The 123,413-nt window shown below is 47.3% G+C and overlaps 13 protein-coding genes and 2 long non-coding RNA genes across 17 annotated transcripts; 8 read left to right on the top strand and 7 right to left on the bottom strand.

Moving 5' to 3' along the window:
- The first annotated feature begins 2,232 nt into the window (after nucleotides 1-2,232).
- Nucleotides 2,233-5,700, top strand: LOC112902964 (F-box/LRR-repeat protein 3-like). Its single transcript, XM_025972166.1, has 7 exons — nucleotides 2,233-3,032; nucleotides 3,627-3,749; nucleotides 3,868-3,972; nucleotides 4,091-4,490; nucleotides 4,582-4,711; nucleotides 4,803-5,097; nucleotides 5,182-5,700. Exons 1-7 carry the CDS (start codon nucleotides 2,376-2,378, stop codon nucleotides 5,449-5,451), a joined length of 1,980 nt encoding a protein of 659 aa, XP_025827951.1. The 5' UTR covers nucleotides 2,233-2,375; the 3' UTR covers nucleotides 5,452-5,700.
- Nucleotides 5,701-9,389: 3,689 nt separating this feature from the next.
- Nucleotides 9,390-13,303, bottom strand: LOC112903301. Its single transcript, XM_025972541.1, has 7 exons — nucleotides 13,035-13,303; nucleotides 11,861-12,052; nucleotides 11,502-11,774; nucleotides 11,079-11,181; nucleotides 10,603-10,721; nucleotides 10,370-10,498; nucleotides 9,390-10,213 (listed from the first exon to the last, which is right to left on the bottom strand). The coding sequence occupies exons 1-7, from the start codon at nucleotides 13,290-13,292 to the stop codon at nucleotides 9,623-9,625; spliced, it is 1,665 nt and encodes a 554-aa protein (XP_025828326.1). The 5' UTR covers nucleotides 13,293-13,303; the 3' UTR covers nucleotides 9,390-9,622.
- Nucleotides 13,304-15,825: 2,522 nt separating this feature from the next.
- LOC112903302 (probable polygalacturonase) lies at nucleotides 15,826-19,946 on the top strand. The gene is made up of 6 exons (XM_025972542.1): nucleotides 15,826-16,179; nucleotides 16,620-16,934; nucleotides 17,745-17,865; nucleotides 17,965-18,139; nucleotides 18,234-18,304; nucleotides 18,742-19,946. Exons 1-6 carry the CDS (start codon nucleotides 16,165-16,167, stop codon nucleotides 19,404-19,406), a joined length of 1,362 nt encoding a protein of 453 aa, XP_025828327.1. The 5' UTR covers nucleotides 15,826-16,164; the 3' UTR covers nucleotides 19,407-19,946.
- Nucleotides 19,947-21,382: 1,436 nt separating this feature from the next.
- LOC112903428 (agamous-like MADS-box protein AGL65) lies at nucleotides 21,383-24,343 on the bottom strand. The gene is made up of 11 exons (XM_025972696.1): nucleotides 24,159-24,343; nucleotides 23,686-23,745; nucleotides 23,584-23,602; nucleotides 23,423-23,487; nucleotides 23,312-23,327; nucleotides 23,152-23,213; nucleotides 22,818-22,914; nucleotides 22,604-22,654; nucleotides 22,349-22,479; nucleotides 21,841-22,252; nucleotides 21,383-21,479 (listed from the first exon to the last, which is right to left on the bottom strand). Exons 1-11 carry the CDS (start codon nucleotides 24,341-24,343, stop codon nucleotides 21,471-21,473), a joined length of 1,107 nt encoding a protein of 368 aa, XP_025828481.1. The 3' UTR covers nucleotides 21,383-21,470.
- A 2,829-nt stretch (nucleotides 24,344-27,172) lies between these two features.
- LOC112872391 (pollen-specific leucine-rich repeat extensin-like protein 4) lies at nucleotides 27,173-30,583 on the top strand. The gene is made up of 2 exons (XM_025935471.1): nucleotides 27,173-29,242; nucleotides 29,807-30,583. The coding sequence occupies exons 1-2, from the start codon at nucleotides 27,173-27,175 to the stop codon at nucleotides 30,458-30,460; spliced, it is 2,724 nt and encodes a 907-aa protein (XP_025791256.1). The 3' UTR covers nucleotides 30,461-30,583.
- Nucleotides 30,584-31,739: 1,156 nt separating this feature from the next.
- On the top strand, nucleotides 31,740-33,604 carry LOC112901982 (alkylated DNA repair protein ALKBH8 homolog). Of its 2 annotated transcripts, none has more exons than XM_025970863.1 (4): nucleotides 31,740-32,019; nucleotides 32,390-32,418; nucleotides 32,663-32,866; nucleotides 33,005-33,604. In XM_025970863.1, the coding sequence occupies exons 1-4, from the start codon at nucleotides 31,791-31,793 to the stop codon at nucleotides 33,332-33,334; spliced, it is 792 nt and encodes a 263-aa protein (XP_025826648.1). In that variant the 5' UTR covers nucleotides 31,740-31,790; the 3' UTR covers nucleotides 33,335-33,604. The 2 variants fall into 2 exon arrangements, with proteins under 2 accessions (XP_025826648.1, XP_025826649.1); XM_025970864.1 differs by having other exon boundaries at nucleotides 32,663-32,861; nucleotides 33,005-33,169.
- A 136-nt stretch (nucleotides 33,605-33,740) lies between these two features.
- LOC112901983 lies at nucleotides 33,741-35,534 on the bottom strand. Of its 2 annotated transcripts, none has more exons than XR_003230450.1 (3): nucleotides 35,237-35,534; nucleotides 34,185-34,567; nucleotides 33,741-34,104 (listed from the first exon to the last, which is right to left on the bottom strand). It is a non-coding gene; the product is annotated as an uncharacterized LOC112901983 (long non-coding RNA). The 2 variants fall into 2 exon arrangements; XR_003230451.1 differs by having other exon boundaries at nucleotides 34,185-34,540.
- Nucleotides 35,535-36,515: 981 nt separating this feature from the next.
- Nucleotides 36,516-40,552, bottom strand: LOC112903351 (peptide chain release factor APG3, chloroplastic). The gene is made up of 15 exons (XM_025972594.1): nucleotides 40,337-40,552; nucleotides 40,044-40,100; nucleotides 39,624-39,704; nucleotides 39,447-39,504; nucleotides 39,263-39,366; nucleotides 39,057-39,108; nucleotides 38,875-38,924; nucleotides 38,507-38,572; nucleotides 38,274-38,438; nucleotides 38,116-38,188; nucleotides 37,904-38,036; nucleotides 37,585-37,642; nucleotides 37,215-37,262; nucleotides 36,992-37,075; nucleotides 36,516-36,893 (listed from the first exon to the last, which is right to left on the bottom strand). Exons 1-15 carry the CDS (start codon nucleotides 40,475-40,477, stop codon nucleotides 36,822-36,824), a joined length of 1,242 nt encoding a protein of 413 aa, XP_025828379.1. The 5' UTR covers nucleotides 40,478-40,552; the 3' UTR covers nucleotides 36,516-36,821.
- Nucleotides 40,553-41,142: 590 nt separating this feature from the next.
- Nucleotides 41,143-46,554, bottom strand: LOC112903492 (acyl-CoA-binding domain-containing protein 6). Its single transcript, XM_025972761.1, has 16 exons — nucleotides 46,283-46,554; nucleotides 45,698-45,832; nucleotides 45,073-45,151; nucleotides 44,820-44,978; nucleotides 44,631-44,708; nucleotides 44,456-44,560; nucleotides 44,076-44,142; nucleotides 43,902-43,963; nucleotides 43,673-43,812; nucleotides 43,311-43,437; nucleotides 43,126-43,240; nucleotides 42,890-42,978; nucleotides 42,598-42,681; nucleotides 41,692-42,456; nucleotides 41,548-41,607; nucleotides 41,143-41,415 (listed from the first exon to the last, which is right to left on the bottom strand). Exons 2-16 carry the CDS (start codon nucleotides 45,742-45,744, stop codon nucleotides 41,335-41,337), a joined length of 2,058 nt encoding a protein of 685 aa, XP_025828546.1. The 5' UTR covers nucleotides 45,745-45,832; nucleotides 46,283-46,554; the 3' UTR covers nucleotides 41,143-41,334.
- Nucleotides 46,555-63,712: 17,158 nt separating this feature from the next.
- LOC112903168 (glutaredoxin-C10-like) lies at nucleotides 63,713-64,359 on the bottom strand. Its single transcript, XM_025972386.1, has one exon. The coding sequence runs from the start codon at nucleotides 64,255-64,257 to the stop codon at nucleotides 63,928-63,930; it is 330 nt and encodes a 109-aa protein (XP_025828171.1). The 5' UTR covers nucleotides 64,258-64,359; the 3' UTR covers nucleotides 63,713-63,927.
- A 1,813-nt stretch (nucleotides 64,360-66,172) lies between these two features.
- Nucleotides 66,173-69,930, bottom strand: LOC112903480 (lipase-like). The gene is made up of 11 exons (XM_025972749.1): nucleotides 69,907-69,930; nucleotides 69,582-69,798; nucleotides 68,759-68,838; nucleotides 68,477-68,542; nucleotides 68,292-68,339; nucleotides 68,133-68,200; nucleotides 67,860-67,932; nucleotides 67,574-67,735; nucleotides 66,880-67,074; nucleotides 66,685-66,773; nucleotides 66,173-66,599 (listed from the first exon to the last, which is right to left on the bottom strand). The coding sequence occupies exons 1-11, from the start codon at nucleotides 69,913-69,915 to the stop codon at nucleotides 66,410-66,412; spliced, it is 1,197 nt and encodes a 398-aa protein (XP_025828534.1). The 5' UTR covers nucleotides 69,916-69,930; the 3' UTR covers nucleotides 66,173-66,409.
- An 8,149-nt stretch (nucleotides 69,931-78,079) lies between these two features.
- On the top strand, nucleotides 78,080-80,618 carry LOC112902775 (heat shock cognate 70 kDa protein 2-like). The gene is made up of 2 exons (XM_025971945.1): nucleotides 78,080-78,409; nucleotides 79,144-80,618. The coding sequence occupies exons 1-2, from the start codon at nucleotides 78,196-78,198 to the stop codon at nucleotides 80,490-80,492; spliced, it is 1,563 nt and encodes a 520-aa protein (XP_025827730.1). The 5' UTR covers nucleotides 78,080-78,195; the 3' UTR covers nucleotides 80,493-80,618.
- A 525-nt stretch (nucleotides 80,619-81,143) lies between these two features.
- Nucleotides 81,144-82,385, top strand: LOC112903471. Its single transcript, XR_003230815.1, has 3 exons — nucleotides 81,144-81,329; nucleotides 81,698-81,820; nucleotides 82,324-82,385. It is a non-coding gene; the product is annotated as an uncharacterized LOC112903471 (long non-coding RNA).
- A 2,028-nt stretch (nucleotides 82,386-84,413) lies between these two features.
- LOC112903257 lies at nucleotides 84,414-113,996 on the top strand. Its single transcript, XM_025972490.1, has 4 exons — nucleotides 84,414-84,596; nucleotides 112,058-112,098; nucleotides 112,533-112,600; nucleotides 113,224-113,996. Exons 1-4 carry the CDS (start codon nucleotides 84,462-84,464, stop codon nucleotides 113,343-113,345), a joined length of 366 nt encoding a protein of 121 aa, XP_025828275.1. The 5' UTR covers nucleotides 84,414-84,461; the 3' UTR covers nucleotides 113,346-113,996.
- Nucleotides 113,997-114,824: 828 nt separating this feature from the next.
- LOC112903312 lies at nucleotides 114,825-115,436 on the top strand. Its single transcript, XM_025972553.1, has one exon. The coding sequence runs from the start codon at nucleotides 114,857-114,859 to the stop codon at nucleotides 115,262-115,264; it is 408 nt and encodes a 135-aa protein (XP_025828338.1). The 5' UTR covers nucleotides 114,825-114,856; the 3' UTR covers nucleotides 115,265-115,436.
- Nucleotides 115,437-123,413: the final 7,977 nt, after the last annotated feature.

Genomic DNA, 123,413 nt, shown 5'->3' with positions numbered 1-123,413 from the left:
CTCGTTTGACTATAAGAAATTCCATAATTAGCCCTAGGCCCCTAGCCATGCGTGGAGTCTTGCATTTGCATGCAAGCTCGAGCTAATGATCCTGGTATGCATGCTCTGATCCAATCTGTGGGAACCAACATGGATCCAACTTGTGTATAGAATAATGATGCGCCCTAAAGATACTAGTATATATACCAAAGAGAAAAAGGCTATGCTAACTTCCTCCGGAATCCGGTGAGTCAAGAGTCGACGGGCCGGGTCGCGCGAGACTAAAGTTGCAAATAGGTATCTAATAATATTTTTTGAATCAGCTAATTAATTACGATTGCATATCACTCTAATTCATTCCTCCTTCCAAATTATTTACGCAGAATACTATATTAGTTTATTTTTTTTAATTTTTTGAGTCGATTTAATAAACCAGAATATATATAACTTGCATCACTATGCAAGGTCCGTATCTTCTCCTTCACCAATAATAATACACCACTAGTTTGCACTAAGATTCTCTCAATGAACTCAATTTGAATACATAAAAAGTAAAGAAAAACACATGAAGTCTATCTCACCGCTACATTTACATCAGTAGTGCACTGTACCGTTACACGTTATATCAGCAGGTACGCCCGTCCTCGGTTACGTACGGCCAGCCCAGATTCCACCGTGGGCCCCGCGTGCGCAGTGTACGGAAGGTCGCCGGCCGCGGGGTGCCGGGACATGGGCCCACTTGCAGTGAGCTCTGAGAATTGGATGGTGAAAGTCATCCCAAGAGTTGGCTGAAAGGTTCGTAGATGCCGTGATGGGAATAAGGTAGTGTTTGTGCAAAAGGGTAAAAGGGTAAAAATTTTACCATTTGCCAAAAGTGGTAAAAGTTTTGCCATTAGGGGTGTTTGGATCCAAATGGCAAAAGTTTTGGCAAAAGCTCATTTAAACCTCTTTTCTCCTTTTTGCTATAGGGTGTTTGGGTCCAAATGGAAAAAAAAGAGCAAATTTTTTGCTGTTTCCTTTTTGCTATCTGTTTTTACTGTTTCCTTTTTGCCATAGGGTGTTTGGGTCCAAATGGAAAAAAAGAGTAAATTTTTTTGCTATTTGCCCTTTTGCCAAATGATCCAAACAGACCCTAAGGATACTACCTGAAATCTTCACTGCTCCCTACGGAACTTTTTCTACGACGTAAATAAGTAACGGTTTTTGCTTTTGCTCATCGACCCTCAGGATAAGCAAGACCGGACTTGATTCTTTTTATAATTTTGTATTAATTTGTCTCATGACTGCTACAAGAGGGATATAGACAAGGATAAGCAAAGGTCTTACGGATTTGATTTTCTTTGTAATTTTGTTTTGATTTGTCTCATGGCTGCCGAAGAGGAACATAGGCCAGGATAAGTAAGATCTTATGGATTTGATTTTCTTTGTAATTTTGTTTTGATTTGTCTCATAACTGCTGCCTGCTGCAAAGGGACATAGGCGAGGATAAGCAAGGTCTAACAGATTTGATTTCTTTTGTAATTTGTTTTGATTTGTCTCATAGCTTCTGCAGTGCGACATAGGCGAGTGATTGTACCGAAGATTTATCATATAGATGCTTGACTCGCCGTAGACCGAATGGATAAATAGATATGGATAAGAAAGTACCTTACGTTGCATTGTTTGATCGTGCACGGAAAAAAGAGGATGAGATCCAAAACCGTCATAAATTATAATTTGATCAACTAATTAGAGAAATTGAAGAGAAATGACAGTCAGCTAACTTTTTAACATATGATCGGATCCTAACATTTTCACCATTTCAATCCTTATATTTTCTTTTCCCAACTGCACGGTGCCGCCGCCGCCGCCACCACCGGCCCGCAGCACCCCCCACCCCCCTCTCCTCACCACCACCACCACCAACCTCGTTGCCATCGTCATCCCTTTGTCATCCACCTTGATTTTTCTATAAAAAAAAACTCGTCCCGTTGCAATATCACTATCCTCGGGTGACCTGATCGGGAAAACAGACAGATCCGGCCACCCGGGCTGCCTCGTAAACCACTACGCCCGGGCCCACGTGTCAGTCACCCCACTGACACTTCCTCCCTGCTTCTTCAACCGGCCTGCACCACACCATTAAACAACTCGTGCGCGCTTCCGCAGCGAAGGGAGCTTCCTCCTCTCCCTCCCACGGACCGACCCACGCCGCGCCGCCACTGCCGCAACCAACCCTCCTCCTCCTCCTCTTCCCCGCCGCCGCCGACCAGCGCTCGCTCGTCGACGCCCCCAGCTAACAAGCAAGCCTCTCGCTAGTTAGCTAATCGTCACCCCTCGAGCTTCCCGACGCGCGCTCCCGCAACCTGCTCGACCGGCGGGGATCCGATCTCGATCGCCCCGCTCCCCCGGCGGAGATGAGCCACGACGGCCCCGGTAGCTCCGCCGGCGCCGGCGCGGGCGTGGACGCGCTGTCGCTGGACCTGCTCGCGCACGCGCTGGCGGGCGTGCGCGACCCGCGGGACCGCAAGTCGTGCCGCCTCGCCAGCCGCGCCTTTGCGCGCGCCGAGGCCGCCTCGCGCCGCGCCGCGCGCCCGCTCCGCCGCGAGGCGCTGCCCCGGGTCCTGCGCGCCTTCCCGGCCCTCGCCGCGCTCGACCTCTCCGCCTGCGCGGGGCTCGACGACGCCTCCCTCGCCGCCGCGCTGCTGCCCGCGCCCGGCGGCGCCGAGCTGGGCGTGCGGCGGGTGCGGCTGGCGCGCGCGAGCGGGGTCGGGTGGCGCGGCCTGGAGGCGCTGGTGGGGGCGTGCCCGAGGCTGGAGGCCGTCGACCTGTCCCACTGCGTCGCCGCCGGGGACAGGGAGATGGCCGCCCTCGCCGCGGCGGCGGGGCTCAGGGAGCTGGTCATGGACAAGTGCCTTGGCGTCACCGACGTCGGGCTCGCCAAGGTCGCCGTCGGGTGCCCCGGGCTGCGGAGGCTCAGCGTCAAGTGGTGCCGCGAGATCTCCGACATTGGCATCGAGCTGCTCGCCAAGAAGTGCCCCGACCTCCGCAGCATTGACATCTCCTACCTCAAGGTACCACTGAAACTTGTGTTAGTCTCAAGGCATGAAAATTTTGAGATTGCTGTGAAGCCTCTGACGGATTCGATTGAAATTGCTTGTGACTTAAACCTCTCGAGAATTCAAAGTGCACATTCATGTGCTAACTGACTTCGTTGAGCGGGACTATGATAGTTCCTTTGCCAATGTTTGACTCTGTTTTGCGTGTGTGAATCTAGTGAGATGGAAAGATTCAGCATTTACTTACAGGTACAATGTTTGATTAAAAATTTGGTGCTTGTTCAAATGGAAAATGATGTCCCAAAAGAATGGTAGCTTGAGTCAATGTGATTAAAATTTCTGTAATCTGAAACGCTCAGCATCTTGATGTTACTTGTTCAATGTTTACTATGCAGTTTGGCTTCAGATGTTAGAGGGTTAAAATTGAATAGAATTTATTGAATTTACTTAGATTCTGTCCATAAATTTGTTCTGCAGTGTAAGGTTTACTTGTCAATATGAATACATGACATCCAAGAATGGGGCTCGGCTGCTCGATTGTTATGGTTGTCTCTTACTGTGAAAATCCAAGAATGCTCAAATTTGCTCTCCTTTTTGGCGTTTTCGCAGGTGAGCAATGAATCCCTTAGATCGCTCTCCACTCTTAAGAAGTTAGAGGACATAGCAATGGTTGGCTGCTTGTTTATAGACGATGATGGCCTACAAATGCTAAGCGCAGGCAACTCGCTGCAGGTAATCACCTTGCAGGGATGCAGATCCTGTATGATTCACTTTGTGTACTATGATGCTATTTTCTTTTCTTTTTTTATATATTTTGTGCTTATTGCATTTTCAACCTCATCTGTTCCAGAGTATTGATGTATCAAGGTGTCACCACGTGACTTCTCAGGGCTTAGCTTTACTCATAGACAGTCAAAGGTTTATCCAAAAAATAAATGCTGGACACAGTTTGCATGTGAGTATAGTTCTTTGCTCTTTGCTTTATGAGAATAAACGATGCAAATGCACGATATCACTTCAGCGGTCAAATTCACATTTCCAGTGGTTGTTCACCCTCTGCTTTACACTTGCAGGAGATAGAGACTTGCTTCCTATCCAAGTTATCAACAATAGGCGAGACTTTGACTGTTTTAAGACTCGACGGCCTTGAAATCTTTGCCTCAAATCTTCAGGCCATCGCTGACAGCTGCAAGAACCTGGCTGAAATTGGGCTCAGCAAATGCAATGGTGTTACAGATGATGGTATCGCTTCACTTGTTGTCAATTGCAGCTACCTAAGGACTATCGACGTCACATGTTGCCATCTTCTTACAAATGATGCCCTTGCTGCAATCGCCGAGAACTGTAGAATGGTTGAATGCCTCCGGTTGGAGTCCTGCCCTTTTATAAATGAGAAGGGACTAGAGCGAATCGGAACCCTCTGCTCCAATCTTAAGGAGATTGACCTTACTGATTGCCGCATTAATGATGAGGGTAATTGAAATATAGCTGTGTATTCAATTGTTTTTCTCTAATAGTTCCTTATTACATTCGAGCTACATCATTTAAAGTCCCACATTTTCAGCTCTGCAGCACTTAACAAGCTGCTCAGAACTGCAAATCTTGAAGCTTGGCCTCTGCTCGAGCATTTCTGATAAAGGCCTTGTTTACATCGGTTCAAACTGTGCAAAGCTTGTGGAACTTGATCTATACCGGTAATTGATGCTTTTATATGGTTTAGTAATTACTTACCAGTTAATCATTGATCACTGAAAACAAAAATGCACTTGTTTCTCTTCCTCACAGTTGCAGCGCTATTACTGATGAAGGGCTGGCAGCTTTAGTGCGTGGCTGCAAGAAGATCAGGATGCTAAACCTACGCTACTGCACCCAAATCACCGATGCTGGTTTGAAGCACCTAAGCACTCTGGAAGAGCTCACAAACCTCGAGATGAGGTGCCTGGTGCGCATCACAGGCATCGGGATCACATCCATAGCCGTTGGTTGTCCTAGCCTGATAGAACTGGACCTGAAGCGCTGTTACTCCGTGGATGATGCTGGCCTCTGGGCTCTTTCAAGATACTCCCAAAATCTCAGACAAGTAAAGAACTCGACAACTTTGGCTTCTCTTTTGCAGTTTGTGAAGCACCAGGGACCTTACATTTTATTTCTTGTTTGTTTGCAGCTTACCATATCCTACTGCCAAGTCACTGGCCTGGGACTGTGCCATCTGCTGGGCACCCTGAGGTGCCTCCAGGACGTGAAGATGGTCCACCTCTCCTGGGTCTCCATCGAGGGGTTCGAGATAGCGCTGCGAGCCTCCTGTGGGAGGCTCAAGAAGCTGAAGCTGCTGGGCGGGCTGAGGTCTGTGCTCTCTCCAGAGCTCCTCCAGATGCTGCAGGCCTGTGGATGCCGTGTCAGGTGGCTCGACAAGCCCCTCGTCTACAAGGGATGAGCTTTGAACCCAGTTGGCAAATCGATCGATCAGTCATCCTTCTGGCTACAGACTAGAGAAAGAGGATGATCAGAAACTGGAAGTGCTGATGGCTGTAACACTTGTCGTGCAATGTTATGTGTAAACTTTCAGAGTTTCGATGGTATGCTGACTGTCCATGCTGAAAAATCTCTGTACTGGAATTTTGGGGCCAAACTTTGCGAGAGCATCTGCTGCTGAATTCAAAGTTTACCCCTTTTGGGGCCAGTTTCCTTCCAAAGGAAAAGATGAAAGTGTGATCTTTCCAATGGCCTCTGAACTCTGAAGAGCTTGAGATGTCGCTGTTTACCTGGGCACTGGACCATCGATTGCTGCGCATCGTCCAGCCAGCGTCTGTAGTTGGCTCCCGTCATCCGGTGGCAGGGCTGAGCCTGTCGGCGCCGAGGGTGAAGGGGAAGGGGTCACCCCCATCGCAACTCGCTAAGGCAACACCCTGCTTAAGTCTTGGCACCCATCTTCTCAGAAATGAAAGTTCACGATTTCAGATCATGGCAAGGCAAATTTCAGAAACAGTCTAGTGATTCGAAATTATAAGAAACAAATTTCTGATGGCATAACAAAATGGGGGTTTCTTCTACTTAGAACTGAACCATTTAAGTGCTTACAAAACAGAATAGCTTGCAAAAACGACATGAGACAATCCCCAAACCTTGTTCAGTTCGTGCACTCTTTCATCCTTCCTATTTGGTGTAGCCATGACTGCAACTTTTTTTGCTTCCAATGTAGTCAATTTTTTTTTCCTTAGGCATGGAAGGCAAAAAAAGAAAAGGGAAAGCAGCAAATCAAGCAAGGAAGCAATTAGTAATGCTCATTTGTAACATACAGTTACCTAACGATCCACTCGAGCATCAACAGCTGCTGCTGTCGACGGTGCGGGCCATGGGCTGCGAAGTCCACGAGCGAGGGCATCATGCCGGTGCGCACTGCAAGGGCGTGGACGGTGGACCCCGTGGAGGGCATGGGCGTGGGCAAGCAGACGCCGCCGCCGCCGCCGATCCTCTCGGCGAGCTGCCCCGGGGCCCGCTTCGCCCGCCGTGCGCGCCCCGGGGCGTCAGCCACGCGGCGTTCTACGGCGAGCTGGACCGCGCCGCGGCGCCGGCGTGCCACCTAGTGGCCGGGGACTACGGGCACCCGAACATGATGCATGGACGACGACACGCCGGGCGCCAGGGGGATCGAATATGTTTTGATACGCCATGGGGATGCTGACGCGTGCGATCTGCAGGAGCGGCGGGGCCAGGGCATCCATGCGGCGGTTCGTGGGCGGCGCCACCGTCGTCGGCCGTCGCCTTCCTGAATAATCGCGACCAAGGCGCGAGGGGATACGGAGGAACTCGATGGAGGAGAGTGAGAAGTACGGTGGCGGGACTACCGCAGCCCACCGGCGGCAGCGCGATCGATCCTGTCGGCAGCAACGTCGCCGGCGAGGCGGCGAGCAGGCCCGGTGCAAAGCTTTTACAGATAGACTCCTTTGGATCGCGATCCAATTATTTGTAAATAGCCCCCGTAACTTTACAAATAGACCCCTTATTTGGATCGTGATTAATAGTCGCCACCCGAATATATACATTTAGCTCCCAAAAATTTACAAAATACCCCCTATATAGGATTGCGATTAATAATCGCGATCCAAATATTTTCAAATAGACCCCTGAATTTTACAAAGTGCCCCCTGATATCTGCATAAATACCCCTGCTTGGTTCGTGTAAACACTTCCGCCCGCCCGCCTGCCGCCCGCCGCCGTCGCCGTGCTCCCCGCCCTCCACCACCGTCGGACGGGCAATGCCCGCTCAAGTCTCCGCAACCATCCGTTCCCACAGCTGCACACCGTTCGCCGCGTCCGCTGGGGTTGGGCATGGCAGCTTGGCGGTCTCCTCCCGGACCGCGATGGCGCAGGCGATGGCACCGGAGGCCATGCATTTCGTTCGGATGCTGCAATGGATTTCGTCGCCGGCGTGTGGGGTCGGCGCCCGGTTCGCCCGTTGCCGGCGGCTCATCCCGTGCAGAGCATGGTGCCGCAGTGCTGAATCTTCTGCTATGCATCTAGCAGGTCATTTGCTAGCTTTCAGAGGATTCAGGTGCTCGTTTGATTGTCAAGAGGCATAATTTCAAAAAGTTTCAAACATCATTTGCAAAAATTTTCAGAGGATTCATAAGCATGATGATATCTGATGCAAAACGGGCATCATTTGCAGTTTCGAACATCAGGAATCCTTTTTTACTGAATTATTTCAAAAAGTTGCCCAAGCATTCAGACGAAATCCTGCAACTCTCGGCAGCAAAGCCAATATATCCTGCAGTACAGCTACCCAGCCAAACATAACACCGGTATTCCTGCAATAATTGTCGGCAGCAAAGTCAAGCCCTCATCTACAATCAAGTGGACAAGCATCCTTCAGGCTTCAAATCAGAGGAAGAAGATGGTCAGCCATGTCGACCAGCTTTCTTTCCTAGACCTAGAGAAGATCATGTAGCTCGAAGCCTGGAACTAGAAGTGCTGAACGGCCTGTTATGTGCAGGTCAGGTACTGAAACAATTGAATTTTTTTCTTCTTCAATTGGAGCAGGATGCGTGGCATAGGATCCTGACCTATTTAATATTTATGGCGGTGGTGGTCAGCTAGGAACAAAGATAATGGTGGTGAAGGAATGACTACTGAAGCTGAAATAATGAAATATGCAGTTCGATCAGTTGCCTTTTATTTGAAGGGAGTTTGAGAAGCTTCAGAATCCCCAAGAACCTAAAAATGCTCAAAATGAGATCTCCACCAAAACATTAATACAGGTTCTAAAGACGGAGTACTGAACGTGCTTTACAACTGGGCATGAATCACATTGTCGTGGAGGTTGATGTTATGTAGCAATCCTTGACGATGCACTCAGATCATCAAGCTGGGACAGAAGTCCTTATGGCACCTTGTGCAGGCAAAACATGACTTGTTGCTATGAGTTTAATAACTATGTAGTCTTTCTTTGCAGTAGAACCTGTAATCAGGTTGCAGACTGTTTAGTTGCATATGGAGGGGTTCTGATTCTTGTAATTTTATGGATTATGCACCAGACTTTGTAACTCATTTGGTCTCTGGGGATATGCCCAGAGCTAATGCTCAATGGAAGCCTTTTTTTCTTACAAACAATGGAAGCCTTTGTTTCCATGATAAAAAGAAAAAAGAAAAAAAAACTAACACTTGTCCTGCAATGCAATGTGCAAAAATTCAGACTTTCGACATCATGACGACTGTCCATGTTGAAACTTGTCTCTGTAACTAACATCCTTCAGCTTCAGAATAGAGAAGTGCTGATGCCTGTTATGAACTTTCAGTCACTCGACGTTACGATGACTCTCCGTGCTGAATAATCACTGTACTGGCATTTGCGGACCAACTTTTGTAAGAGCATCTGCAGCTGAATTTTGTAAGAGCATTTACAGCCGAATGCAAAGTTTCCTTCCAAAGATCAGAGGTGAAAGTGTCTTTCAGTAGCTTCTGAAGATCATCTGCGCCATTGTTTTCATTTTCATTTCCTAGCTAGCTTTGGAATAGTAGGCAGATCCTGGTTTCAGTTCTGTTCCACTTCCGTCTCCTAGCCGGCCGATCTGCGGCGCACGCGTGCTTTGAGCCCAGAACGGCCGGGGACGGCGGGAGCACACGGGGGCTTGGAGCCTTGGCCACGGCGGCGGCGAGCACGATCCAGGCGGCGTAGGCGGCGAGGGGATTCGGAGGAACATAACGGATGGAAGCGGCGGGACTACCGGAGGCCGGCGGCTGCGGCGCAATCGACCCCGCCGGCTGCCACATCACCAGCACAGGGTATTCGCACTGAGCCCCCTAATATTAGCAAATAGCCCTCCAGAACTTTATAACCGTGATTAATAGCCGTGATCCGATCGTGGTTAGTAATCGCGATCCGATTATTTTCATATAACCCCTGGTACTTTACAATTTACCGCTCAAGTCCTCGCACCCATCTTCTCCCGCTGCTGTGCGACGCTCCCCGCGTCCGCGGCAGCGGGCATGGCTGCTTGGCCTTTGGTCTCCTACCACTACACTATGCCACTAATCTGGGTTCAACTCTGAAACCATTAAATCATAAACTGTGTCTCGTGACCTACACTAACAATGCTGCCTACATCTTACCAATCTTCTTCCTTGGTTGTTGGGTTCAGTTCACCCAACTGGCCTTCACTGTCATCCCCATCGTCCTCTGCAAGCTTGTCGATCAGCATCTCCATTGTCTCGATGTACCTCGGCATGTAATGGTCTCTGATCATGGATCTAGCCAACCGGATCTTGCCATACATGCTACGAGGCGTCTGATAGATGGCAACCACCCCATCCTGGTCGCGCTGCTTGCCGGTGCCGGGCTCGTTTGGTGATGGCAACACAACCATGTGCATGATCCTTCCAGGAGGGTACAACTGGTGAGGCTGAGAGGGGACTGGCGATGATCGCAGCGATTTCAGAAGCTGCTCGAGGTTAGTTTCCTCAAAATCTGACCTCGGGCGATCAGGTTCTTCACGAGAGTATGAGGCTGGTTCTCCTGCAGTTGTTGGCTTGTCAGTGTTTTGGTCAGTTCCTGCATAGGTGTACATCAGTGCCGGAATGCCCATGCCCTGAGTGCCGGACTCCAGAGTTTGCCTATTTGCAGCAACAGATGACCAGCAGGACAGCGCCCAGTGCTTCTGCACAGCGGAACGTGCATCTGAGGAAAGGTTCAACTCCTCCTGGGATGGCATGAGGAATCAACTCAGTGCATTATGAATTAAAACGAAGACTGTCATATGGCAACTAGCTGTGTCAGTGTGATACAATTATTTGTTCAAAAAAAAAACAGTGTTTACGACAGGAATGTCAGATAAAAGCATATTGACATCAATAACCTTGGACCCTGGATTGGGTAAGAAGGGAATGTGGGATCGCATGAAATTCAAGGAGCTATTTACAAATCCCAAGATTCTTGTTTGCTGGAATTGTTCTTGAAGGTCTGGAGCCCATGACGATGCCATAACCTGCAGAAAAATTTACGATAATTACAAACATCATGAGGTTACTAAGCAGAAAAATGTGTTCCACAGTTTAAGGCAATACTTGAAACTCAGTAGCCATAAGATACCTCTGTGCGAAGGATGGAGGCTGAAGCTTTACCAAAAGATGGCACCAGGTCATTTCTGTTTACAACAGTGGTAATGAAGTTGTTGCCCGACTCAGCCAAATCCCAGGTCATGCAAGCAGCTGTACAGAAGCTCTTCAAACTGTCAGTATATTATACATCTGACAGTAGGTATTCATATGCCACATCTTGCAACCGGATACCAGAAAAATGGGAATATGACAGCTTAGTCATGGAAATTTATTGTTTCTCCTACCAAATAAAAGAAATTCACTACTGGGTTCTTATAGTTCTGTTTCAGACTACTACTTTTTTTGCCTTTCAAAATTAGGAAATTATATCATCTGAAGGGTTGACAACAATCCACTCCGCTGCAGTGGGAAGTTTACCATTCTCCGTAAACCAACATACTGTGATTTTTTTTTCTGATTTTTGGTGTGCTCAATAGTCAAATTTTAGTTTCTACTTGAATACATTACCTGGTCCAAAGGCAATACATGAGGATGATGATAACTTATTGTCCTCTCGTAGCATGTATGTTAAGATTGCCGCAATACCAGCTCCCATGGAATGCCCAATGATCTAATATGAAATTAAAATAGTACAGTTCTGTTAGCCAGAAAAAACATTTGGCACAACGAACTAGTGAAGCGTTACTATAACTTCATATATGTGTTACTTTTCTGATAAATTATTCTGGTGTTGATTGCTGACAAATTATCATTCATACTAGGTTCATCTAGTAGGGGATTATTCTTTAACCAAAGTAGGTCAAGAATTTCTGCTAGCTACTATTACCATGATAACATGTGCATGTATTTTGCAATGTACTTATTTGCTTCCTCACATTATAAAAAATGGGATGTACCGTTGAACAGGGTCAGAAAATATTGACAAGTTACCTTAATTCTGTAGTCTGGGAATTGCTCCACTGCTTTGCTGAGGCACGGGATGGCCTGATCTGCGATCCAACGAGCCGCTGCAACCATTCCGCAATGCGCATGTCCAGCCACCAAATTGGATCTACGTCCATCTTGTAACACTGAATGATGGAATGGAACCTCTGCAGCAGTTGCTGCTGTCAGCCGATCCTTAGTGCTGGTCGCACCCCGAATGAAAAGGAGGAAGCATTTGGTACTTTCATCGCGGACAACCGTGAATGCAGGCTTCATAAGCTGAATAGAATCACAACGTTCTATTTATGGGATTTCCATTTGTAATCTATGCTACAAAAACATAAATTGACTCGGGTAACGAAAACCTTTGACTTTGACTTCCTTATGAGAATATCACTCTGGCCATAACCAGCAAACTCCAGAAACACTTCATATGGCTTCTTTGAGAAGAACATGCAGAGCCTGAGGTATCTAAGAAGTCCAATAAGCTCCTGCCTTACTCCAGGGCCTTTCAGAGGCACGCAATTGCTGCCGGTGTACTCGTGCTGCCGATTGCCCTGAAAATAAGCATTGATGAGAGAGTGTTTTTCAGTTTGATGCACTAAAGCAAATGGCTCAAAGAATGAGTTTTCACTAACAAACCAACTGGATTAGCGTAGATTCTTTACATCTCACCCAATATATAATAAACTGCTTATTTTCCTTTCCCTAATACTGTCTGACGGGCAATCAGCAAACAAAGTTGAATATTTTCTAAAAAGAAAAAATAAACCGGATGACTTTTATTATATCTGAAAAGTTCATAGAAAGGCACCATAATGTGGAATAGGAGAGATTGAGGTGAGAAGCAAAGCTAGAGAATATGCTTTGTCAGAAATCCTAACTACCCTGAATTCTTCAGAGCTGTCAATGCAATACGTTAACTGACAGATATTCAGTTCGACATCCTCCAAATCAACTGAAAACAGAAGCTAGACGTTCTTGCAGCAGCTTTTTTTTTTCATTCTTGCAGGAGTTCCGAGCTGCCATACACCCTTAACAAGTTTTACAGTTGTACATTAATCAGCTCGCATTAATCCATCTTGCATCGATCAACCTCAGATATAAGGTGCCCTCAACAATGTACCTTTAACCTTTTCAGAAAGCCAGTTTATTGTTTGAATGTAAAAGAAAATAATAAGAATTATTCCTGAAGGAGAATGACATGTCAAGGCTGGCTACTATTGAATCCCAACAAAATTCTCACAAATTGATCAAACTTAATAGCCTCAGCGCCAAATCCAGAAAATGGAGAGACATTGCAGCAGGGTAAGCAAAGATAAAAACTTGCGTACTACTAAACTGCATCCTAAATCCAGAAACTACGCAAAAGAAAAAAAATATCACTCTTTTAATTCAGTTGCTCCTTTTGTATGGAAAACAATTAAGCACGTTTCACACCCAAGATCATATTTTTTCCTTGTGCAATGTTCATGATCAGTAAGCAGAGCCAGGAGCTCTGCAATCCGAGCAAAGACAGCAGCACGGCTCGGTGATCACCTGGACGCGCATGAGGTGGCTGATCCCGAAGGCGATGTCCCCGAGCGGCCACTTGCCGAGCGTCTCCGCGTACGTGAAGCCCGCCGTCCTCGCCGTCACCGCCGCGGCCTCCCTCCAGGTCGCCGGCGCCCGCTCCGGCCACCTCTCCTCCGCCTTCTTGCCCTCGTCCTCTTCGCCCGGCCTCCGCTGCCGCCTCGAGAGCGCGACGTAGGCCAGCGCCGCCGTCCCCGCCGCCGACGCCACCCGCTTGGCCCCCATTCCGCGATCGACGGCGGTGCGCGCTGGGAGGCGGTGGTGGAAGCGTGGGCGCCCAAATTTGGGTGGAGAGGTCGAAGGACAGAACTACCCCTCGCTGCACATTTGAATGCGAGCTCCTGCTAAATATATATATTGTTTTTATCAGGAGATTGCATGTGTGTTTGGTAGGCTGTGCCTTTAGTATTTTCGCATGCGGGTTTGGGCAGAAGGGTATTTTGGGAAACCCCAGGGGAGGGCCGAGGGCGGGGCATCAGCATCACCGCAGGATGATGCTCGGCGGCGAACCGGAAGGGAAGATCCTTTCTGCTGCACGCATATCAGTGGATGTATTATTGCTGGGCCGCCATGCGTGCCCGGCTCGGCGGCCCATGATTCTCCCAGCTTCTTACTTGCTCGAGCCCAATTCATTGCCTGTTTATGTTTGGTTGCATCGTCACTCGTCTTCGTTGGTCGCCTACTGCTACGTGATGACCCTGCAAGGCCGTTCTCTGCCGGGTACCTGCCCTAATCAAGGAACATTCTTTGCCACAATTATGGCTCACCTACTGTGTGCTCCATTGCTTGCTCATCTCCCACCGTATCATCTGTGCTAGCTGCAGTTGTCATGGACGCCTAGCTGGAGGTGTGCAGTGTGCGCACATAGATCAACTCCTAGCCTCTCCTGGCCCCACTCCCCAAGCCAATAAATGCAGGATTATTCCCATTTTTTCTTACCAAAGCTCAGCACAAGTTTGTGCAGACGCCCAACATGCATGGCATTAGTTTTATAACATGTTGCAAGCAGGTTGAATGTTGAGATGGAGGAGAGAGAAGAGAAGAGAGGAGAAGCGCGCTATAAGATTAAGATTACAGCCGGCTTCGACATAGGAACTAGAGTTTAACTTTATGATTTATGAGAGAGATAAGTGGACTATGTATTAATGGTGAAGAGCTTACTGTAGGTCGATAGGTTGAGAGGCAGGCTGCAAAGATTCTCGTAGCCAGCAGCTGGCTGTATTATTATTAAGGATCTGCAATAAATTTAATCCCACCACATTCTAATCCAAGTTAATGTTTCCAGCTACTGCCGGCATTTTGGTTAGTTTTAAGAGCATGCATGATGATTGTGTCGCTCTGGATGCTCATCAAAACTAAACAAAGGTTTAACGGTCGTCATGGTTTCTCTGGCCTCCTTAATTCTTTTTTTGGGCACTCTTCGGGAAAAAAGATTCATTTTTTAGGGCATATAAAGTGAAACTAAAGCAAGTACTACTAGAAGCTTGAGACTGTATGGATGCATTGTAGTACATTCTCAACATGATGTTAAACAAAAAGAAATGTTTTTCTTTAAACGAAACAAAAAGAAATGTTGGCTAAATACTTAAGTGGCACTCCAAACTCCAAAGCATCCAAGGAAGGAAGAGAATTGGGGGATCCCATCTTCAGATGCAGCACATGAGCCCACAGAAAGACCCCAGCCCCACCTGTCATCATGATTGCCCCAGCTGCCTTGTGGGTCCCTTCCAGGCGTACAGCCCCGCAATGGTACCTTCATTAGTTCTCCATCCTAGGCTATTACTGTTGGTAAAAATTTACACGTCAGCAAATTTGCTAACATGGCAGAGTTATTATAAAAAGAGAGGAGGAAATTTTATAGAATGTGAGAGGAGTTTCATCACCATAAAATCCAATTGGTACAGTTATTAATTTCAGTCTTGGTAACTGTGCAATGAAATTTTGCACTGAAACTGTCCTAATAACATTGTTGCTAAAGTAGTGGCCAAGTTTTTTTTGTCTGAGGAAAAGTAGCGGCCAAGTTTAAGCTTATTTAATATGGAATGACAAATAATAAAGTATTCATAAACGGAAAATTTATTTACATACCCCATGGAAGCACACTATAAATTTATGTAGAGATGCCTTTTTAATTTTTACCGTGTTTAGACATCTATGGAATACATAACAATTCTCTAAAGTGGGGGGGGGGGGGAGTTGATTCTTTAATTCAATTGCTATTTTCATTCCGTCAAAATAGGAGCAATCACATTGCAAAAAAAAAAAGAAATGGTAACATTTCGCAAATATAGCGCAGTCAAAGGTGCAAATAACACACCTCACGAAATTGCTACCCCAACATAAAAGCCCCATGCTTCATCTCATTTATTTGATTTTGTCTTTCTCTCAAGCCCAAGACCAGCCCATCTCGCATATCCTAGGCAGGTGCCAACTCACCACACAACAAAAAAAACAACTACTCCACCAAAAAACAAAAGCATTTATCCCTTTCCTTCCCTAAATCCATTTTGAATTCTTCTTTCCTTTGAATACCTATCCTCCTGGGCAATCAATCAATCAAACCCATCCTTGAAAAATTCCAGCTCATTTTCTTCCATGAAAAAAATAAACTAAATGCAAAATGCCAACTCATTGCACTACACCTTTTCCCCACTCTTCACCTCCTTCCAATTTTGATGTCCATTTTAAAATGTTTCTCCTTTTATAATCACACACAATGGGAGAATAAGAGAAGGTACAGAGACTTGACCCAAATCAGAGTATTGTTACTGCTAGTACTCCCTACTAGTAGTAGCAGTACAGCTCCAGGCCTGTAAACACATCCCCTCCCTCCTCTGCCGCTGCAGGCGCTGGCTGCAGCATCTCCTCCCCTCGCTGCTGCAGCGGCGGCAGCCGGCGGCCGGCTGCTGCAGCTGTTCCTCACCTCCCGCGTTTTACGCCAATATCCCAACAAATTCTGAGAAAAAAGCTGTTTTTTTCCGACTTCTGTTTGCCTGCCACCGGTGGCGTTCTCCGGCGGCGCTTCGGATCGCCGCTGCTTCGCCTCCCTCTCCCTCTTCCTCTCCCGCGGCGGCGAAGAGGGGAGGGAGACGGACTCATGAAGGGCCTAGTAGTAAGTACGTTGTCCTCTGATTGGATTGAATCGCTTGCTCGATGTTTTCCTCGGATTTTCTTCTTCTTCTTCTTCTGCCATTAAAGGCGGCGCTTTTCTTGCTCGCTCCTGAATGGGCGGCTCTTGGATTCTCGTTTGCTGCTTTATGTGCGTGGGACGCATGGGTTCGTGATTTCGCTGTGGCTGTCGAGTGGCCGGCATCCCGTGTGATCCGTGCCCGATTTCGGGATCTTGGTCAGGGAATGGCGGGCCCTTTTCTCGCTCCCCTGATCGCGCCCGCGGAGATCTTGTGAGGACGAAGATGCGATTTCTCGCCGTGGTTTCGGTTCAGCCAAGTTTCGGAGATTTTTGATTCGAAAGATTTTAGCTTTCTGTTTCGTGTTTAATGAGTGTGGATTGCTAATTCGTGTCGTGGCCATTGGCAATGGCGTCCTCTGCAGATTGTCCTGGCATTGGTGCTGGCCGCCGCGCTCGGCTCGGCCCGCGGCGAACGCGAACTGCGGCGGCTGCGGGACCAGACGCCGCCGGGGTCGCGACCGCACAGCGTCACCATCACCGAGTTCGGCGCCGTCGGGGACGGCAAGACCCTCAACACGGTGCCCTTCCAGAACGCCGTCTTCTATGTCCGCTCCTTCGCCGACAAGGGCGGCGCGCAGCTGTACGTGCCCAAGGGCCGCTGGCTCACCGGCAGCTTCAACCTCACCAGCCACCTCACCCTCTACCTGGAGAAAGGCGCAGTCATCATCGGCTCAAAGGTAATGGCAATGGGGCATTGGCTTGCTTGCAATCCCGTTCCTTGTCACGTGTTGTTATGGCAGTAGTAGTTACAGATATTCTTCTTGCATTGGCATTAGGAGTGCCAAGGTGTGCGCGCAATTGCTTTTGGTTCTGGTTATATGAATGTGAGGATGCCTATCCTTTTCAAGCTGCATTGGCTGAATTGTTAGTGGTTGGAATTGGTATTGCTGATCTGATCATCTCAGTTTGTTTGGATATGGTTGTTGGATGTACCCGGTGAAGTAGCGATTTTGACATGTGTAAGCTGAAGTCACATGCCATGGTTTTGGACGCCATCTTTTTGCGCTTATGCTCTTCGTTTTTGCTTAGGTTGGCTATGAGAAATCCTTTGCAGATATCGTGATAAGTAGGATTCAAGTTTCGTTCAGGTTGAGGCCTGTAGTTGGTTCTGTCTGTTTGCTTTTGCTCTAGGAAGGCAGTGTTTGGAAGGTGAAACATAGCTGTTGCTGTGAGGGAAGAAGCCAAGAAGAGACAATTGCCTTTTGCATAGTTTTGAAGTCAAGCTTACCTCATTAATCGTGTGGCAAAGGCAGCATGCTGCATATGTGCTACCATGCAGATTGGGATTACTTTTGTGTCATTATTCATAATTTCCTTGCATATCGCCTTTATTTATCATGCATAATTCTGTATTAGTGAGGTATGGCATTTCCCACTATTTTGGCATGCAAAAAGGAACACCATGTTCTTCACATCACATATAAAGATTTCTGCATTGGATAATCATTTTAAGTTACTGACATATAAGTACCTTTTTTCCATTAAAGGAATCATCACAATGGCCGATTGTGGAACCTTTGCCATCTTATGGCCAAGGGCTAGACCTTCCTGGTCCTAGACATCGAAGCTTAATAAATGGATATAACTTAACGGATGTTGTCATAACTGGTAACTACTTTTTTCTGTCTTGCATACAGATTGCACAGTTTAATTATGTTCTTTTAGTTAATTTTAATGACCCTTGCATGTCTCATCCACTTATTCCAGGGAACAATGGAGTTATTGATGGCCAGGGATCAGTATGGTGGCAGTGGCTGCGCTCCCATGAGCTGAACCATAGTCGCCCCCATCTCGTGGAGTTTCTGCATTCTGAAGAAATTGTGATCTCAAACTTGACATTCTTAAATTCACCTGCCTGGAGCATACATCCGGTGTACTGCAGGTGCAATGCCATTAACTTAGCGTTCTGTGTAAGGTGTGGTTTGGTGAATGTTAGTTGCATCTGTACTAATGCATGCAGTTTTTGTTTCCTCTAGTAATGTAAAGGTCCACAATGTGACGATTGAGACCTCACTGGATGCTCCACGGACTGATGGCATAGTTCCAGGTATGACAACCCCACCCCCCACCTCTGAGTGTTGATGCTTTTCTTTGTATCCTTTTTTAAAGATAGCATAAATACTTCATGTCACTCTGCTTGTACAATGCCCTAATTTTGAAGAAAACTGGTTTCCCTTTTCCTTTTTGTTCTTTGTACTTGCTAACATACAAGCTTAGATCAGTATGTGCTTAATATGTGGATAAATAACTTAAGAATCTACCTGCCTGAAAACATGAGTAGTCTTAAATCCCTCATACATACGAAGTTCTAACTTTTGGCTGTCCAATTATGGTTTTAAGCATTATAGTATAGTTTTTCTAAGATCCCTCCATATCCTTGACAGAGAATTTTAACAAAGTTTTCATACTGCATCACTCTTATGCACTTGACAGTCATGGCATGCAGTATTTACTTATTTCACCATTTGTTCTTTCTTGTTCCAGATTCATGTTCAAATTTATGCATTGAAGACAGCACTGTTAGTGTTAGTCATGATGCCATCTCACTGAAAAGCGGATGGGACAAGTACGGCATTTCCTTTGGAAGGCCAACTTCAAACATTCATATCAACAGAGTGAATCTGCTATCATCTTCCGGAGCTGCTCTTGCATTTGGCAGCGAGATGTCTGGTGGGATCTCAGATATTCATGTTAACCACCTACGGATCCGTGATTCCTACAAAGGTATTTCTTTCAAGACCTCACCAGGCCGTGGGGGTTACATAAAGCAAGTGGCTATCTCCGATGTTCAAATGAAAGATGTCCATGTTGGCATTGAGTTCACTGGTAACTGTTCAAGCCACCCAGATGACAGTTTTGACCCGTCTCAGCTCCCAGTGATCAATCAAATCACATTGAAGAACTTGGTTGGCACAAATATCTCGGTTGCTGGAGTTTTGGCAGGAATTGATGGCGCCCCGTTTACTGCGATCTGCCTTTCGAATCTCAATTTCTCGATGGCTGCTGATTCTGCTTCCTGGTCATGTTCCAAAGTTGCTGGGTACTCTGAAATGGTCTTCCCAGAACCTTGCACAGAGCTTAGGGATCCATCCTCTAGTTCTTCCATCTGCTTCTCCCTTTCTAGGTACAGTGCCATTGCGATAGCATAATCACATATAGAGTACCCTGTTCATTCTTCCCATTTCTTATTCCAGTCCTTGTACAATCTAGTGACATTGAGCCTCCATCACCATCATTTCGCAATTCTTTACCAATAAATGCATCAGAAAAAAAGAGTCATATCACTCCCCCTGTCATGGCCGCGAGGCTCGGATTATAAGCTGCATGATGATCTTGAGGTGGAAGAATCAAGTGGGGCTGTGGACAGCTAGGTGCTTGCTTGTACAGCTACATTTCTTTATTCAATCTGTAAGAAGGAAATTTTTTTTTGGTAGGTGTTGAGTGCAGAACAGTTGCTTCATACCATTGTCATTTGGTTATAAATTATCAACATCGTGATTAAATTATCTGTGTATATTCCATCTCCCTTTTAGCATCAGTCTGATTGAGAGCGATCGCATGTTATCTTGTAATTTGACAGGCTGGCTGTGAATGTAGAGCCAGGGTGCTTCTTGGTATAAATAATTTGGTGTCAATTCGGTTGTTAGACTGATGTTGATTGCTGCCTTTGTCCTCTCTGGGGGACATTATTAGCTTGGCCCAGTTGGCATGTTTTGCTCCATTGCATTGAGGGCATGTTAGGTTTGCCAATTGTGCAAGCTTCTTCAACTGCCACCTGCTGCTGAACAACTGATAAATATGTTTAAAGAGGGCTGTTGATGATGTTTGAGCTGTTCATCATGGCCTTATTCTTGTACTCTTTGGAAGAATCTCTTGATGTCATAAAGGTTGTTGAAGCTTTATCATTATGTTTCTGTTGGGCTGCAGGAAGTGTTTAACCAACTGAACTTGTAAATTGTCCCTGCCAAAAGGCATCAACAAACATTCTACAAAAGTAGCATTAGATTTAAGATTGAACAACATTTTATTTTGTTCAAAGTTGGCTATGGCCTACTATTGTTATGGCAAATGAACATGGTCACGTATCCAGCAACACGTTATGCATTTAGAACGGGCGCAAGCAAAGTCCAGACGTTTTTGATGTCCTAGACCTAGGATGGATTTTTGCCATTTTTCTCAGTATAAAAAAATGTTACCGTATGATGGTTAAATTGGGAGTACCACACTTTGCTAAATAGAAGAAGTCACAGAAGGATCTAGAAGCTATATTCTACATCCAATTCCAATGCAATCATATGATGACATGTTCCTTTTCCATCCACCTTTGTAGACAGGGGTAGAAGACCATTTTTGTCAGAAAAAGAAAGGGGTGGAAGGCCTTCTTATACAGTTATACCCACATCTATGATAGGTCAATAAAGTTGTAAAATGGATTTGAGAACTATATCTGCAGGTTTCGATCCCTTTTTATTTTACTCCCCTAAATCAGCACTGAGAAGCCAATACTAGAGGACTTCTACTGCACGCTTTATGTCCAAGAAGAAGTAACATACTAACATCAGATTCATGTTGCTGTATGATCTATAAAGATGACCATTTTCTATTCAGGTATGCCAAGAATTAGATGAAATGGAAATAAATACAAAAAAAGTGTAAAATATTTTAACAGGTGCGCCTCTACAGCGGAAAAAACATGAATATGCAATATCTATCAAGAAAATAAAGAAAAAACTAGACCGGCTGGGGAGGAACTGGACAGCTTTAAATTAAGAAGAAATATGCACCCGACTTCACCTTGACGAGAACTTGCACATCCAGCAATAGACCATGATGCTGCAAGAAAATAAACTTCTTGTGTCCTATCCTTTTTTTAGCCCATTTTTTATTCTTTTGGTTTTACACAAAGAATAAATGCCTCGAAACTAAGTGCCCAATTCTTTTATGGCAAGCTATACCGCAGTTTACATAATAGATGAACTCATACTTACAAGAAAGAATTGGCTACAATCAATATATACTTTACATTGACAATTTCCCTATACACCAATATTTCCAGCACAATTCGCACTGTCGATTAATTTAGTGATTTGAGTACGATAGCGCCTTTCAGGGAGCAAAATTGGTTCTGGTGTCGCCATAGGGTCATCAGATCATGACTTGCTGGTGCTGAGAGGGATCTTGCTTGACAGCGGCGTGATCGAATGAGGCAGGTGCTAGAGTTGCTGCTGCAGGAATCTGATGGTCAGAGATTCAGTCATGGTCCTAACACAGGAGGCCAAAATGCATAGATCAAATGCAGAGGAAGAAATCACTTAATTGTTTGATAAGAAATTTTGCTAATCTAACAGTATGTTGTTAATTAGAAAAAGAAAACGAAATTTCTTAACAGTTTGACAGAGGTGAGATGATAAACAAAGATTCAGTCATGGTACTGGACCAGAGGCTAAAACTTTTAGATCAAATGCAGAGGTAAAAGGATCATTTTCAGCTGCATAATTCCATTGCACCATGCTTATAGTAATGGAAATGCAAGTCGTTGTTTTTATGTACGGCCAATTGCGTGAGCTCGGACACGGAACTCACTTGTGCAGATGACGGCTGTTGCTGCTGGTGATGCTGCTGCTGCTGATGGTGGTCGAACATGGCCGCGCCGCATGCTGCTGATGCCCAGTTCTGGAAGCTTGCCTCGTCGCCGGGCCTGGGCATGTCAAAGTGGCCGCCGCCGAAATCGATGCCCGCACTGCCGTCGTGCAGCTCCATGGCATCCGGCCTGAACATCCTTTCGTTGAAGAGGCTTGTGTCGAAGGGCGTGTAGGGGAACTGTGCTCCCAGGTGCAGGGACGTCAGGCACTCGGCCTGGCCGAAGTCCGGCGGCTGCTGGTGCACCGCCGGCTGCCCATGCTCGCTGCCGCCACCGGTGTCCGTCGATTGCTTGCTCATGCTGAAGTAGCCCGGGTAGCTCTGCAGCGACGTGCTCGTCGAGCAACCGATGTCCCTGTGTCGAGAACAGCTTGCTCGTCAGTCAGAACAGTTCAGTTCATGAGAGCATGCCAGGTTCCTGAGCAGTGTGCATGTTTGGGCTTGAGCTCACCTCTGATGAAGCAGGCCGGAGTCGTCTGGTAGCATCATTGTTTGCTGCCCATCAGCACCGCCGTTTTGAAACCACGACGAAGGGCCCGGGTCACCGGTCAGTCCTAGAGGCAACTGCATGTCGGTCTGGAACTGAAAAATGGTAGCAAGCAACATCGTTTTCAGACATCTGAACCTGAAAAGGCTCTGATATGCGCCTGAAAAACCTCCTGTATTCACCAGCCGACATAGTAAGTCTGAAGCTGAATCATGTTACCTGAGCAGCAGCACACTGCAGGCCGATCAGGTGTTGCTTTGCGAAGTTCTCCTGAGAGGTCCAAATCAATGCAAAAGTTAGAATTATTGAGTGACAACATTGACAATACTGAAATTTGTACTTACAGTGGCAGTACCTGACTTAAATTTATACATCAGATATCATACATTGAAAGCAGAATTAAGAAGTTAACTAGAAGGATAGGGATGCCTACCTTATGGATTCGGATGCGATTAAGAGATTCTTTGAGTGATTGCTCCATTCCTCTTATATGATCGATATTCTCAATCTTCTCAGGATCACCCCAATAACTGAAGAACAAATCGCCCTGCTGTTACACTTCTCTCATCTTTTGCCCATTATTTTTATGACAGGCTACAGTAATTTTATCATAAATGTGCTGTATGCACTTTACAGGATCATGTGTCATGAAAGCAAAATCAAGCCAGCACTAAAAGGGAAGATTTCAGCAGATATGCATTCTTATAGCATTTACCGAATAGTGAACAGAATATCTGATGCTTCTTAAGTGAGTTAATGCTATTCACCTGAGACGCTTTTGAACGTCTGCCATTTGACATTGCAATGAACCGAGATGGCTTGATAACTCCTGTCAAATTGTTAAACCCAACACCATTAGAAACAGGAATAAAGAAAAAAGAAATTACGTAACTTGCTCGTCCTAGTTGTCGATTCGTTATGCTCTACCTCGACTGTCTGACCCCTGCAATATATTCAGAAACAGAGTGTGAGTAACAGTCTTTGCAATTTGGTGTCTCTGCTACCATGAGGTTTCTATATTTAAAACGGCAGAATTACCCAGAGCCTAAGAAGTCCTGAATATTTACATCGTGGTCTAGCTTCTTGAAAGTCTTCTTTAGGGCCTTTTCAGAACAGCAAAGCAGATCATTGAGGTCATTCTGAAAAATTGTTACGGTAAGATAACTGCGTCGACAAATCTATTAGTTGAGACCGCTTACTTCTAAGCTCTCCAACTTCCTGTTCAGCGGAAGGAAATGATTGCCAGTTAGTATGTTTTCATCAACTACATATGCTTAGAAGATCAATAGGACACAAGCTACCTTTTAGCCCTTTCCTGAGGGGTAAGCTGCGCATATTTTGCTATGATTTCCTCAATGTTGCTGCAAACAGAAGAATGTATCAAGCAAGACATGCAAGCATGATTGACAATTCAAAATGCCATTTGGTTTTTGGTTTAATAACATTCAACTACCTATATATGCAAGGATTATCTGAACAGAATAAATTCGTAAAACAGAATGGCATTTCAAAAAGAAACCTAATAGCATGGAGAGAGAATTCAGAACAGGAAAGGACACACACACATATATAAATCACTTCTTAGTATCGTTATCTTGGTTTGTTAAAACAATTGACCAACCCAATCCCAATAGTAAATTCAGAACAAAAAGTGATCCATTTACGTTCACAGGAATTTTGCAGGAAGATCGTACGTGCATGCGGTCAATACGATCATGTATGCGAGCCTGAAACCTAGAACAAGACCAGCATCAGCAATGCAGAAACCACGTACCTCTTCTCGCCGATGCAAATGGTCGGCTTCTCTGAGGGCGAGAACATGAGGAGCATGAGAGGGATGTCGCACAGTATGGACAGCTCCTTGGCCTTCTTGAGGATGCCCGACCGCCGTTTCGAGTACGTGATGTGCCTCCCGCTGATGTGCTCCAGCTTCTTGATCTTCAGTTTGACCCTCCCCATCGCCGGAGATCACGGTTCTATTCCCGCGCCTCGTCAGAAGATCGCGCCCAATCCCACCGCCAATCGCAGCGCCGTCGTCCGTCCGTCCTCCACGACGATCGAGTTTTCCGAACGAATCCGCCAGCACCGAGCAACCGAATCGCGCGAGCTCAACGATGGATCCGTGGAACATGTAACCTGCCTAGCTGTTCGATCTTTCCTTCTCCGCGAGGCGAGACCGGACGAGGCCGCGAGCCTGGCCGGGATCTCGAGACGGTGACGGGGAAGGTGAAGTTTAATGGCGAACGAGGACGGGGAGGATGGAGGCGATCGATGGATCGATTGCGAGCGCGGGGAGAGGAGGGGGAGGAGAAGGAGGAGGAGGAGGGATCGAGCCAAGAACCGGCGAAATCGGCAGTTCTTGGGTCGATCGGGCCGGGGCGGGAGAGAAGGGGGCGAGGAGAGAGAAGAGGGGGGAGAGAGAGCGGCTGTGCGTGGAGGGAGAGGAGGGCAGAGAGAGAAACGCGCGGGAGGAGGTTCAGCAAGTTAGCAAACGCGCGCGGGTAACTAAACCAAACCAACCAGATGGGTGGGTTCTTGGCTCTTTTTTTTTCCGTACTTCTAGTGTACGCTTTATTCACCACGTGCTTTTATCTTTTTCTTTCCCTTTTTCACTCTCGTGCTTTTTTTTCTAACCCTATATATATGCCACTTGTATTTTGTTTGAGTGAGATCATTGATAGAGCATTTTGTTGCAAAGGACCTGTGCTCCTTCCCCCTCTCCATAGTTTCCTTCATTTCCAGGAATTTACTTGGACACAGTGTGTTCTTGTCGTCTAATTTTCTACAGTAATGCGCATGCCCATCAATGTCAAAATTTCACATCGATGTTACTGGATTGACCGGGAAATTACCGATCAAAGTAAATCATGTTGCAGCACGTCGATGGAAATTGTGGAGGGCATGAAGGAGTCAAGGGCATAAATTATTTTTTTCATAATTCTCATACTAGTATGGAGCACCATATTAGCACAAGGATGAGTTTAACATAAAAAATAAAAGTTTAGGGACTAGATTGGCCGATCTGAAAGGGGCGGATTTGATCCTTGAATAAAGTTTTGAGGGATCAAAATGTCTATTTTGCAAAAAAGATTCTACCCCTTCGTAGTCCAACTTAGCCCTTAATTATCATTTGCTCAAAGATATATAACATATGAGCCCATCTCTTTTGAGGCCGATCCGTAAAATTTGTAGGTCCCCTTACGTACTGCAAGTTCTATAGTTTGGATGAGTGGTAGGCATTGACTGTTCAAGTTGTGGCTAATTATACAACAAAATAAGTTTGTGGCACTCTCTGGGTTCAGACGACTAATTTTGCAGACAAATTAAACTAACATTACAAAATTGCATGCACATATATATCATACATGCATGAGTAGGATATGAAATGACTTATTCCATTTATCTAGGATAAGCACAAACATGAGTTCAGTGGCCATGCATGCTTCTTGATGTTGTAAATTAATACTAACCTCTATAGGAATTTTAGCTAGGGCTACTGTAACTTTAGGTACTTTCTATACAACATGGTCTTGAAGTTGCCTCTAAGTTTTCAGTGGCATTTATTACGGATGAAAAAGGACATGGCCATTCACAAATCTATTTTAGGCAAAAGAAAAATTCAAGTTGAAATTTTGCATGGGTATACATTACTACTAGATTGATGTCGTGTAGAGTTCCGCTCCGGCTTCAGCATCACCTCTTGTTTGTACTTCCACGAATGCTTGTTCAATCAAATTCAGCAATTTATGAACTTTAACACATCGGAGAAGGTTAGAAGAAATACATCTAGACTACTAATGTGCGTGCATGTTTGGAATTTGGATTGACGGATTTATAGATTGACCTATGTTGATCATAAGCCCATAGATAAACACAACTGATGATATCCAAACATTGAAGCCAAATTAACTCACAAGCACGCAAGCAGAGCAGTGCGAGGATACGATCAACCATACAGCCGGTGCTTCATCTTGAGGAGATTGCCCACTTCATCGTCTGGAACCATTATTGAAACGTAGGAGCTTTTGCGCATGATGACCAAGTTGTAGAAGTTGCATGCATGCTCTCGGTAATGAGGACTTCGTAGAGGTCGAAGGAGACACAAATAATGTGAATGACTATGAGCCTAGCCAAAATGACGCGTAGTGAGATATTTTGAAGGATGGGTAAAACGATATTTGCAAGGGCGGGTAGACTGGCCGCTCTATATTTTCGCTGCTACAAATGGAACATTTGCAGAGACGGATCAAGACCCGCACCTGGAAATGCATTTCCAGATATGGGTTAGGCCATCACCCGCCTTTAAAAATGTATTTCCAATGTGTGTCTTGCCTTCACCTGCTGCCAATGACACTAACCGCTTACCAATACTCATATACTCAAAGTACGTATATTTATTTATTTTTTATTTATGTTATATGTATTATTACTCTTTAATATTATTTTATCTTTATACTTTTATTTTTATACTAATTCTTTAACATCAATATATATTTTGTTCGATGGTAATAATGATGTGTTCTTGCGTGCAACCATTTTCTCGCTGGTAAGAAAAACCAAAAACGCATGCAAGCGAGCAAAGTAGCTGGCGTGCATGGCCCCCCGTCGCCCCCAGAAACACCCGGCCGCTCGCATGTAGCCAATGGCCACGAACGCACGAAACCGCCTCGGCCCCGTAAATGGCGTCTAGCCAGCCACCGGCAGCCACCGCTCGTTCCCCACCGTCCCTGGCCCCCATATAGCACACCACCATGCCCTTGGTCCTCCTCTGTTCCCGTCCCCCGTGTCATGGACCCTCCGCTCCGGCTCCTCCCCGATGGCCGCCTCACGGCGGCGCTGCTCCTCCTGGGCGCCTGCCTGTCGGCGTGCAGCGTGCAGGCGGTCACCAGCGCGGAGGCCTCCTACATCGCCCACCGCCAGCTGGCAGCCATGAAGGAGGCCGGCGGCGAAGAGGCCGGGGACCTCCCGCCGGACTTCGAGTTCGACGACCGCGTCGGCGCCAACTTCCCGAACCCGCGGCTCCGGCGCGCGTACATCGCGCTGCAGGCCTGGCGCCGCGCCTTCTACTCCGACCCCAAGGGCTACACCTCCAACTGGGTCGGCAACGACGTGTGCAAGTACAACGGCGTGGTGTGCGTGGAGGCGCTGGACGACCCCAAGGTCACGGTGGTCGCCGGCATCGACCTCAACGGCGCCGACATCGCCGGGTACCTGCCCCCCGAGCTGGGCCTGCTCACCGACCTCGCCTTCTTCCATATCAACAGCAATCGCTTCTGCGGGATCATCCCCAAGAGCATGTCGCGGCTGTCGCTGCTGCACGAGTTCGACGTCAGCCACAACCGCTTCGTGGGGTCCTTCCCCTTCGTCTGCCTCGAGATGTCGTCCCTCAAGTACCTCGACATCCGATTCAATGACTTCGAGGGCGAGCTGCCGCCGGGGCTCTTCGACAAGGACCTCGACGCCATCTTCGTCAACACCAACCGCTTCGTGGGCCACATCCCGGAGAACCTCGGCAACTCCACGGCGTCCGTCGTCGTCGTCGCCAACAACGGCCTGACTGGGTGCATCCCCAAGAGCATCGGCCGGATGGTGAAGACGCTGGATGAGATCATCTTCCTCAACAACAAGCTCGACGGCTGCCTGCCGCTGGAGATGGGCCTGCTGCAGAACACCACCGTCATCGACGTCAGCGGCAACGCCCTCGTCGGCACGCTGCCGGAGCAGCTGTCCAACATCACCAAGCTGGAGCAGCTCGACTGCTCCCGGAATGTCTTCACAGGCATCGTGCACGAGTCCATCTGCGAGCTCCCGGCGCTCGTCAACTTCAGCTTCGCCTTCAACTTCTTCAACTCGGAGGCCGCCCCGTGCATGCCGTCGGAGAAGGCGCTCGTCAACCTCGACGACAGGGACAATTGCCTCGGTGCCCTGCGGCCGGCGCAGAAGACGACGCTGCAATGCGCCCCCGTGCTCGCGCGCCCCGTCGATTGCAGCAAGCACGTGTGCGCGGGGTACCCAACACCATCGGGGCCGCCGGCGCTGCCGGGGAAGCCGCCGATGGTGAAGGTGCCTCCGACGCTCACGCCAACGCCGCCCGTCAAAGATGAACCCGGGAAATCACCACAACAACCGCCGTCGCCGCCGAAGTCAGAGAGTCCACCCGGTAAATCACCGAACCAACCAAAGGGTCCAGTGCCAAGCCCAACACCTGTACCCGTTAAGTCACCTGCTCCGCCGCCTCCAGACTCTGCCTGGCTGCCGGTGACACCCGAGCGCCCTAAGGCACCACCACCAAAGGAACAACCTGAGTCGCCTCCAGGAAAGTCACCGGCAGCACCTACTGCTCCACCGGTACCAGTGGCATCACAGCCGCCACCCGCCAAGTCTCCTCCTTCACCAGCACCGGTTGCCTCGCCACCCACGCCAGTGAAGTCTCCACCTCCACCAGCTCCAGTGAGCTCTCCACCACCTCCGGTGAAATCATCTCCTCCACCGGCGCCCGTGGCCTCACCACCACCTCCGGTAAAATCACCTCCTCCACCAACTCCGATGGCATCACCACCACCACCCACCAAATCACCACCCCCACCGCCGCCACCCGCCAAGTCTCCTCCTTCACCGGCACCGGTTGCCTCGCCACCCACGCCCGTGAAGTCTCCACCTCCACCAGCTCCAGTGAGCTCTCCACCACCTCCGGTGAAATCACCTCCTCCACCGGCGCCCGTGGCCTCACCACCACCTCCGGTAAAATCATCTCCTCCACCGGCTCCGATGGCATCACCACCACCACCCATCAAATCACCACCCCCACCTGCACCTGTCGCCTCACCTCCGCCGCCTGTGAAATCACCTCCTCCACCGGCTCCAGAGTTCTCACCGCCTAAGAAACCACCTACTCCGATGCCGGTGGCTTCTCCACCTCCATTGAAGTACGAACCACCGCCGGCTCCAGAGAAATCTCCACCACCTCCCGCTCCGGTGAAACCACCACCATCAACTCCGAAGAAGTCACCCCAAGTCTCTCCGCCACCTCCAGAAAAGCTTACTCCTCCACCAACTCCAGTCAAATCCCCTTCAACTCCAGAGAAGCCAAAACCACCACCATCTCCAGTGGAGATACTACCTCCTCCATCAAAGTCTTCACCACCGCAAGAACCAGCTACCTCACCACCTAAACCACCAAAGTCTTCGCCACCACATGCACCGGTGATATTATCACCTCCTCCAGTGGTAAAGTCTTCACCACCACCTGCTCCTGTGAGCTCACCACCTCCTGTCGTGAAGTCTTTACCGCCACCTGAACCGGTTAGCTCACCGCCGCCTCCGGCTAAGGCATCACCTCCACCTGCCCCTATGAGCTCACCACCTCCTGTAGTAAAACCTCCACCTGTACCTATGAGCTCACCACCACCAGTTACGCCTAAGGCATCATCTCCACCTGCTCCTGTGAGTTCACCACCTCCAGTGGTGAAGTCTTCACCACCACCTGCTCCAGTTAGCTCACCACCGCCTCCGGTGAAGTCACCACCTCCACCTGCCCCTGTTAGCTCACCTCCTCCCCCGGTGAAGTCTCCACCACCACCAGCACCGGTCAGCTCACCGCCGCCGCCAGTAAAGTCACCACCACCTCCGGCACCAATGAGCTCACCGCCACCTCCAGTGAAGTCTCCTCCTCCACCAGCACCGGTTATCTCTCCACCACCTCCAGTGAAGTCTCCTCCCCCACCAACACCAGTTAGCTCTCCACCACCTCCCGTGAAGTCTCCTCCTCCACCAGCACCAGTTAGCTCTCCACCACCTCCCGTGAAATCTCCTCCTCCACCACCTCCAGTGAAATCTCCTCCTCCACCAGCACCGGTTATCTCTCCTCCACCACCAGTAAAGCCATCGTCGCCACCTCCAGCTCCAGTAAGCTCACCACCTCCAGTGGTCGCCTCACCCCCGCCAAAGCAAGAAGAAGTAAAATCATCACCACCAGCAGAATCCCTACCTCCACCGTCGTTCAACGACATCATCCTTCCGCCCATCATGGCCAACAAGTACGCATCACCGCCACCCCCTCAATTCCAAGGGTATTAAGCACCATGAAGAGGTCGACAACGAGGAGTGATCGGAACAGTATATAAGCAGACAGCAAGCACATATACACACCTACATGTAACTCTGCTTTTGGCACCAATGTGCAAGCATACATGTATGAACCTGCTCATTTTGTTCCTATGATGCGCAAGTACATGTACACATGTATGTATATGTGCATGCGTACACTAACTACATGAGGCAACAAGGTGTAAGAGACATGGCCGGTCAGCTTGATTCTTGATGCCTTGTACTATCCCTAGTTTTTTATAAAAAAAAGGAAAATGTTTTCCTTTAAAAAAATAGTATGAGAAGGAACAAAGTTACAAGGTTATTTGGATTTGCTTAGTTTGTATGGTTTATATATATATTGGTAAAATGATGTATATGATCCATGTATGATGACTATTTCTCGCAATTTTAAATTGTCCAGCAGTCCTTGTGAATTCAGTTTTTAGAGCATGCGTGCACTTAATTTGGTTTTATTATTTGTGTTGGAAGCGACATCGACGATAGTGTGAGTGATAGAGTCATACTGGATTAGGGGCAAGATAGAGTAAAAGTGAGGGAACGCACCACTTTACATGGTGACTAAAATTGTATATGATCTTCGATATAGAGTTTACCATATATAATCTGTTAAATTTATAACTAAAATTGTAGAGATGATTGCTGACACCGACTATTCAAAATAAATGATAGCAACATATATACGACAAGAATGAAGTAGTGATAGAAAATATTTAATATTGAAAACCCCGCTAATCATATTTGTTAGAGATTCAAGCAATGGAATGACTAATAGGCAATACGAGGTTGCAGCTTAAGAAGCAGTATGGTTGAGGAAATCCCTGCAAATAGTAGTCGCCGGTTTCCATGTTAATCAGCAGCCAGTACACAAGTGATATATTATGTAAATCTAAAATAACTGTTTTTTTTAAAGGTAAAATAACTGTTAGTGTAATGAAGCAATCAAATATTTGAAGTATTAATGTATTATCCACAGATGAATGGCCGGTTAGTACAGCAAGGCACAACGCAACACGCTCAAGATGGCAAGGATCCTGCTACAGCTAGCAGTTAAAGTGCCGTGAGGACCCTTGGCCATGAGGACTGCCAGGAAGCACATTGAAAGATGAGAAGAAGCGTACGACAAACTATATAATACAGGTAATCCTATTTTCTCTAATAATCCAAGCAGGGAAAAGGTTTTCCATCGAAGGCGGAACGTTGGTATTACGTAAATCCTCAGCGGGACACGGCATCCGCATTCGTCGTGCAGTACGGGTACGGCGGGCGGAAGAGTCACCACTCACCAGTGAACAACCGAATGGCCGGCGGCGGCGGCTGCGACGGCGATTCAAACTGCCGGGCCGCGCTCCGGGAGGCCTTCGGCGAGTCGTCGGACAGCGACTCCGACGCTCCGTCCGGGGTCAGCTCTGGGGCGGGCCGCGGGCGGTGGAGGTGGGAGGCGGTGGCGGGGATTAGGGGGCTGTGGCTCTGCGCCGCCTTCCTCTCCGCCGACGAGCAGGCGCGCCTCCTCGCCGCGATCCAGCGGGGTGAGTCCTTGGTCACCGTGACCTCCTTCTTGTGGGTACAAGTAAAAGATTGGATCTTGTGCTATGTGTTTGGGTTTTAGCTTGATTACAGTCAACAAATTTAGAGGGAGATTTTCTGTTAGTGCTCGATCTGTATTCTTGTTGATTATTGAATGTGAGGCTTGCTTTGAGCAACTGGTTAGGAATTGGCTATGATTGAATTGTATGGTATGAACCTTAAAACTGTAATCCTGTGGACCTGTACTTGGCCTCTGACTTGCTTACCTCTTCCCATTGAACATTAGCAAGCTACCAATGAAGATGAAACCCAGATCTAGTTTCTTGTTGCTCGACAACAGACTAACAGATGATCACCCATATGTTTTTGCAGAAGGATGGTTCATTGATGCAAACAACCAAGTAAGGTTTTTTTCCTCGTCAGGATCTGCCAAATGTGCATTAGCGGCAGGATTTCTATAGGCGATTCAAATACCTCAGTAGTGCCATAAAGACTGCTCGATTTGTAACTACAAGGCCTCCTAAAGAAGATCAAACTACAGCTATGCTGTTTTTCAACAAAACAAAAGTGAGGAACTTGCATGCTTATCTGTTGTTTTTTTATATCTAAATCCTTTTTGCTCCTTTCTTTTTCCTTTTATATTAGGCAATGCGATTTGGTGATCTCCCTTCATGGGCTATTGAGCTTTCCACCCTCATTCGTGAAGCTGTTTGTCTTGGTGATGTCAATGTTGGTGTTGGTTCAAAGATGACAAATGAGGATGAAGATGCATGTCCTTTGCCATCAGATTTGTTGTGGAGGGAGCCATTTTTTGATCAAATGATTGCAAACAGATACAACCCAGGTGAGGTGCGAAGCCTTTTATTTTTCTGAGTAATTTTGACTGCCATCGCTCTGTTTCATGTTCCCAAACAAAAGTGGCATAAAAAAAGAGATGCATTCTTTTACCAATCAACTCCAACATTATACTTTTGTTGTTGCATCTAGGGTGTCTGCGCCCATGTTGATCTGATGCGCTTTGATGATGGAATCGCAATAGTCTCTCTTGAGTCAGCTTGCGTGATGCACTTCAGCCAAGCAGAACCAACTGGCACAGTCTTGGACACAGGGCACCTGAAGAAAGGGGACCGTGAGCCTACAAAGATCCCTGTTTACCTCAACCCAGGCTCCCTTGTTGTGATGTCAGGAGATGCAAGATACCTCTGGAAGCATGAGATCAACCGCAAACCAGGTGTACAGCAGTGGGATGGCAGGGAACTTGAGCAGCATAGAAGAACTTCTGTTACACTGAGAAAACTCTTAGCTTCTCCAAGCTGAAGTGGACATGACACTTGAAGACAGTGAACAATAGATTTCTCCCCATTTTTGCAGTTCAAAGCCATTGTTACCGTTACAGAGTCATCACTATTGAACCTAAGTGGCTGACACTATTGTAATTTTAGAAGTTAGAAGTCAGGTGATGTTACAACCCTTTTTTGGGAGATATCATCGAAAATTGTAATGTAATGCCATTTCTGAAAATAATCAGAATGGAAGCAGAGGACTATTGTTGAATGCTTCGAGTTCAGATCAATATTATTGGCAGAATGCAGTAGCATTGTCAAAGCATCATGCAATCACATATTTCTCCTTATTAAAAAGCTATGCATGCTAGTAGTTGGTTTGTTTACAATGGAATTGCAAGCCATCATGGTATGTACATGCACCTCATGACTACATAATATACTTCATACACACATTGTAAGCGTATAGGTTAGGCTTAAATTCCCAACACATTGACTGGTTATGGCTCACAACTTAACCAACCCAGCTGATCCTAAAATAGATGCAATAGCTATCCACCAAGGAATCAAAGATAAGGATCATGCCCCATGAGGCAACCATGCTAGGCACATGAAGTGATGCATATCAGAACAGCAACAATATTTGGCAGGATAATCAAATGCAGGATTGAGTTCTATTCCAACCTTCAATGTTCCTAACTGGAAAATCTGGGTGATAGAGGCAGGCATCAATGGCATGACAACCCAAAATCGTTGTAGCTTGATAGCAATAGCATCATACATTGCACCATGGATGTCAAGAACCTGCGTCGCAGATACAACAGCTTAATGTCATATAGAATGAAAAGTCAGCAAATATTTCCATAGATCAGATGAAAGCATACCTTACAAGACTTCAAAAATTAATCAATCTATTTCCCGTACAAGTTATCCTACAAAATCGGTAGCATTGTCTTTGAAGGACATGATCACCTTCAATCCAGCAGCACTCAAAATTTCTTTGGCATTGGGCAACCGCAACGGTTAGAACAACAGCATGATGGAGCCTCAAGCAAATTCACACAGACACACTCAATTACTAAAACTCAACATTGAGCCAGAACATGTGGCACTGCCTTCACAAAGCTGCTGAAATTTTCCAGTAAAAGAACTGCTGAAATTTGCAGCAGTGGCTTCAACTCATCATTCATGAAGTACAGTGCTCTAAAAAGATTGGAACTCTTTTCTGCCTTGGCTTCACCTTCACAGAAAAAGGTCGCTTGAATGACTACACAAAAGGTTCCAATTCAAGAACATTAAGAAGGGAACAGTATCACTAGAAATTGCCGAAGAGCAGCACACTGCAAGAACATTAAGAAATTGCCGAAGAGTGGCTTGCAAGCACAATGTGAATTTCATCAGCAATCGCCATGAGCGGAGCCAGTACGTGCAGCACAGACAAGCCGCCATGCCCGGCGGCCAGCCTGAGGTCAAGCAAGCACGCGGCTCCTCACTGGGCTTAGGTGCGCTGCCTCCGCCCTCCTGCCCCTTGCTGGCTTGGGTGCGGGAGTCAAATGAGTAGGGGGCTTCGAGGGGTGGGTGGGAAGACGATTCGCGGGGCCCGGCGGGGACTACGGCGGCAGCGGCGGGCGGGCCGGAGGAGGAGCCGACGGGGCGGACGGACGAAGGATCCGGCCGTCTAAAACCGGGGTCCAAATCAGGGGGCTATCTGCAAATACCCGGGTCCATTTTGCAAAACATCGGATCGCGATTAATAATAGTGATCCAAATAAGGTGGTATATGCAAATTCCCGGGGGTACTTTGAAAAATATCGGATCGCGATTAGCAATCGCGATCCGAATTAGGGGTCTATTTGAAAATACATGGGGGCATTTCGAAAAAAAGTAAAAAACGGATCGCGTAATCGCGAACCAAACTGGGGGGCATTTTGCAAACCTTCCGGCGAGCCGGCGAGGTCGCGCCGCCGTGGCCACGTCTGTCGGGCACATGCGCCCGGCCGCCGCCTCCTTCCTCGCAGGCGCCAGCGACGATGAGCAACCATGACCCCCCTGCTCCGCGAGGTGGCGCAGGGCGGTGGCGAAGGCCGGCGTGGGATGGAGCGGCCGCCACCCCATCTCCATCCGTCGCCGTCGCCTTTCCGCGCGGCTCGGCGGCGCTTCTCATCGGCGGCGGCCAATTCCATCGGCAGAACGAATAGGATGGCCATGTCGTAAATACCAGCTTGGCCGTGGTGGACGAGGCTGCTCCGGCGATGACTCCCAGCTCGTCGTCGCCGAGCAGGCACTCGCCCAGGGACCCGCGGCACCCGGCGGCGGCAGCGGGGTCGGCGGGAGGAGCGTGAACGGGAGGTGGCTGCCGCTGTCAGAGAAGGCGGAGGCGGAAGCAGCGGCGAGGAGGGAAAGGTGCCGAAGAGGGAGGCGAGCAGGGACTTGGCAGCAGCCAAGCAGCCATGGCGGCAGCGGAGGTGGGTGGCCGCGGTGTTAGACGAAATGCTGATGGCGAACCGGGGTGCACAGGACAGGCAACAGCAAAACTTGTTTATGAAGTCTTCGACCTTTGCTAAGGTAGAGTAGAGTCTCTTGAACACCTTGATTGTTTATCTCTAACGAGTAACAATGCCCGCGCGGCACGCGTGCTATTTGTTGACATGATAATAATTAAAACTTTAATATATTTTTTTACGTGAGGGGTACGGCGGGTCCGATCCGGGTGGAAAATATTTTTAAAAAATTTCATTTTTTATAGTATAGGTAATCAAGTTCTCATGCTCTCCTTGCTTGTTTATCTCAATTCTCAAATAGTCAAATTTGAGAAAAAAATAATATTTGTTTATCTCAAATTCACAATCTGCCTGACGAGGGCTATTAGGTTATTTCACAAATGAGTTAGTAACAACTAAAAAATACAATATCGTTGCTTATTATCTCAAATAGTCAAATTGAAATATATTTTTTTAAAAAAACAATTGTGTTATCCAAGCCCAAATACTTCTCAAATGAATTTGTCCGTGTTGTAAGTTGAACTGGATTTTCTCTTTGGATCGCGAAAACAACCTTGTGAACTTGTTAACCGGAATGGACTGCATTCTTTGATCAAGACACAAGCAACTGGATAACTGGCCACCTATTAAACCTGGCACATAGGTATAGCTATATGCATAAATAGAATTTGCAATTTTTACATACTTAAACCAAAGGAGGAACTAGAAAATAAGTGATCTAGAAACCACACAAGAATTTCACAGAAACAACATATTTGAAGCATATCGAATTAGGAAAAATGGAGCAGTTGTATTATTGTATAGCATGTCTATTTTCTACTACTCAAAAATCTGCCACCAGCTGGGAAGCTATGGTGCATTGCTATGTTCTGTGACATTGGTCATTAACCATGACCATGAACTACAGACAAATGTGCCTATGTGGAGTTTTGTCCGATTTCTTCATGTACAGCTTAATCTTCATCCATTTGAACACATCGTCAGTTTGATGGCCTGTTTCTGAGGGGCCAATTCTGCATATCATACCTTCGCCACGCCCACAGAAGTGGCCATTTCCTCCAAGAGCTCCTGCTGCTCCATTGTAGCACAGGACTATAGATGTTTTGATCGACAAGTGAAATCGTTAATCATTTGCACTGTAATAGCTGCATGTTTCCAAATTTACAGAGTTTAGTTCTCATGTAATATACCTGAATAGCCGATTCGATGTCTCCTAAAAGGAAGCTAGTCAGTTCAAAATTCATCTTCAGCCGATGGTCTGTCACTCTGTTATCCTGTGAGCAAAAGACCTCAGATCTATTTACTAGAACATATTTAGGAAAAAAGGAAAGAATAGGAATAGCTCCTTCCAGAAAGAACAGAAAGAAGAGAGAACAACATAAACAGTTTCTAGGTGATAATATGTCCTGCTACCTTGTAATTGTATGTCCTTATCTTCTCAGATCTAGCACCAGTACCAACCTTCAATTTAACAGGTATTAGTAAATATTAGTAACATCAAACAGATGGGATATAAAATTTCATAAAGGCCAACTATATTTCTACAAAATACACAAAGGACAAGCTTATGTAGCCTTATCATAGTTGAATGAGTCATATAAGGAAGTCTTTTTTGGTGAATTTCAACTGCATATTATACTGTTCACATAAATGCATACTACATGGCTACTCGGTATTTAGTCTCAGCAATTATCATCCACAAGACAGATTTGTGTTGCTTTCAGTTGGATACTAGAGTTATGATCTCTGAAAGATATGATTCTAAGGTGAATTGACAACATACCTGCAATTTCCTCTGGTTTCTTATTGACTCTTGTTGCTCCCTTAATTTTATCTCGTAACTGTAATGTTTATGGTAGATATATATGAGAAACAGAACAAGATTACACAAGGATGAGCATATATTATATTCATTGAAATATATCATTTGGTGACAACAAATACACACTTTTGAATTAAGAGCATTTCTTCTCCTAGAAAACTAGAATTTACACTGCAATCTTGGGCCTATTGTCAAAGAACATATAAGCGAGATAATAGGGAAATATTCACAAGATTAACTCATAGTTTTGAAAGCTATAAAAACAGCTAGAGGAACTTACAGTTTTGCTCTCAACAATTGAAATGCCCGCTCTCTATTTTGAAGCTGTGATCTCTCTTCTGTACAGAATATCCGTATTCCCGTAGGTTTGTGAATAAGATCAACAGCCGTCTCCACTTTGTTAACATTCTGCCCTGCATGGATTGAGATATTAGAGGATGCTCAGTTTTAAGGGCACAGTACAAAAATCCCAGTCTCTATTAGTGATATTACCTCCAGCTCCACCAGATCTTGCCGTTTTAAGCTCAATATCTTTTGGATCAATAATCACATCGACTTCATCAGCCTACTGGAGCCATTGAAACAACATTAGGCATCTCAGAAAATGAGGAATTCATGTCATTAAAATTCACAAAAATCCAATAGTTCACCTCTGGCATAATAGCTACAGTCGCTGTTGATGTATGAACACGTCCCATAGTCTCTGTCTGGGGAACACGTTGAACACGGTGCACACCTGACTCAAACTTCAATTTACTATAGACTTGTTTGCCCTTAACCTCCATCACATATGTCTTGTATCCACCCATTTCTGCCTGAAAGGTTCAGCTTGTGAGCTGCATGTTCTTATTCAATAATCAGGTTTACAGTTGCAAGTACATACTTCCGAGCAAGAAACCGGCTTAAACTTCCAATTGTTGCGCTCACAGTATTTCTGATACATGCGTACCTATAGAAAGACATGGACATATTTATGTGTGGATTATGTAAGTAAAACTGTGAATATGATGCACTAGTATGTATATCGAAGCATAACTGCTATAACAATTGCAAAATAAACTATGATGAGCTTATATTCCCAAAAAAATCCCAAATCCTTCCTGTACATTCATTATTTATTTATATTATTGTCCACAAAACATCAACTTTTGTTTGACAAGCTCTAATACTATATTTTTGAACAAAATGAAAAAACAGCCGAATCTCATTCGCTAAATTGTACTCAATTTGCACAAATTATCATCTACCTACAAGGTCACCAGCCCAAATTCCAGCTTCATCACCGCCAGCACCTGCTCTTACTGCAGAAATGAAGGAAAGATGGTTCTAAGTTACAAAACATGAAAAGAAAAAAACTAAAACAACAAGATGTTCAAAACTCATGGAATGTTGGATAGCCGGTTCAAATGTACAACTGAGCACTGGAGAGGTACCTTCAAGTAAGATGTTGCGTGAATCTAGAGGATCACTGGGAAGCAGTAGTAACTAACAAGACAAAATAAGAGCAATTAGAGGCACTTCAACATGTTTACTGTATTTTTCCAAGACAAAGCAGAAGCTGGCACTCTAGAATACATGAAGTTAGACATATTATCTAGAATTTATGCAACTATCGAGCAGAGTATAATATGGTATTCACCTTCAATTTTTCCTCAAGCTCTGCAAGCTGGTTAGATAAAGCCTCCAACTCTGAAGCTATCATCTCACCCATATCAGGATCATCTTTGTTCTCTTTTTCCAAAGCTGTCATGTTGTGAAGTAAAAAGAGCTTATAAGAGTGTAGTAATTTATCAGAGGCACCAGAAATACAATGGAATACCAACCTTTTGTCTCTTCAAGTTGCTTCTCACAATCCTTAAACTGCCTGTATGTAGTCACAACCTAAATGTTTTTGGCAAAAAAAAGGATGTAACAATTTATGAAAGCGAGCTGCTCAAAGCCCGCTCTAATTGGCTATACGCCAAAGGCAAATTAAATCCCATTGTGAGTAAGCTGCATACCTGATCCAATTCAGCAACAGACTGCGCAAGTTTTTGGTACTCACTAGGATCTGAGACAATGTCAGGATCTGCTAACCTAACCTGAAGTAGACACTCGTACATCAGATTCAAATGTTTGGTAAATGAATATGAAATGAGATCAAAATTAGATTTTTGTCACATCATTGTGACAGCATTGCAGTTTACATTGCCTACAGTGCGTATTGCTTTTCTCCAATGACAAGATCAGAATTTCAGAACATGTTTAGTGCAGTAGTGAAGCAGAATTCGATTTAGTTCCAAAATTAAAATATCAATACAATCAAAAATGGTTACTTCAGAACCGCAAGAGGACGGATTGGCGACAAAATCCCGGATTAGTTTCTTATTTCAAGAGGCTAGAAAAACAAATGTTAACTCTGAACAGAAGGGGAACCATACCGACATTTCTTTCCAGGCCTTCTCCGCGGAATCCAGCTTCGCTATGAGATAAGGCTCCTGCACGGAGCATGTGAAAGGAATTCTCATAAGGCTATGGTAAAACAACGAATTCAGTTGGAGTGAAAAAGGTTGGATTTTTACCTCCCAAACCACACAATTTTCAGCGTGAACAAAATTCAGGGCAGGAACATACGGCTATATTAGGTTACCAGTCTACAGCACCTCTCTGTTTCCAAGAACTGGCCGGGGAAGGAGCTGAAATGGTAGAGGGGGGAAGAAGGAAGGTTTCTTACCGCCATGCAGACCACGGAGGAGGACGGCCGCCTGCGCCGCCTTCCGTGAAAGAGAGGGAGGCCGGGGACAGCCGGAGCAGCCCGAGCGGCGGGGCCGCAGCGGGGAGGCGCCCTGAAGAAGCTGGCGAGGAAGGCCTCCATGTTTGTTGAGGTGGTGAGGCCGGGGAGGAGCACGAGAGGTGGGGATGCAAAGCCGCAGCTGCGGATAGAAGAGAGCAGAAGCAGCTTCAGAGCGGCTTTGCAGTTGCTCTGTCTCGTCAAGATTCGTGCAAGCATTAGTCCATCGGACGGACAATGGCTGCTAGTATGCACAAACGAAAAGAAATATCCTTTTTTTCAAAAATTGGGTAATTGCTCACTCAAATTTATTTTTCTCTTCTAGAAAATTTTGTAAAGCTAACATTTTTTTAGCTTTCATATTAAGGGAAAGGGAAGTGGACCAGAAACGTAAGACTAAAATCGCACGTCTAAAAACTGCTTGAGACCTGACACATCGTCGAGGCGAGTAAGCCACATGATTTCATAGCAATGGTTCACTCGGTATCTTTTCCACTTAATTTCCGTTATATTTTTCTTTCCTTTTTTATTAAGGAAACGAGGCGGCTTCCAGTCTATCCATTATGAAGTGGCGTCATAATTCTCTTCATGCCATTTCTTTAAAACAAGCTGTCCCTTTTTCTTTTTACTTTTTGAAAAGAAAACAAAAGGGAAAAAAAGGGCAGTTTTGATGCACACAAAGGGTTGGTGCCCCTGAAAAAAAGAGGCAATGGCACCAAAAGAATTCAGCAGATCTTCAATAAATCTTCTGCTGAAGGACAACTCAGAATTTGTGCATAGCATGTTCTTGGATGGATCCAAACTCAATGATACACAATTGTGTCCCAGTGGCGAAATAGTTTTTGCATTGAGTGTTACAAATCAAATGCTCTCCTACAACTCATAATACAGCATTGAATTTACAACAGAATGCTCGGATACTGTACACTTCCGCATGTACTCTACAGATTCTGAGGCTTTCGTGGTGTAGGTGACCTTCCTTCCATCGTTTGCAGCCGTTGCTTCAGATGGAACACTTCAACCTGGCAAAGCAGTGTCAACACACCTAGCAGTTCAGTGTAACATAGACAGAAATGCAACTGCCAAGCAGGTCACAAACTTTGGCAATCCATGAAAACGCCAGTAATGACACTCTTGCATTGATAGGCATTTACCTGGAGCTGGAACGTCCTTGCACGTTCTCCTGCTAGAACTCCACGAGTCGAATGCAGTTCCTGAAAACAGATGAAAACCACAGTCATCAGCATTACAACAGTACATTGAGTCACAGTGAGATGGAGCATAGCTCGTTCTCTTGCCTTCTGGGTCTCATCCATGACGGCCTTCAGGAACGCCACCTCGCGCTCGAGCCGCACATTGTCCGCGTGGACGGTGTTCGAGAGATTGTTTGACTCCTCCTGTGCCAGTTCCATCCCAGTCACCTTCTCCTTCAGCGCCTCGACTTCCCTGTCCCTCTCAGTCAGCCTCTTCTCCAGCTCATCCTTGCTGTCGATGACCAGAGACAGGTTCTTCTCCGCTTCATCCTTGGTTGTCAGCGCAGCTGAAAGCTGTTCTTCCAGCGCCATGTTTCTCCTGATCAGGTTGGTTATCCTTACGTCATGATGGTGGTTGATGTCCGATGAACTTCTGCCCAGCTTCCTTGCTTTAGCTTCAGCATCTGGGGACTGATGCGTGTCGTTCCGTGGTTTTTGGTTTGTGATGGAAGGTAGCTCAGAACAATCATCAGCATCCTTGTATTTGTCATCATCGATTGGTTTCTGCAGTTTCTGCGCCAGGCTGCAGTCCTGTTCTTGACGGAACTGCCTGCGGAGCGATGAGCTCCCAAGATTTGAGTTCTGTAGCAGTGAATCAGGGAGGGATTTCCTCCCAGATGAGTTCTCCGCTGTGGTGGCAATGCTGCTCCTCGCTACTGAGCTACTAGAGTACAGAGGAGCACAGTTGTTAAGGTGATCAGCAAGTTCCCTTGAGCTTGGTGGAGAGTCTTCATACAGTAAGGGTTCGACCTCAGGTGCAGACCGCCAACTGAAACAGTGCTCGTTTTGCAGCACCACTAGTACTTCAACCTTCAGAAACACAAATTAATGTAAATTTACAAATACTCAATGCGCCTCCATTACACAAAAGATATGGAAAGAAAAGGATTAATTCTGAAATAATATCAAGAAAATGAAGCCTGTGTTTTGTATGAATTTCAGTTCTATCACCTTATCAGATGGCTCCTTTTTGTTTCCTCCAAAAGCAACAAGCACAATCTTGTCCCTGTAGTACAGTGGAACCATGCTGAAACCCTGCAAGAGTTTGTCATCGGTTATTCATCAGATAGGTAGGTGATGAACATCTGAACAAGCAGGAATTCCGTGGGGATACTTCACACATGAAACACTGTTATCTCTGCTAATGGGCGCCAGATTGAAGTTATAGCTATTCTGAATTTCACTATCTTAGCATGAATGTCAACACCATAAAAAGAATCAACAACAAATATTTTAAACTTACTTTCTTCGTAGTGATCGAGGAACTAGGAGGCACTACACAAACAGACCATTTGGATTCCAGAACATCAAAGACCCATGTTTCAGGATGACCTAAGGTAACATTTTGCGTTAGATATTGCATGTGGTCATGATTGACAAATTACCAAATCTTCAAAGGAAAGATACATAATACTGGTAGATGACACAGAACCACGAATCTTCCATGATATGTAAATGATGTGAAAGAATGGAACTTACGTTTTTTCTTGCTTCCACCCCCAGTGATATACCATTTAGTCCCACAAAGTGCTCCGCAGCAACCTGCTCGAGGAGATGGATGATGACCATGGGTTTTGACCCTTGACCATACCATCTAATAAGGATATCAATTTTCAGCAAGCTGTTCACAAGCAAAAACTATAAATAAACCTGACAAAGCTTACTGTTTCGAAGTCTAGAGCATGAATATCATTCAGCGTCTTGGACTTCGACTGACCACCAAAAATCAATAGAATTCTATCGTCGTAAAGTGCAGCTACATGATTTGATCTTGGAGAAGGTCCGGCACCTCTAAAGCAATGAACTCAGAATCAATAAAAGAAAAATACATAGTGAAGAGAATGATTCTAATATTGAGGTGCTTCTTGCAGGGAAGTAGGGAAAGGCTAAAAATGTATTACATCTAAGATGTTTGCATTTCAAAGCACAGTGAAAAGTTGAATTGGCTAGCTAAATTAACCTCCAGACTTTCTTTGCTTTGCTTTTGAAATGACGCCATTTGTGGTTCTAGACAAGAATGACTCACTTATAGTTCAGAGGAAGCCATGTTGATGACTTCAGATCAAACATGTGAAGATCATGTAGTTTCTTCCCTTTGGCATCCTCTCCCCCAAAGAGAATTAGAACAGGACCTGCTCTGATCACCGTATGGCCACTTCGAGACACCTGAAATTGAAAATAAGGGTACAGTCTCTGTCATTGTTCATTCACAAGAATATTTTAGGGAGTATTCAAATAGAAGTGTAGATTTTTACCGGGATATCACCCTTGGCTTCCATATGCGACCAGAGCTCAGTTTCTGTATTGAAGGTCCATACTGCAGTAAAACAAATGATGAATTCCTAATTGTCTCTGTTGGAAGTTTGGTAGAGAATCAGATAAATTAAACAAATTGATACGGGTTAGACAATCGAATAGCACACACAAACCTGATATCTTTTCATAAGGTGGGTCACTTTTCCCTCCCACAAGAATGACATTCTTCCCCCATGGAACCTAAACATCAACGAAAGCAGGTTTGATCAATGCCAGGTAAGAAGTTGTAAAGCTAAAAGCAAAGAAAGTCAATCCTTGACTTTCAGACTTATATTGCTTTGTCAAGGATGCTATCATAGTGCAAAAAAGGAGATTAAATTTATCTCCCAAATCTATCTCCCAGAATACAAATTCCAGTAAAATCAGATAAGTGACTTCTAGACCAAGAGTGCATCAATTGCCAATTCTGAATATGTACTTGTAACAGTGATACTGAAACTGATACAAAAAACTTAATGAGAGAACAATGAGATCCAAGAAGGCAAGAACATACCAGGCAATGACCTTTGCACGGAGTTAACTTCAGAGAACGTCCATTTGATGATGGACGAACTTTAGGAGACACAGAATCCCAGGTAAGCTTGTCTAAGCTCAATATCTGAAAGATACATATATAGAAGATGAGATCATGAAGTTATCTCATAACAAGAACAGTGTTGATTCATTACCTTTGTATCATCTAGCAAGCGATGACCAGAATCACCACCGAAGACTACCATTTTACTCCCTACAACGGCTGCTGCATGCTGTTTACACCAAAAGAATGTGATATAAAGACTTCAGAATATTGATGAGGAGGACAAGACTCGAATTTATATTTGTTACCAAAAGATAGGAATTTTAATATGGTTACTTACATCAAAACGAGGAGTCGGTTTGTCGCCCTCTGTTGACAGCACCGCCCAGTTCTCTGAGCTCTCAAAAGCACGCCCATTGAGATCAAAAGTATCAGATGAGCAGCGCCAAGCAAGGTCATCGGCGCGACCACTCACTGAGGTAGTCACTGGATCTTCTCCCTAGACAGATTCCATAAGCTAATAAACTTAAAATCCCATTGACACGATAGAATCAGGGAGGCAAATGCAATACAATTGAACCAGAAAATCTCACATTGGGGTGACTAAAACGCTTGGTGTGCCGAGAAGGGCTCCGAGAGCCATGGAAAGGATCGTGTAGATGACCCTTTAACCTGCAGGACAGTGGAAAGTTGAGAGCAAGCAGAGTGAATGCGCAATGAGAGACTTTTTTTTTTGAAACTCAACTAGTCAAGCTTATGATTGTCACTTGAAACAAATAATGAACCCGAACGGTTCAAGCTCATCACAGTAACCAAATTTCAACCTTGTTGCTACAGAAAAAGACCTTGAAAAAGTCATTTGAACACAAGAAAAGCATTTGTAGGTCTATAGGGAAAGAACGGAAGTACGTTCAAATACCTCCCAGAAATTTAACTAGAAAACACCGATGGAACATTTCCCTTCTTTTGTGAGATGAGAAGCACCAACTTTTTCTCACATAGGAACCCCCAAATCTTCTAAACGGGCAAATAAATACAAGAAAATCAGAAATAATCAAATGAAAACATCTCGCATGATAGATAAATATAAAATCTTTGCCCATGAGTACCAAAAACAAGTAAACAAAACCAATATCTACCAATATGCAGTAGGAAAAATGGATACAAACCAAACCACGAAAAGCAGCAAATTTTATGAGCGAAGAACTGAAATCTCACCTCCCCAGCTTCATGCGGCGCCGAGAGAACCCAAACATCTTCGGCATTGCGACCTCCCTTCTTCAGTCCAGCCCCAAAATTTACCCAAGACCTCGAACGATTTAACCAAACCCTACCGCCGCAATCTCTTGTCACCTGCAAACACGGAGACGCGAAGAAACGGAAAAGAAGTCGGGTTAGTGGAGCGGTTGGGATTGGTCCCAATAAATCATGTCGAAAATAAGGGGAGAAAAGGACAAATTTTTGCTTTTAAAAAAAGGGTCCTGCCTTTGGGACTTGAGCAAGAACAGGAAGACATCAAACAGTTGCAGATACTGAGGGGAAAAAAGGACAGAAATTTTTTTTGGGCCCAGTAATCCACTAGACAGAGCACCAACAAAAAAAAATCAAGAAACGCTAACTCTGTTCCTCGCTTGGAGCAAGAACAAGTCCCATAAATTTCTTTTATGGTATTTAGCTTCTCTTTTTCAAAAAAATGTATTTTTTAAGCTTCTCGAGAGGTTCCATTGGCATTGCCAAGAATCAGACAGGCACATCAAAGTAAGCACAAAAAACACATCAAACAAACTGAGCACGGAGCCCTACCCACTTCTTGGATCGGAGCAGGTAAGAAAGATGAGCAGGGCGAAGAACAGCTCCAACCTCCGGCATAAATTTGCACTAGTGATAAGTGTGGGAGCTCGAGGAGAGTGCGTGGTGGAGGCACTGAAGCTGCGGAGCAGGCGGCGGCAGCAGCGACATTGACTTTTCCCACTCTCGGAGCGAGAGGCTGGCTGTGTGTGTGGAGGGAGGGGTGTAAAGAAGCCTCTGGCGAGAGTGCTGGGCCTGCCTCTGCAGCTTGTGAAAAGTTTTTGCAGGTCGTAAGGTGGTGGTGTTTTGTTTCATTGCGCGATAGTGATACTGTTTAGAGGCAGCGGCTGCAACAGCCAACAGCCATGAAAGGTGATTCACTTTACTGTTAGCATCATGCCATGCGTACATCAAACATAAACAAAAAAGAAGATGGAACCTTTTAGATCTGAAATAATATTTCATGCAGTAAAACAAATCAATGGAACGGTGTAATGTAAGGCTAATCACGGTTTCGTATTCCTCTTTCCAAAAATACCACATTAGCTTAGGGACTAACGAAACACTATACCTCAATGGAAAGTTTCATTCACTATTTTCAAAGCTAATCAGTATAATTAAATACTAGTTGATCTAGTAGCGCACGGGATCCCCGTGAAACAACGACGGTCACAGTGATCGTTTCGCGCCATTTACAACGTCTTGGAAACGAGTTAGCAGAGTGTCCTCTTCCCTCGTTAAATCAGTGCCACATCATCAAAAATACTAATGTATTATGGTAATTAATGCTATAAAACTCGCTATAAAACCCCAATTAGCCTAAGCGCACTCCCAACCCTCCAGCTCAGTGTCCGTAGAGTTAAATATAGTACCAACTAAGAAATTAGCAAAATCAGCGTTGGAGCAGCTCGTCGTTTCTTCGTCCCTGATTTTTCTCAACCTCCCGATCCGCTGCATCGCTGCTATACCCACCGCGCACTAGCTTCTCCTGCGTGAGCTTCTCCATGCATCGATGGAGCCGGTGATGGAGCATGCCTTGACGCCTGCCGACCGCCGCTACCCTACCATGGCCGGCACTAGCCGCGCTGCCGCCCGCGCTCGCATGCCAAGCTGCAGCGCGCCGCCATGCTCGAGCTTCCCGCCGCGAGCCCCGCACCCACTACTCGCCCACAAGCCTCGTCGTTGTGCCGGTCGGTTTGCCGCCAACGGAGCATTTGGCCCGATTGGGAAGAAGGGGCGCCAACAGCTTGAGTACCTGCAGCGCGGCTCTGCTAGGGAGTTGTACAAGTGCTGATTTGGAGAAGATGGAGATGCTGCTTGCATCCCGAGCAGATAGGAGCGCTTGCCCTCCATCGATTGCTTGCCCAGTGAATTGGATTTAGAGAAAATAAGAGTTGTTGCTGCAGAGGTAGATTCAGAGCTTTGATTTGATAGAGATGGAAATCTGATTTTATGGATTTAGCTGCTTGCTTGCTAGAAAAGAGGCAGAGATCCATCGAAGATGGGGAAGAGAGAAGAAACCAGGAAGGGACCGAGAGGATTGTAGTTTCTAGTACTATCATCTCGTTGATACACTAAGGGTGTGTTCGTTTTCTAGGATCTAAAGTTTAGAGGGGTCACATCAAAAAGAATTTTATCATTTAGAAGTATTAAATAAAGTCTAATTATAAAACTAATTGCAGAACCCCAGTGCTAATTCGCGAGACGAATCTAATGAGGTATATTAGTCCATGATTAGCGGATGATTACTGTAGCATCACTGTGGCAAATTATGGATTAATTAGGCTCATTAAATTTGTCTCGCGAATTAGCACACAGCTGTGCAAAAAGTTTTATAAATAGATTTTATTTAATACTTCTAAATAGCAAGATTCTCTTTGATGTGATGGATCTAAAGTTTAGAGGGAAGGAAATAAACAGGTCCTAACTATAGACAACCATGGGTTGGGACTGTGCTAATAGAACACACGAACCAAACAAAACAACGCAAAAAATGATCCATAAAAAGTTCAACACTTCTTTTATGATACTTTAAAAACAATGTGATATTAACTTTTTGAGAAACTAATGTGATACTAATTTCAATGCCCTCGAGGAGGTTATGAAAAAAAATAGTGTCTGAGCAAATCTATGTCCAGACAGAGCCGGCCTCTCTCTGCCGTTCCAAGGCGCAATTATGGTTTCCCTAGAAACACGCGCATGTGGTACCTGACCTGACCTGGCATGGTTTCATTTACCACAGTCGTTCTCGCTGTGGTCATGGGAAAGCCTGCATCGGTCCCGGCTTCGAGCCTGACGCCGTGGGCCCGGCGAGCACAGGAAAGCACTGAAAATCGTATCGTGTCCTTGTTTGCTGTCAGTATAGTTTTTTTTGAACGATCTGTCAGTATAGTCATTTGTGCAATCGTTTTTTTCCGGGTTGCCTTTAGGAAATCAAGAAAATCAGTTTTTTGCATGTAAATTATTTTGCAGAACCACAAATAAATTACTGCCAAAGAACCCAAGGTTCAAGTCATCTTTGTCACAAGAATACATATTAGTTGGGAGTTGTACACCAAAACTGCGTGTTCGTGCTAACACAGTATGATAAGATTACTGATTTAGATGTTACCATGTGTCTAGCTAAAAGTTCTTAAATTTTTAAAATAAAAAATGTAGTATTTTTGTGAGACAACTGTTGTTGGACCTAAAACTTTGTGATCTCGTGGCTTAAATCTGTAGCTTTGCGTTATTTTCTAAATGCATCTCTTGTCTTGTTTAAAAGAGTATATGTAATTTTTGAACCTATGTATTTTTTGCCTGTGATTTCACGTACTAGGTTTCACGTATGGAAGGGTAGATCTTGGAGCGTTGCATGTCACGATGGGGGCAGCGCGAGCAAGTAGCCGACAGCCGCATTAAATCCCGTCGGGCCGTTCACTATGTCAGGGGCTGTACGCCTGTACCATAATCACACCCACGCGCAGGATCTTCTGCGCCAGCCCACTGTGACCAGATCCCTCCCTTGTGCTTGCCTATGAGTAGCTCTACATGCATCATGTTTCCTGAACGGTTTCAACAACCGAGCACCCTTTTGCACATGTCCACAGTTTGGATTATTATTTTCCAATCATAGATAGGATCATAGGAAAAGAACATCCTACAAAATTAGAGCTGAAGAAGGATGAGAGAAAACGTCAAATTACAGTGAGGGATGTATAAACATATTGTGTCATTCGATAGAGGCGGTTTAGTAATAGATGATATTTCTATATACTTTTTATCGCTAGGGGTGATGTGATAAATAATTTTTTTCTCAAATACGCAGAAGAGTTACGCATCTTTATATTAAGCGGAGAGAAACAAAATTACAGAGTTTTACAAATTAATGACGCAGAGCGACGTGATAAATAATGAGTCCAGGTGTGCACCAGACACCATGCCAGGCCAAACCTTCTCGCCATTTTCTAAAAACTATGATAAAAGTTAGAGCATGAACTTAGGTGAAAACTATATCCTGAGTTTCACCAAACGTACTGTACCCAAAAGTTCAAATCAAATCTCTATCAACACTGATCATAGCTATTTAGCAGGTACATTAGTAGAAATGGATTGGCTGTCCACAAAAGATGCTGCCAGAGGACTGGGGAGGACGTGCAAGGACAAACCCCGTTGGTGCTTACTGCAAAGATAATAATAGCACACAACTGACAAAAACAGAACAGGTGACAGTCAGCCATAGTTGGTCAGTCATGTCGTGAAGGACCATGCTTGCACAGTGATCGTCGTCATTGACCAAATACGCATGCTGTTAGTCCTCTTAAATCTGTTGTTATATGCCTATCAAAAGTATCTGTCGTTATTTTTATTTAATTCAGTGTTTAAAACGTAAAGAAAAAATAGAGAAGAGGAGAGAGAATCTCTATATATAGAGAAAACCTGTAGCGTTCTCTAATTTAGAGGACAATTTAGAGAACGGAATCTTGTCTATATATAAGGTACAGAATCGTTTAGAGGGCAACGTTGGAGACAACCTTATATGCGTGTCAAAAATGTATCTGTTGTTACGTGAGGGTAGCATGCATGGTCCAAAACAGGAGCAATGATTAGTTTTTCTATCTGGGATGATTCCATATTCAGACCGTTTAAGAACAAATATTAAATCCTAACATTATAAAATAAAGGAACTTACGTCTATTTTGCAAGAAAAATAAAAGTGAATGGTGCATGTTTCTTTTAAATGCTGAATGGTATGTTGGGACTTCCTTGCCTCCATCCCATATTTGTGTCTTAACAGGAACTTTTTTTAAAAAAGGGATTAAAAAAAATTAAAATTCGAAAAAGGGGAGCCGGATGGGGGAAATTAGGAAAATGGGTGCTTCCCGCCCACTGAACGGGCGGGAAGCGTGGGGCCGGGGACCTCCCGCCCAACCAGCGGGCGGGATGTCCCCCGAGGGCCTCTTCGCAAATAATTTTTTCGCGGAGAGGTCCCTGTGAGGGCATCCCGCCCAACCAAAGGGCAGGATGTTGTGCTTAGGGGCATTCCGCCCTTTGGTTGGGCGGGAGGTCCCCCCATGGGCTATATAAGCCCCAACCTGCCCCGAAAATTTCATTTTATCCAGCAAAAATCAGAAAAAAGAGAAAGAGAGGAGAGGAAGAGAAAAGAGGAAGAGAGAAGAGGAAGCGGCGAAGCCCTGTCCACACGTCGATTTGGAGGTATATTCTCATTCTAGCCGTATAAGTACTTGAAAATGACTATAATTTAGGAAATATTTCTTAGAGTAGTTATGTTTTGAATAGTTTTTAGTATTTTTATTTATTTTTAGTATAATTTATAATCTGAATAGTTTAGAATCTATAAAATATAATCTGAAATTTAGGATCGTCGTTCGTTGTGTATTAATATGTAGTATAACTAGTTTATTAATGATTGACAGATATGTCTTCCGAGAGGGGTATTTTCAGTATATATTACGGAGAAGGAAATATGATTTATGGGCCGAATGGGGTCGATTTAAGTGAATTCAACTGTGCGGTTAGAGGAATTACCAGGCCGCACGAGAGAACATTTGAATCCCTATGCAACTGGTTAATGAGGGGATTAAGGATTAATCAGGAGACACACACTGTGAGTGTTCAATGCGTCATAAATCGTACCACTCACGCTTTGATCTGGGAGCTGATGCCACTTGCAAGCAACGAGGACTGGTTAACTTATCTGCAAAATGCAAGTCATTGGCAGTGGCCACTGGTACTCCTTGTCAGTGTGCACCAAAACCCTTTGATAAACATTGAAGCTGCTCCGGGGGATGAAAATATTGATGAAGAAGTTGAGGAGGCAAACATTGAGGCAGGTGGCACCGAAGCACCTCAATGTGTGGCTGATGAGGGGGAGAACATACCCTTTATTGTTGAACAGCTGCAAGACGAAGAACGTGAATTGGATGAAGCAAAGAATGCCGATTCGTCTGATGATGATGATGATGTGCCTCAAGATTGGGTAAGCAGTGACTTCAGTCATCTTGTCGTAGATGACGGATCTAGCTGGCATTCGGATTGCAGGGAGAATGAAATTATCCAGGGTGCAAGGTACCATTCAATTGAAGAGGTGAAGGAAGCTGTTAAGTGCTGGTCTCTCTCTCTTATGCGAGAGTTTAAGACAGTGGAGTGCAAATCTCGTAAGTACGAAGTGGTATGTGTGAAGGATGGCTGTCCATGGCGGGTGCATGCCTATAAGGGTAAATGGAAAGATTATTGGGAATGCTCCATTGTCACTCAGCACACTTGTCATTTACCTGGGGTGCAGAAGAGCTATCGCAACCTCACGTCGCAATACATCGCAAATGAGATGTACGGGTCGATAGTAGACAACTTGTCATATGAACCAAAGTCTATTATCAGGTACATTCAGGAAAAGTACAAGTATACCATCTCGTACAGCAAGGCGTGGAGTGCAAAACAAAAGGTATTGGAGATGAGGTGTGGTACGTTCGAGGCTGCATATGCATATGATAATGTTCCTCGATTGCTGGCCGTCCTATGTCAGAGAAATCCTGGAAGCTACTATGACCTGAAAACTCTAGAAAGAGGAGAAGGTACGCCCCACACATTGCTGCGGATCTTTTTCAGCTTGGGTCCATGCATTAACGCATTCCATCACTGTCGGCCTCTCCTGTGCATCGACGGGACCTTTCTCACAGGAAAGTATAGATTGCAAATGCTGACAGCTATTGGAGTGGATGGAAACAATCAATTGGTGCCTGTTGCTTTTGCTTTTGTTGAGAGTGAGAACACTGAAAGATATCTAGGCCCCTAAGTGGGTTTTGGTGATATATGACAAAGCACATGTATATTTAATCGTGTCATTAAGCATGTGTGCAGGTGCTAATGGTGATTAAGCAAAGCTTTAGAGAAGCGTGAGCCCTCAAAAAGGATATGAAAAGCGGCGTCCTCAAGAGTTTTAAAGATTAGATTTTATGTTTGAAATTTGAGTATAGGAAACGCCGTACTATCAAGGGGAACTGTGATCCACTAGTGTAGACATGGTAGTTGTGCTCAAGAGAACCCACTGAAATCATAAAGAAACCATCTCAACACTAAAAAGGGACTTAAAAGTGAAATTCTATGTCTAACCCGGAGTGTCCGGGTCCCAGTCCGGAATGTCCGGACAGAATGTCCGGAGTATCCGGACGTATACCCGGAGTATCCGGGTTACTGTTACCCGTCTGCAAAAACCAGTTTGGTCCGGAGTCTCCGGACCCCTGGGTCCGGAGTATCCGGACATATACCCGGAGTTTCCGGGTACCGCTCTCCCAACGGCTAGTTTCTGGGAGAGGGGGTATAAATACCCCCATACCCCCTCTCACTCTCTCTCTCTTGCTCTTTTTCGACCAGACCTGCAGAAAGCCTAAAGAGAGCCCTCTCACTCCCCATTTGCCTCATTCTTGAGTGATTTTCATTGGGGTTTGAAGTGAGATTGTTGCAAGAGCTAAGATTGTGCAAGTAAGCCTTGATTTCATCTCTTGAGCACATCAAACCAAGTCTAGCCCGTGGATTCTAGTTTGTTACTCTTGGAGCTTCAAGCTCCTAGACGGCTAGGCGTCGCTTGTGATTGCGTGATTGGTTTGTGAGCATCACAGCTGGTTTGTAATCTTCTTTCCTCTCCGAGGAATTCATAGTAAGTGACCCTAGGGTTTGAGCGTTGGTCTCACCCTTGGGAGAGGAGCATAGGAGTTCTTGAGCACCGTCTCTTGAATTCTTCCTCAACGGAGACGTAGCTCCTTTGGGAGTGAACTTCGGGAAACAAATTCTGTGTCGATCTCATATTTCTACCTCATACTCTTGATTATTTGCTTGTGAGACTAACCTTTTAGGGTTTGAGGCCGATCTATTTTTGTACAAGTCTCACGAGAAAGAAAACTAGTGAGAAACACTTCAGAGGTACCCCTAGTTCATCTAAATTTACCTGATCTAATTTACAGCATCTACAACAGTGATTAGTAGCACGTTTTTTCATACCCGGATAGTCCGGATACTATATCCGGAAACTCCGGACTCTATATCCGGAGTATCCGGACATATATCCGGAGTATCCGGATACCTGTGTTTCTAACCGTGTTCAAAGTGTTTTAAGTTGCAGATTAGCCTATTCACCCCCCTCTAGGCATCTTGAGGTCCTTTCAATTGGTATCAGAGCAAGGTTCTCCATATTTGAAGCTTAACCGCTTGGAGAGTCAAGATGTCGAGTGACGCTTCATCCAAGGGTCAAGCCGATCCAATGGTTGAAGTTCAGAGGGAGAAGTCATCTGAAAGATCAGAGGATAAGAAAAAGAACAGGCTACAAGAAGAGGAAGAAGATTTGGAAACAACCGACGATGAGATGTCATTTCAAGAATGGAAGGCTTGGAGGAAGAAGAAGAAATTGCAAAGAAAGAAAGAGAAATCAAGCTCCAAGATTATGATAGAGTCAAGTGATGACTCGGACAACGACTATAAGAGAAGATCTTCAAGCTCTTCAAAGATGAAGAAAAGAGCCAACTATCACCAAGTTGGTCATGACTATACATTTCAAATTCCTAGTGATCATAGTGCTTCAATTCACATGGGAAAGCCCCCTTATTTTGATGGAACGGGGTATAATCAATGGAAGACCAAGATGTTTGGTTATTTGAGTGCGATTCATAAGGATCTATGGAAAATTATTGAAGTAGGGTGTGAGATCCCGGAAGATGGAGAAGCCACAACACCCGTTCAAGCATATGTCTTACAAAGAAATTATCAAGCTTTGAACATTCTTCACACTTCCGTGAGTCCGGAAGAGTTTGACAAAATTGAAGATTGCTCCACCGCCAAGGATGCTTGGGACACTCTCCAAGTAAATCATCAAGGATCAAGAAAAGTCCGAGAATCAAGAATCAAGACTTTGGAAGATGAACTATGTCTATTCTCCATGAAGAAAGATGAAACCGTTAAGGAGATGTATAACCGTATGAAAAGGATCACCAATCAAATCAAATCTCTTGGTGGAGACAAATGGGGTGATCGTGAGATAGTGGATAAGCTCTTAACCGTCTACATGGCTAGGGATGTCACATTACCTAGTTTGATAAGAGCGGAAAGAGGTTTCAAGCACTTCACCGCCGAGAACGTTCTTGGAAGAATTGAGGCTCATCATGATCAATTGAAGAGAGTCAAAATAAATCAAGACTTAGCCGACCTACAAGAGCAAGCTGCAAGGAATAATGGGTTGGCTCTTCAAGCTAAGTTGAAAGGCAAAGAAAAGGCATCTCAACCATCAAAGATTGATGACTCTAGTGATAGTGAAGATGATGAGCTTGATGATGAGCAAATGGCCTTTTTCATCAAGAACTTTAGAAGAGTTCTAAGGAAGGGCAACTTTCGAAACTTTGGCAAGAACAAGAATGAATCAAGAAGAAGATCAAGCAAGCCATGCTTCGGTTGCAAGAAAATCGGGCATTTCATTGCGGATTGTCCGGAAGAAAAGAAGAAGAACAAGAATGGCAAGGAGAGTTCATCCAAGAGGGATAAGCCAAGATATAAAAAGCATGTTGGTGAAGCTCATCTTGGTCAAGAATGGGATTCAAATGAAGAAAGCAACTCCGACAATGAAGACATTGCAACCATGGCATTCAAGACTTTATCTTCACATCATCCAAGCTTGTTTGAAGATCTCACCGATGATGAAGGTCAAGACCAAATTATGTGCTTGATGGCAAAGAACTCAAAGGTAATATCTCCAAGCTCATCGGATGATGAAATAGATGATGATGATGAAGTTGCTAATCTTATTAAACAATATGGCAAGAGTGCGGCAACTAGAATAATGAAATTAATAATGAAACTAGATGATCTAGATGAGACTCTTGAATCGCAAGAGGAATTGTTTAGGCTTGAAAGAGAAAAATCCGAGACTCTTGAAAAGAACCTTACCTATGAAAGGAAGGAAAACAAGAGGCTTGGAGAATCTCTAAAAGCTAAGGATAACATGCTTCTTGAGGTAGAAGAGTCATTTACTAGTGAAAAGAGGAAAGTGGATGACTTAACTAAAGAACTTCTTTTAGTTGAAAACACTCGTGCTAGATTAAAGAGAGACAATGATAAACTTCAAGAAAGCTTAACAAGCTTGCAAGCCATGAACACGGCACTTGAAGTTAAAGTTAGCACTCTCCTAGTAAGCTCCTCTAACACTTGTAAGACATCAAAGTCATCTAGTCCTTCAACTAGTAATGGTTGTGCACGATGCTTTAATGTTGATATTCAAACTTGTGTGACTAACCATGCCGAAGTGCAAGCCATGAGGAAAGAGATTAATAGACTTACCCAATTGGTGCAAGAAGAGGAGATATCTCACAAGGGAGTACTCAAGACAAATCCCTCACCGAGGGTAGGTGAGTTTGAGAAGCATACCAAGGGATTTGGTTCAAGATACTTAAGTAAATATGGTTTTGAGAAAGGTAAGGGATTAGGAAAGAATGAAGATGGCACTTCTCAAACCATTCCTTATGTCAAGAATAACAAGAAGGCCGCATTAGGGGCAAGAGGAGGCCTAGTGAACATGACAACTCCCATCCATAGGAGAAGTAGTGAGAAGCAAGGGTTAAGTCAAATCAAGTTTGTGAAGAGAGGCACAACATGTGATGAAGGTGCCAAAATTGTTGCATCCTCCTTGAAGCAAGACAAATTTCAAATACTCAAGACACCAAAAGCATCATCTCAAATGTCATTTTATGCGGATTATGTTTTAACTAGGAACCACCATGGTAAAGTGGTTGCTAGGTTTGTGGGTCACCGCTCATGGAATACTAAAGTGAAAAGCCATGTGTGGGTACCCAAAGTGCTTTTGACTAACACTCAAGAACCCAAGTATTGTTGGGTACCTAAAAGAAAGAATTAATCTTGTTTTGTAGGAATACTTTTCCGGTGGATCAACATGGGTAATTGATAGCGGATGCACCAATCATATGATCGGAGAAGGAAGCATATTCGAGAGTTTGAAAGAGTCAAATGATGATCATTACATTACTTTTGCCGGAAATCAAAAGGGAAAAGTGATTGGTACCGGTAGTATTGATTTAAACTCAAAATTCTCTCTTTCAAAAGTTCTTTTAGTCGAATCTCTTGGGTATAATTTGCTATCCATATCACAACTTTGTGTATCGGGTTTCAATTGTTTATTCACTAACGAAGGTGTGACCGTCATTAGGAGAAGCGATGGCTCCGTTGCCTTCAAAGGTGTACTCAAGGGAAAGCTTTATCTAGTGAATTTTTCACAAGAAAAGGCTCAACTTGATACATGCTTGGTGGCAAAGTCTAGCTTGGGTTGGTTATGGCATCGCCGACTAGCTCATGTTGGGATGAGAAATCTCAACAAGCTCCTAAAGGGGGATCACATTCTAGGACTAACACATGTCTCTTTTGAGAAAGATCGTATTTGTAGTGCTTGTCAAGCCGGAAAGCAAGTTGGTGTTCCTCACCCGTCAAAGAGCATCATCACCACCGTCAAGCCATTTGAACTACTACACATGGATCTTTTTGGTCCGGTGGCTTATATAAGCATTGGTGGTAACAAATATGGACTTGTTATTGTTGATGATTATTCTCGTTTCACTTGGGTATTCTTTTTGCATGACAAAAGTGTAGTGCAAGAGACATTCAAGAAATTTGCAAAAAGAGCTCAAAATGAATTCGAGACCAAGATCAAGAAAGTGAGAAGTGACAATGGCACCGAATTCAAGAACACCAACATTGAAGAATTTTTAGAAGAAGAGGGCATTGGGCATGAGTTCTCCGTTCCATACACTCCACAACAAAATGGAATTGTTGAAAGGAAAAATAGAACTCTCATTGAAGCCGCAAGAACAATGCTTGATGAATACAAGGTCTCGGATCAATTTTGGGCGGAAGCAATCAACACAGCATGTCACGCTATCAACCGTCTTTATCTTCACAAGATCTTGAACAAGACGGCCTACGAACTTCTACTTGGTAAAAAGCCTAATGTGTCATATTTTAGAGTTTTTGGAAGTAAGTGCTTCATTCTCAACAAGAAGCCCAAGAACTCTAAATTTGCATCTAAAGTTGATGAAGGTTTTCTTCTTGGTTATGCCTCAAATGCTCATGGATATCGTGTCTTCAACAAAACCTCCGGTTGTGTTGAAGTTGCGTGTGACGTGACATTTGATGAATCTAATGGCTCTCAAGAAGAGCAAGTTGATGATGTTGTAGGCATGGAAGAATCACCAAACAAGGCGATCAAGAAGCTAGCCACTGGTAAAATAAAGCCACAAGAACAAGAGGATCAAGACGATGATGATGTGTTGATGTTCAAAGGGTCATCTACATCAACTTCCGCAGCGCAACCCGGAAACTCCGGGTACAAATCCGGAGACTCCGGATCACCTGTCCGGAGTATCCGGACACCGGTCCGGAGTATCCGGGTTACAGAAGATCGACCATCATCTCCTCATCAAGATCAACCTCAGGCTGAACAAGAAGTCGAGCCTATACAACATGAAGCTCAAGTTCCTCATCCAAGAATTCATCAAATTATTCAAAAGGATCATCCCGTGGATAATATTCTTGGAAGTATAAACAAAGGGGTAACTACTCGTTCTCGTTTAGCAACCTTTTGTGAACATTACTCGTTTGTTTCTTCTTTGGAACCACTTAAGGTTGAAGAAGCTCTGGATGATCCGGATTGGGTGATGGCCATGCAAGAAGAGTTGAACAACTTCACACGGAATGAAGTCTGGTCCTTGGTAGAAAGACCCAAGCAAAATGTCATTGGGACAAAGTGGGTCTTTCGAAACAAACAAGATGAACATGGCGTGGTAACAAGAAACAAGGCAAGGTTGGTTGCTCAAGGCTTCACTCAAATCGAAGGTTTGGATTTTGGTGAGACTTATGCACCCGTAGCTAGGCTTGAGTCAATTCGAATCTTGCTTGCCTTTGCAACTCACCATGATTTCAAGCTATACCAAATGGATGTGAAGAGTGCTTTTCTTAATGGACCAATCTCCGAATTGGTATATGTTGAGCAACCACCGGGCTTTGAAGATCCCCAGCTGCCTAATCACGTCTACAAGCTCCATAAGGCGCTCTACAGGCTTAAGCAAGCTCCTAGAGCATGGTATGAATGCCTTAAGGATTTTCTCTTAAGAAAAGGCTTTGAGATAGGCAAAGCCGATCCTACTCTTTTCACTCGCAAAGTTGACAAAGAAATTTTTGTGTGCCAAATATATGTCGATGACATTATATTTGGTTCTACTAATCAATCTTGGTGCGAGGATTTTAGTAGGATCATGACAAAGAGATTCGAGATGTCCATGATGGGGGAGTTGACATTCTTTCTTGGCTTTCAAATCAAGCAACTCAAGGAAGGAACCTTTATTTGTCAAACCAAGTATACCAAGGATATGTTGAAAAAGTTTGACATGGAGAATGCCAAGCCTATCAAGACACCCATGCCGACTAATGGACATCTCGATCTAAATGAAGATGGGAAGGCCGTAGATCAAAAGGTATATCGCTCCATGATTGGATCCCTTCTTTATCTTTGTGCATCTAGGCCCGATATCATGCTTAGTGTGTGCATGTGTGCAAGGTTTCAAGCTAATCCTAAGGAATGTCATCTTATGGCTGTTAAAAGAATTCTAAGATATTTAGTTTTCACTCCGTACCTTGGCTTGTGATATCCCAAGGGCTCCACTTTCAATCTACTTGGCTACTCCGATTCGGATTATGCTGGTTGCAAAGTAGATAGGAAGAGTACATCGGGGACTTGTCAATTTCTTGGCCGGTCCCTTGTGTCTTGGAGTTCCAAGAAACAAAATTCCGTTGCCTTATCAACTGCCGAAGCCGAATATGTTGCTGCAGGTGCTTGTTGTGCACAATTACTTTGGATGAAATCCACCTTGAGAGATTTTGGTTGTAAGTTTAGCAAGATTCCACTCTTGTGTGACAATGAGAGTGCAATCAAACTAGCGAACAATCCTGTTAACCACTCAAGAACCAAACATATTGACATAAGGCACCATTTCTTGAGAGACCATGAAGCCAAAGGAGATATCGTTTTAAGTCATGTGAGCACCGATAAACAACTAGCCGATATCTTCACTAAACCACTTGATGAGCAAAGGTTTTGTACCTTGAGGAGTGAGCTAAATATTTTGGATTCTCGTAACTTAGTTTGAGATCTTGCACATGTTTGAGTGCTGTAGAAGAAACTATTTTGAGATACATGTGAGTTGTCATCAATCACCAAAAAGGGGGAGATTGAAAGATATCTAGGCCCCTAAGTGGGTTTTGGTGATATATGACAAAGCACATGTATATTTAATCGTGTCATTAAGCATGTGTGCAGGTGCTAATGGTGATTAAGCAAAGCTTTAGAGAAGCGTGAGCCCTCAAAAAGGATATGAAAAGCGGCGTCCTCAAGAGTTTTAAAGATTAGATTTTATGTTTGAAATTTGAGTATAGGAAACGCCGTACTATCAAGGGGAACTGTGATCCACTAGTATAGACATGGTAGTTGTGCTCAAGAGAACCCACTGAAATCATAAAGAAACCATCTCAACACTAAAAAGGGACTTAAAAGTGAAATTCTATGTCTAACCCGGAGTGTCCGGGTCCCAGTCCGGAATGTCCGGACAGAATGTCCGGAGTATCCGGACGTATACCCGGAGTATCCGGGTTACTGTTACCCGTCTGCAAAAACCAGTTTGGTCCGGAGTCTCCGGACCCCTGGGTCCGGAGTATCCGGACATATACCCGGAGTTTCCGGGTACCGCTCTCCCAACGGCTAGTTTCTGGGAGAGGGGGTATAAATACCCCCATACCCCCTCTCACTCTCTCTCTCTTGCTCTTTTTCGACCAGACCTGCAGAAAGCCTAAAGAGAGCCCTCTCACTCCCCATTTGCCTCATTCTTGAGTGATTTTCATTGGGGTTTGAAGTGAGATTGTTGCAAGAGCTAAGATTGTGCAAGTAAGCCTTGATTTCATCTCTTGAGCACATCAAACCAAGTCTAGCCCGTGGATTCTAGTTTGTTACTCTTGGAGCTTCAAGCTCCTAGACGGCTAGGCGTCGCTTGTGATTGCGTGATTGGTTTGTGAGCATCACAGCTGGTTTGTAATCTTCTTTCCTCTCCGAGGAATTCATAGTAAGTGACCCTAGGGTTTGAGCGTTGGTCTCACCCTTGGGAGAGGAGCATAGGAGTTCTTGAGCACCGTCTCTTGAATTCTTCCTCAACGGAGACGTAGCTCCTTTGGGAGTGAACTTCGGGAAACAAATTCTGTGTCGATCTCATATTTCTACCTCATACTCTTGATTATTTGCTTGTGAGACTAACCTTTTAGGGTTTGAGGCCGATCTATTTTTGTACAAGTCTCACGAGAAAGAAAACTAGTGAGAAACACTTCAGAGGTACCCCTAGTTCATCTAAATTTACCTGATCTAATTTACAGCATCTACAACAGTGATTAGTAGCACGTTTTTTCATACCCGGATAGTCCGGATACTATATCCGGAAACTCCGGACTCTATATCCGGAGTATCCGGACATATATCCGGAGTATCCGGATACCTGTGTTTCTAACCGTGTTCAAAGTGTTTTAAGTTGCAGATTAGCCTATTCACCCCCCCCTCTAGGCATCTTGAGGTCCTTTCAAACACAGATAGTTGGTACTGGTTTCTGGAACGGGTTAAGCTTGCAGTCGTTCGGGATAGGGAAGATGTCTGCCTGATTCATGATCGTCACGCCGGCATACTGAGGGCAATACTAGATTTGCAGCAGGGGTGTGTGGAGACCGGAGAGCCGCCAAAGTGGCGTGATATTCGCAGTAGGTGGTGCATGAGGCATATCGGTGCAAACTTTTTCAGGCAATTCAAGAACAAGCACCTTATGGATATGTTCAAGAGGCTATGCAAGGAAACGAATCAGCAAAAATTTAACAAGCAGTGGCAGAAACTTGATGAACTGACCGGGAAGAAAAGAGCCGAGGACGCATCAAAAAACATAACTGCACAGGCTGAAGCAGAGGCTTTGTGCCCTCTGCCAACAAATACTGCACGTACTCGCAGAAGGTCTGGGTCAGCGGTGAAAAAATTTTCTGAATGGATGGAGAATGAACCCAAGGAGAAGTGAGCGTTACTTTATGATACCGATGGTGCAAGGTACGGTATAATGACCACCAACTTTGCCGAAGTTTACAATTGGGTGCTGCGAGATGTTCGTGGGCTGCCACTGGTTGCAATTGTTGAATTCATTGTCCGCGGGTCTACCGATTACTTTCGGGACCGGTTCACTAAAAATCAGGTATTCATGCGAGATCCAGACAGAAATTTTGGATTCAAGATAACAGAATATATGACTAAAAAGGCAGAAAGCGCCCGGCTACACCATGTACGGCAATGTGGAACACAGGAGCTCAAGTTTGAGGTATCTCCTAAAGACAGGGCGCGACATGGCATGAGACGTCAAACTCCTGTAAAGGAGTGCATTCTCAAGTTTGATGGAACTTGTTGTTGCTCATGCATGAGGCCCAAGTTGCTGCACTTACCTTGTTCTCATGTAATGGCTGCTTGTGCGGATATTGGACATCCGGTCGATATATATGTTTCATATTACTTCAGAAAGGAGACAATTGCTAGCACCTGGCAGTATGAGATCTATGGGTTCCGTTTGGTTGGATCGTTCACTGAGACAGCGAATCCTGTTATATATATTCCAGGCCCAAGATCATCACGGGTTAAGAGAGGGCGCCGTCAGTCACGGCGTATTCGTAATGATATGGATGAGTCAGAGCTCCGTCCTAGGACACAACGCTGCAGTGCATGTAATCAGATTGGACATACGTATAAACGTTGTCCAACCAATGATGCTGGCCCCAGTTCTGCTCAAGCTGGCCCTACAGGTGATGCTACAGATGGAAAACCTCCGGTTGCATCAAGGAGTGGGAGACGTCGCCGATCGAGTGCTAGTACATCATCAAGCATCATTTAGTTGTAATTTTATTTGATCGTTATTTGCTCATATGTAATATTTGCCGCGTTGAGATTGTATCAGACCTGGATGCGTATTTGTAATATTTGCCGCATTGACTGAAGACAGAATATTTGGATTCATATATTTGTAATATTTGTTATCACATTGTTTTATTTTTAATGGCTCAATGTATTGTACTATCGTAATATTTAGATTCTACGTTGCAAAACGTTATCGTTTAACTATTTTCGTACGAGTTTTAGATACCATAATCTTCTTCGAAAAATTGAATTAAAATTTTATATGCATACATAAGAGTATGGCGAATAAATCTTGTATTTGGAAAAAGTTTGAATTCCAAATAGTTTGTGAAATATAAATTCAAAGAAGATATAACAAAAATGGCGCAAGGAGGCCTGCCGCCCACTGGCCGGGCGGGAAGCTTCCCGCCCAGTGGCCGGGCGGGTTGCCTGCTTCAGAGACCTCTTCGCGAATAAGAAATTTTTCTTATTCGCGAAGAGGCCCCTGGAAATTTTTTCAGAACCTCCCGCCCAACCATTGGGCGGGATGCCCCATTCCGCCCATTCAACGGGCGGGAAGCACCCATTTCCCAAATTTTTTCGAACTGGCACCCCTTTTTCGAATTTTAATTTTTTTTAATCCCCTTTTTTTAAAAAAGGTCTCTTAACAGCCTAGTAGCACGGTACATGTGGCCCAAGATGGCCCAGCAGTGGGAGGCTACATGGCCCACGGGTGGACCAGTTTTGGTTTTTCTTTTCTACTTTTCTTTGATTCTGAACTTTCAGATATTATGCATTTGTAATGATCACTTGATTCTGAACTTTTCTTTTCTACTTTTCTTTGATTCTGAACTTTCAGAAATACACTTGTAGTATTTCTGTAAAAGAAAAAAAATGAATATATTGATCAAAGATCGAATAGTAAAATAATATCGACAATCATGTGAGTGAAAAAAGGATGCGATATTTGACTTTGTTCCAAGCACAGGATACAAAAAACCTGGCATTCACGCACTCTTCTGCATCGATCTTTTTCTTCTTCTTTTTTTCAGTTCTTAGTACTTACCATCTTTTTATTCATCTGTACACATCTGACGAAAAAAGCTAAGACATGCTTGCACGCGCGTGCATGCATGAGCGCCGACGGCGTTCTGAGCTCCTACAGCCAGAGCGCGCCGGCGTTCCTGAGCATGGGCACGAGCTCGCCGGCGAGGTGCAGCGCCATGACCCTGTTGGTCCCGCCGACGAGGTCTCCGCCCACGAACACCGCCGGCACGGTGGGCGTGCCGCCGCGCACGGCGCCGGCGCCGAGCCTCCTGGCGAGCTCCCGCTCCATCTCCCGTCCCCGGGGATCCCTGTCCAGCTCGTGCACGGCCGCGTTCACGCCAAGGCTGCCCAGCAGCGACGTCACCACGTCGCACATGCTGCAGTTGCTCGCCGTGAACACCACCACCGCCCGCTCCGACGCCAGCCTCGCCACGCGGTCCATCGATCGATCCAATGGAAGGTTCTAGAGACCGGGTTCTAGACTCAGCACAGCTAGCTAGTGTATGTCTCTCCTTAGAGTTGCAGATGGTCTGAAAAAGGTTGACTGGTGTGGCTTCTTGGTGCTGGCCATTGCTTCATTCCTCTTTATAGGCTGAAAAAGATGTTGGCACGTGCTACCTACTTGCAGTGGATTATTGTAAGATTCTTGACAACCAACTAACAGCATTTGCTAAACATGTTATATTTATTTGTGCAAATCGAACATCTATAGCTAGTATAGATTTGGTTCTTGTGTAACTGAAAATGATTCTTCTGATCGAGTGCAGGTTAAAGATTGGGTAGTTTTGGATAAGAATCCATGTGGGTGTTCATGCATGAGGGCCATTGGAACGTTGGAATCTTTCCTCATGACTCGAGAGTTGACCTCATCCGAAATCTCCAATGCTTAAATCTGAAAAAACAAAAGGACCTTTTAAAATGAGGACAGGACCATACAGATATTTGTGGATTTTCTTCAGGGTAGAAAAACATTATTCAGTGACAGATTATAAGCATACAGATTCCAGTACTGACCAAGTACACATGTTAACTCAGTGAAATTTTGCTCCGCTTTGGTTGATACTTGATAGTCTGAATTCTGAACCTTGTAATCACTGAAAATCTCTGGTGAATGTATGCCATTTCCTATTATCCTCAACGTGAAAGTTCAGATCGTTTAGTCCGAGTGTAAGTAAATACAAAGTCGATAGCAAAAGCAAAGGTGCCGACAACAACACGGCGACGCTTCGTCACATGACAGCATGACAGCAGGATCTGATTCCTTCGGCTAAGAGCAGCCACTCTGTGTTGGAGGGATCAGGCTCCTAGTCGTTAGGTACAGAATAGCATCTTCAGACAGAGAGCCTACGGTCTCATTCAGTCCCTCAAACAGTCACTCTCTCTCTACCTCTCTCTTCTGACCTTATCCGTGCACCGCAATCTACTCCATTTGCATCCTAATGTTGCTTCTAAATAGTTTCACCATTCACTGAGTAAATCATCAGCCAGACACTTGTCTGATAAATCTGCCCAATTTGCTACATCGTGGTCTGTCTGAAGATTTTCACCATTCACTGGCCCCATCATCCTTATCAGAATATCAGATATGCATGCATTTGACGCGGCCTGGAGCTGCGAAATCTTGCATTGCGTATCCGCAAGAGCATGCTGTGTAAATGATGCTATGGAACAGTCACCGATAATATGCCACGATGCATCTTCACATCTTCTCTTCTATGATGCAAACCTCCGGAACAACCAGATGACAATGGAGAATATCTTAATAGACATGTATCCTTATCCTCAAGATCTGCTCTGGCAGTGCTGACCATCTGTGGAACTTTGCATCTTGAGATTCCTTCATGATCTTGATCAGTTCTTGGCTCCTCATGTATGCAAGGGGCTACATTCTTTGATCTGCAAAAGCATATCTTGAAGGAAGGTAAAGGTGAGGTGCAATGCAGAGAGAAAAATCTGGAAATATCTCAAGTAGAATCGCAATAAGTGAAAATGCTGTCACACGTGTTAAGAAGATATCATATTATATATTTTTCAAACAGGGGGTACCATCAAATCCATCACATAAACCTGTAATATATTTTTATATACATCAATCAAATTGCACATATCATATTGTGGAGATTACATTTGCAATTCTCAGTTTTCAGCATTCAGCAATGCCGAGAGAAAAAAAAACAGAAATATCTCAGGTAGAATTACAGTGCGCAAAATATTAAGCCCTGTTATAATTTAAAAGCCTCAATTAAGGTGTGCAGGGGGCTACATTCTTTGATCTGCACAAGTATCCGAAATGACAGTAAAGGTGAGGTGAAATGCTGAGAGAAAATCTGTTGATATCTCGGTAGTATCACAATAAGTAAAAAACCGAACAAGGGGTACCATCAAACATTTTTTTATGTACATCAATTGGAGCGTGCATACAATGTTATGGAGCTTACATGTACAATTCTCACTTGAGCGAAAGGGGGCACATCTAAAAGGTGAACCTCTCCTTATCCTCAGGAGAGCTCTGGGAGTGCCCAGTAGTATTTCATGAGCTGTACACAAAATGAAAATAAATTACTGTACAGGTTTGTATTTTGTGGCATACAAATTCACACAGATTCTAGAGTGTATGTGTCTTGCGGATATCTTGACAAGATGATGGCTCCATCAACTTCACGAACATAGCTGTATACTGAGTTGGCTGCACCCATCACAAATTGACAGGTTCCCCTTGAATCAGCATGCAGTGTGATGCCATAGTACTCAAGATGATCTGCTACACTTATCCCGTAGACCGACCTGTTCAAGCAAAAGCAAACAATAAGCCACACATGGAAGAACATAAATGTCCACAACCATGAGGCCATGACAGGCAGATAGATACCTGCTGCAGGTTGGGTCCTCACCGGAACCATCACAGATTGTCACATTTCTGGTAACCAAATTTCCATTTATGATCACATGAAGCCAAACCTGATGAGAAACAAATGCAGATGAAATGGATGATGTAAGAGTAGTCTGGGAAAATAAACCCTTCAGCATATTCAGATGTATTTTTGTCAATGTCCTTTATGCATACCTCTCTAGCAAAGTGGTGATATGTCCATTCACCTAGGTAATAATAGTACGGTGGTAAATGTGGCACAATATCATTCTGGTGGGTCACGCGGATTGTTCTTGGAACTTGAGCACTAAAGTATGCAGCAAAAGCAGGATTGCCTATCCGAGGCTGTCCAAAAGTCATGAGCTCCACTTCTTGTGATCCAAACTTAACCTGTAAAAGAAAAGAAGATACTAGTACATTGAAGCCAGAACTCTGCATATATTAAAAATACAAGCAAATCATATCATGTAAGAAGCATAGGTTCAATCCTAGGTTCATAGAAATTGTTCCTCTGATCCAAAATATAAGTCCATCTAGGTTTGTCCTAAGTCAAACTTTTTTATCCAACTACAAATGACTAAAATTTTATATAGATTGACAACATACGAAAAGCATTACTAGATTCGCTATAATTTATAAAGAACATTTTCATAAGATACTACTCTTTCCATTTTATGCTAGTCAAAGTGTCTATTGGAGACCGTAATTGTGTCCTAATGGATTTATAATTCCAATCGGAGGAAGTATATTAACATGTGATATGTGAAATAACTTAAATCACAAGAAATTTAGCTGTTTTTAATGGTGTGATTAGATGAAACCGATCTGCATGTATTTCCACAGCAGCTCATGAAGGAACCAAAAATCCAGACGGCTTAGAAGTACTTACAGAAAGATCAAGGGCACAGAATGAAGCTAAGGCCCCTCCCATGGAGTGACCCACAACATTTATGGGTAGTTTTCCATATGTCTTCCATGCCCATTGAATAGATTTCAATATCTCATGTCGCAGAGTTGTATTATAATATGCAGAATAAAACCCATGATGGACCTGCGACAAGAGACAGACAAGCAGCAAGCAACCAAGAGTTATTACTAATTCAATGAGAACTCTAAATCAACAAAAAACTGTTTATCAGAAAAAAATCAACAAGAAACTTGATAACTGGTGTTACCATTGCATCAGGCATGCCTGGATAAGTCACATCGAGCTGCTTCCAGAAGAGATCTTCAATCCAATTTGAGACGCTATGCAGGTAAAATTCCAAGGCAACCAATCAAAGAGACGCGAAAATTGAATGCTTCTAAATAGGCTACAATATTTGATATATGTTTTAAAAGAGAACAATTTTGTGAATTGAAAATTGAAACACATAGTTAAATAGCACAGATCAAAGGATGGTGATTTTGAAGATAATATGCTATGCAAAATGGAACATTTCCTGTACCTGTGTTGTTGAGTGCCTCTAAATGCAACGATTACGGATCGTGGGTCAGGGGAAACTCCAACAAATGCCTAAACAATTTATTAATAAACAATTGAACATAGATTTTCATTGATCACCGAGTACAAGCAGAAGATTCCTGAAACACAAAAGATAACGAACCTGTAAGCAGTTCTCCACATCTACAATGACCTCTATCACCTTAAAACCCTGCATATATAATGCAAAAAAACAGAAAATCAGATGCCAAGGAGCATGTAGAACAACTTGCACAAACAGAAGTAGAATGAACTTTAGTTTTGAACAATAGATAGTTAGATTTTGTTAGTGACTCATACGCGAGTTACCTTCGTGTGACCTTTGCACCTTGGACATGTCCACGTGAAAAGTGATGTTAAGTCAGATGTATAGACCTGAAATGCATTTACATAAGCTGAGTCTATAAAAACAAGCATTTTTATATATGAGAATATGAGATTAATGACTGAATATGCTGCATAGAAGAGGGAGCGGATGGCATGGTGTGGGAAGGAGTCTCAAAGTTTTTCTTAACAAGACAATACGAATGTAGGAAGTTATCAACAGAATTAAGCAGTAGCACATTGCCAGGGAAGAAGTGCAGAACTCACAGCGGATGCATATTCGACAAGAATATGAGCGAGAGTATGGTTGTAATGATAACCACCACCAGAATGGTTCGTCCTAAGCACTGCATTGGCAGAGAAAAGCAGAACCAATCTGTTAACACTTTAGTACTGGCACAACAGCTCTATAAAAAAGTGGAAGAAATCCACATGTGAGAGACCAGATTTCAGCGCTGTGATATGCAAATGCAATGGCGCTTCCAATTTGAGAAGCGTAGAAACGTGACCCGCTACTCCTTAAAAGTCACATAGTTCTCGTCAGACAGCAACACAGGCATCCCCAAGCACGCGGAGAAGAAACTTCTTTCCAAAATTACAGCAGTGCTACATTACTACTGCTTGCAGGCACCAACAAGCAATCAGTGGTACAAATGCAACCAGCACCCGAATCTCAGCATCAAAGGCGCGGAGCACTTGACCCACAGAGCAAACCAAGCATTGCTCTAAACTCTAAAGCTAGCAGCTTTATTATAACCTTTCCCCAATCTGAAGTACCCCCAGTCCCCAGACGATGCTCGCTCACATCTGGAAGGAATTCAGCTCCCCCGAGCTGCCCTTCATCAACCCCCATCTAATCTAATCCGCACGAAACCCCGTCGCGCCCTCGCGCTTCCCTCAAACCGCACAGCCGCCGGAACCAATCGCCCGTATCACCAACAGCTTTCCTCCGAACCGCCCCCGGTCCCAAGCAACCCGTCCACAACCAGCGACGCGACGATCACGCGAGAACCCCGCACGCGGATGCGCCGCGACTGCACGAACCGAAAGGACCGGCGGGTTAAAACTTGGGGGGAATGTTCCGTCTCACCTCCTCGCTCCTCCACCTCGGCCGCCGCGGCGGCGGCGGCGGGGGGTGAAGCGGAGGCCAGGAGCGCCGCGAGAAGCAGAAGCAGCGCCGCCGTCGCGCCCCTCTCCATCAGCCTCGGAACAGCCAGCACCGTCGCCTCCCTCCCTCCCTCCCTCTCGCTTCCCCCGCCAGAGCCCAGAGGAGATACTGGTAGGAAGCAGGAGACGGCCACGGGAAGCTAAAGAATAAAAAAAAGGAAAAAATAAATAAAATTTCGCGAGGGCTGTTCCGTGAAGTTACGCGGCAGTTGACAGTTGACCAGGCCCGCTCGGGGGGTCGGGTTTACTTGCGGCATCTGGCGTCCAGTCAGAGACCGCCACGTGTCCGTAGGAGGAGATTACAGGATTAGCCCAGCGGATTAGCGTTTCGCGGTTCAGCCCTTGACCTTGCTGGATATAACGGCGAAGGACAACCCGATGGGGCGAGGGAGAAGCAGAGGCAGGGCCTGGCACGGGATAGCTGGAGAGGTGGAGGGGCGCACGGCGAAAACAACGTAGGGTCGATCCCTCGCCGTCGCCGGCGCTGCGGCGGGCCCACATGCCATAGGCACGGGCTGGGTGTCCCCGGGCGGCGATGGCGTTGGTCAACGGTGGCTCAGCGGCTGGCTACCTTGTGGGGTTTACTAGAAGCGCACGTTCTGGAGAGACACCAACCAGATCGGGAATTCAGAAGCTTGGGAAGCTGGGATGATCAGAAGAGGCCCGTGCAAGGCAAGCAGCTCGTTGGTTGACCGGCAGGAGCAGGATTCCCGTTTCTGTTTGATTTCGGTAGGGACAAAAGAGAGAAAAGGCATGGGCATTGGACAGCTGATGTCATGCACACCTCACCCTTGCCGTAGGCCCTGTTGTTTCAAAATACCTGGCACTTCCCGTCTCCGGAAGCATGATTTTCTAGCTCGCCCGCACAAGAATATTATATTTTGATCCTTCTATGCTTAAAAGGTGAATTATCTTGGTCCAAGTTGCCAAGTATTTGGAAACGGGGGTTGGTATTGAAAATGTACAATAGTTACTCTGAATCTCTGATGGCCGCCGCAGCGTGGGAAAGCTTTGCTCCTTTCCTTTCTTCTCGACGAGCTGCAAAGCGCAGAAAGGGGCGGCCCAGCCGTACCCGGTCACGGCATTCCCCACCCCAGCCCATCGTAGATACGAGGAGGTTACCGCGCTCGGCCCAGCGAAAGCAACGGCCCACGGATCAAACGAAGCGCCTTTCGCGCCGCGCGGGTCTTCGTCCTCCTCTCGACCTCTCCTCTTCAACACCAGCGCCGCCAAGGTGCCGGCGCCGGGGGCCAGGCCCTCAGCGGGAGCTCCGACGAGGGTGGTGGCGACGACGACAGATCGAAGACGATAGCAGCCACGTTGGCCCAAGATCGAGTACGTGGATCAGCTAACTCGATAGCAAAGTTTCTGACGACCGAGCACCGCCGTTGACTGAAGCGAGTTTCTAATAATGTATAATAAATGAGATCTTGATGACCGCTGATTTGTTGCTCGGTAGCTTTTGGCAGTCACAGAAAAAAAAAAGCATGCAACTTTGTAGAACTACACCGTTAGAACTTGGCAGGACACCCTATCACCACTACTGCAGAAATGATTTTTAGAAATATGTGCTTTTTTTAATTTTGGGGTGCACGTAGAATTTTTGATGATGTGGAGGAGGGAGGAGGAGGAGAGAGAAACAACTGCCTTATACGTAAAATTAAGGACTACCAGACCGCTTACTCATCATTGTACGAATTCTTGTTGTTGTCATGCTACTCACAATATTCTTTCTTTTCATTCTACAACTTAAAACTTAAGGGATATGGTACTACTACGACATAATAAAAATGACAATCTATTGTAGAGGTTGTCTATTCAGTCATCTCAAGATGACTTTTTATTGCATAAGACCGTCTATTAGACTGCTCCAATGTACTTTGCCTAGCCTTACGCTGTAGCAAGCTGGTGTGATCCGCACTTAGAAATCAATTTGTAACAACAGTCTCTAAATATCGGAGCTATTTTCACCCCTGAAAGCTAGCTTGAAGCTTGTTTAATAGATCGAGGCTCAATTAGGGTTTGGTTACCATAGCTAGGTCGTGGTGTGGCTTAACATTTGGACCTCAACTTAGCCAAAACTATTTGCTGAAGTTTGTTTAGTCGAGTAGGAGTCAATATTCTCCTACCATTTTGGCTTAATTTTATGTTTTTAGCCTATAATTGCAAAATCATGAATGGAGAATTTTCTAGACCATGGATGGAGAGAGAAGAATTTTTCTATAGATCTAAATCTAAATGAGGAATTTTTTTATCCAGGCACATGTGTGGCGGTCTAATCTACGAATTGATAGTCATTAGCGTCTCGGTTCATCACTTTTTTGTCGCTTTCTTTATAGGGTGTGTATATCCTAGTAATGCAGAGGCCGGGAATTGTCGGTTCCGGAAATAGTTGGCAGCTAAACCTAATCGAAGTGTGTATCATGCGTCGTGATCGGATGTAGCCTAGCACAATGACTCGAGATTGATACTGATTCAGACAATCGTGCCCTATGTCGGGGGTCAGTCGGTTATATTGCTTGGGCCCAGGTGCTCGTGAGAATTTGGGGAGTTACAAGATTTCAAGAGGGTGGTGAATCTCTAGGATTCAGTTCGGTTAGTTCTATCTCATCAGATCATCTTTTGCCTAGGCAGCTGACCTCCCTTTTATAATCAAGGTGCTCAGCTTTATAGGGGAACTACGGGTAGAAAAAGGTTGGTGGAGAGAGAGTTCCTAGCTCCGCCGGTCGGGATCGTCAGCTCTGTCAGTTAGGTCCGCAAACTCTGTCAGTTGGGTCTGCCAACTCTATCAGTTGGAGTCCTCCGTCGTCCACCGTCCAAATCCTGTGTCGTGGAGTGGTTGTCTCGTCTCGTCCTTGTGCGTCGTACTTTGTCAGTCGGGAGGCGAGCACGTGCCGATAGGTACGGTACGACAGTCACGCTCCATCCCTAACGCCACGCCCTGTCACTCCGTGGTGATAGAAGTGTGTCCGCCATGTCATAATGACGTTGAGCCCCGTCCCTTCACGAGGATGGATAGGTGGAATAGTGTCCCCTACTGTGGTGACAGAGAGGACTGCACTCCCTGTGACGGGAGTGGTTGGCCCTATGCGATAAGTTGACTCTGGACCTCGTCCTTATCCTCTGCATCTACCCCAGGAGCCCGCTGGTGCGTAGGGACTAGCTCTCCGACCGGACGTGCCGGTGGGGGACGTTGCCATGTGCAAGGTGGAGCCTGGTCGGAGTCTTCAATTGGAGCCATGGTAGGAATCTGATCTCCGATCGCCTCCCAGGTCGGGGACATGGGCTAGGCTGGCCCCGACCGACCGGATGGAACTGGGCCGCTCGGACGGAGCTGCCGTCTACGAGGAAGAGTGCTCGTCCAGGCACGGCCTTGCAGCGAGGAATGGGCCCGCTGGGGATCCCGGGTCCCTGGACCCATCAGACCCGATCTCTGATCACCTCCTAGGTCGGGAACATGGGTCATGCTTACCCGTCCGACTTGTCAGTCGGGATAACGAGCCAGGGCGGCCCGGGCGTAGCGGGCACCTACGTGGATGGGCGCTCATTCCAAGCATGACCTCAGGCTGGTCAGCGAGAAGTGGGCCCGCTGGGGACCCTGGATCTCTGGACCCGTCAGGAATGTTCAAAAATTTTGTATCAAATTGACATAAAACCTTGAATTAAATAAATTTTTCCTTATTGGAAAAAACTCAAGTTAATTTATTTGCCTAGACCCTTCGAGGTTGGACACGGAGATTGTTTCCCCAACAAGTAGTATTATATATAATTATGCACACAATGACGAATGAATAACTAGAAAACAACCAGAATATAATGAGGGGAATTTTGGTCGATACACATTAAATGTATATTTCCATTAAAAAAGTATTTAGTTCGGAGGGCTAAACTTTAACCATATCAAAGAGAATCTTATCATCTAAAAGTGTTGAATAAAATCTATTTACAAAACTAGTTGACGCAGAAGGTAAGATACAGTTGAGCGACACGCACGTTGCACGTCCGAGAGAAGAAAGGCAGGGTATTCAGGATAGAGGCGATCCCAATGATGGAACTACACGTACTAGAAACGAACGAAGCCACTACACTGAGTAATACAGAACGCGCGGCAGTCTTTCTCTGTGTTGGCCATCGCCGGAGGACCCATGGATGGCAGGACCAGCGTGATGCAGGCAGGAGCGGCCTTCTTCTTCCTAAGCGCAGCGCCACTAGCGGAAGCCATTGATCAGGCTGCAGGACTAGTTGCAGATGCAGCTGGGGTACCAAGAGAGAAAAAAGAGAGCGGCATCAGCTGATGCTCATTTTGGGACAGCAAGCAGGGAGATGCGCTATTTGTAGGCAACGATCGATTCAGTTGGTCCAACTGTTCAAGTCCAACGTCAGACGATCAGCGTAGGGAGTTCTGCAAGTAGCGTGCACCATATCTGTGGTTAACATGCCCAACAGATGTGCCTAACTTCCTCCGTACTTGATGCATAAAGTGACAAGTGGGGGTGCTAACTACTCCCTCCGTTCTGCAAAGACCGTTCAGTTAGAAAAGTTAAGACTTAGTACTGAAAAAAGATCATACTACCCCTAATTAACTATAACCGTTGTGATTGAAGATCGTGTTGTTTATTTAGGTTTCTAGATCATCAATAAATGCAAATGCATTGGAACCTGAAAAATAACATCTACTTAATCATTTGATTGGCTCCGTACCCTTACTACTACGAAAAAGATTTTTAGGGGTGGATAAAAATATATTTATTGGGGCGGATGCGGTACCAGCCCCTACTTCTCGCAGCTAAAAATACAATTTTTAGGGGCGAGTAACACGCCCGCCCCTAAAATTGATTTCTAGGAGCGGGACACAGCCGCCTCTACAAATCGATTTTCAGAAATTAAAAAAAATTAAAAACAGCAAAAGAAAAAAGAAAAAAATATGGCAGCTAGCCAGCCACCACCACAAGCCCTGTACTGGGTTCGAACCTATACCTCAAACCTTACGTATACCTTACTCTCCACCACACTACATAATCACCTATGACTCTATGGTGTATGCTATTATTTTATATTAACTCTAAAATTGAAATTAATTTGTGGGGACGGGTAACGCCATCACCCGCCCCTACAAGCAATTTGTAGGGGCGGGTGACGCCACCACCCGCCTCTAAAGATGTTTTTCAATTTTATTCCGAAAATTCATTTAAATCTTTACATATAGCAAAACAAATCAAAAAAGTGAAATTTCTATACTATGGTTGTTATGAACTATAGATAAAAAAATATACCAAATATATTTCAGTGCATATAAAGGTTAAGATTATTGAAACCTCAAAGTATGACTTGAGTTGTATGAGATAGTATATAGTTAAAGTCATATGTAGGTTCATAATAATTTTTTGGACCATTAAATGACTTTAAATAAAAAAGTTATTAACTACAAAGTTTTAGATCTCGTCATTGTCTATAATTTTGATATGAAGTTTAATTTCATCTAAAATCATATGAAAAATTATATATTTTTTTACATGGAACCATTTTTGGGGCGGATCATGCCATCACCCACCCCTAAAAATATATTTATAGGGGCGGGTGACGTCACCACCCACCCCTGGAAATGGTGGCATTGCCAGAGGCGGATGGCGGCATCATCCTCCCTAGAAATGCTATTTTTAAGAGAGGATGATGTCATGACCCGCCTCTATAAATGATGCCCATTTGCAGGGGCTGGTGTTGGCGTAACCGTCCCGAAAAATACTTTTCTAGGGGCGGGACGGATGCTACATTACCCCACTCCATTTATAGGAGCGGGTTACCTTTTGATCCACCCCTAAAAAAATAGAGCGTTGCTACAAATCGTTTTTGCAGTAGTGTCTTTTCTATGCAATTATTTCTTGGTATTTGATATTCCTTTAATAAGATAGACTTTACTGCAATATAAAAGAACACTCTTTGCGGGATAAAATTTAAAGGCTAAATGAACAGTCTTTGAGGGACTGAGGGAGTAGTTTTAAATACAAATAATAGTTATGCACTACATCAAAAACTTAAAGAAGACACCTAAATCAGAGACGGGATAAGAAAACACGTCACCAATGTAATATTAGAGGCGGAATATGTTACGGTGCGTCACTAATACGTTAACTCCGGCGAAACACGTTACGTACCAGTGATGGCTGTCGACAAAATCACGTCTACAGTAAATAAATCCTATCACGAGTGACACACCTCGTTATCCCGCGTCACCGATGACAGGGACCCCGGACCTGAAAATTTTTTCCATTATACTTACAGATTAGTCACGCGTTCGTCATAATCATAAAACACATCCATCGCCTGCTTCTTCTCCGGAGTAGAAGAAAGAGAATTTTTGGACGATTTGTTGCGTCACCCGAAGTAGAAGTGTTAACTAGTGGTGCAAAAGGTTTAGAAAATTTCCAAACGGTGAAAAGGCAATGAAGGAAGGTGTATATGAGCAGTCAATGAGATATTCGAAATATTAGATGGTGTTTCGCTTCATACTTGATCTGTAAATGCATTTACACAGGCAGCTCATGGTGTCGTCCGTCCCTACAAAATATATTTTCAGGAGCTATTGAGAGCATGAGCCATCCCTGTAAATGGATTTGTAGGTGCAGTCAATGGCCTCGTCCGTCCCAGGAATAGCTCAAGATCCGTCCCTAAAAATGCACTATTTTTAGGTACCAATATCAGAAATACCGTTTGAACCTACCTTAAAAAACTCTTTTTTAAGTAGTGCTCCAAACACATCATCACCAAATCATGATGTAACCTGAAACAGACCATAGCCATAAAACACATCCTTTGCCTTCCTGCCTGGCTTTTATCCAGAGGGCCGTGACACACCTTCTTCACCCATCTGAATGAGGGCCTCTTAGGTCTTTGCCCCAGAACCTGAAAGACAAACAACTCAACCCCTTGTAGGGGAAGGGGGTTTAGAGACGGAGATTGTTTCCCTAACAAGTAGTATTATGTATAGTTGTGCACACAGTGATGAATGAATAAACTAAAAACAACCAGAACAATAATTAGGGAAATTTTGGTCGATACGGAAATTTATACTTCCATTAAACAGGGGTTCCAAGCATATCCTTGGACACCAGTATCAGATACACAGTATATATGAGGCTTAACTCATGAACACTGACGACGACCACACATTATGCGCACGCTTTCTCTGGCCGGCAGCAGGCAAGAAGGACACTTTATTTCATACAGACATTGTGCTTATGCAGTAGGAATTTGTAACTCATGCCTTGCATGGTGGTGGCGCTGCGCCGGCCGGCGCCGGTGCCCTCGCCGGCGTGGGGGCGCCCGGCGTCAGGGTGTTGAGGGTGCAGATGTTGATGCAGAAGGAAAGGCACAATTGAGCGACACGCACGGTGCACGTCTCACGGAAGAAAGGCAGGCCGTTCAGGATAGAGGCGATGCCAGTGATGGTACTACACGTATTAGAAGCGAAGCCATTGCACCGAGGAATGCAAAACACGCGGCAGTCATCCTGTATGTCAGCCATCGCCAGAGGACCCATGGACAAAAGGACCAGCATGATGCAGGCGGCAACAGGAGCGACCTTCCTAAGCACAGCGCCACTAGCGGGAGCCATTGGCCGATCAGCAGGGACTTGATGCAGCTGGGTATACCAAGAGAGAATGAGAGCTAGCAGAGCAGTGTCGGCTGATGCTCATTTTGGACCAGCAAGCAGGAGATGCGCTGCTATTTGTAGGCAGCGATCGGTTCAATTGGTCCAACTCCAACGTCAGATCAGCACATAGTTTTTCCTTCGTACTTGATGCATAGAACGAATTCCAAGTTGGGGTGCTAGTTTCTAACGAACGCAGTACTGTTGACTGAAGAGAGTCATGCATTGATGAGCGCATGTATATGATGCATTCTTGGCCAATGAAACTCATGGGGTGGCAATGGGAATTTCTGCCGTCCACGCCAATACCAGCTGTTATCTTAAATAATATGCAACCAATATTTTTCATCAGTTAAATACAAATGATAATTCTGCTGACAAAGAATGTTGAAGAATTTCATCACACTTCAGGCATTGCTTCACCTCAAGCATACACCAGAAACAAGCATACAAATCAGTGAAAAGTTTTGCACCTATATGCATGACAAACGGTGACAGTTAAAATTATGATGATACTTTATTTTTGTGATAGCGTGCAGCTGGTGGCCAAAAAGATAGGAAGGAGAAAAGAACTTATATAATTTTATTTTCTGCACAAGAGTTGTTTTTCCTTTTTCTTGAGAAGTGTACAGGAGTTGTTTCCCCCTACAAAGATTAGGAAAGCAAGCACATCGGAGGAAGTAGACCGGCGTCCGGCCAGCATCGAGCGACAGTAACCCCGTCCTCGCAACCTTTTTGAAAGGAACCACTAGCTGATTATAAAAATTCCCGCCCTCTTCTGACGCCGTCCATTGTTTCTTCCTCCTCCACTCCACCCTCTGCTCCGCGGCCGGCCGCAACTCCGTCGTCGTCGTCCTCCTCCGTGCCTGCCTCCGAAGGAGGTAGCAAGATGGCCGGCAACGACCACGCACCTATCATCGGGATCGACCTTGGCACGACCTACTGCTGCGTCGCCTTCTGGCAGAACGACCACGTCGAGATCATCGCCAACGACCAAGGCAACCGGACCACCCCATCCTACGTCGCCTTCACCGACTCCAAGCGCCTCATCGGAGATGCCGCCAAGAACCAGGTCGCCAGGAACCCAACCAATACAGTCTTCGGTAAGTGCCGTCCAAGTCTTCTTTGCCAATGCAAGTCAACTCCGTCCTCCCAGATCTGTCCCTTCCTTGTACTACTCCTGCTACTGTGGATCTGGGGGTGCCTGTAAATGCAGATGGTGGTGATCTAGCTTAATTCGCTCCTCCTTTATGGTCTTTCTGTGCTCTGGGGGTAGTGTTTGTTGCTGTAGTATAGCGTTCTCCAGCACTTTCCCTGTGATTTATTATTGATTTGGCAACTTAGATCTATGGATGGTTACTGGGTGGCTTGCTCTGATTAACTGGCCCTGGCCGCCTGGCTATGCTTTTGCGTGCCTTATATTTTTCATGTCGCAACAGTAGTGCTCTTTTCTTGCTTTGGCTATCCTTAAAAATAGATTAGATCCAATCAAAGTGGAACTGGTGCTGATCCATAAATTGGACCGACCAACATTGTGCTAGGTTCAGTTGTTAATTTAAGAATAATCATTACAAAGATTTTTTTGTCAGAAGTTTCTCTTGTGTCTACATGATGGTGTTTGCTGTGGCTATTTATAGAGTGTAGTTGCCTCCCCTACAATGCATTTGGATGCAGTCAAGTAATCTGTACCGACTGAAATAGTATTAAGTTTTTTTTTGTCACCATCTATTTCAAGTTCAGGATATTAATTTGTATCCGTGACGCTGTCTATTTTTACAAGCATTATTGTACTAGTAAAAATAGTATTGCAATTATTGATACGAAATCCGCTCTGCAGATACCAAGCGGCTCATCGGTAGGCGATTTACAGATGAGTCTGTCCAGAATGACATCAAGCTCTGGCCCTTCAAGGTCATTTCTGGACCTGGAGACAAGCCTATGGTTGCTGTTCAGTACAGGGGTAAGGAGAAGCAGTTTACAGCGGAAGAGATCTCCTCAATGCTTCTCATCAAAATGAAGGAGATTGCTGAAGCCTACCTTGGCACCAGCATCAAGGATGCTGTCGTCACTGTTCCTGCCTGCTCCACCGACTCGCAGAGGCAGGGCACCAGGGATGCTGGAGTGATTGCTGGTCTCAATGTTATCCGTATTGTCTCTGAGCCGACTGCTGCTGCAATGGCTTATGGTCTTGACAAGAAGGCTAGGTTTGATCATGACTATGTTCTTGTCTTCGACCTTGGAGGTGGTACCTTCGATGTCTCTCTTCTCGAAATGTATGACGGTATCTTTGAGGTCATTGCCACAGCTGGTGATACTCATCTTGGAGGTGAGGATTTCGACAACCGGATGGTCAACCACTTCGTTCGGGAGTTCAAGAGAAAAAACAAGAAGAACATCAGTGACAATCCTAGGGCTCTCAGAAGGCTGAGGACAGCCTGCGAGAAGGCCAAGAGGACCCTCTCCTCCACTGCACAGACCACCATTGAGATCGACTGCCTGTATGAGGGCATCGACTTCTACTCAACCATTACCCGTGCCATGTTTGAGGAGCTCAACATGGATCTCTTCAGGAAATGTATGGAGCCTGTGGAGATGTGCCTCAAGGATGCTGAGGTGGACAAGAGCTCGGTTCTTGATGTTGTCCTTGTTGGTGGCTCCTCTAGAATTCCAAGGATTCAGCAGCTTCTCCAGGACTTCTTCGACGGGAAGGAGCTTTGCAAGAGCATCAACCCTGATGAGGCTGTTGCCTACGGTGCTGCTGTCCAGGGTGCCATCTTGAATGCAGACTGGAATTGTGAGATTTCGTGGATTCATCTGGACCTCCTTCTGTTGGATGCTACCCCTCTTTCTCTTGGTTTGGAGACGGATGGGGGTGCCATGAACGTGCTGATTCCAAAGAACAGTATCATCCCCACCAAAGCGACCGTGACCTTATCTACCGATTCCGACAACCAGACATCTATCCTTATCAGAGTGTACGAGGGTGAGGGCACCAGGACCTGCAACAACCACTTGTTGGGCGAGTTTGAGTTCTGCGATATTCCTCCAGCACCCAAGGGTGCTCCACAGATCACTGTTGTCTTGGATATCGACGCCAACGGTATCCTGAAGGTCTCTGCTGAGGACGAAACCACCGGCCAGAAGAAGAAAGTTATCCTCAACAAGAGATTTTATTTTACAAGATAACACTTATGTAATCAATAATTACTGAACGTGTGCCATGATGTGTATACCATGATTCGGCCATGCAGATAGTGTGCCAGAGTTACCATCCATGCGATGTACAAACGTATGTGTGTTCAATCTGTGACATGATATTCCCCTTGGAGTCTTGGATTCTAAAATGAACCCTAAGATAACTAATTTCCGTACAGCAAAAACCTTGAATGAAATGATCACTCTGACTGACAGCATAGAAGGTGCAGTGTCAGAAGCAATATCATGAACATTTGCAGTAGCATGAGCCCATGACGTTATAAATCTCTTTGTTTCTCTCTGGAGATCTTTTAATCTAATTCAATCATTCAGGGGATATATATGCCTCCAGAATATGTCTACAGTTTCGGCATCATCATCTTGGAGACATAGTCACTGGAACGCCCTGCATTCCACGTTCCGGGGACTAGAACGGGGGACATTTTCGTTCCCGGAGCGCAAAAATCCATCCCAAGTGCCGTTTCCCGTTCCCCGTTCCTCGATCCGTCGTTCCGGGAGCTTCGGTGACTACGCCTACAGAAAGGCCAAATCCTACATCCGGTCCGCTAAACCCGAGCCACAATCCGCCCGCCCCGCACGAGCCATAACGGCTCGACTCGGCTCTGAGCCTGAGCGTCAATCGCTAGCACCCTCCCCTGCGTGTCTGCAACCATAGATCTCTACGTGCGGCGGCGGCTCCCAGCGGTAGAAGCCATGGCGTCTCGGCGATGGCGTCAGATCCCGGCGGCAGGCCAGGAGAGACCCCAACCAGGTCCGTGCACGGGAGGCGATATCATTCCGTCTCCACCGATTATGCTGTCAATTCTGGTAAGCCTTATCTATCGCATTCTGTGCATTTCATCCGATATGGTTGCGTAGTAGGAAGCTGAAATCAGATTAGGGATTAGGCCAGTTAATCCCCTCTCCCGATCCAAGCAGTTCGATTTGATCGATTTCATCGTTTTTCTTCTCTGAGGCAACACAAACGCGAACTAGTTTAGGGGTCTGATTGGCACCACGTGCCCTTATTTTTGTTTCCAGTAAATCGTATACTTGAATCTTATGGTGAGCATATTTTTCTTTTGGTAATTCTGCATATCAGTAATATCACTTTTGCATTGTAGATAGTGAAATTTCCTACTATTGAAATTATCTCTATGTAGTTCACTCCTGATTTTCTTTCACTACAAATGCAGGAAAATGTTCCAATGTGTAGGTTACAGGCTCTCCTCCACGGACTTATCGTCCAATAAAAAACATCAAGAAATACATGTTGTTGCAACTTGGGACGGTGATGAACTCCCAAAAATATAGAGCAGGTCAAGCCTAGTTTTTTGTTCCAATTTATTTTTGAGTTACCATGTTCCATTCCCGGATTCGCTGTCAGTCCTTGGTCCACCAGTAAATGTGGCCCATGTAGAACATGTTCCTTCTAGAACTAGTCTACTAGTTTCCTTGTGAGTACGTTTTTTCTTTGTTTAGTATACAAAAACAATGCCTATTCTAGTCACCACATTATTTCTGCAAGTAAGGCATCTATTTCTTTGAACACAGGTTACCGTAAACATGGGATATATTTTAAATCTGATTCACTACTATGTTCAATTGTTTGCTGTCCATTTTTTCGTAAATTTAACATATCTTTGAGCTCCATGGATGACCACCAATATATTCTCATGAACCTGCTTTCCTGTTCATAACCTGAATAGTTAATATTTAGACAGCATTGTTTACTGTTTAGAACTGTGGATCTTTCTCTTTTGTTTTCCCATGCAGGACTCAATCAGTGTTCACAATATAGAATGCATTTTATTTTTAACAGGATATGAGGCTCCCTCGGCGAGTTTAGGGGCGACTAAAAGCATCGATGCCTCGACGGTACACACCACACATTTTCTTGTATTTTCAGTTCATGAAAGTAGGAAAATGTGCCTCAGTATGTCTGAGCCGCTCTAGGCTTTACCATTCACTGAATAGTATATTAGTATCTATAAGACCCCTGCTGGACATGTGGCCTGTGAACAGTGTGATACTGAATATGTGAATGCAGTGTCATAACTTAGTAAATCACTAGTTTCATATATTAGTAAAATAACATAAACTTTGTTTCTAGTAAATCATAGTCAATGCTATACGAGAAAGCATGGTTCTTCATGTAAATCAGACATGAGCATATGAAAAGCATGTTAATTTTAGTGTGTTAATTATTTGGTTTTAATTGAATCTTTTAGATCCTTGGGCTATTCTGGTTTTCACTAATGGAGTAGATGATCAGAGGAGCAGCTAACCCTATTTTTTTAGTGTTTACGAGATAATAGTACTAGTATCCATGTCAACGCTGGATTAGTGTGTTTAGTGGACAAAACAAAGCTTATGAGGTTCTGGTCCTTATATTATTAATAAGCTTTTTTTTCCTCAAATACGCAGGAGAGCTGGATATCAATGTCTTTTAAGAGGAGCATGTAAAATGCAAAGTACACAGTTTTGGATTACCGAGCATTAACAAGCTTGAACTGTCTTTATTGAAAGCCATACATGTTATCCTGCCAATTCAGTTTCAATTTCCTTGCTTTCTGGCATGAGTACACCATGATCTGCCTATTCAAAATCTAAAAAATGCTTCTGTTCTCTACATCAACCAGACTGATTCTCCCGGTGCTGCGGCAAGCAAGGAACCGACGGTGTTTGCCACAATTTCTAGTCCTGTGATGTGCATCTAAAAAAAGTGTATGTGCTAGATAGAATGTGCTAGCAAAGCAATTCAGATTGTATCATTTTTCAATATTTTTTTGGCTCCTAATGCTTGAATTACTTCCGAGGATGGCACGTGTAGTTTTCTGTGTGGGGTTCAGGCATGATATATTGCAACTTGCAAGTACTGAATTTTATAAATATGTTACTGCAATCATATATGAGCCGGTTATAGTAATTCTGACACTATAGTACTAGGTTCCTCGGAAGGTCTCAAGCCAATGGACATATCGTTTTTCATGGCAAATCGATCTCATCATTGTAGTAACTGGTTTTTTCAGTACCTGCTCAACACTAAATTATGGTAACTCCGGACGTAATTATCATCTTGAGTCATTCAGATTATACCACTGAAAGAACCAATCATTACCATCTTTCAATGCTATATATCTAAAGTTGATTTTTTTAATGGTATATATCTAAAGGTCAGCTCTTTTGATGGTATGGATCCAATTTTGCCCAAAAAAAAAGAATTCAAGGGAGATGCGTTATGTTCAATGTACTAGCAACAGAATCACCTAAACAATTGCAAATAGTAAACGTTTACATGTGTAACAAGTGAGCTTTTTAGTTACTTGGGCAGGACAAATTTCCATGTAGAAATAGTCACATAATGAGAATTTGCAAATAATATCAAATGGGTTTAGCCCATCTAACGCACATCAGGCAAAAGCAGGGGCGGAGCTACCTATCGGCCACCAATGACCATCACCAGGTAGGTGACCTCAAGCGCAATTCAGTGCTTCAACTAATCAGTTAACTTCTTTGATTCGCCACTAGAATATAGCTAGCGAGGTTTCTCCTTTTTGTACTCATAAAAAAAGGTTTGCCCTTGCTTGCTTATGGGATTCGGATCACTTGTTTGTCGTCTGATTTGGTGGAGTACGTACTGTACGTATTAGCTAACTGTACTCGATGAACATGCAGATCGTGCTGAGCGGCAGCTAGAAATGGCCGACATCGCACTGGGCAGCTTGGAGAGGATCATCAAAGTTGCACTCAAGATCAAGAAAGCCGTGAGGACGGTCCAGCAGAACGAGGAGGAGTGCCAAGCTCTTGAGAAGGAGGTGGCCATAGTCATCGCCATCCTGTCGTCGCTGCAGGTGATGAGGGCGGTGACCCCGGCGATGACCTTAGCTCTGATGGGTCTGGAGGAGAAAGTGCCAGGAGAAGCACACCTTCGTGCACCGTCTCGTCACGGCGAATGACATGGCTAGGCAGCTGGCTCGGGTGAAGGCCGATATACACGGGAATGTCACCATGTGTACCTTCGCCATCACCGGTCAGCTGGCCATCACTGTGGAGTACCGCACCGTTACTGCTCATCTTCTTCAGCTGCATCAGGTACGGATTGCTTCCCTGCATCAGCTGGCACATTATTGGGTAGGTAGTGAAATGAACCGGATTTCTGAATCGAGGAATCCGACTCCCTGTATCGTCGTGATAGTCCCTGGATCAAGCGCTATCACATACAGAACTCATTTCAGGCATAATATCACAGTCATACTCATAAGAGGTCATTCACGGGTTTAATTATTACATAAATTCAGAGGATCTGTAGTACGGAATTTATTACAAGCCTTCCGGCTAAATCGAACAAGCAGAAAGCGCATAGCGGTAGCTAGGTCTTCGGCCGTCCTCCATCTTCGGGTTCCACCTCCACAGGCGACTTGAGCGTAGCTCGGGCCTCAGTCGTACCATCCGTCGTCGTTGGGGTCAAATTCCGGGTCGGATCCTGCATCGTACCAGGCTATCCCCAAGGAATGGGATAGGTTCACGTCACCATCCGTATGCAAGCTTTATGTGGTCTATACTACGGATATAACAGAGTTCAAGGGTAAAGCTGGGGGTTTCCCTATGCATGCAATATAATATATATATATATATATGAATACACATCTCCTTTCATTCCTGACTCGGGCCCTTCCGGCATCCCGGACTCCCGGTCACACACACCTTCCAAAACCACCAAGTCGATGCGAGGACTCCCTCTCCTCGCATCTCAACTGCCCCCTGGCAGGACAATGTTCTAGAGGGAGGTAGAGATCAAGAGTAACACTAACTAATAAGAGCAACAGAGGAGTAGGGATGTCCATAACCGAGGACGCGGCTATACGTATAGTTTTCACCCTGCAGGGGTTGTACACCTGGTCCCACTCGAATCGACACTAGCCGGAGATCAGCCGACTAGTATACGAAACACCGGTCTACGAAACGGAAATAGGAGCCACGGCACCATCCGGCTTTCCCGGGTCTTGGGCGCATCCTCCCGCGAGAGGTCGCCCCGGGACTGTGAAGCCTCCCATGCGTCTCGGGGAACGTGAGGTCAGCACCTCCTTCCCCTGCACCGATACTCGATCCTCCTACCGGCTTGGTACCGCGCTTGCTAAGTCCGGACCGGACCCACCCTCATAATGGGTAAGTGGTGTGCACGCTTACAAAGTCCCACAAGTCATGGTTACTCTCACCCGGTCCTTATCTGCCGGAGCGGGCATCTTCGTCACACGCGTATCCACCACGGTGGTCCGCAACTGCACCCTTAACGGGTGCCCCAAACACCTCAACACGTAAACAAAACTGTACCCGCCACAGGTACTCCGTAGGGTGTGCCAAGATACACACCCCAAGCCCTCGATCCACGATCGAGTTAGGTCGCCCACTCCCGGCTAAGCCCTAATCACCAACTCCTGATAGGAACCTCTCCACACACGCCAAGACTATCCGTCCATATCCCACACATACACTTTCAAGGATTTACAAGGCATATTATATAATAAACAATTCAAAATAGGTTAATCAAGGAGTATGGATCGTAAAGAGGCCATGCAGGTTTATCTCGATATATATATATATATACACATACAGCAATAGCGTATCTACAAGCAAATGCCTAATAGGAGTTCAATTCGTAGATGGGCGTGAACCTGGCATCTCCTCGAAGTCCTCCTGAGTCTCCGGGTAGTCCTGGTCGTCGGTCAGCTCCTCGCGAACGGGTCCTATTCGTAAATACGAGTAAGAGTAGGGTCCAAAGTGCAAAAGTGCACAAAAGGTTGCAAATAAGATCCAAATCATCACAAAACCTACTCTAACAGGTGGTTCATGATTTTAGAAGAATTATAAAACTGGTTTCATAATTTTCGGAGGTCCGGATAATTTATTATGAATTTTCTAAGGAAAAACCTATTTTCTGAAATTAATAAAAGGGTTTCAGAAAAGAAAAGCCTGAACAGGGACACGTGGCAGTACCAGGGTGTGCCACGTGGCATGCTGACGTCAGCATGACGTCAGCAGAGGGGGGTCCCGGATGATGACGTCAGCAGTGGGCCCTGCTGACGTCAGCGTTGACCGGTCAACGGTCAACGGTCAAGGGTCGGTCAGCGGTCGTCGGGCCCCACGGGTCAGCCTCAGCACGAGGCTGACAGGTGGGTCCCTCGGGTCGGGCTGTAAACAAAAGAAAAGCCTCGGTTCGGTTTCTGGGCCGAAAGGGGTGATGGGCCGGCTTGGTTGGCCCAGAAGGCTCGGCTCGGCTCGTGACTCAGCTCGGCCTGCGGCTCAGCAGGCCGGCTCGGCAGGTGGGCTGGCTGGGCGTGCGGCTGACTCGGCTCGGCTTCCTCCGCGGGCCGGCTTCCTCTCCTCCACGGGCTGGGCCTTCTTTCCCTCCTCCTCTTCTCTTCTGGCTGGGCCGGCGCTTCGCCTCCTCCTCTTCTTCTTCTCTTTCTCCGCGCTGGCTGCTCCCGCCTTTGTCCTCCTCCCCCCCTCTCTGACGGCTTGGCCCCACAGGTCAGCCCCCGCGGGATCCGGTGTGGTGGCCCGGATCCGGTGCGACAGAAGGTGTGCGTGCGTGCATGTGGGTGTGGGTGCCCGAAGGGTGCTCGGGGAAATGCCTCAACGGCTGGGTCGCGACGCGAACGCGACGTCGCGTTCGCGTCGCGGGGGTGGACGCGCACGGCGGAGCCGTGGCGCGGGCGTGGCGAAGCTGGGGCCAAGGCAGTGGGCACGGCTCGGGTGTGCGTGAGGTGCGCGCGCACGCACGCGGGTTCTGGTTTTCCAGAGCCGCGGCGTGGCCGTGCCGTGCGCGGAGCACCGGCGGCCTGGGTCCGCGGCACGACGCGGCGGCGAGGGGCGACGGCGGTAGCGGGGGAATAAGCGGCGCGTCGGGCTCCTGCAAGAAGAAGTGGCACGGCGGCCGGAGGGACAGGGGGCCCTAGGGATGGCTACACAGAGGGATCATCGGCTTGGCCGGCAGCAGTGGGGAAGAGAAGGGGATACGGCGGCGACTGTGCTCACCGGAGGGGCTGAAGGGGGACAAGGCTGGTGCGGCGGCGGGTCGAAGCCGGCGGGTCGGGGCCGTGCAGGGAGATCCGCGGCGTCGATGTCGTCGTACGGTTCGCCGGCTCGGTGAAGCTCCGGTGCGGCGTCGGTGGGGTCGTCCTTGGGCTCCTCCTCGCGCGGCTCTTCTCCTTCTCCTCCTCTCCCTTCACTTCTCCTCGGGTGCGACGGCGGAATGGGGAACGGGGGCTCGGGTGGTTAGGGTTTAGGGCGAAGCGGCCGGCGGGTTCTTAAGGGAGGCGGCCCTAGGGTTTGTGGCACGGGCTCGGGCGCCGAGGGCGGTGATGCCCGGCGTCCGTGCCACGGCCACGCGGCGGCCATCGAGCGGCTGAGGCGAGGGCTAGGGCTCGGCAGCGCGGGCGGCCGAGGCGGGGAAAAGAGGAGCGCGCGGGTGGTTGCGGCGGCCTGTCGCGGAGCGGGGACAGGGGGGGCGCGGCTGCCAGGTGACGCAAGGGGAGCGGGCCGCGGCCGGGGAGGAAAGAGGAAAAGGGAGAGCAGGCGGTTAGAGCTCCTGTCGCGACGCGGGAGCGGGCGGCGACGCGGGGCGGAGCGAGCCGGGGGAAACGCGACGGAGGTAGAAGGGAAAGCTGACGGGTGGGTCCCGCCCGTCAGCTGCCCCGGGCGGTAAGGGAAGGGAGGCCGGGACGGTTCGCGAAGTTGGGCCGGGCCGGCTCGCGCGTGGGAAAGAAAAGAGAAGGCAGATGGGCTCTGGTCGCGAGGGTAATGGGCTGGTGGCCCGGTAGGGTATTTTAAAGAGTAAGTTTTGGATTTGAATTTGATTGCCCTTTTCAAACTCAAATCCCACACAATTAAATCCAACAAATTCGAAATCCAACGCAAATAAGATGTAATATCCATTCAAACCAAGTCCATTCACAAAAGTTTTTGAAATCCACTATTTTTGTTAAACAATTTCTATAAATTCTAACATGGAATGTTACAGACTTCCCCCCTCACAAGAATCTCGTCCCCGAGATTAAAGGTTTACCTGGTCCTCGAAAAGATGCGGGTATTTCTCTTTCAAATCGGACTCCTTCTCCCAAGTGGCTTCCCGTTCGGTGTGATTGCTCCAAAGAACCTTGCAATAAGGAATGGAGGTCCTTCTGGTTTCCTTATCTGCCCGGGCTAGGATCTTCACGGGATACTCTACATACTCAAGCGTTTCTTGCAAGTCCACTGCCTCTGGGGGTATTGTCTCATCCGGAACTCGTAAGCATTTGCGTAACTGGGACACGTGGAAAACCGGATGTACTCCAGCAAGTTCTTCTGGTAGCTTTAGTTTGTACGCCAATCCTCCGATCCTTTGGATGATCGGATATGGTCCAACGAACCTCGGAGCTAGTTTCCCGTTGACGTGAAACCTCTTGGTGCCTCGGAGTGGTGACACCTTCAGGTATACGTGGTCTCCGACCTCGAACGAGAGGTCTCTCCTCCTCTTGTCGGCGTAGCTCTTTTGTCTGCTCTGCGCTATCTTCAGGTTCTCCCTGATCTTGGCGACATTCTCCTCAGCCTCTAATATAGAGTCTGGACCAAAATACGATCTCTCTCCGGTTTCTGACCACATCAGCGGTGTTCTGCATTTTCTGCCATAAAGTGCCTCGAAAGGTGACATTCGCAAACTGGCCTGATGGCTGTTGTTGTACGTGAACTCAGCATAGGACAAACTCTTCTCCCAATCACTCCCGTAGGCTAGCACACATGCTCTAAGCAAGTCCTCGAGTATCTGGTTCACTCTCTCGGTCTGCCCATCGGTTTGGGGATGAAAGGCGGTGCTGTAATCTAGCTGAGTCCCTAGGGATTGGTGCAAACTCTGCCAGAACTTTGCGGTGAACTGAGGGCCTCGATCTGATACTATGCTTCGTGGTGCCCCGTGGAGTTTCAGAATGTTCTCTATGTACAGTTCGGATAGTCGGCTCACAGGGTACGTGGTCTTGACGGGGATGAAATGTGCCACTTTGGTTAGGCGATCAACGATTACCCAAATGGAGTCGTTGCCCTTCAGAGTCCGGGGTAGTCCTGTTATGAAGTCCATGCAAATGTCGTCCCACTTCCATACGGGAATATCAAGTGGTTTTAGCAGACCGGCAGGGCGCTGGTGTTCTGCCTTGATCCTTCTACAAATGTCACACTTAGCCACGAACTCGGCTATGTCCGTTCTCATGTAGTTCCACCAGAAACGGTCCTTCAGGTCTTGGTACATCTTCGTACATCCTGGGTGTATGGCGTACTTGGAGTTATGCGCTTCATCCAGAATCTCGGCACGGATCCCTTGATCCTGGGGTACACATATGCGGTCTTTCAACCATATGGTTCCTTGGTCGTCGACCCGGTAGTCGGTCGCTTTCCCGTCTCGCATTGCTCGCTTGAGTTTCTGAAGTTCCGGGCATCGTCGCTGTGCTTGCCTGATTCGACCTTCCAGATCGTACTTGACTGTCATTGTGTTCAGGTGCCCTTGCTCTACTATTTCCAGCTTCAGTCTCTCGAGTTCATCGCACAGTGCAGGCTGTTCCTCTCGAACCAGCAGATTGTTGCAATAGTGCTTCCGGCTCAAGGCGTCCGCTACGACGTTGGCCTTGCCGGGGTGATACTGAATATTCAGGTCGTAGTCCTTGATCAGCTCTAACCATCTCCTCTGTCTCATATTCAACTCTGCCTGAGTGAAGAAATACTTTAAGCTCTTGTGGTCGGTATAGATATCGCACTTGTTGCCAATGAGGTAGTGCCTCCAAATCTTCAAGGCGTGTACTACAGCTGCGAGTTCAAGGTCGTGGGTAGGGTAGTTTTCTTCGTGTTTCCTCAACTGCCGGGAGGCATATGCCACAACTTTGCCATCTTGCATCAGCACACAACCCAGGCCTTGACGAGAAGCGTCACAATAGACGACGAAGTCCTTTCGGATGTCCGGAAGGGTGAGGACTGGAGTGGTAGTGAGTCGGGACTTGAGCTCTTGGAAGCTAGCTCTTGAGTAGCTCGGTCATAGGTTTGGCAATCTTGGAAAAGTTCTCGATGAATCGCTGGTAGTAACCTGCCAAACCCAGGAAACTTCGGATGTCGGTAACGCTCTTCGGCTGTTGCCACTCGGACACTGCTTTGATCTTCTCGGGATCTACGGCAACCCCTTCGGCAGTCAACACGTGGCCTAGGAAGGCAACCTTCTCTAGCCAAAACTCGCACTTGCTGAACTTAGCATACAGCTGGTTCTGTCTTAACCTCTCGAGTACTACCCTCAGGTGCTCAGCGTGTTCTTCGGCTGTCTCGGAGTAGACCAAGATGTCGTCGATGAAGACTACGACGAACTTGTCCAGTTCTTCCATGAACACCTTGTTCATCATATTCATGAAGTAGGCGGGTGCATTGGTCAATCCGAAAGATACTACGGTGAACTCGTACTGGCCATATCTGGTCACGAACGCCGTCTTCGGGATATCCCTTTCCCGGATCTTCATCTGATGGTATCCGGATCTCAGATCAATCTTACTGAAGAATTTGGCCTTCCGCAACTGGTCAAGCAGATCATCGATTCTGGGCAACGGATACTTGTTCTTGATGGTCACGGCGTTCAACGATCGGTAGTCGATGCATAACCTCATGGTTCCATCCTTCTTCCTTACGAACAACACGGGGGATCCCCATGGCGATGCACTAGGCCTGATGTACTGTTGAAGCGTCCCCCCATCAGGGAAGACTTAAAAGTGTCACTTTATCAGTCCCAGGAGGCTGATAACACTTTTATTACATCAGATGGTACATCACCGTACAACTCTTCGCGGTAATGGGCAGTGAAGCGCCACTATCGCGAGGATTACAACAAAAACCCATACTACTACACTAACTACGAACAGGGGATCATCAGAGTCTTGCGCCATGCGGAGCTCCAACGGTGACCTCACCCACAGGCAAGACTGGGTGCAGGACGGAACCCTACTCGTCGTTCTCGGGGATGTAGTCGGGATCCTCCACTGTAAAGTAAGAACGGGGTGAGTACAAACGTACTCAGCAAGTCCAATCACACCCACGGGGGGGGGGGGGGGTTATAACAGAATTAGATGCACAGGATAATCCAAGGATAAGGTTACGGTTCTTTTGCGGAAACCCAATTATATGCAAGGGTTCGTTTTAAAAGCATTTTTCAAAACAAGTTTTCAAGAACGCACAATGTCGATCCTCACGGATCCAAGTTTCAAGCCGCTACCGGACACCCCGTCCGTCGTAGCACACAGCACCATCGCCGGATACTTTTCAAACAACTCACACCAGTTCAACCCTTCCCAGAGAGAAACGCTAGTTATGTGACCACACCGTAACTTGCCCAGTACCGTGGGCACGGCTATTCGAATAGATTTTAACTCTACAGAGGTGTGCAACTTTACCCACAGGCGGGGTACCACAACACGAACACCTTAGTGCCGGTGCAGATCCCATCGAAGCCCTTACCCACCGTAGCTAGACCTGACCAGCCACCACGGGATCTATCAAGGGGTCATTTGACCTAACACCGAGGTTTAACCGGGGCATAAGTCACACAGAGCTTATCCCGTCTCCTTGATCACCCGTTGCTCCCAGCTCTCCTGATGGCTATCAGGCTAACTAGTGGGGTTAGGCCAAGCCGTTGCCCATACAACGGTCAAGTGGTTCGCACTACGAGAAGCTAGGTGAGATGTCACATCAACTCGGTCCTTAGGGGTGACAAGATGGATATCTCCCATCCACGCTCAACCACACAGGTACGAGCACACCAACGGCAATTCACATAGAAATGCCATCCATCTCATCTAACTCGCTTTTCAAAACCACATTTTATCCCTTCCCCCACACACACATTTTCTTTATAAATCAGGCAGTCAAAGTATGGTTATTTCAAACAAGGGTGGCTATCCTACCGGGTTTCCAGCACGTAAAACAATGCAATTTTATAAAACAGGCCATTGGGTCGTGTTTATAAAAACTAGGACAGAAATATGCATCAAAGGGCGGAATTGAACTTGCCATCGTCAAACCCTTGCGGGAAGTCCTGATCGAAGCACTGTCCTTCGGGTTCGGGGTCGCAGAACTGGCCCTCAGTTGCTTGGTCGCGGTCGGGAACCTCGTCGTTCACTCCGTGTCCTACGACGCAAACAAACAGACACACAATCAAGCGAAAGAACTAAAAGCTTTTACCGATAGGCTTGAATCGGAAATAATTTAGTTACGGTGTTAGGGGCAATATCTCTGGGTGGTTTCTTAATGGCATGGCTAAAACTATACTAGAAAGGGCGTGGTAAAGTTTCGGGTTAATCGGAGGTCGTTTCGCACATAAAATGACGCGCTAAAGGCGGTTTCAGGGCTCAAACGGGGGTTCGAGGGCTTGTTCGTAAATATCCGGAAAGAGTGCGGACCTATTTGTAAATCCTAGAAATATTAGGGGGCAGCGAAAAGTGTGAGGGGCCTATTTGAAAATAAAATTACATAGTGGGGGGAACTTAGTTTGAAAGAAACAACATAACAGGGGCTTTTCTGCAATGCATACAAGGGTGGAGGGCTCTTAACTAAATGGAAAGGAAGGGGGGGGGCTAAGGGCAAAATTGCCCCTTCTTCTTCCTCCCCTCACCCGTGAAACAGAGGAGGGAGGGGGAGCTCGGGCCGGCCCCAAATCCGGCGGCCTAGGGGCCTAATCAGCTCGGGCGCATGGGGGAAAAGGGAGAGGGGAGCGAGGGGATCCCGTTCCTACCCTTTCCTTGGGCGGGGGCGGCGCGTAGCGGCGGGCCGGCGTGGGGCAGGCGGCGGCGGCCGTGCGGCTCGGGTGGCGGCGGCCTGGGCGCGGGAGAGGAGGCAGGCAAGGGCGGCACAGCTTGTGGAGGGGCGGGGGCTGCGGCCGGGCCTATTTATAGGCGGCCGGCGGTAGGGGGAGGGCGGTGGCCGGCGGGCGGCTCCTCGGGCGGCCATTAATGGCGCCCGGGGCTCAGTCGTGCACGTGGGGGGGGGGGGGCCGGGCGGCGGTGTGCGGCACAGAGGGGGGGGGCGCGAGCGGCGAGGCGGCACAGGGGAGGCGCGGGCGGCGAGGCGGCACAGCGGGCGGCGGGCGCGGCGAGGCCGGGGCGCCAGCGGCGGTGGCGTGCGCGAGTGCGCGTGCGCGTGGAGCGCGTGCGCGCGCGGTCCGGCGGCGCGGCCGCGTACGGCGTCGTGCGCGCGCAGGGGCGGGTGGCGCGCGTGCACAGGGGGGGGAGGCGGCGTGCAGGTGGCCGGCGGCAGTGGGGCTCGGTAGCAGGGGAAACAGGAAGGAAGAAAGGAGAAGGGAGGAGGGAAAAAGGAATAGAGGAAAAGGAAAAAGGAAAAAGGAAAAAGAAGAAAAGAATAGGAAAAAAGGAGAGAAAGGAATGGGGAGAAAAGAAAGGGAAAGAAAAGACGCGAGCGCCAGCGGAATTTACGGCGGCGACCGCGCGGCGGAACTCGCGGCGGTGACCGCGGCCGGTCGGCCATGCGCGCGCGGCGCTTGCGCGCGGAACGAGGGAAAAGATGGCGTGACTGCGGTTGGATTCGATTGCCTGTTTCGGGTCTCGGGAAAGTTAGGGTTTCGGGGGTTAAGGGTTTTGGCGAAACGAAGAATTTAGCGTGAAATCTTCGGGCGAAAAAATTTCAGGGTGTTACAAACCTACCCCACTTAAATGAATCTCGTCCTCGAGATTCGGCTGGCTCCTAAATAGATGGGGAAATTCTTTCTTGAGAGCCTCCTCGCGTTCCCATGTCGCCTCTTCTACTCCATGTCTACTCCACTGAACCCTGCATATCCGTACTTCGGAGTTTCTTGTCCTTCTAGTGACAGTGTCCAGGATTTTGACCGGTACTTCCTGGTACCGCAGATCCGGTTGCAGATCTATTGTCTCTGCTGGCACGTGTTCGCCTTCGGGTACTCTCAAACATCTCCTTAGTTGCGAGACGTGAAACACCGGATGTATATCTGACATTTCTTCCGGTAACTCCAGTCGGTATGCCACTGCTCCTACCTTCTTTAGAACCCAGTACGGCCCGATGTATCGAGGGGCTAATTTCCCTTGCACTTGAAACCTTCGCGTCCCTCGAATAGGCGAGACCTTGAGATAAGCAAACTCGCCTGGGTTAAAACCTATTTCTCGCCTTTTCTTGTCCGCGTAGTTCTTTTGCCGCGACTGAGCTGCTTTTAGTTTCTCGCGGATTTCCGCTACTTTTTCTTCTGCCTCTTTTATAAAGTCGGGTCCTTCTAGTGCACGCTCTCCAACTTCCGACCACATCAAGGGAGTTTTGCACTTTCTTCCATAGAGGGCTTCGAACGGCGACATACCCAGGCTGGCTTGGTAACTATTGTTGTACGAGAATTCTGCATAGGGCAGACTCTGTTCCCAATCATTTCCATAGGTCAGGACACATGCTCTCAGCATATCTTCCATGATCTGATTCACCCTCTCGGTTTGACCATCCGTCTGTGGGTGGTATGCGGAGCTAAAATCTAACTTAGTGCCCATGGCTCTATGTAGGCTTTTCCAAAATCTAGATGTAAATTGGGTCCCTCTATCTGAGACGATTCTGCTGGGCACTCCATGTGACTTCACTATGTTTTCCACGTAAAGTTTTGCCAGCTTTTCTCCGCCATAAGTGGTCCTTACGGGTATGAAATGTGCCGATTTAGTGAGTCGATCCACAATTACCCATATGGAGTCGTGTCCTTTCTGTGTTCTGGGTAGTCCCACTACAAAGTCCATGCCTATCTCATCCCACTTCCATACCGGAATAGGCAAGGGTTGCAATAATCCCGCCGGTTTCTGATGCTCGGCCTTGATCCTTTGGCAAGTATCACAATGAGCCACAAATCGTGCAATATCCGCTTTCATCCCATTCCACCAATATTTTTGCTTTATGTCCATATACATTTTGGTGGATCCTGGGTGGATAGAGTAGGTCGAGTTATGGGCTTCGTCCATGATCAATTGCCGGAAATCTCCATTCTGGGGTACACAAATTCTATCCTCATACCACAATGTTCCCTTATCGTCCACTCTGAAGCCCGGTGCTTTGTTTTCTCCAGTTTGCTTGCAAATCTTTACTAACTCCTGATCCGAGCTTTGAGCCTCTCTAATTCTATCCTCTAGGGTTGATTGGACGCTTAACACGTGGCTGGAACCTCGAGGAACAATGTGCACATTTAATCGTGCCATTTCCTCGCGCAGGTCGTTATTCTTAGGTCCATACGTCTTCCGGCTTAGGGCATCGGCCACTACATTCGCTTTTCCGGGGTGATACTGAATTTCCAAATTATAGTCCTTGACCAACTCCAACCATCTTCTCTGCCTTAAATTTAAGTCTGGCTGAGTAAAGATGTACTTTAGGCTCTTGTGGTCAGTGTAAACCTCACACTTATTTCCGATCAGGTAGTGTCTCCAAATTTTAAGGGCATGCACTACGGCTGCTAATTCCAAATCATGGGTCGGATAGTTCAGCTCATGAGTTTTGAGTTGGCGGGAGGCATATGCAACGACTTTCCCGTCTTGCATCAGTACGCACCCTAATCCTTGTCGGGATGCGTCACAATAGATGACAAAGTCCCGATGAATGTCCGGTAGGGTCAGTACTGGGGCGGTTGTCAGTCTTCGCTTCAATTCTTGAAAACTCCTCTCACAGGATTCTGTCCAAGCAAACTTTTTCTCTTTCTTAAGAAGTTCCGTCATGGGTCGGGCTAACTTGGAGAATCCCTCAATAAACCTCCGATAGTATCCGGCTAGCCCGAAAAAACTTCTGATCTCACTAACGTTAGTTGGCTGCTGCCAATTGGATACGGCTTCAACCTTTTCTGGGTCCACTGCTACACCTTCTGCGGTTAAAATGTGACCAAGGAAAGCTACTCTCTCCAACCAGAATTCGCATTTGCTAAACTTGGCATACAACCTATGTGCCTTCAGCTTTTCCAATACTACCCGCAGATGTTGCTCATGTTCCTGAATACTCTTAGAGTAGATAAGTATGTCGTCGATAAAGACTACGACAAACTTATCCAGCTCGTCCATAAACACTTTGTTCATGAGGTTCATAAAATAGGCAGGGGCATTGGTTAGTCCGAAGGACATTACGGTGAACTCAAACTGCCCGTAGCGGGTGACAAAAGCTGTTTTGGGGATGTCACTTTCTCTAATCTTGAGCTGGAAGTACCCTGACCTTAGATCGATCTTGGAAAAGTACTTGGCTCCCTTTAGCTGATCGAACAGGTCATCAATCCTGGGAAGAGGGTACTTGTTCTTAATGGTAACCTCATTCAGTGCCCGGTAATCTACACACATCCTCATACTCCCATCTTTCTTTTTGACAAACAGGACTGGGGCTCCCCAAGGCGACGAGCTTGGTCTGATGAAACCAATCCGTTGCAGTTCTTCTAGTTGCTTCTTTAATTCTGTCAATTCCGAGGCCGCCATCCTATAGGGTCTCTTGGCTATCGGAGAGGTTCCGGGAATAAGGTCTATGACGAATTCTATGTCCCTTTCCGGCGGCATACCGGGAAGCTCTTCAGGAAATACATCTGGGTATTCGTTTACTACCGGGACTCCTTCTAAGGGCTTGGCTTCCATACGAAACACCATTGGGTCAAATTTACTATCCCGGGTATGGCAGATCACTTGTATTCCTTCGGGGTTGGTTAAGTGTACCACTTTGTCAGTGCAGCCTATAAGACCATTGTGTCGGCTTAACCAATCCATCCCAAGGATCACGTCTATTCCCCCAGGCTTAAGTACTACCAAATCTGCTAGAAAGTCTACCCCACTTAAGTTGATCCTTACCCGTGAACATCCTAATTGGCAATTGATGTCACCTCCAGGCGTCCGGGTTACTAGGGGTGTTTTTAGTAGCACTGTAGGTATTTTGTGTTTTTCCACATAGCTCGAGGATATAAACGAGTGCGATGCTCCAGAATCAAATAACACTGTCGCCAGAGCTGAGTTGACTAAGTACTCACCGAGCACTACGCCCTGAGCTTCTTGAGCCTCCTGCGCGTCGATGTGATTGACGCGGGCTCGTCCAAAGGATTGCTGCTTCGGCTGCTGGCTGCCGTCGTTATTGCGGACGGGCACTCGGTTCGCACCAGTCAGGGCTGGTCTGGGTCCATTCACCGTGTTGGAGAAGGCCGATGTTGCCGGCTTATTCTTGGCGTAAGGGCAGTTGGCGATGAAGTGCCCTGTCTCCCGGCAGTTGAAACAAGCCCTAACATTGTTGTTGTCGGGGGTGGCCTGACTTGCATTGCTTTGCGGGGCCCTCGAGGTGTTCTGGCTTCTAGGCGGGGCCTGTGATCCTGTCACCTGGGACTGAGTTCTATACTGCATTGGGGACTGAGTTCCTGGTGCAGTATAGCTGGAATTTCTCGGCTTCTGGAAACGGTCTTGTTGGCGAGCCTTACTTTCCAAGAACTTGCGTTTGTTGTCCTTTCTTTCTTCGGCCTTGGCCCTTTCTGTGAGGATGGCCTTGTTCATTAGGGTGTTGAAGTCCGGATAGATCTGGGGAGTAAGCAAGGTCCGTAGCTCCGGGCTTAACCCCTTCTTGAACATGTCTTGCTTTTTGTCGTCGTCGTTCACTTCTTCCGGCGCGTACCGGGCCAATTCTATGAACCGGTGGGTGTATTCTTCCACCGACATGCTTCCTTGTTGGAGTGCGCGGAATTCATCCGCCTTGCGCTTCATAGTGGCCGAAGGGATGTGGTAGCGGCGGAACTCCCTTACAAATTCTCCCCAGGTGATGGTGGAGGCATCTTCGGCTGCAGCACAATAGTTCTCCCACCAGGATAATGCCATTCCGGTGAGCTGGTGGGCTGCCAGAAGGACTTTATCCCGATCCTGGCATTCGAATGGTTCAAGCTTCCTCTGAATTACTCGCAACCAGTCGTCAGCATCCAACGGGTTGCAGGATCCGGCGAAGGTTGGTGGCTTGGTCCTTAGAAAGGCCGTCAGCTTGTCGTTCATATTCTGCCCTCGCGGCTGCCGGTTAATGAGGGCATTCGCCAGGGTTTCCAGTATGAGAGTTTGGTTATGGATGATCTGCGCCAGGTCTCCGAGGGGTGGGGGTGGCGGTAGTTGTTCTCCTTCTTGACTTCCCCTTCGGTTCTGGCTTACTTCTTGCTCTTCTTGGGGAAGATCTTGTTCAACGGGCTGTGCCCCGACACTAGCGGCTACGGGGTTCCGGCCGCGGGAGGCCCTCGCGATGTTCCGGGGAGTCACCTGTTGATTGGGTAAATTGGGGCTACGGTTATGTGATGTTTAAGTTGTTTAATTCGTATATATAAGGCAGAATCTACCTTCTGCCGGTATTTACATAAATAAGCAGCACACAACACACCAGCACACGGCATCACAAGCATCAACTATTTTATTAAGCAGGGAGGGTACAACTTAGGGGTACGACTAAGCCTCGTGCTATTCGGCCAGGGTCTTGCAAAAGGGTACGTCTTAAACAGAAAAGCTGGGGCATCACTGGGTTGGCGTGATCATTCTACTTGCATGGTGTGTCTCCTTCCGGGGCGGACAAGGTGAGAGGTTCTCGCTCGCCGTCTTCTGGGTTCCCATCGGTCAGGAGTTGCATTGCCGCATCCCCTTCGTCGGTGGCGGCAGAACTTCCAGGATTCTCGGGTGGGGTTCGTGTGCTCCCAAAGAGTGATCCCCACCCTATGACGGGCGTCCCGAGTAGAACGTGGTCTTCCCCTATCGCCGGGACTGGTGTTCCACTTTGGGTCCAATCTTGCATACGCCGGTCTCGGGCCTGTCTAAGGCTTTCTTGGGCGACAGCTTCGCTACTGGCCGCGGCTGCGGCTCTCGCCTCGGCATGGGCGGCTCGGATCTGCTGTATCCTCACCGCGAGCTCTGCTTGCTCGGCTCGGTGAGTCTGCTCCCTCAGAAGATTGGTTTGCTCGTCAAAGAGTTGGTCCAGGGCGGCTAGATAAGTAGCCACTTGGTACAAGGGCCCTTCCTCGTGGCGGCGTCGCTCCAGGTTTCTCATGCGCGCTTCCCAGACTGGGGTTCTGATGGCCGGCGGAAAGAACTTCGCTGGTGTAGGGGCGAGGTGTTCTTCAAAAATCCGGCACAGGTAACGGAGTGCTTTTCTGATGGCCAAGGGGTAGGTGTCTTGGTGTCTAAACCCTGTGGCGGTCGCGCGCCAGGGCTGGATGTCGGGGTAGCGGTTGCTCCTGGCGATGACCAGGATCACCCTGCAGCGGAGGGTACCATGGTGCTCGTACTCTCGGCTGTAGTACCTTGGGCGCTCCGTAACGCCAAGGTCTTCCAGGGTGTTGTTCAAGAGGCTGGGAAATCCAGGTGCAGCTTGGCAATCGCCCTGGGTCCATCCTTCCTCAGCCATCTGAAACAGAAGTATGGTAAACAACATGGTATAGGTGAAAAAGCGAGTAGATGATATTTATTATTACAACAAGGGTGGTACAGTTTTCATGGATACGTGGTCATTAGGGTAGGGTTGTTGCTAGGGGTGCTAATCCTATCATGGAGATTCTTCCTCGGTCCTGATAGAGCGCTTCTTTATTGGAAGGTACCGATCCATCTCGTTTTCGGTCTGAGTACCCTTGTCCCAATGGGTCTCCATGGGTTCTTCTTCTTCTTCTTCGATCCATCCACCTATTCCGTTGCGGGTCTCGTATTCTTGCATCTGGGCCTGGAGGGCGGCTAAGGAATACTCGGCGGTTGCAGCTCTTGTCCGTTGTTCTTCCAGTTCCTGGGTTAACTTTTCAACCCCATGGATTAGCTTCTTCAGTTGTGCCGACTGTTCGCGGCAGAGTGCATCCAAGCCAGTAAGGTAGATGGATAGGTGGGAGACCGCATCTTCTAAATCTTCTTCTTCTCGTCCAAGTTCCCTCATCCGGGCAATCCAAGTGCGTCCACTTCTTTCAGCGGGTGGGAAAAATCCCATAGGAGTCCGCTGAAGGTAGTGCCTGTAGAGCACACGTAATCGGCGCAGGGCTTTACGGGCGGCCTTTCGGTAGGTGTCGGGGAATCGGAAGCCCTTTGTGGAGATGAACCACGGGTCTACTTCGGGGTAGCGGGTGCTTCTCTCCATAAAAATCATCATGTCACACCGGAGGGTGCCCCCGGAGATGTATTCTCGGTAGGTATACTCCGGTGGTTCCATGATTCCAATGCGTTCCAGGCTGAGCAATAGTAGCTTGGGGAGGCCGGGCTCTGCGTGGCAGATTCCGTTGACCCATCCATTGTCAGCCATCTGGAACAGGGTAAAGAAATCAGCGGTGAGTGTTTGTGTAAGCAAAGGGTTATGTCAGGACAAGTTCTAGGGCCTAAAAAGGGGTCTCGCTCCTAGGGTCATGTCCTACGGCCAGCCTACGGCTCTGATACCACCTGAAGCGTCCCCCCATCAGGGAAGACTTAAAAGTGTCACTTTATCAGTCCCAGGAGGCTGATAACACTTTTATTACATCAGATGGTACATCACCGTACAACTCTTCGCGGTAATGGGCAGTGAAGCGCCACTATCGCGAGGATTACAACAAAAACCCATACTACTACACTAACTACGAACAGGGGATCATCAGAGTCTTGCGCCATGCGGAGCTCCAACGGTGACCTCACCCACAGGCAAGACTGGGTGCAGGACGGAACCCTACTCGTCGTTCTCGGGGATGTAGTCGGGATCCTCCACTGTAAAGTAAGAACGGGGTGAGTACAAACGTACTCAGCAAGTCCAATCACACCCACGGGGGGGGGGGGGTTATAACAGAATTAGATGCACAGGATAATCCAAGGATAAGGTTACGGTTCTTTTGCGGAAACCCAATTATATGCAAGGGTTCGTTTTAAAAGCATTTTTCAAAACAAGTTTTCAAGAACGCACAATGTCGATCCTCACGGATCCAAGTTTCAAGCCGCTACCGGACACCCCGTCCGTCGTAGCACACAGCACCATCGCCGGATACTTTTCAAACAACTCACACCAGTTCAACCCTTCCCAGAGAGAAACGCTAGTTATGTGACCACACCGTAACTTGCCCAGTACCGTGGGCACGGCTATTCGAATAGATTTTAACTCTGCAGAGGTGTGCAACTTTACCCACAGGCGGGGTACCACAACACGAACACCTTAGTGCCGGTGCAGATCCCATCGAAGCCCTTACCCACCGTAGCTAGACCTGACCAGCCACCACGGGATCTATCAAGGGGTCATTTGACCTAACACCGAGGTTTAACCGGGGCATAAGTCACACAGAGCTTATCCCGTCTCCTTGATCACCCGTTGCTCCCAGCTCTCCTGATGGCTATCAGGCTAACTAGTGGGGTTAGGCCAAGCCGTTGCCCATACAACGGTCAAGTGGTTCGCACTACGAGAAGCTAGGTGAGATGTCACATCAACTCGGTCCTTAGGGGTGACAAGATGGATATCTCCCATCCACGCTCAACCACACAGGTACGAGCACACCAACGGCAATTCACATAGAAATGCCATCCATCTCATCTAACTCGCTTTTCAAAACCACATTTTATCCCTTCCCACACACACACATTTTCTTTATAAATCAGGCAGTCAAAGTATGGTTATTTCAAACAAGGGTGGCTATCCTACCGGGTTTCCAGCACGTAAAACAATGCAATTTTATAAAACAGGCCATTGGGTCGTGTTTATAAAAACTAGGACAGAAATATGCATCAAAGGGCGGAATTGAACTTGCCATCGTCAAACCCTTGCGGGAAGTCCTGATCGAAGCACTGTCCTTCGGGTTCGGGGTCGCAGAACTGGCCCTCAGTTGCTTGGTCGCGGTCGGGAACCTCGTCGTTCACTCCGTGTCCTACGACGCAAACAAACAGACACACAATCAAGCGAAAGAACTAAAAGCTTTTACCGATAGGCTTGAATCGGAAATAATTTAGTTACGGTGTTAGGGGCAATATCTCTGGGTGGTTTCTTAATGGCATGGCTAAAACTATACTAGAAAGGGCGTGGTAAAGTTTTGGGTTAATCGGAGGTCATTTCGCACATAAAATGACGCGCTAAAGGCGGTTTCAGGGCTCAAACGGGGGTTCGAGGGCTTGTTCGTAAATATCCGGAAAGAGTGCGGACCTATTTGTAAATCCTAGAAATATTAGGGGGCAGCGAAAAGTGTGAGGGGCCTATTTGAAAATAAAATTACATAGTGGGGGGAACTTAGTTTGAAAGAAACAACATAACAGGGGCTTTTCTGCAATGCATACAAGGGTGGAGGGCTCTTAACTAAATGGAAAGGAAGGGGGGGGCTAAGGGCAAAATTGCCCCTTCTTCTTCCTCCCCTCACCCGTGAAACAGAGGAGGGAGGGGGAGCTCGGGCCGGCCCCAAATCCGGCGGCCTAGGGGCCTAATCAGCTCGGGCGCATGGGGGAAAAGGGAGAGGGGAGCGAGGGGATCCCGTTCCTACCCTTTCCTTGGGCGGGGGCGGCGCGTAGCGGCGGGCCGGCGTGGGGCAGGCGGCGGCGGCCGTGCGGCTCGGGTGGCGGCGGCCTGGGCGCGGGAGAGGAGGCAGGCAAGGGCGGCACAGCTTGTGGAGGGGCGGGGGCTGCGGCCGGGCCTATTTATAGGCGGCCGGCGGTAGGGGGAGGGCGGTGGCCGGCGGGCGGCTCCTCGGGCGGCCATTAATGGCGCCCGGGGCTCAGTCGTGCACGTGGGGGGGGGGGGGCGGGCGGCGGTGTGCGGCACAGAGGGGGGGGGGGCGCGAGCGGCGAGGCGGCACAGGGGAGGCGCGGGCGGCGAGGCGGCACAGCGGGCGGCGGGCGCGGCGAGGCCGGGGCGCCAGCGGCGGTGGCGTGCGCGAGTGCGCGTGCGCGTGGAGCGCGTGCGCGCGCGGTCCGGCGGCGCGGCCGCGTACGGCGTCGTGCGCGCGCAGGGGCGGGTGGCGCGCGTGCACAGGGGGGGAGGCGGCGTGCAGGTGGCCGGCGGCAGTGGGGCTCGGTAGCAGGGGAAACAGGAAGGAAGAAAGGAGAAGGGAGGAGGGAAAAAGGAATAGAGGAAAAGGAAAAAGGAAAAAGGAAAAAGAAGAAAAGAATAGGAAAAAAGGAGAGAAAGGAATGGGGAGAAAAGAAAGGGAAAGAAAAGACGCGAGCGCCAGCGGAATTTACGGCGGCGACCGCGCGGCGGAACTCGCGGCGGTGACCGCGGCCGGTCGGCCATGCGCGCGCGGCGCTTGCGCGCGGAACGAGGGAAAAGATGGCGTGACTGCGGTTGGATTCGATTGCCTGTTTCGGGTCTCGGGAAAGTTAGGGTTTCGGGGGTTAAGGGTTTTGGCGAAACGAAGAATTTAGCGTGAAATCTTCGGGCGAAAAAATTTCAGGGTGTTACAACTGTTTATCCAGCAGATCCTTCAACTGATTCTTCAACTCGGTGAGTTCTTCTGCGGACATACGGTAGGGTCGCTTCGCGATCGGTGCCGTCCCTGGCACGAGGTCAATCACGAACTCGACGTCCCTGTCCGGTGGTAGGCCTGGTAGTTCCTCGGGAAACACATCAGGATACTCGCAAATTACTGGTACATCTTCAAGTGTCCTCTTCTCCAAACTGTTCAGATTGTACACCTGGGGTACATCTCGGGACTTCAACGGTTCCACCTCGATCTTCTTCCCGCTAGGGTGTTCCAGGGTCACCAACCTGGGCGAGCAAGATATGACACCCTTGTGTGCAGTCAACCAATCCATTCCCAAAATCACATCTATCCCTTCTGACGGCAGTACTGTCAGCTCAGCTGTGAATGGCAGTCCCTGAATCATGATCTTCACTCCTTTACATGCTAATGTGCACCTATGATCCCCCAGCGGGGAGCTAGTGATGATAGGATGGCTTCTTGGGGTCATCGGAAGGGATTTTTGTGCAACACACTTGGAAGAGATGTAGGAGCAAGTGGCTCCAGAGTCAAACAACACCAAGGCTTTAGAGCCGTTGATAAGATACTCACCTGTCACGACGTCGGGGGCATCCCGGGCTTCCTCCTCTATCAGGTGGGTGAGGCGGCCACGGTCTGCGGAGCGCGGAGCTTGAGCGGGCCTACCGGTGGAGCCAGGCGCGCGAGCTGGAGTCGAGGTCTTCTTCTCGGGGCACTCATAGGACTTGTGGCCCGGTTTGTTGCAGGTGAAGCAAACAAACGGCGTCGAGCCACTGTTGGTCCTCTGCGCCGGCTGCTGGCGGTGGTAGTTGCCTCCTCCCTGGTTCTGTCCTCCGTGGGTCCTGTTGCCGGAGTAGTGGCTGCCTCCCCCACCGAAGTTCCTGCTCGGCTGACTGGAGCCGGATCGGAAACCGCTCCTCGGTGGCAGAGGTGGCGCGTTCCTTGTCTTCTGGAAGGGTCGGTCTCGAACCTGGTGGTCGGTCTGGCGCTTCTTGTTGCGCTGACGGTCCTCCCATCCTAGTCTCTCCCTCTCCACAGCAATGGCACGGTTGACCAAGCTGCGGAGGGATGGGTACTCGCATCCCGTCACGATCTGACGGATGCCGTGGTGTAGTCCTCGAAGAAACCAGAACTGCTTCTTCTCCTCGGTGTTGGTGTCGTCTGCAGCGTACCTCATCATCTTGGTGAAGTGACGCTCGTACTCCTCCACCCTCATCGTACCCTGGGTCATGGTACGAAACTCCTGAGCCTTCTGGATCATCACTTGCCGGGGCACGTGCTGCTCACGGAATGCCCTGGCAAACTCCTCCCACGAGATGTATGCTGGGTCATGGTGGGAGTCGCAGTAACTGTCCCACCACGACTTGGCGGTACCCTCAAGCTGGTGAACTGCGAGCGCGACGCACTCCTCGTCAGTGCAGTTGGTGAGGTCCAACTTGGTCTCGATCACCCTCAGCCAGTCATCGGCTTCCAAGGGGTCCTCGGCGTAGCTGAAAGTCGGGGCCTTCAGGCGGATGAACCTCTCGATCTTGCGCTGGAGGTCCTCTTCAGGCGGGCCATGGCGGTTGGCCCCATGGTTCCTCTGGTCAACTGACTCGACCAGACGCTGAAGAAGCTGCGTCTGCCTGTCCATGATCTCTGCGAGTGTCGGCGGTGGCTGCTGAGCTGGCTCAGCGTCGATCTCCTCATCGACCTCCTCCTCATCAGCTTCGTCTCCACGGCGTGCCTCCCCAAGGGCGCGGGGTGCGGCACCCGCGGTAGGTCCTCTGCCTCTTCCACGCCCTGCTGCCGGGGCACGTGCTGGGGCAGCACGTCCGCGCCCACGGCCAAACGGGCGACCTCGTCCGCGTGCTTCGGCTGCGGCTTCCTCCTGGGCGGCTTGCTCGAAACGAGCCATCAAGCGATCAGATCTCCGGATCGACATTTCCTGTATAGGGTGAAGGGGGAAGTTCTCTCGCGTAAACGCCGGCACTCACCACCCAAAATAAAAGAATACACACATGGGCAAACACGCCAATTATCCGAGAAAAATGCAAGAATAAAGGCAATAATGTTTTAAAATGAGAATAATGATCGAACAAAATAATGCGAGAATGAAGAGTCATAACATCCAGCCATTCAGACATCAACAGGCAGTACAAGGAATCACCGGTGTTATCTCGAGGTCAACACAAAAAACCTTCAAGATAACACCCCCAACTCACACTCTAAGAATACATAGTGAATGATTACAAAAGAGTGGTGACTCCTATCGTGTCTACCTAGACTCGTGACATCATAGGACGCTAGCCGGAAACATGTCATCGGCTCAAAACATGACTCATGAGGAACTCTCGCCGGAATGGACCATCGGCGGCTACTTACCCTACATCTACTCCTACCTAAGACACCAACTCACGCCCTAATAGAAGGTGACGCGTGGCTTCTTGTAGGTCAGCACGCGCTTGTATGCTTCTGGGTAGTCCTCCGGGAAGATGGCGTCGATGGCGGCGACGGCCTCCACCACCTCCTCGGTCTCGATCGCGGGCGGCATCTCCTCGTGGGGGCACAGGTGTAGGTGAAGCTCCGTGGGGATGAGCTTGAAATCCTCCTTCCTCACCAGGGGCTGACTCTCCTCGGGTAGCTGATTCCTCAGCTCGTGGATCTCGTCGACGCGGATGGAGTCGGATATCTCCCACGTCTGCAAGGCGCGTGCGGCCTTGTCGCGGAGGTACACGGCGGTGCGGGTCAGCAAGGCGATGTTCTTCTTGTTCCTCTCCAGCCGGGTCTCCAGTTCCTTCACCCGGTCCTCTACCTTGGCCTCGAAGTAACCGTGCAAGGTCATGAAGTCCTGCTGGTCGTCCACCTGAGTCTGCAGCTGGCGGCACTCGGCCTCACTGTCGGTGGCCCGGTCCTTGAGCTTGCTGATGGTGTCGAGGTAGTCCTTCTCCTTGAGCTTCCACTCGGCCTTCTCCTCCCGGAGCTTCTGGAGCTCGGTCTCGGTCTGGAGTAGCTTGGCTTCGGCGGCCGTCCTCAGCTGGGTCTCTGTCTGACGCATCAATTGCGCCTCCATGTAGTTCCTTTGGTTGCGACGGGCCTCTCTCTGAGCCGTGGTGTAGAGCTGGTTCCACCCCTGAATCTCGTGCTGCAGGACGTGGATGTGCCTCACACTGTCGTAGAAACCCAGGTGTAGCTGATCGCTCTCCGAGGAGAGGTTCACAGCTAGGTGGTCCAGGTCGTAGAGGTAAGAGCCGGTGGTGTGGATCATGGGCTGGTCCCCTCCGGTCTCCTGAACCGGGGCAGAGTACATCTCCAGGTAGACGGCCTCGGGATCCTCATTGGGTAGGACGGACCGAGGTAGCAGGCGGAAAGAGGAGTCGGCGAACTTGGTTTGCTAGAACTGGGCGAGCAGCTCCATCGTCATCTTCCGAGCGGCTGACTGGACAGCGGTCTCGGTGAGTACGCCGAAGCTGTGGATCATCTTGCCCTCAAAGGCGGGCACTGCAGGGTCGGGCAAGACGACGAGCGTGGCCATCTTGGAGTAGTATGGGGGAGCGGTGGTCGACTTCAGGGAAAGCTTGATGTAGGCTAGGTCGATGCCGATGTGCTCCACCACACGCTCGAACCACCTGAAGACGCCTCTCTGGTGGTACTCCTCGTACAGCGCGAGGTCGTGGGTCACGCTCCCCATCGTAGTTGCCATCGCAGTTGCTACCCTGCGTAGGAACGCGAGAATTGAGTCAGCGTAGGTAAGAGAGTAACTCAAGAGTGGAGGAAAACTGAGTCAAGGTGTCGATGGAAAATAGTCCAAGGTGTTATAATAAGTGGATGGAATCGTATAGATTTCCCTAGGTCTACCGACCAAGTCTAAGGCTCGTGCTACGGTCAAGCATGGCTCTGATACCAACTGAAATGAACCGGATTCCTGAATCGAGGAATCCGACTCCCTGTATCATCGTGATAGTCTCTGGATCAAGCGCTATCACATACAGAACTCATTTCAGCCATAATATCATAGTCATACTCATAAGAGGTCATTCACGGGTTTAATTATTACATAAATCCAGAGGATCTGTAGTACGGAATTTATTACAAGCCTTCCGGCTAAATCGAACAAGCAGAAAGCGCATAGCGGTAGCTAGGTCTTCGGCCGTCCTCCATCTTCGGGTTCCACCTCCACAGGCGACTTGAGCGTAGCTCGGGCCTCAGTCGTACCATCCGTCGTCGTTGGGGTCGAATTCCGGGTCGGATCCTGCATCGTATCAGGCTATCCCCAAGGAATGGGATAGGTTCACGTCACCATCCGTATGCAAGCTTTATGTGGTCTATACTACGGATATAACAGAGTTCAAGGGTAAAGCTGGGGGTTTCCCTATGCATGCAATATAATATATATATGAATACACATCTCCTTTCATTCCTGACTCGGGCCCTTCCGGCATCCCGGACTCCCGGTCACACACACCTTCCAAAACCACCAAGTCGATGCGAGGACTCCCTCTCCTCGCATCTCAACTGCCCCCTGGCAGGACAATGTTCTAGAGGGAGGTAGAGATCAAGAGTAACACTAACTAATAAGAGCAACAGAGGAGTAGGGATGTCCATAACCGAGGACGCGGCTATACGTATAGTTTTCACCCTGCAGGGGTTGTACACCTGGTCCCACTCGAATCGACACTAGCCGGAGATCAGCCGACTAGTATACGAAACACCGGTCTACGAAACGGAAATAGGAGCCACGGCACCATCCGGCTTTCCCGGGTCTTGGGCGCATCCTCCCGCGAGAGGTCGCCCCGGGACTGTGAAGCCTCCCATGCGTCTCGGGGAACGTGAGGTCAGCACCTCCTTCCTCTGCACCGATACTCGATCCTCCTACCGGCTTGGTACCGCGCTTGCTAAGTCCGGACCGGGCCCACCCTCATAATGGGTAAGTGGTGTGCACGCTTACAAAGTCCCACAAGTCATGGTTACTCTCACCCGGTCCTTATCTGCCGGAGTGGGCATCTTCGTCACACGCGTATCCACCACGGTGGTCCGCAACTGCACCCTTAACGGGTGCCCCAAACACCTCAACACGTAAACAAAACTGTACCCGCCACAGGTACTCCGTAGGGTGTGCCAAGATACACACCCCAAGCCCTCGATCCACGATCGAGTTAGGTCGCCCACTCCCGGCTAAGCCCTAATCACCAACTCCTGATAGGAACCTCTCCACACACGCCAAGACTATCCGTCCATATCCCACACATACACTTTCAAGGATTTACAAGGCATATTATATAATAAACAATTCAAAATGGGTTAATCAAGGAGTATGGATCGTAAAGAGGCCATGCAGGTTTATCTCGATATATATATATATACACATACAGCAATAGCGTATCTACAAGCAAATGCCTAATAGGAGTTCAATTCGTAGATGGGCGTGAACCTGGCGTCTCCTCGAAGTCCTCCTGAGTCTCCGGGTAGTCCTGGTCGTCGGTCAGCTCCTCGCGAACGGGTCCTATTCGTAAATACGAGTAAGAGTAGGGTCCAAAGTGTAAAAGTGCACAAAAGGTTGCAAATAAGATCCAAATCATCACAAAACCTACTCTAACAGGTGGTTCATGATTTTAGAAGAATTATGAAACTGGTTTCATAATTTTCGGAGGTTCGGATAATTTATTATGAATTTTCTAAGGAAAAACCTATTTTCTGAAATTAATAAAAGGGTTTCAGAAAAGAAAAGCCTGAACAGGGACACGTGGCAGTACCAGGGTGTGCCACGTGGCATGCTGACGTCAGCATGACGTCAGCAGAGGGGGGTCCCGGATGATGACGTCAGCAGTGGGCCCTGCTGACGTCAGCGTTGACCGGTCAACGTTGACCGGTCAACGGTCAACGGTCAAGGGTCGGTCAGCGGTCGTCGGGCCCCACGGGTCAGCCTCAGCACGAGGCTGACAGGTGGGTCCCTCGGGTCGGGCTGTAAACAAAAGAAAAGCCTCGGTTCGGTTTCTGGGCCGAAAGGGGTGATGGGCCGGCTTGGTTGGCCCAGAAGGCTCGGCTCGGCTCGTGACTCAGCTCGGCCTGCGGCTCAGCAGGCCGGCTCGGCAGGTGGGCTGGCTGGGCGTGCGGCTGACTCGGCTCGGCTTCCTCCGCGGGCCGGCTTCCTCTCCTCCACGGGCTGGGCCTTTTTTCCCTCCTCCTCTTCTCTTCTGGCTGGGCCGGCGCTTCGCCTCCTCCTCTTCTTCTTCTCTTTCTCCGCGCTGGCTGCTCCCGCCTTTGTCCTCCTCCCCCCCCTCTCTGACGGCTTGGTCCCACAGGTCAGCCCCCGCGGGATCCGGTGTGGTGGCCCGGATCCGGTGCGACAGAAGGTGTGCGTGCGTACGTGTGGGTGTGGGTGCCCGAAGGGTGCTCGGGGAAATGCCTCAACGGCTGGGTCGCGACGCGAACGCGACGTCGCGTTCGCGTCGCGGGGGTGGACGCGCACGGCGGAGCCGTGGCGCGGGCGTGGCGAAGCTGGGGCCAAGGCAGTGGGCACGGCTCGGGTGTGCGTGAGGTGCGCGCGCACGCACGCGGGTTCTGGTTTTCCAGAGCCGCGGCGTGGCCGTGCCGTGCGCGGAGCACCGGCGGCCCGGGTCCGCGGCACGACGCGGCGGCGAGGGGCGACGGCGGTAGCGGGGGAATAAGCGGCGCGTCGGGCTCCTGCAAGAAGAAGTGGCACGGCGGCCGGAGGGACAGGGGGCCCTAGGGATGGCTACACAGAGGGATCATCGGCTTGGCCGGCAGCAGTGGGGAAGAGAAGGGGATACGGCGGCGACTGTGCTCACCGGAGGGGCTGAAGGGGGACGAGGCTGGTGCGGTGGCGGGTCGAAGCCGGCGGGTCGGGGCCGTGCAGGGAGATCCGCGGCGTCGATGTCGTCGTACGGTTCGCCGGCTCGGTGAAGCTCCGGTGCGGCGTCGGTGGGGTCGTCCTTGGGCTCCTCCTCGCGCGGCTCTTCTCCTTCTCCTCCTCTCCCTTCACTTCTCCTCGGGTGCGACGGCGGAATGGGGGAACGGGGGCTCGGGTGGTTAGGGTTTAGGGCGAAGCGGCCGGCGGGTTCTTAAGGGAGGCGGCCCTAGGGTTTGTGGCACGGGCTCGGGCGCCGAGGGCGGTGATGCCCGGCGTCCGTGCCACGGCCACGCGGCGGCCATCGAGCGGCTGAGGCGAGGGCTAGGGCTCGGCAGCGCGGGCGGCCGAGGCGGGGAAAAGAGGAGCGCGCGGGTGGTTGCGGCGGCATGTCGCGGAGCGGGGACAGGGGGGCGCGGCTGCCAGGTGACGCAAGGGGAGCGGGCCGCGGCCGGGGAGGAAAGAGGAAAAGGGAGAGCAGGCGGTTAGAGCTCCTGTCGCGACGCGGGAGCGGGCGGCGACGCGGGGCGGAGCGAGCCGGGGGAAACGCGACGGAGGTAGAAGGGAAAGCTGACGGGTGGGTCCCGCCCGTCAGCTGCCCCGAGCGGTAAGGGAAGGGAGGCCAGGACGGTTCGCGAAGTTGGGCCGGGCCGGCTCGCGCGTGGGAAAGAAAAGAGAAGGCAGATGGGCTCTGGTCGCGAGGGTAATGGGCTGGTGGCCCGGTAGGGTATTTTAAAGAGTAAGTTTTGGATTTGAATTTGATTGCCCTTTTCAAACTCAAATCCCACACAATTAAATCCAACAAATTCGAAATCCAACGCAAATAAGATGTAATATCCATTCAAACCAAGTCCATTCACAAAAGTTTTTGAAATCCACTATTTTTGTTAAACAATTTCTATAAATTCTAACATGGAATGTTACAGGTAGCTAGGTTCCGTATGTATGGCCATCTGTGCCTGGCCCGCGAAGCTTGAAATTAATCACTTGCTTGTTATGGGAACCCTTTCGATCGAATGTTCCATGGTTTATTTGTAAGATTTCTTATAAAGTTGTAGAGGCGTGCCCCTCCTGTTCCCTTCAAAAAAAAGGAGAAGATTTTTCAAAGTTGTGATAATTCTTTTGATTAATATAGTTGTTCGGTACAAGTTTTTTATATGTTTCATGCTTTTTACTGTGGCTCGGAGAACTTGTTATTTTCATATCTGTTCAGTGGAAAATATATGTTTAATCCAGTGGAAAATATAGTTCAAAATCATCAGCTACTTCGATAAATTTCTATTTCAGGACGCTGGGAAGCTGGACATGCCATACAACAGTCATGCCAGGTCAGATATCTAAGCAACATGGCAGTAAACTAATCAAATGATTAAAACTTGTATGGAAGTGTAACTTTAAGTAACTTGAAAATTACCTCTACAATTTCTGACACTTAAAAATATAGTTACTGATGATGTTCTGGTTGGATGTTGATTAGAAGTATACTGAAATGCCATTTAGATGTGTGGAAATGCTTTGAGCTAATTAGGCTGTCGTACGCCCCATGGCCCCATATTTGCCACTTAGATCGTTCATATTGTGATCATCCAAGAAGCAAAAAGTAATTATCCTAGAAGCAATATAATGTACAACTAGTCTGCAGATAAGGACATTTTCCAAATGAACCTATTATCCATTGCATAGAAAAGTAAGTGATTAATAACCGCGTACAGTTTTCATTCATAAAAAAGCATTCGCTCTATGTGCATGGAATAAATGACAGATCTGGCGTCAACAGCGAGATAGCAATGTCTGCGACAGGAAGCGAGGTGCCCTATGCTCCCATATCGGGTAATATGACAACCTCTATCATATGTCCCATTTAAAATTTTTGACCATAAATATGTTTAAAACTATCTGCGATTGTCATAGGAAAGCTGTGTCACTTGATCTGTCTTTACAAAAAAAAAATTCATATATCAAGATCTTACTAACAGCACATGATCAGATAGAACTATATTTTGTTCCCTGAAAATCAATAGTAACAAATAAGAAAGAAGAAACAGCAACAACGGGATTGTCTTTCTTGTCTTGCAATTTCCTCCACGCATAATTGATTAGGCAGGCAGCAGGCTATTTCTACATATCATTACCAATAATGCTTACCACGTGTGTCTTTCTAGTTGACAAGGACTTCATCTTGTCACTAAAGGTGACATTTTGCAGAGCGTTGAGTCAATAAATGTTAAGTCTAACAAACAATATAATTATTTGTATCTTTTTTGTAGTTGGACATGTATAGATGGATTCTTTTTCAGCACTGCTTTTAAATTATCATAATGTGAATTAATTTGAACCATATCCAGTTCAATACATCGCAATTTTTGGTTGAAGGGAGTATAACTCCAAGACAAGCTCTTTTTGCTGTTTTAGTTTTTGCATGCATAACCCAAACCGAATGTTTTTAACAACAGGAATAACAGAGCTTATTTTTTCCAAGTTGGAGGCAACTACACAGAACATTTCGTGGGGAAACCTCGCCAAAGGAGGATTAAAGGTACTCAATCTCCAAAAATATGCTTGTTTTTTTCAATAATTGGAAACCCCTAGTGGCGCCGAAGAGGTTCTTGAGCAAGTAGGGATGGCAACGGGTCGGTGAGGTGCGGGTGGAGTAAGATCATGTTCACGACAAAAACCCGCAACACTTCACCACACCCGTTCTTGGGACATTGCACCCACACCGGCAGAGCACTCATCGGGTCTCAGGCATCATGGGGGCCGTAGGCACAACCAGTAGTACGTCATCATAACCATATCAATTGTACAACAATAACTCGGCCCTCAAACTTCCAAATGAGCACTAAACACAACTGAGCAAGCTAAAATTAACCAGTTTAGTATATACATAGCTTAGTTCAACAGATAAGTGGTCCAACATTGTCACGCTAAAACTTATATTCTTGCAAGGATTAACAGATCTAGTTGCCTATCCATCTCGGTCAATGGACTAACAGTATGCCAGATCCATTCAAGCATTGTTGTAGAAGACATGTCCCTTCACGAACAGAAAGGTAGACTACTCTACTTTTGCAGTATTTGGGCCACGTGCCCTTGCTTGCATGCTACTATGGGCAAGCGAACATGAGCTGCTTGCACTATGCAAGCTTGTACAGTCCTTAGGCCACCAAACCAAACACAACATAAATTGTATGTGTTTGGTCAAGATTCAGACTCGAAGTTTGAAATCATAATAAGAATCTATGCATTGCATCATGTACGTAATTGGGCACACAAAACGAATGAAGTTTTGGGTTTAGTTTAACTTGTAGTAGAACAGATATATAAATACTTAATAATAAACTGGCATACATAGAAAAGTGCTAGCTTAAAGGGAACGAGCCGTAGCTCAGGCTGCAATTGCTCCAGTTTGGGGAGCTGCCGGTCGTGAGTTCGAGCGCTGCTTGACTCATGATTTCCATCGGGGTCTTTCCCCAATTTCTTCTGTACATGTACTGCGGCTACCTCACCTCATGCGTGGATGCGCCACAATAGTTAGGGAGGGTCACGTGCGAAGCCTGGTGACTTCGGATACGTCTCAGCCAGCATGCAGCGTGCGTGAGTGTGGTGGCGTGAGTTTAGATACTACAGCAGCTTGTACTTGAAGGTTGAGGCATCAATAAAAAAAGTGCTAGCTTAAAGGATTATAATAAGCTACAACTTGCTCTGTTTTGTTAATGTTTGCACATCAAATGGTGGTAGCAAGATCGAGCTGAAGCCTGATCGAGGGTAAAGCAATATATGTTCTTTTAAGACAGTATATGAACAACTGAAATAACTACTAATATGTATGATTTTCTCCTTTTTTTCAGCAAAAGATTGTAATCAAGATTCAGATGACCGGCATCAAGGCACATAGGGCTATGGCGTTAGCCGCCAGCGCTTACGGTACGCACTGCTTAAATCGTCGTACCATCATCTACGGTCAGTTCAGGCTGCAGGCCAGTACGCGATCCATCTGATCGGCATTGGCTGGTTGAGACGATTAAGCTGATCATTTATTGACTTACTGTGGCTGCAGGAGTAATATGGATTGGGATAGCAGGCGACATGAGGGACAGGCTGAAGGTGGTCGGCCACGGCCTGGACGCCGTCCGCCTTGTGCAATGCCTGCGCAGGAAGTTGGGCCACGCGGAAATCCTGCAGGTGGAGGGGGTCAAGGCCAAAGAGGCACGGCCGGAGCCGGTGGTGGTGGTGAACACCGAAGAGGCGCGGCCGGCAGACGACGGAATCCGGGCAGTTTTTACCAAATTGCTGTCCAAATTCATGTGGTCGCGCACTCGAGGAAGTATTTCTCGTCCACCACTGTCGCCGGCTGCATCGAGTGCCCCGCGCTCCCATCTCTCCTCGGATGTGTCGCCGTCCTCCACAGCCGTCAGCGCGGCCTCGCCGCCCTACAGGGCGGCGGCCCGGCGCGACGTCGACGGCGCACCTTCAACATGTCCAGGGTCCGCCTGAGCGCGCCCCGGTTGGCCGCGCCCGCAACGCGCCGTCTCCCGACGCCGCCGGAGCTCGGGGTGCCGCGTGACGGGCCTGCTCGTGCTCTCCAAGAGTGCGTTCGACGGCCCGCTTCCTCCGGCGGTGATCGCGGCGGCGCTCACGGGAGCCCTCTTTCTGGTTGTAATGCTGTGTCTCCATCATCTGTGAAATTTGTACGCAACACATAAAAGTATCTGGAACCACCACGAGTGTACTATAATGTTGGTCATGAAGAATATGCAGTGACTCTGGTACCAGTACAGACTTAATAGGAGGTGCGAAATCATGCCTGCTTCCTCTTCTACCATGTATGACACAGAACCAGGGGCGGAGGGCCCAGTGTGGCGAGGTATGGCGTTCGCCATACCTCGGCCCGGCCCAGCCCAACAGAAAAATTTTACCCTATCCATTCCCCACCCGCCCGCCGCCTGCAGTGCCCTTCCGCACCCCCGCCCCCGCCCGCCCGCCGGCCGCAGGACCCCGCCCCCGCCCGCCCGCCGGCCGCAGGACCCCGCCCCCGCGCGCCGCCGGCCGCCCGCCCGCCGCCCGCGGCCCCGCGCCCCCGCCCCCGCCGCCCGCAGCCCCGCCCCCGCGCGCCGCCGGCCGGCCGCCGCCCGCCGCCCGCGTGCGTGCCCCCCGCCCCGGTTCAGATCAGCCTCTTGCCCTCTTCCTACTCCTTGTTCTTCGGTTCCTTCCTTCCCCGTGTTTGTTTTTTCACGGATTGTTTTGTTTGGGCAGAGATTTCCGGATCGTTGCCATCTCCTTGTTCGTGATTAGTCGTTTGCATCCCTCTCTATATGTATGTCACTCTCTCTATCTCTCTACAGCAATTTCTTTCTGTATAAGATGTATGAGTTACTACTTGGCACATAAAATCTATCCTAGGTTGTGGCTCTGTTCTTTTATTGATTGCAGACAGGATAATGATTTTGGGTGGAATTTGTCTGGTCTATAATTATACAATCTGATCATTATGAATTGTGGAGTGTGGACCTTAGGTGATCATGTGTCGCCATTATAGTGTTTGTATCAATTGCTGGTAGCTAATTTCTATATTGCTAAATTGTATCAATGCCAAATTCTTGCCCTTCTTTTGGTACGTGGTTGATTCCTGACTCTATACTCTAATTGTGTATCTTGTATTACATTTAATATTTTAACTCTAATATTTCGTTACTAATTTATGTTTTCTCTTTGTTTGACAGCTTCTTTGGTCCAATTGTTGATTTGATGCGTACTTTACGTGTTTTTCTTCATTTGAGGTACTTCTAAACCATATTTTTTATTGTGAACCTTTATTTCCGTATAATATTTGAACATAATCTAGTAATCCACCGCCAGTCCGCAGCCGTAGGCTCCCGCCCCGCAGGCCCCGCGCCCGCCGCCCCGCAGCCGCAGGCTCCCGCGCCCGCCGCCCCGCCGCCGCAGGCCCCGCGCGCCGCCGCCCGCAGCCCCGTCCGCCACACCTAAAATTTTCGGCGTCCTCCGCCACTGCACAGAAGGTACGTACAGAAGGTGTTTTGCCCCCATCCCAGGATGCACCATCTCTTTGTTCGATCTGCATATTAATTATTTCCCAGTCACAGCTCCATTCATCCCAGAATCTTCGGCCTTTTTTCCTACAAAGAGAACTGAATCTCCTCCTCCTCCTCCTCGTTGGTTCTTTTGTGCACTGGTTTGGAAACGACTGTATAGACTTGCTACCTCCATCCCAAAATATAACAATATTTTTTTAATTCGGTCAAAGTTAAATATTTTCATCTTTGACCAATACTATCTCTAAAAATAATTACTTTTAAATAGAAAAAACTACATATTATGACAGTTGGTTTCATCATAAATAAACTAATATCATTTTTATGTTGTCAATCTAATCTTTATAGTTTTTCTACTATTTACGATCAAAGTTTAAAAGGTTTAACCTGGAGAAAACCTAAAAATAGCTATATTCCGGGATTGGGACGGAGGTAATAGTTAAGGTTCGAATTAGGCCGAAAACATAAAACAGCAGTAGTTTGATGCAACTGTGTACAAGGGGCAACGAGAGAGAAGAAAGAGCACTATTAACAAGCAAGCAACCAACTGTAGCGTAGAAAGCAACCTCGTACGTATGACGAGTTCCCAACGCCACATTGTTGTACGGCCACGTTCAATCAGTGGCGCCAACTCATTGACGATGTCAGAGTATTGAGCCGGCGTAGCATTCTGCTTGGCTTCTCTGGAGCCCCCGCAGTTTGCCCGGACAACTTCATTCCTGGTTGGCCGTTTACTGGGATCGGGATAAACACACGCGAGTCCGATCTTGATGCAACTTTTTATCTCCTCCAGCTGGGACGACTCGTCAAACAAGGACGGATCAAGCAGCTCCGTCGTTTCTCTAGTATCCCACACGTCCTGCCGGTAACCCTGATGAGGAACATCACAAGGGAAGGAAAGAAAGAAAGAAAGAAAGAAAAAAGGCATCACACGCTGAGAAGCTTATTATTAGCTCACCGAGGAACGGCAACAAATTGGTGTTGTGTTGATGCACGTGTGTTGCTACGTACTATGTACCTACCCCGATGACTAGATCATCAAGGCCTATTGGTTCTAAGGAGGATGACGCCAAATTAAAAGCGAACACGTCGACCTTATTAGGCGATACCATGCCCTCCATAACATATTCTGGTGCCATGTATCCCCTGAGAATGCAAAAGAAGAGAGAATTCTCAGACCATCCGGGCTGAAAAATGAGCTTCAGATCATGATGCATGCATGTCGTTCGTTCTCTCCCTCGATCATGCTGCTAGTGGAAATAAATAATATAGATAGATAGATAGATGGTGTTTTTTTTACTTGCTTTTGTTCAATATATGAGTTTTCTTGTAGGAATATGTTGTAAATTGTTTCTATGCAGAAAACGATGTTGTAAGTTGTACAGTCCTTTACAGTCAACCGTTATTCGTTAGTGCCTATGCTCACAAATAATTGATACTATCTCTTCAACAAAATATAACATGAATGACACTTAACTACTCAATCTTTTGAATGACGAAACGCAACAGTTATGTGCGAATGATAATGGTGTTTCTTTTTGTCGTTAAAAGCACTTCAGTATCACTATGTTTTTTATTTTTTGAACATATAATTAGAAATGCAATGTCAAAGATATAAGGAGATTATATCGAAGCCTAAAATTGAATGTAAATAGAACTGAATTTGTATTTGAATAGATGGAGTAGGAATTACCAATCAAGAATGATAGCTGATAAGTTCCAGACTGCGTTGATACTACATTTATGGAACAAATTTAAAATTTCTTTGATGAGCATAGTAAAAGAAGTAAAGACGGACACGCTTTTATAGCTACCAAACCCTTGATTCTGCTAAGCTCTCTTGCTCTGAAGACTCAGTACACTACATTGTGCAATTAATCAAGCATTAAGCTAGCGAAATCTAACAATAACTCACCATCTTAGCATGTTGGTATTGCTGGTATCACCATTGTGACAGCTGACCACTTCCTAGAAACTGCTGACATGGTTTTGCTAAGGGGATACAATATGTATGAAATTTCTGCCTCATCTTTGGCTACAGAATAATTAGTTATTCTGCTCTTATGACATCACTTTTTTTTTTCTGATTGACACTCTCTTAGTGACCTCTGTACCTTCGAACTTGTGAACCCTTGTACTGTTATTTAGTGGAGCCTCTCTCCCCACCACCACCATGGGAATAGAAAAAAGACATTTCAGTTACCAGCCTATTGTTATAGGATCCTTGCCACTTTCCTATCTTGTCTTTTCGTTTAGCATTTACCTGAGCTCTCAATTTTAGTTTGAGATGTTCAGCTTTTGCAGGCTTGGGAGTTATGGTCACTGGGAAGAGCAATGGATCTGGTAGATCCATCGATGCGCGACGATCTGCGTTCAAGAGAATCGGGCGGATGTGCTCATGATGCTCTGCGTTCAAGTGATGATGCGGACAACGAAGATACAAGCTTTGTGTCCTGATGATGAAGTGGCAAAATATGTGATGTACCAGTTTTGGTCTGTTTGGACTTGGAAGCCTCTCAACTCTCTTCTTCGTTGGTTTGGGCGGTACTGGACCGTTAGTTCTTTTCGGCCCAGACGCTCAAAGTGCGGTGGACCCGATCAGCTTATCCACGGCCCATCTATTCTATTTTACCTGCGGTGGGTCAGTTTTTTTTCTGGTCCGCACAATTTGCAGGCCTAACCATTAGGATTTGAGTTCAATAAATTGTTTCGAAGAGCCGTTAGAATTGGGCTGGTGACCAGTAAGGCCCATTTATCCAAGGGCTAATTGGGCCCATTCTCTCCCACCCTCACTCTGTCTCCCCCAAACGGACGCAGCTGCAATACCTGCATCCCCCGATTCTCCTCCATCCTTCTCCACTGACCACGCAGCTGCACATCTCCACCATCAGTGCCGCGGTCTCGTCGCTCGCCGTGGTTCTCCACCACTCGCGCCATCGATTTGTGTCGCCCATTGCCGCTCTCCCGCACCCACGCCTCGATCTGCCCGCTGCCTCTCTCCCCCGCCACCTATATCGTCCAGATGCGTGCGTGCCGCTCGCGCCAACCTCTTGAGCGGTGCTGTGGATCTTGGACGCCGATGTGGAGGAGATGCACATGGCGATGGGCTCCAGTAGGCCGAGCGGCGGACCAGCGACGGTGCGGCGTGGGGGAATCCGTGAGAGAACGTATGGAGTTGGAGGCAAGGATGAGGGCGGAGATGGAGGCCGAGCGGGAGGCTGACCGATAGAGGATGGCGAGCATGTTCGCGTACATTCAGAGTCTTGGCGTCGCGACGGGTCTACCTCCGCCACCTCCCTTCGTCACCCCACCTAGACCACCCACCGATCCGTTTTCTACTTCAGTGAGTATGCAATGTTCAATATGTCGTTTATTTTGTCGTTTCACTCATACATTTCATCTATACGTTGCAGAATCAGTCGGCGGCCTCCAATGATCTGTATATTTCTCCAAATCAGACCAACCAGAACAACTAGCCACCTTCAGCATAGATGATGGAGTTATTTGCATTTGAGACTTAGCTAGACTTAATGTACTTTGATTGTTCATTGTGTACTTTGTGATATACTTGGCTACAGTGAATGTGCCTACAAAGTTTGAGCCCTATTGGATTAATTCTTGACATCACTAGTTTTCGCGGGAACAATTAGAACTGAAGCGTCCTGGCGGACAGTCCGCCAGGCACTCTCAGGCCTGATTGTTACTGCATAATCCTGTGTTTGTCTCCATCCGTTCTTTCATTACTTCTCCTTCTAATCAACCAAAGAGAAAATAGTGAGGTCATAAAAAAAAATATTTGCCGAGTGCTGCCTCCAGTGGCTCTCGGCAAAGAGGCAGGACGGCGCAGCTCTGGATGCCCTCTTTGCCGAGTGCTATTGAGTGGGATCTCGGCAAAGAAGGCGTCCAGGGTGGGCGTTGACGCGGTCCTTTGCCGAGAGTCTGACGGCGACACTCGGCAAAGGATCCGTCCACGGTGGCGCGCCGTGACGGCTACTTTTCTTTGCCGAGGGCCGCTTTTGGCTCTCGGCGGCTGATTTGCCGAGAGCCCGAGGAGAAGCTCTCGGCAAAGTATCCTTTGCCGACCCCGACTTACCCGAGAGCCCTTTGCCGAGTGTGGCTCTCGGCAAAATTTTTGCCGAGTGCGTTTGCGTCTTTGCCGAGTGCTCGGGGCACTCGACAAATCAGCCGCGTCCGGTAGTGGTGGAAGATCTATGCACAAGCATACACACAACTACCCGTATAGCAGTGAGTACGTCTTGTATGTATCACATAAGCACAAGATGTACACATACAAGAAATCATGCAGATGGGAGAAGCATACCGCCGTGATACTGATTTTCATTGATTATATGCTACATATATGTAAATATTGTACGGAACACGTATTTTTTTCTTGAATACATAGGAAAGCTGCGCGTCATTGCATTAAGAAAGAAAATGCATAATGTTTTAGTACAACAGCGGAGCAAAGCTCACGCTAACCCAATAGGGCACTCAGTGCACCTAGAAGCGAGAAAAAGGCCCTACATGGCCGCACGTTCTAGTGACTCATGCTGAGACAACCAAGACGGCGAGCTCCAGCCTCGCGATCCATAGGAGTGCTCGTCTCGTGTATAGGATCCAACAACTCCTGTACAGAGCTCGTGCAGTTAATAATATTTTTGGAACAGTAGATGCGCTGCTAGCTATCCGTAGGCAATGATCGAATTTTGTCCAACTTTGTGTACGGTACGGTGTTAGTTATATTTATCAGGGAGTACACAGTAGCTTGCAGTGCCCAACACGTCTGTGGTTGACACGCCAACAAACGTGCGTACAGGTAACTGGCACATATTTTGCACCGTACTTGATAGATAGAATGACACTTGGGATGCTAGTTTAATTTCTAACAAGAACTGTACTGTTGATTGAGAAAGTTAACCTATACTGAGAACTTATGGTCCTTCGTTCTTGGCATATGAAACTAGGGGGCGGTAGGATTGTCAGCAATCAAAACTAGGACCAGACATGCATGAGACATGATCTGAAATATGTGACCGATCGATATTTTGCAAATAATTATTGTACTAATAACAAGTAGTCCATGTGTGAAGGAGACACTTGTGATACTAGGGTAAAGTTGAAGAGTTTCATCATGGTTGATGCATGCTTTACCTCAAGCATACATCTAAACGCAAGCAAGCAACTGAAAGTATGATAACAAGCTCTGTTTTTTTTTTGTTATTACGTGGAAGGTACGATCGCATACACATGACTTACAGTACACCTTTGAATAGGTGCCACATGAGTATAGGTATTTGGCTTTGAAAGCAGTTGCTTCTGAGGTATGGTGGATGAAAGCAAGGAGAAAAGTGTGATACTGATTTTCATTGATTATATATGTGGACCTGTGGTACATACGTTGAAATAATCATGTAGACGGGAGAAGCGCGTCGTGATATATGCTTATTATTTTGACTGATTATATTCCGTATATGGTACATACATGAAATCCCGTGGTTGTAATTGTAATTAATAAACTAGAGATGGAGTCAAGGCACTTTAATTTGCACGGCAAATCTCGCGGCACTCTTCCTGAACGTCGGCCGCCGCCGCCGCCGGACCCATGGACAGCATGACGACCAGCGCGATGCAGGCGGCAACGATGGCCGTCTTGAGCGCGGCGGCGGCACTACCGGCGGCAGCCATGGTCATCTTAAACTGGACTAGCGGCAGCTGGGTGGGTAGAGCTTGAGGAAGAGATGGAGGAGGACAAGATTTGCAGAATCAGCTGGTGATGTGATGCTCATATTGTTGGGACACCTGAACTGCGTGCTATTTGTAAGCCACAAGTCTGTCCAATGCGTCAGAGTACAGACTACAGAGTTGTGCAAGCAGCACGCAGTACGTTAATTAACAGGGTTGACCCGCCGACAACTGATGGCACACGCTCGTGACACTTGATTCAGGAGCTGCATCAACTTGTCAAGCTAACACTCACGGAGACTTACTTGAAGGAAGATGCTCTGCGTATCCTTGCATTGGCAAGCTTCATGGCCTGCGCTGCCTCAGGCTTCAGCACAAAGCGTACACCAAAAATGAGCTCTCCTTCGAAGAAGAAGAATTCCGAACCCTCAAGTTTCTGCTTGTCGGGAGCAGCAACATCACCAAGATTACCTTTGTCACCATGGCAGCTCCTCAGGTCGAGAGGATTGTTTGGTCTTTCCCCGCCATGGCATGCCTTACTGGAGTAGGCCACCGACATGAGTTGAAGGAGCTTGAGCTTAATGGTGACTGCAACCCAGATCAAGTGAGGCAAGCAGTTGAAAGGCATATCAAACTACCTGTTTTCATGTACAATCCACATGTTCAACAGCAGGAAGACAGAACTGCGTCATCAGCTTCATCCCCATCAGCTCCATGAGTACTCAATAACTCTCCATCAACTGGAAGTTGACTTTCGTATTGCGCTCCATGTGTGTCTGTTTATGTGTGTGGGAGAGCAAGCTGCACTACCTGCGCAGTGCACACTGTGGTCTATGGTGTGGGACTGGTTTTGCGTGTATTACAGTAACAAATACAGTAATAAGTTGACTCTGGAGTCTGGATCGGCC

Source organism: Panicum hallii, chromosome 8, assembly GCF_002211085.1.
Source record: "Panicum hallii strain FIL2 chromosome 8, PHallii_v3.1, whole genome shotgun sequence".
In the NCBI taxonomy this organism is placed as follows: domain Eukaryota; kingdom Viridiplantae; phylum Streptophyta; class Magnoliopsida; order Poales; family Poaceae; genus Panicum; species Panicum hallii.
This window is presented reverse-complemented; position numbering and strand designations above follow the sequence as displayed.

Bases quoted from the DNA above. Each gene is read 5' to 3' on its own strand.
- LOC112903492 (XM_025972761.1), bottom strand. From the start codon at position 45,744: ATGCCGAAGATGTTTGGGTTCTCTCGGCGCCGCATGAAGCTGGGGAG. The intron at 43,964-44,075 runs GTTTGTGTGTGC...GTTTTACTGCAG, and splicing joins ACCTTATGAAAAGATATCAG to TATGGACCTTCAATACAGAA. The intron at 41,416-41,547 runs GTAAATGCCTAT...CTGCTTTGCCAG, and splicing joins CAAGGACGTTCCAGCTCCAG to GTTGAAGTGTTCCATCTGAA.
- LOC112902964 (XM_025972166.1), top strand. From the start codon at position 2,376: ATGAGCCACGACGGCCCCGGTAGCTCCGCCGGCGCCGGCGCGGGCGTG. The intron at 3,973-4,090 runs GTGAGTATAGTT...TTACACTTGCAG, and splicing joins ATGCTGGACACAGTTTGCAT to GAGATAGAGACTTGCTTCCT. The intron at 4,491-4,581 runs GTAATTGAAATA...CCACATTTTCAG, and splicing joins TTGCCGCATTAATGATGAGG to CTCTGCAGCACTTAACAAGC.
- LOC112903428 (XM_025972696.1), bottom strand. From the start codon at position 24,343: ATGGGGAGGGTCAAACTGAAGATCAAGAAGCTGGAGCACATCAGCGGG. The intron at 22,915-23,151 runs GTGAATAGCATT...TTTGTTCTTCAG, and splicing joins GACGTTCAAAAGCGTCTCAG to TTATTGGGGTGATCCTGAGA. The intron at 22,253-22,348 runs GTGAGCTCAAGC...TTCTCGACACAG, and splicing joins TCCGGCCTGCTTCATCAGAG to GGACATCGGTTGCTCGACGA.
- LOC112903257 (XM_025972490.1), top strand. From the start codon at position 84,462: ATGGCTAGGCAGCTGGCTCGGGTGAAGGCCGATATACACGGGAATGTC. The intron at 84,597-112,057 runs GTACGGATTGCT...TTTCTATTTCAG, and splicing joins ATCTTCTTCAGCTGCATCAG to GACGCTGGGAAGCTGGACAT. The intron at 112,601-113,223 runs GTAATATGACAA...TTTTAACAACAG, and splicing joins GCCCTATGCTCCCATATCGG to GAATAACAGAGCTTATTTTT.
- LOC112872391 (XM_025935471.1), top strand. From the start codon at position 27,173: ATGGACCCTCCGCTCCGGCTCCTCCCCGATGGCCGCCTCACGGCGGCG. The intron at 29,243-29,806 runs GCTCCAGAGTTC...GTTACGCCTAAG, and splicing joins TGAAATCACCTCCTCCACCG to GCATCATCTCCACCTGCTCC.
- LOC112903351 (XM_025972594.1), bottom strand. From the start codon at position 40,477: ATGGAGGCCTTCCTCGCCAGCTTCTTCAGGGCGCCTCCCCGCTGCGGC. The intron at 40,101-40,336 runs GTAAGAAACCTT...TGCTCCGTGCAG, and splicing joins CCTCCGTGGTCTGCATGGCG to GAGCCTTATCTCATAGCGAA. The intron at 39,705-40,043 runs GTATGGTTCCCC...TGTCTACTTCAG, and splicing joins AGGCCTGGAAAGAAATGTCG to GTTAGGTTAGCAGATCCTGA.
- LOC112902775 (XM_025971945.1), top strand. From the start codon at position 78,196: ATGGCCGGCAACGACCACGCACCTATCATCGGGATCGACCTTGGCACG. The intron at 78,410-79,143 runs GTAAGTGCCGTC...TCCGCTCTGCAG, and splicing joins CCCAACCAATACAGTCTTCG to ATACCAAGCGGCTCATCGGT.
- LOC112901982 (XM_025970863.1), top strand. From the start codon at position 31,791: ATGGCCGGCGGCGGCGGCTGCGACGGCGATTCAAACTGCCGGGCCGCG. The intron at 32,020-32,389 runs GTGAGTCCTTGG...ATGTTTTTGCAG, and splicing joins CCTCGCCGCGATCCAGCGGG to AAGGATGGTTCATTGATGCA. The intron at 32,867-33,004 runs GTGCGAAGCCTT...TGTTGCATCTAG, and splicing joins ACAGATACAACCCAGGTGAG to GGTGTCTGCGCCCATGTTGA.
- LOC112903302 (XM_025972542.1), top strand. The intron at 17,866-17,964 runs GTAACTACTTTT...CACTTATTCCAG, and splicing joins AACGGATGTTGTCATAACTG to GGAACAATGGAGTTATTGAT. The intron at 18,305-18,741 runs GTATGACAACCC...TTCTTGTTCCAG, and splicing joins GACTGATGGCATAGTTCCAG to ATTCATGTTCAAATTTATGC.
- LOC112903301 (XM_025972541.1), bottom strand. From the start codon at position 13,292: ATGGGGGCCAAGCGGGTGGCGTCGGCGGCGGGGACGGCGGCGCTGGCC. The intron at 12,053-13,034 runs GTGATCACCGAG...GCTTATTTTCAG, and splicing joins GCCACCTCATGCGCGTCCAG to GGCAATCGGCAGCACGAGTA. The intron at 11,182-11,501 runs GTAACTTGTCAA...ATTTCATATTAG, and splicing joins TCCCAGACTACAGAATTAAG to ATCATTGGGCATTCCATGGG.
- LOC112903480 (XM_025972749.1), bottom strand. The intron at 67,933-68,132 runs GTACAGGAAATG...TTACCTGCATAG, and splicing joins AGAGGCACTCAACAACACAG to CGTCTCAAATTGGATTGAAG. The intron at 67,075-67,573 runs GTAAGTACTTCT...TTTCTTTTACAG, and splicing joins TCTGTGCCCTTGATCTTTCT to GTTAAGTTTGGATCACAAGA.
- LOC112903312 (XM_025972553.1), top strand. From the start codon at position 114,857: ATGAGGGACAGGCTGAAGGTGGTCGGCCACGGCCTGGACGCCGTCCGC.
- LOC112903168 (XM_025972386.1), bottom strand. From the start codon at position 64,257: ATGGACCGCGTGGCGAGGCTGGCGTCGGAGCGGGCGGTGGTGGTGTTC.